Raw genomic sequence first — 136,061 nt, 5'->3', positions numbered from 1 at the left:
CCCTGGCTCTTTTCCAGCACTCCCCATTTTCAGGGATTCTCTGTGTGCTCTGTTCGACCAGCTCAGAGCTCTGCACCCCGCTCCCCTCCTTGATCGGTCCTGGTGCGACAAGTCGTACAGTTTAAAGCCCCCTAGCACCTACACACCCCAGCTGACATCAGGGACTCTGTGTGCCAGGTGCTGCACAGACACACGATGAGTGACAGGCCCTGTCCCAAAAAGCTCACCATCTGAATAAACAAAGGAAGGCCATTTCACAAGTGGGGAAACTGAGGCACAGCAGATGCAAGGAAGGGGTCAGGAGCCTCATAAAGACTTGTACAGCCCGCATTATCATCATCTTTGAGCACCTGCCAGTGTTTAATAGATTTATCCTCACTCACGCTCATGGGAGGCAAGGCCTGGCTGTCATCAGTATTGTATGGAGGGGAAACTGAGGCATGGCACAGCTGAATGACTTGGCCAACATGATAAGAACAAAACAACGGCCATACTGGATCAGACCAATGGTCCATCCAACCCAGTGTCCTGTTTGCCGGCAGTGGCCAATACCAGATGCCCCAGAGGGAGGGGACACAACAGGTAATCCTCACGTGATCCCTCCCCTGTCACCCACCTCCAGAGAAACAGAGGTTACTGATAGGGACACCATTCCTATCCATCCTGGCTAATCGCCATTGATGGACCTAACCGCCGTGAATCTATCTCGCTCTTTTTTGAACCCTGTTCAAGTCCTGGCCTTCACCACATCCTCTGGCGAGGAGTTCCACAGGTTGATGTCACACCCGGACGGGGCTGAGGAGAGACTTTCCGGACTCCTGGGCAAAGTGTGTGAGGGGGAGAGCTCCATGCCCTCAGAAAGGCTGAGGCCTTTGGCGGAAGCGGGGGATGGGGCTAGAGATTGACCTCCCGCAGCCAGCCCTTCTGTGCCTGGGAGCTGAAGCCAGGCCTTCCAAGTCCTAGGCTGGTGTCCTAACCACTAGGCCTTACTGCTTCTATGCCAAGCTGCGCCTCTCCCCACTCAATAAATAAATTCCGGTCTCCTGAGTCCCAACCTGGAGCTTTCCAACCCTCCTCCACCGCCCCCCCCCGCCCCGAGTTCATCCCTCACCTGCTTTGCCCAAGTCAAGCCCCCAGGCTGTAACCCAGAGCAAAAGAGTTTTTCAAAGTCTCTGCTGGGCTTGGTCAGTTTCCTTGGGCGGCTAACAAGGATCTCTGGCTGCAGCCGCCCAGTCAGCGCCCTGGGCTGTCTGTCGGGTAGAAGGCAGCAGAATATTCCCAAACAAGGGCACCACAAAGCCAGTTTCGGTCGGGGCAGAAACAATTGCAGCGGGTTAAGCCGCAAACTGGGTGGGGCTCCCGATCCCACCCCGTCTCTGGGATAAGATTAGCCCAGCCTGCTGCGATCCGGCCACCTGAACTCTGGAGCCATGTGGAGCCAGGCACTTAGCTGGGTATGCCCGCCCAGACGCAGGCACGGAGCTAGAGCATGGGCCAGATGCACCCGAACCCAGTTGTGTCCAGTTCTGGGCCCCCCACAATAGAAAGGATGGGGACGCATTGGAGAGGGTCCAGTGGAGGGTGACCACAATGATTAGGGGGCTGGAGCACATGACCTACGAGGAGAGGCTGAGGGATTTGGGCTTGATCTGAAGACAAAAAGGGTGAGGGGGGATTTGAGAGCAGCCTTCAATTTCCTGAAGGGGGGTTCAAAAGAGGCTAGCGAGGGGCTGTTCTCAGTGGGAGCAGGTGGCAGAACAAGGAGCAATGGGCTCAAGTTACAGTGGGGGAGGTCTAGGTTGGATATTAGGAAAAACAATTTCCCTAGGGGGGTGGGGAAGCACTGAGATGGGTTCCCTAGGGAGGGGGTGGAATCTCCATCCCTAGAGATGTTTAAGTCTCGGCTTGAACAAGCCCTGGCTGGGTTGATTTAGTTGGGATTGGTCCTGCCTCGGGCAGGGGGCTGGACTTGATGACTCCTGAGGTCTCTTCCAGCTCTGTGGTTCTATGATTCTGGGGACTCGCCCTCGCGCAGCACACACCAAAATGCGCGGGGGTGACGCCCTTCGCAAAAATCGTCCAGAGGATCACATCTGCTGCTCTCGGCCCCGTGTCCTTAGGGGAAGATTGTCGGTTGTTTCCACACACCAGCCGGGGAGGGCTGCTGGGCTCTTTTCCTGGTTCCGTGGAAAGTCGGTTCCTCACTCGCCGCGTGCCTCAGTTTCCCAAGCTGTGGAGGCCATTGTCTGCCTGGAGATTGCAAAGTGCACTGGGATCCCTTTGTTTCATTTTGGTGCTTAAGCAAGGCCCAGTCCCGAAACTGCACCATGCGTTGGAGGCTCGATTGTTTTGCAAAACGTTTCTGTTCAGAATAAGATAACAGCAAGAAGCTGCCTTTTCTTCTCTTCCTCCCCCTAGGTCCCAGGAAATGCCTCATCCATCTCTCCTCCTTGGTTGGACTTTTTTTGTTTGGCATAACAATTATTTGCCCTCTCATTTGATTTTTTGTTTTCATCCTTCCCCAGCTGTACTGGCAGGGGCTGTGTGTTTCATCTCCTTCGAGTGGCTAAACCACAAAGAGGACAACAACCTACTGCTGCTAGCAGCTAATGGAGTTCTTCCTTTAGCCTGAGTGGTAGAGGCCAGTGGTGGAGGGTGCCGGTTTGGATGGCATAAAGGTGATTTCCCTGGCTAGTGTGGGATTTTTTTCTCCTTCTTTTCTAGGCCATCGCCATCGTCTGTGGGTTCTTCATCGTTATTCTCCTCTGCGTCATTTGCTTCTTTGCTCACAAGACGCGCCACAAGATCTGGAAGTATGGGAAGCCCAATATCTACTGGGACAAGCCACCTGCCTACCAGGAAGGCCCCAACGTGGAGGAGTGGGTGAGTGTAGCATGGCACGGGGCTGCGGGTGGAACAGGTAAGCGGCAGGGCCTTTGAGGCTACCTAGGGGCAGTCCCCTGGGGTCTAGGGACTGAGGTACCATCAGAAGCCAGACTGGGAAACAAACAAGGGGAGGGGCTCTCCTAAGCCCCGCCCACTTTTGGCCCCTGTCATGGCTCCTTCCCCACTCTGGCATGATAAATGCAGAAGTGGGGGCCAGCAATTACCCCAAAACCTTATCTACCAGGCTTTGGTATAAACCTTCCCCCCAAAATCTTAAAACCCTAGATTTTGGGAATAAAACTTCTGCTGCCACCGTCCAAATTAATAAAGAAACCAGGGGAGAAACCATTTGGGGAAATCTCACCCCTAAAGTAAAAACCCCAGGACACAAGTACAGTATCAGGTTAATAAAAAGAAAAGAGAAAACTTTTATTATCACCACAATCTTCCTGTTGCAAGCATAATGGCTAGATGGAAAAGTAACCAATAATACACTCATGGAGAAACTCCATGGGCCTAGAACTTAGTTACAAAGAAAAGCCAAAACATCTTTTAAAAAGTGCACAGACAGCAGATCCCATACCCAAACCGTAAAACAATGAAGCCTGACGGATTTATCTAAACTTTACCCTACTTACAGAAAGTGAAGAAAGAGTCTTTTCTTGGAGGGAGAAAAAAGGTTGGGAACCCCTGGATCAGAGGATTGGGCCAAAAGAAATCTGATGAGGTTCAACAAGGACAAGTGTAGAGTCCTGCCCTTGGGACGGAAGAATCCCAAACATTGGTACAAGCTGGAGACCGACTAGCTATGTAACAGTTCTGCAGAAAAAGAGCTGGGGATTCCAGTGGATGAGAAACTGGATATGAGTCAACAGTGTGCGCTTGTAGCCAAGAAGGCTAATGGCATATTAGGGTGCATTAGGAGGAGCATTGCCAGCAGATCCAGAGAAGTGATTATTCCCTGTTATTCAGCTCTGGTGAAGCTACACCTGGGCTGTGTCTACATTGGCACTCTTTTCCGGAAAAGGGATGCTAATGAGACCAGTCGGAATTGCAAATGCCCCAGGGATTTAAATTTCCCCGCGGCATTTGCATGAACATGGCTGCTGCTTTTTTCCGGCTCGGGGCTTTGCCGGAAAAAAGCGCCAGTCTAGACAGGGATCTTGCAGAAAATAAACCCTTTTCCGGAAGATCCCTTATTCCTGATTTTAAGTAGGAATAAGGGATCTTCCGGAAAAGGGTTTATTTTCCGCACGATCCCTGTCTAGACTGGTGCTTTTTTCCAGCAAAGCCCCGAGCCGGAAAAAAGTAGCAGCCATGTTCATGCAAATGCCGCAGGGAAAATTTAAATCCCTGGGGCATTTGCAATTCCGAAGTGTCTCATTAGCATCCCTTTTCCGGAAAAGGGTGCCAATGTAGACACAGTCCTGGAGTACTGTGTCCAGTCCCGGGCCCCCACTATAGAAAGGATGTGGACACATTGGAGAGGGGCCAGTGGAGTGTGACCAAAATGATGAGGGGGCTGGAGCACATGACCTTTGAGGAGAGGCTGAGGGAGTTGGGTCTGTTTAGTCTGCAGAAGAGAAAAGTGAGGGGGGGGGGGGGTTGAGAGCAGCCTTCAACTTCTTGAAGGGAGATTCCAAAGAGGATGGAGAGAGGCTGTTCTCAGTGGTGATGAATGGTCGAACAAGGAGCAATGGTCTCAAGTTACAGTGGAGGAGGTCTAGGTTGGATATTAGGAAAAACGATTTCCCTAGGAGGGTGGTGAAGCACTGGAATGGGTTCCCTAGGGAAGTAGTGGAATCTCCATCCCTAGAGATGTTTAAGTCTTGGCTTGACAAAGCCCTGGCTGGGTTGATTTAGTTGGGATTGGTCCTGCCTCGGGCAGGGGGCTGGACTTGATGACTCCTGAGGTCTCTTCCAGCTCTGTGATTCTATGATTCTAATACAGCCTATAAAAATTGAACCGAGGAGCCAATCGTCAATAACAGGCTGTGCCGGCAGAGACTAGCCTGGTATGATCCATAATTAATGACATTGACATATTGGGTGCCATCTGTAGGCTTCAGAGTTAATACCTCATTGTGGTCAATGGCGGAAGCTCAGATATCTCTCAGCACTGCTCTTGCAGTTTGTGGACCAATGAGGCTGGATGTTTCTGCGTCGCACTTTCAGATGCACTAGCCAACCATAAAAGTCAGAGTCATTTAGTTTCTGGAGAAAAAGATGGACCAGAGTGAGTGGAGTTTCTGAGCAAAGTGACTGGGAGGGAGTATGGCGGAGTGGTGTGCGCTCTCTGCTGCATACGGTGTATTATTATTATCAGCACAATGGGATCCTGAGCTATGGCCGGGGCTGTCTAATTTAAATAAATAATATAACCAAGCAGCAATGAGTTCCACAGGTTAATTCTGTACATGAGTGGAGTGGGGAGGTATCACCTTGCCTCTGTTTCAGATGCCTTTGTTTTTTCCATTTGCGATTAAGCCCCCGGGTTGCTCAGATATGAGTAAGAGGGTGTTGGCAGGAGGGTTGGTCCGAGCTATCTCAAGTGTACCAAAAGATAAATAAAATGGGATTGGATCCGATAGGCCTGGAGCCAGCGCCACAACTGGTTTCTGTTCTCTTCCCCTTTGTCCGCTAAGTGCTCGAAAAATGTTTGCTCGTGATATGATTTAGTTTCAGCCTCGTCAATGATTAACAGGGTGAGCGCTTGCCCTGCAGGGCTTCGCCCGGCACAGCTCAGACGGATACCGGGGTCTGGTCCGTCATTCCATACCAGGTCACATGTGGTTGGGAGTAAAGGGGGGGGGCTTACAGGTGTGTGGGGATGGGGGGAGCAGGGCTGCTCGTTTGGCGAAATTTGGGTACCGCTGAGCCTGGGAAAATTCACCTCCGGCCCGGCAGCCTTGCCTCACTTTGTCCCACCTACACCTATGCCAAGGAAGCGAAGGATTCTGGGATGCTCAGCCATGGGCGGCATGGTTGCCATGGCGTTGGGCTAGGCCTCTGCCCTGGGAGAAATCACCCAAGGGCCCCAGAGCAGTGAAGCATCTTCCGTCCACCTCCCCAGGGTGCCCCTGCCTCAGGGAACTGCACAGTGCAACACCCCCCGTGGGGGGGGGGGTATTAATACAGCCAGGGGGTTAATAGCAGGTGCCCCCTTTGTTCTGCTTGGGTTCTTGCCCTCCCCTCGTGCCTGCAGAAACCGGGTGCCTTCCAGTCAGGTCCTAAGTGATGTGACTCACCCACGGCACAAGTGCTTCCTCCGCTGTCCCTTTTTCACGACGAGGGATTATGCCGGAGAAGGCAAAGCAGAGCTGGTTTGGGAGGAGCTCTCCGCCCTAGGGCAGACTGGGACTGGCCCCCGAGGAAGCTCTGTCTCCTGCCCAGGCAAGCTCAATGTTTGTGGCAGAGAGGTCCGCAGGCCATGAGGGGCAGAGACGTCAACCTTCATCCCCAGCCTAGAGCTTTTGGCGCTTACATTTCTTTGCACCTTGCACAGTTAACCTGCGGAACTCCTTGCCAGAGGACGTGGTGAAGGCCAGGACTTGAACAAGGCACTGAATTCCTTAGTATCCACATAGGGCTGGTGTCAGGCAATACAGGGCCCTGTGTGACCGGGCTGTAAATTCCTAACTGAGAAGACAGAGACACCCTGGCCGGTCTGTTCCGCGTGCAAAGCCTGCTGCTGAGGGTGCCGTGCCCTGGTGGGGGCATTCACCTCGCCCTGCCCAGGGACAAAGGCAGCTGGCAGGGAGGCGTGGTCCTGGCGTCCCTGCTGTGCCGTACGGGGCAGCCAGACTGGAAAATGCGGCCAGGACGCGGTGTGCCCTGCGTATGGGCTGGGGTGCGATAAACGGGCGACCTTCGAGAGCAGAGTTAACAGCCGAAGCCGCGCGACTTGCAGGAGCAAGGCGAGAACACCGTTCAAGGACGCGAGGGCGGGCGTCGTAGGCAGCGTGGCCTAGGGGTGATAGCTGGAGGGGGGTGGCATGCCAGGACGCCTGGGTTCTATTTCCTGACTCAGAAATGAGACCCCCCCCCCCCCCGCTAGGAGTCAGAGCTGGGGGGGTGGGATGAGGCACCCTGATGCCTAGGTTCTATTCACACAGCTCTAGCAGGGCATGGCTAACAGGGCCGGCAGTGTTAATGTGGCAGTCGTAGGCAGTGTTGCCTAGGGGTTATAGCTGAAGAGAGGTGGGGAGTCAGGACTCCCGGGTCTAACAGGGCCGGCAGAGTTAATGTGGCAGGCGTCAAAGGCGCAGTCAGGTCCGGGGGGGACAAGACAAGCGCTTCCCTGACTGGTCCTGCTAGTGGGAGTAGGGATCCCCCCCAGGACCAGCCGTAAGACCGTGTGCAGCTGTGTTGGTGCGGGAAGGGAGGTAGGAGAGGGCCTGACTAGCCAGGGAACGAAGCTCTTTCCTCCCAAGACCGCTCAGACAAGCAGCAGTTTCCCTCCCGGCAAGAGGCTCCACCAGAGAAGCCAGGAAGGAAAAAACCGCCGGCTTTGTAGGACTCAGTCTAAACAACCCACACTCCCCCACCACCCATCTCCTTCACCGCTGGGAGCAGACGGGGCAGCATCCCCCTCTGTGTCCGCACATCACAAACCCAGCACCTCTCGGCCCAGGGGCCCTGCCCCGCGATTGCTGGGTAAACTGAGGCAGGTCACCTCCCTGCTCTGTGCCTCAGTGTCACCCTCTGCAAAAGGGGGACAGTGGCCCTTGCCCTCCTCTGCAAAGCCCTCGGTGATCAGCCACTGAGCAGTAGGTGGTATCGGCGCAGCGGGCGTCTTTGCGTTCCCCTCGCTCCCAAAGGACGGGGGGGGGAGGGGAGGGTCCATTGATACGTTAGTGATTGGGAGGGTGCTGGGATCCTATGGCGCAGGGGGTCCGTAAGACAGAGGAGGAGAATCCGGCCCTGCTGCCTGCACAAGAGCAAAGCCTGAGAGCACCGACGTGACCCGTTTCCCAGCCGGGCCGCTCCGTTTATTTCACTGGGCGGGCCGCCCCTGGGAGGTTTCCTGAGTTCGGGGGGAAGCGTCTCCCGCAGGGATCCCGGGCCGGCACATCCTCCCTTTGTCGGTCCCAGGGACGTCCGGGGCAGGCGCAAGCACCGGGATTTCGTGCAGGCGAGAACGAGCAAGAGCCTCTGGGAATGCGAACTGGGGGGAGGGTCACCCATGTTAGCCTCTTTCCGCTCTGCCAGGGACTTAGCAGCCACCCCGGCATGTGCTGCTTGGGAGCGGGGGGATGCGGGGCCTGGTGGTGCCAGTCGCCTCCCCCGCCGCCGGGTCTATGGCAGGGGAGGGGTTTGCCAAGTGCTGATTTGGCTTATCCACCCGCACGAGGCGATAAGGGGCTCGGGGCGGCACCCGGGGCGGGAGAGAGCCCGGAGGCAGGCGGCGGTTCCGGGGGAGCCCCGAGGGGCCCTGCAGAGCACAGGCAGGGTGGGCTGGGCGAGCTGGGGGGTTGCTTTGTGGGAAAGTGACAAGCAACAAATAGAACTGGATGGAGTCGGCCTCTTGGCTCCTGCCCAGTGCAGCCCCCGGCCCCTGCTGGCCCAGCCCTGCGCTCGCCCCCCCAGCTCGGCCAGTGCCCCTGAACCCCGACCCCCAGCCCCTGCTGGCCCAGCCCTGTGCTCACCCCCCAGCTCGGCCAGTGCCCCTGAACCCCGACCCCCAGCCCCTGCTGGCCCAGCCCTGTGCTCACCCCCCAGCTCGGCCAGTGCCCCTGAACCCCGACCCCCAGCCCCTGCTGGCCCAGCCCTGTGCTCACCCCCCAGCTCGGCCAGTGCCCCAGAACCCCGACCCCCAGCCCCTGCTGGCCCAGCCCTGTGCTCGCCCCCCCAGCTCGGCCAGTGCCCCTGAACCCCGACCCCCAGCCCCTGCTGTCCCAGCCCTGCGCTCCCCCCCAGCTCGGCCAGTGCCCCTGAACCCCGACCCCCAGCCCCAGCCCTGGAGCCCTCACCCCCCCAGCTCGGCCAGTGCCCCTGAACCCCGACCCCCAGCCCTGCACTCACCCCCCAGCTCGGCCAGTGCCCCTGAACCCCGACCCCCAGCCCTGGACTCACCCCCCCCAGCTCGGCCAGTGCCCCTGAACCCCGACCCCCAGCCCCTGAACCCCCCCCCCAGCCCTCACTCCCCCCCAGCTCGGCCAGTGCCCCTGAACCCCGACCCCCAGCCCTGCACTCACCCCCCCCAGCTCGGCCAGTGCCCCTGAACCCCGACCCCCAGCCCCTGCTGGCCCAGCCCTGCGCTCACCCCCCCCCCCCCAAGCTCGGCCAGTGCACCCGTGGCCCTGTGGCGTGCCACCAGCCCGTCCCCTCCCTGCCTTTGCACCTGGCTCTCGCGAAAGGCAGCGCAGGTCCCCAGCCTCCCGCCCGGACCCCAGGCCCAGGGGCCCAGAGAGAGCCACCCGCCTCTGGCTGCTTTCCAGGTGCAGAACGTGGCGCAGGGCGGCAGCCTCCCGGAGGAGACGGCCACGCTGGCCTACTCGGAGAACCTGACCAGCCCCGTCCACGCCGCACCCAGCGCCTACGGCTCCCCGCGCAAGGAGAATGGCTACTCTGCTTACAACCCCGGCAGGTGGGTCTGTTCTGAGGGCTGGCTGGGGTCCCAGCATCTCCTGGCATCCAGAAATGCCAGCCAGGCCTCCAGCCGGCACCTCTCCCCGGATCAGCGGGGCCCCTGGCTTGGTGACGGAACAGGCCCGGTGGGATTGAGGGAGCTTCATTTAGGGCATCGCTCTGGGGCCCATATCCCAGACGTCCGCGGATCGGGAGGGAGAACAGTCCTTCCTGGCCTGCCTTGTGCTGTTGGCTGTCTCTCGCCGCTTGTCCGGGCAGCCGCTGGGGCGCCTCTCCACTGCTGCTGATAGAAAGGGGTGTCCTGACCCTCCGCCCCCTAATTAGGGCCCTACTAACTTCACAGTTCATGATGGTCAGTTTCACAGGGGCCGGATTTTTTAAATCATGTCACGGTGCCGGCTCTTTAAACGTGAAATGTCCCAGGCTGGTCACTGCAGGGCCCTGACCCGAAAAGGAAATGCAAAGCTGGTGGGGGGGTCACAAGCTTATGGGGGTGCGGTGGTGGGACTGCTACCCCTACATCTGCGCTGCTCTGCCGGGGTGCTGCCTTCCGAGCTAGACCCTCGGTCCGCAATTACCGCTCTTCACTGCCCCGAGAGGGTGGCAATGCCATGGTCCCCCCCAAAATAAGCGTAGCCCCCTCCTTGCAGCTCCCTCCCCCCCAGTGTGAGAAACCCTGTTCGCCCCCTGTGCAATCGGCGCCGTACAAAGCACACAAAAGACCAGATTTCTTGGGTCGGGAGGCATTTTTCATGTGAATTGGGCCGGGCCCGTGTGCCCTGTTTCACCCCGATCTTCCACTCTGCCAGGCTGCCAGCCCCCACGATGCCCGGCCTCTGCAGGAGCTGGGGTGTCTAGCCCAGGGGGTTGCTCACTAGGAGGCTGCGACCGCCTGGTGGCTGCGGGGCTGGGTGAGCAGTCTGGGCAGGTCTCCAGCTGAGCCCGGTGCCTGTTTCCCCCCTGCCCAGCTCGCCTGTCCGTGTGGCCAGCGATCTGCCCGCCCGGACCTTCAGCACCAGCACCCTGGAGGAGAGGGGGCGGGAGAGCGCCAGCAAGCCAGCTGCCCGGCGGGGCAGGCGGAGGAGGCGGCGGAACCCCGAGCTGGATGAGTCCCAGTACGAGACGGACTACACCACGGCCATGGAGTCCAGCGACGAGCGGGACAAGGACGAGTGGGGCCGGTGAGGGACTCGCTCTCCCCCGGGGCGTAGGCACAGGGGGGCCTCCGGCCCTGGCCCTGCTCCCTCTGGAGTATGGGGGCTTGCGCCTCACAGCCTGGTGCTCCAAGCGGGCCTCGGGAGCAGGGTCGGAGGCCTTGCAAGCCCCCTGCCCTGACCAACGTTCCCTCTCATCTTTCCCATCCATGGGCTGATTTTTTCCACCCCTGGGCGGAATCAATTTTCTTCTGTGCACTGAAGCATGCGCACCACCAGTAGACACACATGCTGCCGGCTGTGGGAGGCGGGGGGCGCTCTGCTAATCAGCTGGGCGGCACCTAAATCTCTCCGGGGTGGCCACCCACGCACCCAGCTTACAGGGACACCGATCCAGGCTACCTCGTTTGGCCTGGGCGGAGGGGCTACTCCGGGGGAGGGGAATCCGGCGACCCGGTTTTGCGGTGCCCCGTTGGTAGCTCGAAGTGACGTCGTTGTGGTGGTGATGATGTCACGCAGCGAGGTTACTGTGCCGGGGCTGCCGCATCGGACGGCCGCCCGCATTTTTCACCATGATTCTGGAAGCCACTTGGCAGGGACTGCACCAGCCTCCCCTGTCTGCGCAGAGGCTGCGCAGCCCGAAATTGCAATGATTATGGGGTGCCCCAGAGCTCCCCTTGTGGGGTGTCCCCCCCGTCTAACCTCTCCCCCCTCCGGCCGGGCAGCGTGTACCCCCCGATCACCTCGGACGGCGTGCGCCAGGAGTACAAGCAGGAGTTCGACACTGACCTCAAGCACTACAAGCAGCTGTGTGCCGAGATGGACGACATCAACGACCAGCTGAACCAGCTGAGCAAACAGCTGGACGGCTTGTCCGAGGACAGCCCGCAGTACCAGGTCAGAGCGGGGCCCGGCGCGGGGCTGCCGGCTACCTGCTAGCCGGTCCGGGGATTCTAGGACTCGTGTCCCGGTAGCACCGAGAGGGCCCGGCCAAGCTCAAGGCCCCATTGGGCCTGTCCCTGCTCAGACACCAAGACCAGCCTGGCTCCAAAGAGCTCCCGAGTGAAACGGACAAAGGGGGTGTCAGAACCCCCACTGGCAGCCAACGCACAGGGCTCCGGCTTCCCAGCCAATGTGCCATCTGCAGGGCTCCCCTTCCTGCTGGGTCACCCCACATTTTGTGCAGCCTGGCCCCACATGGAATTGTGCCTAATCAACGGGAGCTAGAAAACATCTTCCCTAGCTGCAGGCCCTGTCCCGTGCACCCCGATTCCACCAGCACGCAGGGACCGGCTGCCGTGGGGGGCGTTGCTTTCCACAGCCTGAAAGTTTCTTTATCAGTCCCCACCTGGCACCATCCCAGTTGCTCCCTCGTTAAGTCAGCTGTGGAGTGACGGCTCGGGGCAGTAACAGGGCCTCTCTGCCCGGTTTTTCTTTTCCAGGGAGTCGCCGAGGAATACAACAGGCTGAAAGATTTAAAACGGGTGAGTCTCCAAAACTCAGGGCGTGCCTAAACTACGTTCCTCTTTCGAAAGAGGAATGTACATGAACATTCAAATGCAGCGCGGATTTACAAATCTCGTGCTTCATTTGCATAACTGCGTGACAGCGCTTTTTTCGAAAAAGGGTTTTTCGAAAAAGAAACCGCCGTCTAGACGGGGGGTTTCCAAAAAAAAAACAACCCCACCCTTTTTCAAAAGAACCACAATGCCTGAAAAAATAAGGTGTGCGGGTTCTTTCAAAAAAGGGGGTTTTATTCGAAAGAACCCCGTCTAGACGTTTGCTTTTTCGAAAAACCGTTTTTCGAAAACGCTCTCACGTGATTATGCAAATGAAGCACGAGATTTGTAAATCTGCCCTTCATTTGACTTTTCAATCGACCTCATTTACATTCCTCTTTCGAAAGAGGAATGTAGTTTAGACATAGCCTCAGCCATTGGCCTCCTGTGTGTTTTATATCCGTCCAATCGCCCCTACGGACGGACGTCTCTCTGTCCGATTTCCCGTAGTGCTTCAAATCGCTGCTGATAGCCAGCGTCCTCCGAAAAGGGCCTAGCAATGCAGTATTTCCCACTTGCTCCCCCTTCAAACTTGTCCACGTCCACACACAAGCCGCCCCGACGTCTTTTAGATCCATTTCAAACCCAGGTGTGGTTCTGTGCAGGCACGGCTATCAGTTTGAATCCGGCTCGGTCAGTTTCGCTGGACACGTGTCCATTTTACCAAGGCGGGTGAAATCGGAAGAGTGAGGCTTAAACCGGTTTCAGGGTGGCCACACACAACGTTGCCCCAAACCGGTTTAAAATCTCACCTTAAAATCTCAGGCTACGTCTACACTGGCATGATTTTCCGGAAATGCTTTTAACGGAAAAGTTTTCCGTTAAAAGTATTTTCGGAAAAGCGCGTCTAGATTGGCAGGATGCTTTTCCGGAAAAGCACTTTTTGCGGAAAAGTGTCCGTGCCAATGTAGACGCGCTTTTCCGCAAAAAAGCCCCGATCATTCATTTTCGCAATCGGGGCTTTTTTGAGGAAGAGAAATCTCTGCTGTCTACACTGGTCCTTTTCTGGAACAGTTTTCCGGAAAAAGACTTTTGCCCGAATGGGCGCAGCATAGTTTTTCCGGAAAAGCACTGATGATTTTACATGAGATCGTCAGAGCTTTTCCGGAAATTCAAGCGGCCAGTGTAGACAGCTGGCAAGTTATTCCGGAAAAGCGGCTGATTTTCCAGAATAACTGGCCAGCGTAGACACAGCCTGTGTGTGTAGACCAGGCCTTGGGACAAATGTCAGGTGAATTGGTTGCTCCCATGAAGGGGTCTGGACTGAGAGCCCAGAGGGGAGACCCGTGTGTCTTCCCAGGGCGGGGCAGCTGGCTGCAGTGTGTGTGTAACCAGCAATATGGCCCATCCTGGAGCTGAACGGGCCCAGCTAGTGGTAGGACGTTAGAGGATCAGGCACCCAGGTGGAGCTAACTCGTGGCCTGAACTCAGATGTCCTGCCTCCCCTTGCGGTGCCCCTGCGCTGGCTGGGCTGGTGTTGGGTTACGCTCCAAAGTACAACATGCTTCAGTGAGCGGAGACGGAGGCAAAACACCTCCCGCGCTCAGCATGGTCTGGGCAGCACCGTCCGGCGCCGGCCCTGCCCTCCGACAGCCTGCGGCACGGGGCCTCCCTCCCTGGGCCAATCTGCTCCCTCCCCATGGGAGCGTCAGGCCTGCTGGGCCTTGGAGGGTCCTGGCAGAGTGAGGCCAGTGACCAGAAACTCTGGGTGGAAACTTCGTTCCCGCTGCAAAATCTTTATGATCCGGGAGCGTGGCCCGGGCCCCCCGCTCGGACCCCCGCACGCGCAGCCCAAATCGACCCGATCGCTTGCAAAGGGAGGGGCTGTGAGCCGGGCTCGCAATCAACATGCGGGGCTAGAACACCGACCCTGGAACATTATGTGCCAGCATTGCAAACGGCTTCAGCCCTTGTTAAGCATGGCAGGGAGGATAAGCCGGCCTCCATGGTGGGCAGGGAGCCCAGGAAAACCATGTCCAGAATTCTCACGTTTGCTCTCTAGAAGCACCAGCTACAGCAGGACCATTTAAAACCTACCAGTCCCGAGACCATACCTGGGTCTGATTCTGATGTGTGGCCTGGATTGGAAAGCCCTGCCTCCCCTTCAAATGGTTAACCGAGAAGCATGAGCTTCTTGGTTGCCATAACGGTTAAACACCAGCTCCTGGTGAGCCGGCTGCCACTCCCCGCTGCTGGTTTCGTACCAGAGCCCGCCATGTGGGGTGGCAGCCAGCTCCCTGGAAGTAGGGCCGGGAGCTGGGAGCCAGGAGCGGGGCCGGGAGGCGGGAGCGGAGCCGGGAGCTGGTGTGGACCAGGAGCTTGAAAGATGGCTCCCAGCCCGCACCGGCTCCCAGGGAGCTGGCTGCCACCCCGCAGTGCTACCTCTATATCAGATCCAGCAGAGCAGGGTGGCAGCCGGCTCCCTGGGAGTAGGGGTGGGGGCTGGGAACCAGGAGCAGTGCCAGGAGCCAGGATTTGCCAGGAGCTTGAAAGCTGGCTCCCAGCCCGCACCGGCTCCCGGGGAGCTGGCTGCCACCCTGCAGTGCTACCTCTATATCAGATCCAGCAGAGCAGGGTGGCAGCCGGCTCCCTGGGAGCAGGGCTTCCGGCAGAGCCAGCTGCTTCTGAGCTGTAGGCACTGCAGTATAAATCTTATACTGGAAAGCCTGCAGTGCAGCCAGCTCCCCGGGAGCAGGGCCAGCAGCTGGGAGCCAGCTCCCGGTGCACCCTGGCTGCCAGCTCGCAGGTAACCACTGAGCTTTCCAGCGGTTACAACACACTTACCGAATTAACTGCTTTTGAACATCCCTACTAAGAACACAACTCCATTGGCCGGCTGCAGTAGGAGGCTCTTACCCGCTTGCGAGAGCCAGCCACTAGGTGGCGACACAACCCATGCGGCACCAGCTCCCACAATGCTTTGTGCTTCCAGAGCACCGCCGCTGCTCTAAGGCCCCGGAGAGGGGGGGGGGTCCCTGTGTTCCCGGTCACGTTAACAACGTCTCCCTCTTTCTCGCGCGGCCTTCAGACTCCGGGCTACCAGACGAAGAAGCTGGAGAGCAAAGCGCTGCGGAACAAGCTCTTCCACATCAAGCGCATGGTGAGCGACTACGATAAGATGAGAGGGTAGCGCGGCAGGCGAAAGCAGACCCTTTTGGAGGGGGAAGACAGTCTGCCTGCGGCCAGCCGACTCCTCGCCGGGACACGCTGCACCGGATGCCAACGCCCTGGCCCGCCCGTGGCTGTCTTGTTTTGTACCTTCGTTTTCAAAGCCGAATCGCCCGCGCTTTGTGCCATTTCCAAACCCAAGAGCCAGCAGGACCCAGAGAGCAGGGCCAGAGGGCAGCTTTCAGAAAAGAAATGAAACTCCATGGAAGTTCGCGTCCTGGGTTGATTCCTGCGGGCTCCTATCCTGTAATGACCAAAACAAAAATCCTAGCCCCATTGAAATCAATGGCTTCCGTGGGGTTCATAGCTCACCCTTGGTGCTTAACTTTACGCAGGTGAGTCCTTCATTCAATAGAACTGAGCATTACGCATGGGCCTGCCATTGCTGCAGGATCGGACCCTCAACCGCTACACGTGTGCAGCTGTAAATGTGTATATAACTGGGCCTCAGTGTTCCCTGTAAGCTGCGCACTTGGATGGCCACCCAGGAGAGATTTAGATGCCACCCAGCTGTTTAGCAGAGTGCTCACAGCTGTCAGGAGTTTCTAGTAGTGGTGCACGTCTGTAGATGCCACAAAATTTATTCTGCACATTGAAGGAAAAAATTAGAGGGCATACTGGTGGGCATATAAATTAACCTCCTGTTAGCCCCTGTGATCTCAGTGTTGTTGAGGCCAAGTGCCTGGATTTCACGTGGTTCCAGGGATTTAGGGAGAAAACGCGATGCCAGATCCCAGGAAAAGTTGGCAAGGTTTGGCTCTGGAAAGGCAGTTAGCAAGGCCTCCTGCTCCCTCTTCGCTTTCTGTCCTTGTCCCCTTCCATCCTGCCCGTCTCAGTGGGGTTCAAAGCCAGGAGTGGGAGGCAGCCGTGCAGGTGCCGGCCTGTCACCCACGCCAGCGGCGGCGATGTGTGCAGCCACGTCTAAACCCAGACTCAAGTTTCAGCGGTTCCCCCCCACTTCCCCATCCGCTCCATGTTGCGGAAGTGTCTCTTGGAGCAGACAGCCTGAGTTCAGACACCGGCATGAGTAATGCATAAAGAGCGCCTGAGTCACCCAAAGCAGACGGCTCACATTCCGGAGAAGCCAGGAAAAGCCAGCAAGCGCCGTTGCTCGCTGCTAGGCCAGGAGCTTGTACTCCTGCGGGCGGTGAGTGATGCAGGCAAGGGAAGGCGTTTCCTTCCCAAAATTGCTCAGCCGCCCGGGAGGGGTTGAGGCTGCACCGCGTGGCAGGCTGGGGCCATGGCATGGCAGCCCCAGCCCTCCACTGGAGTTGGGCAGAGCTTGGCTGCCGAGGGGCGTGGTCTGGGGAAAGGGGTGTGGCTTTGGGCAGAAGGGGCGGGGCTTCCTCAGCACCCATGTGGACGAGCCACCCCTGCACCACGGTCTTATAGTGGGACGGCGTGGCGTGAACCTCCCCACCCAATTGCGTTTGAACACTGCCAGTCCCTATTTCCTGGGCTAGTGCGCAAGAACTGGGTTCTGACGGCTGGAGGGTTGTTTTTTTTTAAATAAACTACTGATTTTAAAGGTCAGCGTCTTACTGGAAAAGGAAACGCTGCTCCTTTTCCTCCCTGAACCCGGGGGGTTGTTTAAAACAGCAGCCACCATCCTTGGGATGCAGCCGGAGCCCTGGCCGGTTTCGCCACTGGCCGAAGCAACCTGCAGGGGTAGAAACGGGGGGAGGGTAGAGACCGTCGCCTCAGGCGCATTGGATGCCCCCGCTAGCCACTTACTGCCCGCGGCTGGGGTGTCAGACCTTCCGACTTGGAGCTCCCGCCAGCTCCCCATCAGCCGGCTTGCCAGGACGCCGCCGGAACAGGGACGAGGTCCCGCGCCGAGTCTGGGCCGGAGGCGTTAACCGCCAGGCGCGGGTTGGACAAGCTGCCTTTCCCCTCCTGCGCTCCACCGCCCCAGCCCAGGGCTGCGTTCGTATCGCGACCGCTTTTCCAGCATGGACAAGGGGGGACTTGTGACAATGGGAGGCCACAGCCAGCCCCAAAGGGCTCCTGCTGTCGGCCCACCCTGCTCCCCCTCCCTTGTAGACACCGCAAGAGCTACAAGGTACAGCAGAGCCTGCTAAGTTTTGCCCTAGGGGGCTTCCGTGCAGCACCAAAGATCCTGCTGGCCCCGCTCCTGTAACTGGGAATGGGAGGGGGGGCGGATGGGCCCACCACAGACAGGGGCTCCTGGGGTGGCCCTGCAGGGCTGACTCCGGCCGCTACCAATTTACTTTTTACATCCTGAGTTGGACCCAGTTTCCCCTGTAAGCCGTGCACTTGTGCGGCCACTCCAGAGAAATTCCAATGCCGCCCCGCTGGTTAGCAGAGTTTCTACTGGTGGTGCACATCCGCCCAGGTCCCGGTGCATGTAAAAAATTATTCCGCACAGGAATGCGCAAAAATCTGGAAAAGACTGGAGGGAACATTGGTTGGGACGAACAGCTGCGGTCTGGCCGAGAACGGCCACCTGGCCGGCCAGCGTCCCAGCTGAGCTCCTACGCCAGGCCGGCAGCTGTTCCCAGCAGGCTCCAACCTGGGACCAGGCCGCTTCAGGGGGCGCAGGGTCTCAGAGCTGCTACAGGACAATGCCATTCTGGGCAGCCGTAGCAGAGATCGTCTCTACCCAGCCTAACCCCTAGAGCAGGACAGCAAGTCACATGGCGCAAGTCCTGTAAAGTTGGTTCCAGACGAAGGCACCAAGCAGAGCATAAAACACACGTTTATTAGTACGTTATTCTTTGGCTAAGCCCCTTCCAGGCAGGCCTTGGCAGCCGTACTTGCCTGGCACTCAGGCCTGGAGACCGTCCGCCCGCAGCAGGAACAGGGTGGCATCGCAGCACTCTGTTCTGGCAAAAGCTTATTCCCCAGCCCGCGAGGGACCCAGAACGCCACGGGCCCCAGTGTCTTATTTCAGAACAGAAAACTCGCCGACGGGTACCCCACGTGACCGGAACGTTTCAAGCCTGGGAGCTGGTTTGTCCTGGCGAGAATCTCCCGCGGGAATCTCCCGCGTTGCCTGGGGTGACCAAAATGCGGCTGCTCTTGCGGATTAAGTGCAATCGGGTTTAGTGTTAAGGCTCTTTGCATAGAACAGCAGAATCCAGCGCCTCGGTTTCTCCAGAGCGACGAGAGAGGGTGCCCCTGCTTTCTGACTCTCCCTCCCACCCCCAGTTGCAGAGAGCTCAGTTTGGACACCCCAAAACCTCCAGTCATGCTTAGAAAAAGCAGGGTCAGGGCCCGATTTGCCTCCGTAGCAGGAGACAGCTTTGGAGCAGCAGCGTGAATGTGTACAATCGACACCCAGCGTTTCACAGCCCCCTGGCAACCAACACCCACCCAAGGGAATCTGCAAGGGGGCTGCAAAGCAGCCGTTTCAAACCAGCACGCGCTGGTGGGTTTAACATAGAGCCTTTGTCATGCCAGCAGAGCTGGAAATGAAAGGAGCTGGGAAGGGAGTTTGGAGCCAAGAGTCATGCAGTCGCGGTGCCGAAAAGTCTCCTGCACTATATAGCAAAGGGGGAGAGGTAGGTATTCAAACTCCAAACATCTCTTTCCTACCCTTAGCACACAGGGTCGAAGGCCGGTGCCTTCCTCACACCACACCCGCACTGACCCATAAGAACGAGGAGGTCACCAAATGAAAATAGGCTGAAGGTTTACAAATAAACAAAAGGAAGTTTTTCTTCACACCGTGTGTCGTCAACCTGTGGAACTCCTTGCCGGAGGATGTGAAGACCAGGACTTTGAACAGGGTTCAAAAAAAGAGCTAGATAAATTCACGGGGGTTAGGTCCATCAATGCTTATTAGCTAGTATGGATAGGAATGGTGTCCCTAGCCCCTGTCAGAGGCTGGGAATGGACAACAGAAGAGGGGTCACTGGATGTTCCCTGTTCTGTTCCCTCCCTCTGGGGCCTCTGGCACTGGCCACTGGGGGCTAGATGGGCCTTTGGTCTCACCCAGCCTGGTCATTCTGATGTGAATTGGTTTAGAATCAGAACTCCATCTACACCACAAGTCCTCCCTCCCCATCCAGCTCCCTCTTGTTTACATGGCAATCAGACAGCCGAGCGGCGCCTGTTTATAGCCAAGCCTGCATCACCGGGGAGCAGCTAAGCCAGGCTGGGGGGGACAGAGGACACAGTTCCAGGACTGAGGTTTGTCCCAGCCGGGCCCCGCACTGCACTCCCCCCGAATCAAATTCTTTTCCGCAAGAGCAACTCCCATGGGTACCAGAAATTGCAAGAATGGGATCTTTTCTTTAATAGGACAAATAAACCAGGCCCCACTCGCTGGGGTAGCGCACAGCCCTGCATCTAAGCCAGCCCTGTCTTTTCAAGGGTTGTTCTATCCACTGCCTACCCGGGATTTCAACACTGCAGCCGGCTTTAACCACTCACAGCCTTCAAACAGCTGATGAGGTTTTCTACCTCTCCTTGAAGGCTCGGCAGAACTGGGAGAGGGACCCAGCCGTGGCGGGGGGGGGGGGGGGGGGGGGGGGATGCTTCCTACATACAAGGGTCTGCCACGTAAACCGGCTGCTAACTCTCCCCGAGAAGATCCCAGGCATCGTGCGGGGGGAAGTAAAACACAGGCCGAGTGGTGAAATGAACGGGGGAGGCGGGAAGCCAGCTGCAAGTACAGAAACACACACACAGCCAGACACGCTGCCACCCACCGGGCCAGGGACAGTGCCCCTAACGCCCAGGTGAATTCCGGCTGAGCAGCAGGGAAGCATCACCACAGGAGGCGAGGGAAGCAGGCAGGTCAAAGCGCCCAAGTCTGGGAGCTCTGACTCCATGGACAGCCAGACCAGATCTGACCCGTGGCCTATTGAGCCCCGTGGCTTGGCTCAGACGTGGCCAGCAGCAAACTTCTACCTCATCCCCGCAGGTATGACAGCAGCTTAGATACAGCAGAGTGGTCCCCGGGGCCCCGAAAGCTGGAACGATGCAAGAACCCACGCGAAGGCCTAACGCAACCCCTTCCTTCCCTCCCCACCACAAATTGGCTCATCTCCGGAGCCTGCGGCTTCCTCCTCCTTCCAGAGCCATCGGACGGTGCACGGCTCCGCTATTCCCTACAGCTGTCTGCTAGCGGCTAGAGGACAGGGCCCCTCGCTCTCCCCGTCCTCATTCCTAGGGTTCAAATTATAGCCCAAGATGGCCGCCGGCTGCGTTGGCAGACACACCCGTCCGCTCACACACAGACTGCAGACGGAGCAGGCTTTGGTCCCCGCACATTAGCCCAGAGACAACGGCAGAGCCGCAGAATCACCTCCAGCCATTTCCCACGGCCGCTGTCCAGGGCGCCGGGGCAGGCCTCCGAGCCCGGCTTGCCCCCAGCGAGGGTTCGAAATGGGGGGGGGGGGAGTTCCAATCCCGCCCGCACGAACCGACTGCTTGGTTCCAGTCCTCGTCTGTCCAGAGCGCCGAGAGAAGGGGTTGGTGGCACGGACGGGCAACACCCGGGCGAGTCGCTAACTTTGCCGCGATTCCGGCCTGGAAATAACCGTGCGGGCCCGAGCCTGGCCGGAACCGCTCGGGGAAGGGCGCGAGGAGCAAGGCCCGGGCAAGTGGTTTCCAGGGAAACGGGCTGGCAGTCCCCAGCTGCGTCTGGACCCAGGAGGGGAGCGTTCCTGCCGTCTTACTGCCCCGAGCCGTACGGCCAGTTGAACGTGCTCCCCGACAGCAGCATGTCCCTGATTAGTGTTTCGATGGGCGTCTTCCCCACCAGTCTCATGAAGAAGAGCTGAGAGATGAGCGACGCCGGCACCGCCCGGAGGGCCGGGAGCCGCAGCAGGAGTCGGCCGAAGCGCTGGGGCTGGGACGGATACTGGGCGCGGACGTATTCCGTCAGGGCCACCTGCGCTTTCTCCTGCAGGCTCTCCACGTGCGCAGGGTCCGAGAGGCCGCAGGCGTCTGCAAAAGGCGGAAGGGGGGGAGAATCGTTAGCAGGGAAGAGAGATGACGGAGCCCTGTCAGGGCAAACGGCACCTCCTCCCACGCGTGATGTGGCGTGACCCCGAATCAAACCTAGAGCTCGGGGGGGGGAGGGATCAGCAGCGCACGGAGAGATAGGCAGCAGCGACAAGAGCAGCAGGGTGGCCACCGGCTCTCCCAGCTCCATGGCAAAGGACACCCGCGATAGCCAGTGCCTCAATCGCCCTGCACCTTCTGCAGCCGCTCACGCCAGAGCAAACCCCGCCTGCTTTGCCAGGTGCAGGGGGGATGAAGCAGGACTGTCTCTCACAGCAAGGTTAACTTGGGCTCTTGCACCCGTCCTGCCCCAATTCCCCCGGCTGCCCACACCAACATTTCCGGGAATGTGCGGAATACATTCTGTCGGTACACCCAGGCTTGTGCGGATGTGCACCACCGATACGCACACGTTGCCGGCTGCGGGCGCCCTGCTAGTGGCATTTGAATCTCTCCTGGGGGGCTGCCGAAGCGCCCAGCTTACCGGGAACACAGGGCCACACACACACACACAACGCTCTCACCCGAGTCTGGCGCCGCTTTCAACCCCAGGCTGCGTGGCCCCGCTGGAGGGCTGGGTGAGAGCCTGGGCACTGGTAACCCACCCGCTTGGCAGCAAGGACATGGGCTCACACCAGCTGAGCGATGATTCTCCTCCAATGCCGTCCCTCCGCTTCCCCACTGGGTCCGACAAGTTTTCCCACAATTCCTTCAGCTCAGTTTACTGCAACACAATGAGCCGGGCAACACCCCCCCAATGTTGTCACAACCCACGGGGTGGCACAACTTCCGTGAGGACACAGGAACTCGGGGAGGGCTTTGTAGCGAGAGTGGCTCCGGTGCCCAAGCTAACTCTGCGATGAAGACACACCCGCATGGGGGCCTGGTTTTAAGGTGGACAGGATCCATCGCAGCCCTAAGCCGCAGCAGGCCTGCATGAGTTGGGCATCTCTGGACACAAATCAGGCCTTTTTTCCGGAGAGCGAAGCGTGCATCTCCGTCGCATGCGACGTCAGGCTGACTAGCTCTGAGACGCCCAGCGGCGAGGGCTCTTTGTGCCTTGTGCAGCCGGGCAGGAGAGAGGAAATGGCCTTGTATTATATTTGTTTCTGACTGGTGCGAGTAGACAGTGTTCCCCGTGCACTTGGTGCAGCCGCTAAGAGGAGATTTCAGTGCGGATTCACAGAGCGCCCACCGCTAGGTTTGTGTTTCTCGGGTGGTGCACATCTGCGCATGCCTCGGTGCAACAAACAAAATTATTCCATACATGGACGGAAAATATTCGAGGCAACATTGGTCTTCAATCATTCCTTTCTCCCACCCCCTCTCCCGTCTTCCATCTCTGGCTACCGTGACTTTCCTAATTAAATCAAATCACTGGCCTTCTGCAGCTGCCTTTAGACTCGGGGGTCCTGCTTTTCAAGTCAAGTCCTTTGCTGTCCAGCCCTCAGGCAAATGGACTCTTACAAAAAGCCCGGCAGGTCCTTCATTCAACCACAAGGGGGCAGCACGAATGAGTTTTTCATATAAGTGCTATAACCCAGACTACCCCTCCTAAAATTCGATTTGGGAGAGGCCAGGAAGTCCCTTTAGCCGGCAGAGGGAGCTGATTGGCTGACGAGCCAGAATTGGTGATTAACTTATAATTCAAAGTTGTCAGGCTGCTCTGGCAAGCCGTCCTTTAAAGGGCCATCGTGTCTTTTTTTTCCCTTGAGGAAGGAGGAAGAGACGGCAGACCAGGCCGTGGTAAAAGCCCAATTTCTCCGCTAGCCTCCACCCCTGGGACCCAACCTTGGATGCACACGCCAACCGGATCGCGTGGCTGGCGGTCGGAATGGCTCTTAAAGGCACAGACCTTTTGTGCTGTGCTGCAGTAATAATTAATATGAGTCTTCCCATTCTTAGCACAAGGGCTCTTTAACTGAGCTTAAGTGAACCAGTTCCAATTGACAGTCTGCAGCTTTAACAGTCACCGAGCTCCCAGGATGTGCAAGGGGGGGCCCTCTGCTTTTAGGCAGGAGCCGCTGGGAACGAAGCGCCCCCCCCCCCCCCCTTGAAACAAGCGTAACTTTGGAACGTTTAACCCTAAATCCCATGGAAACATCACATGACTTGGGTTCCACAGTCACTGAGTAGCTTTTTGGTCCCAAGGGATCACATCAGCTGGAAAGGGGATCTCACACACACACACACACACACGCACCTAAATCCTTCTGAGCACTGGAGGAAATTGGACCCAAGATTACATCAGCTGGAAGCCCCTCGGCAGATCCCAGCTGTGCCTGTCACCGCAACATCCCCACGTTGCGCACAGCCAGGGAAATGGGCTGCGGATCATGTCCTGGAGGCGAGTCACTTGGCACCAAGCTGCTGGGAGAGCTGCAAAGCCCAGCAGAACCCGCCCACCCAGCACCTGCCCACCCAGCTGCCTCCCACACGTGCTAATCTGGCTACCTGGACAGTGTTTTTGTAACACACATGCCTCACCAGCTTTAATACCTGTATCCTCACAGCGCTGCTGGGTGCGAGGCGCTGCTGTTATCCCCGTGGTACAGGACTGAAGGACAAAACCCGGCTGGCAAAGTGACTTGCCCATGGTCATGCAGGGAAATCAGTGGCAGAGGAAGGAACTGAGCTCAGGTATCCGTTGCTGCTCCCGAAACATTGGATCAGCCTTGTTCTCTAGATCTACGCTTGGGGACTGACAGTCTCACTGGGCCCCTGGGCAAGGTGGGAGGAGGGGGGCTCTGCGCCCCAGGAAGGGGTGGGGCTTCTGGGCTTTGAGGACAGGAGCACTGGGCAGGGACACAGGTGTCTGCGTGCTGCTTTCCAGCAGGAAGCCCCGTTTCTCCCAAGCAGCAGAGTGTGCCCCTTGTTATGCGGCCGATCCCTGCGGCAGGGACAGGTGGGTTTCGTGTCCCAGTGGGCTAAGCCAGCATCGGATTCAGCGCAGAATTACAGCCTGATCTTGGACTTCAAGGGTGTCTCACGGTGGCCGTCTCCTTTCCGATCAGTAAAGGAAGCGTCTCTTAAACACATGGACAATTAAGGTGATTTGGTGACGATGGGAGAAGCTTCGATATGACTAGCACTATTCTTTTCTTGCAGCAAAAATGGGCCGCAAGAGACCAGGCTCCCTGGCCCGGCTCTGCCACTGGTTCTCCAAGGGGCCAGGGGCAAGTCACTTAAGTGTCAGAGTTTTAATAGGACTGAGGGAGTTAGGTGCCTCACGGCTGTTGGGAATCTCACGTGTTGATATGTGTTTTAGTATTGTACTGTTGTGAACTCAAAACAAGAAAGTAGTCACTAAAATGGTCTTCTGTTGAGATGCAGGTTAGTAGTTAAATTCCTGGACTGTCGTTGCTCGTTAAAAGTGCTGTCTTAGGGGGGTGGAAAGCAGATACTTTTTTGCATTTGATTAGTATCAGCAGAACGGACTTAAACGGGGCCTGCGTGTTGTGTCGTCTTGCCTTAATCTTTGTCTTCATGCCAGTCAGTGTGAAAGAAACTATTTGCATAGATTTGCATATATATTTGCATGGATCTGCAACCCTACTTAAGTTGCGGCCCTCGGCATGTTGGGGGCCTTGGTGGGGGCCGGGCCTGGCTTTCTCAGGCCCAGCGGGGGTCCCAAGCCGGCCGCTGCCACTCACCTGGCGTGAAGAGGGCGATGGCTTTCAGGCAGCTGTACTCCGCCGAATCCACCTGCAGCCGGTTCAGTTTCTCCACCTGATCCTGAAAGATCCGGATCTGGTCCATGAAGGAGACCACGCGGTCGGCGGACATGGGGGCGGCGTGGAAGCCGGCGGCGGCCAGCAGCGGGGCCATGTGCAGCGGCAGGGCCGACTGGGCGGCGTTGAGCACGAAGAGCTCGCTCCAGCTGAGCCGCAGCAAGGCCACCTGGTCGGAGACAGGCAGCTCGGGGAAGAAGGGGATGTTGCGGGCCCACTCCACCGTGCTGAAGAGCAGCCGGGCCGCCAGCTCGCAGATGTTGTCGATGCCCATCACGCTGCCCTGCTGGGCGTACTGCGAGCCGTAGCGGGCCGCCGGGTAGGGCTCGGCCCGCAGCAGCTGGGAGATGAGTTCCGAGACGGGTTGCCCGTTGAAATACTCCCCGCTGGGCATGGCCGTGGGGCTGGTGCTGGCGTGGCTGGGGGGGATCCTGCCTCTCTGGACAGCTTGGAAGAGAGCGAGAGGAGAGGTCAGCGCCCACCCGGCCAGGCCCCACCCCGGAGGCTGCTCGCACACGAGGCAGGGGAGGCTGTTGGCATTACGGCTGGGTCGAAAGATTCCAACAGGCTTGGAGTGGGACGTCAAAAGAGTTCGCAGGCCGAACAGGCAAACTGGGGAAACTGAGGCACGGGGCAGGGGCAGCCAGCAGTTCCCTGGCAGAGCCAAGCCCACCGATATCCAGAATCGGCTGGGGCAGGGCTAGGACACCTCGCACAAGGGTTGCCAGCAGGGTGCGCTTCGGCACCACAGCGCTCAAAGGGTCGCTCCCTCGGCTGGTATCAGTAGCGGGCTGTTATCCAGCCCTTGGAGCAGTACCCGACCTGCACCTGGCCAGTTACACACGCTATCGCCCCGCCCCAGTGCCTAATTACCTGCATGCTAATGCCTAACGCTGATAAGCCACGGCCCCAGGGCTTGGAGGGAAGGGCGTTGAAGGACCCTGGCGGAGATTTGCCGGCCCCCAGGGCCCTTCTGGAGCATTTAAAGCTTGGAGGATAGGTCTGGCGGTAGCACAAACGCTAGGCCAAAAATGTGAGGGACCAAGGGAAAGGAGCCCCCCTCCCTTCCCCCGAGACAAACAAAGAGACCAGCCCCATGGGGCTGCAGTGGGGTTAAGGAACCCAGCCTCAATGTATACATCAAATCTTGGCCCACGCCCGTCTCGGGGACAGCGGATTTCATCTCCCGTCGCAGGCGGGATTCCTAGCTGCACCGAGTCCCGGTGTCTAATCCCCAAGCAGCAACATGAAGCCTCGAACTCCCGCCCCCTTCCTCTTGGCTCTGTAGCCAAGGTCACTCTCTGGCAGCAATCACCTCTCTGCACTGGAAACATCCATCTTCCCTAACCGTGTGAGCCCTGGAGGCGCGGCACCGCCTCCTCCCGGCATGCTAAGCAAGCCATTTTCCAGCCCCCATTAGCCCCTGCTGTTTGCTCGGCCTGCCGGATATTCAGCAATGCACTGTACTCACAGCACTGACATTACAGCTCTAAGTCATAGCAAGTGACCAAACCACGGAATCCACTCCCCGGGGAGGAAAAAATTCGGCCCTGTTCCTCATCGCCCTTCCCTCTGCTCCTCACGTGGCTCCCACCGCCAGGCGAGACACAAATGCGCCACAGCGAGCCGAACCGCAGAGGGACTCCGCGCCCTCGCTCACTGCCCGGAACAGGCACGACTTTCGAGCGCAGGTATTTAAAGTTGGGTGCTTCAATCCATATGCAGGCAGCTGAAATTACCCTTCACTTCCCCCCGGGGCTTTCCATCAGCCGAGCTCAAATCGCGTTCAAATGGGGAAACTGAGGCATGGAGAAAAGGACCTGCCCAAGGTCACCCAATAGACCAGTGGCAGAGCCAGGAAGAGAAGCCCTAGATTTCCTGAATGCCGGAGCGTCTGACTTACACACCTCTGTGGGAAGCGCTGGCTCCTTTCTACCCACAGATTTAGTTGAACCCCCCTCTCCCCGAATTTCTAGCCTGGAGCAATCCAAGAGCTTGTAAGACAGATCCAGATGGACCCTTCACTCACCCGTCCAGCGGCTGGATCAGAACTCCCAAGGGGCCAGTCCTATTTACACAGGCAAATGATCTGTCCTCTCCCAGGACTCGAAAATCAGAAGCAAGGGGCTTCCTCGTCAGCCGGCAGAACCAGCACAGCTCCCTGGTTTTCCACAGAGCTACTCCCTCTGAAGCTGTGGCACCGAGTGCTACTGGAAACCTGCTTTGCGTGGCAAAGACCTTCAGAGCCCAGGGGAGAGGCACTACGAAATTCTCGGCCCTCTCTTTCTAGTCCCAGGTAGATCGTGGGGAAGTGCCTCAGTTTCCCCATTTCACAGAGCGAGAGAAAGATCCTGCCCTCCCACGGATGGCACCTGGAGATCGAGGGATGCAAAGTGCTGGAGGAGAGTCACTTACATGAACTCCGCCCGATGTCAAGCAAAACACAAGCGGTGAACTGAACACACCCATCCCCTTGGTCTGCTACACTCTATTCACGCCGTGACACGTCCTTCTCCGCCCCTCCTCCCACGCCTGCCTCTCATCACACCCTCTCTGACACCTTATGCCCCAGCTTTGCACCTTGTGGTTTGACAACACGGCAACGGAGTGTGAAACAGCCCTGAGGAACATCCACTGTGTTTTACTAGTGTTTCACCGTGCACGGGGGTTAACGTTGCACGAGGAGCGGGGTGGGGAACCTGGGACCGGGGCTGCGGTAGCTGTTGGTCTGCATAACACCTCCCGCCATCGAGTGTTATGAAGATTATAACTCTTGGTTCCTAGGAATGGCTAGACAGGATCCGTCTCCTGGTCCACGGAGTCCAGGAGTCTCAGACAGTGGCCAAAACAAGCTGTTTGAAAGGAAGGCACAAGAACCACAGCAGCGGATAATTATGGGGCAAGCTAGAATTCCTTCCTGACCACCACTGGTTTCTGCCCTGAAGCATGGTGATGTGTGGCCACGCCCAAGCTCCTAGGTACTTTTAGGCTACGTCTAGACTGGCATGATTTGCCGAAAATGCTTTTAACGGAAAAGTTTTCCCTTAAAAGCATTTTCGGAAAAGCACGTCTAGATTGGCAGGATGCTTTTCCGCAAAAGCACTTTTTACGGAAAAGCGTCCGTGGCCAATCTAGACGCGCTTTTCCGCAAAAAAGCCCCCATCGCCATTTTCACAATCGCGGCTTTTTTGCGGAAAACAGTCCTGTGCTGTCTACACTGGCCCTTTTGCGCAAAAGTCTTTCGGAAAAAGACTTTTGCCCAAACAGGAGCAGCATAGTATTTCCGGAAAAGCACTGATGATCTTACATGAGATCGTCAGTGCTTTTCCGGAAATTCAAGCGGCCAGTGTAGACAGCTGGCAAGTTTTTCCGCAAAAGCAGATGATTTTGCAGAAAAACTTGCCAGTCTAGACACAGCCATGATGTTGCCCAAACCCACGCTGGAGGTTCTCACTCTCCAGAGAAACGTTCCACCTCGCTTAAAAACAACTCGGCACCACGCTGGGCGTCAGTGCTGTCTTGTGGCAATCGGTGTCCCCAGCCAACTGTGCGCCACGGAAAAGGATCTGCCATCTCTCCACCCTGCTGCCTGCCTCTGGCACGCGGCACAGGGGAGTTCCTGATCCAAGCAGGACCCCTGCATTAAGAAGAGCCAGACGCCAAGTGACAAGACCTCCCCGCTGCTTTCCGCCTCTGAAAAGCGGGGAAACGGACTCCCGAGAAATGCTGCAAAACCTTCTGGGTTCTCCTGCCGGGGCAAACTGACGCCCAAGGGGAAGAGAACAGCCGCCGATGCCATCTGCTGCGTTGTACGCCCTCCCCCACCCCCCGCCATAGAAATGCGCCTGAGTCAATATTGGAACAGCAAAGGATCCCAAGTTTGTCTCCGTTTGCATCTGCGACCTTTTGAGCTGCTAGGTCAGGTGGTCTGGCACCAGGCTCCAGGTGAGTCACCAAATCTAGCCCAGGCTCCGGCTTTCCAAACAAACACCACCTGCCTGACTGGTACGCCAGCCGCCCCGGGCACTCAGCAAGGGCAGGGCTGGGTTTATATTCTGCCTTCAGCCTGGGATTTCACGGAGACGCTTCTGGCTGCTCCCAGACCCCACCCCTGCGCGGGTGGAAGGTGCAGTCCAGGAGGCCTGATGGGAAGGGCCAGAGGTGTCCTTGGCGCACAAAGGAGTCTGGCTGGCGTCGAAGCAGCAGAAAGGTTTTAGATCAGACTTTCCGCCTGCCCGTCAGCAATGCCCAAGCTACGCATGGGGCAAAACTCTGAGCTGGTATCAGCTGTAAGAGGAATGGGGGGGAGTGTAACTTACGAAGCGAAGCCCTGACTCTCCTAACCACCACCACTCCCCGTCCAGGGCTGGTTTTAACGCCGATTAAACATCTAAACCCACGTTTCTCAAACTGTGGGTCCCAATCCCCCGGGGGGTCGCTAACAACATGGGCGGGTCGCAGTATCACAAAGTTTGGGAACCCCTGATCCAAACCTATTTCCCAGCGCCCCAGTGCCAGGCAGGCACGAAAGAGATCAGGCCCGGAGTTTCTAACCCTCCCTAGAACGTGTCCGGGACGGGGAGAGGGGGCGGTTTCCAAGCATTAGGTGCCTGAATCCCATGGGCATCCATTGAGAGTTGGGCACGCCGCTGCCCTCTGCGCGTGGCAAACGACCCGCGCAGGAGGCTGTAGCTGACTACGGAGGGTGCCGCGCCACACGGACAAGAGCTGGCGTGAAGAGAGCAGCTCGGGGGTTGCTGTAAGTGACCCCCCTTTCTGGGAGCGAGCCAGGTAGACGGGCTTGCCAGACAAGCTCCGGCCCCGGATGGGTCAGGGAGGTTGTACGCCGGCGGCTAACCACGCTGTAACGTCCGCACTGGTTTTTAAGCAGGCGGGCATGCATCCGCCTGCCCCTACGCCAGCTGGGTATCGGCCAAGCGCCGTCTCAACCCCGGGACCCTGGTAATCAAAGCCACAGGCCAGCTTACCTTCTTTCCTCATGCCCACGCGGAAGCACTTCTTCAGGCGGCAGTACTGGCACTGGTTGCGGTGGTGCTGGTCAATCTGGCAGTCACGGTTAGACCTGTGTGCAAAGCAGACGACAACACACCATTGCAAGGGGGCCGGAAGGGACCGGCCCGGGGCCACGGACTAGGTCTTTGGGGACGAGAAGGTCGTAGGAGACGTGTATCATCTGTACAGCGCAGGAGGGAAAGGATCAGAGGGCACAAGGCTGGGGCCCGAGACACAGACACCTTTGTGGGACCTCAGCCGGGTCACGTTATTACTCTGTGCCTCGGTTTCCCCACCCTGTGGGATAACCGTGCCCTGCCACACAAGGGTTTGGGGAGGATAAATACAGCAGAGTGTCTGAAAAGCCCAAATATGCCATGAACGGGAGCCAGAGGAGCGTTTGAGGCTTTGCCTACACTTAAAAGCATAAAGCGCAGCTGTGGCTGTCAACCTGCGGAACTCCTTGCCAGAGGATGGTGTGAAGACTAGGACTTTAACAGGGTTAAAAGAAGAGCTAGATAAGTTCATGGAGGTTAGGTCCATCAGTGGCTAATGCCCAGGATGCGTAGGAATGGTGTCCCCAGCCTCTGTTTGTAAACGGGTGACAGGGGAGAGATCACGTGAGGATTCCCTGTTGTGATCCCTCTCTCTGGGGCATCTGCTGGCAGACAGGACACCGGGCTGGATGGATCTTTGGTCTGCCCCAGTCTGGCCGTTCCGATGTTCTCAAGCGGAAAGCGGGGGGTCGCGGCACGAACGCTGGGGGAGAGGTCTCCCAGCGCGCCACGTGAACCACCTCCACGAGCCTGGCACCTTTACAGCACTGTGAGCCGCTGCGCTTTCGGGAGGGTGGGTTTTTCACACCCCGCACCAGAAAGTGACAGGGCCGGACAGCGCCCGTGACAGACAGACAGAGGCCCGGCCGCTGTACTGTCCGCCCCAATATGTTCGGCTCCCGAAGCGTCCGTGCACCCTGGGGACGAGAGACAGAGCCACACGCCGCACGGGGTGGCAGGGAGCCCCGGTTTCTCCCAGCCCCTCTGCATCAGCCGCAGCTTCTCGGCGTGGACCGGGGTCGCTCTGAGCGATGCCCCCTTGCTGCGGCAGAAACCGGGGCCGCCCTGCACCAGATACGGCGCATACCGCAGAAAGCCGGCTTTGCCAAACCGCCCCGTGCCGGCAACGACTGCGACCCCTGGATGAAATTAACCCCCCACCCCAGAAGAGGCCCAGCCCCTGGCCAAGCTCTCCTCCCCCACCTCCCAAAAGCCAAGCTGTGCTGCCTTTCGGAAACACTCGAGGGCTTTGCCGGAATCAGGGGTCAACCCACAGGGTGAATTCGCCTGGCATGCCTCCGGATCCATGGCTCGGGAACGGGTTTGACCCCCCCCCCCCAAACCTCTCCTCCCACTGGGCCTTCCCAGCACGGAGGGGGCAGTGGAGTGAAACTGGAAACAGCTGAGCCAGCCATCCTTTTGTTCCCAGCCCCTTTTCACCAGACGCCTGAAGAATTCCAGCTATTTCCTAGCAGCGCATCAGCGCCCAGTTCCAGGCCGCGGAGGGGAAGGGGTCACGGCTCTTCCCAGCACACACGGATCGGTGAGCGGCCCTGCTACGTGAACCACAGAGCGAGAATCATCCCGGCCCATTGCACCTGGTGACTGCTTTCCCAGGACCCTGGGTCGCGTGCCCTCCGCTCCCTCTGACTCCGGACGTGGGGACAGGCGCAGGCAGGGGGTGGAAGGGGAGACAGCCCCTCCCAGCTGGTAGCCAGGGTGAAACCCCTCTCTGCACCCATGCAAGCGGGATTCCAGGCCGGGACAATGCCAGTTCACCACCTGTCCCCCAATTCTAAGCTGGGAGTCAGTATGTTGTCCGCCGACAGTAGTCAACAGAGGGAGTGAACAGAACAGGGAATCACCCAGAGATCCCCCCCCGTCACCCATTCCTAGCCTCTGACAAACAGAAGCTAGGGACACCATTCTGACCCATCCTGACTAACAGTCATTGATAGACCTATCCTCTGTGAACATATCTAGCTCTTTTTTGACCCCTGTTAAAATCTTGCCCTTCACCACATCCTCCAGCGAGGAGTTCCACAGGTTGACTGTGCGCTGCATGAAGAAATACTGCCTTTCGTTTTAAACCTGCCCCCTATTCGTTTCATTGGGTGACCCCTAGTTCTTGTGTGATGGGAACAAGTCAATAATGTTTCCTTATTCACTTTCAGTCACACCAGTCATGGTTTTATAGACCTCTATGGAATTCCCCCCTTAGCCGTCTCTTTTCCAAGCTGAAAAGTCCCAGTCTTATTAATCTCGCCTCACAGGGAGGCCGATTCCCCACCCCTAAATCATTTTTGTTGCCCTTTGCACAACTTTTTCCAATGCCGATATATCTTTTTTTGAGAGGAGGCGATCACTTCTGTATGCAGTATTCAAGATGTGAGAGCACCATGGATTTATACAGAGGCAAGAAGATAGAGGATATCCTCTATCTTATTCTCCATCCCTTTCTTAATGATTCCTAACATCCTGTTTCCTTTTTTGACTGCTGCCGCACACGGAATCCACAGTAACTCCAAGATCTGCACTAGTTAGGCCTCAGCTGGAGTACTGTGTCCAGTTCTGGGCGCCACATTTCAAGAAAGATGTGGAGAAATTGGAAAGGGTCCAGAGAAGAGCAACAAGAATGATTAAAGGTTTAGAGAACATGACCTATGAAGCCAGGCTTCATGAACTGGGCTTGTTTAGTTTGGAAAAAAGAAGATTAAGGGGGGACATGATAGCGGTTTTCAAATATCTAAAAGGGTGTCACAAGGAGGAAGGAGAAAATTTGTTCCTCTTGGTTTCTGAGGACAGGACAAGGAGTAATGGGCTTAAAGTGCAGCAGGGGAGGTTTAGATTGGACATTAGGAAAAAATTCCTAACTGTCAGGGTGGTCAAATACTGGAATAAATTGCCAAGGGAGGTGGTGGAATCTCCCTCTCTGGAGATATTTAAGAACAGGTTAGATAGACATCTGTCAGGGATGGTGTAGACGGAGCTTGGTCCTGCCTTGAGGGCGGGGGGGCTGGACTCGATGACCTCTCGAGGTCCCTTCCAGTCCTATTATTCTATGATTCTATGATCTCTCTCTGGAGTGGGAACAGCTCATTCAGAACGATACGTGCAGCTGGCATTGTGTTTTCCAACGTGCATTCGTTTACATTTATCAACACTCAAATCCATCTGTCATTTTGTGGCTGGTCCCCGAGTTTTGTGCGATCCTTTCGAAGCTCTCCACAGTCTGCTCTGGAGTTCACGATCCAAATCAACTACTCCCCCCAGCTGATCACAGGACAATCAGGGGGAGTTCCCGCCCATTGTCCTCAACTATTTTTGCACATTGCTACCTTGAGCTTTGTTCCTGCCTAAGTAGGACACGGCGGTCGCCCCTCTGGGGCTGGATTTCATAAGGGCTCTGCTCCATTTAGGCAGCAAAATAAGCCACTGTTGTTTCGAAGGAGCCGGGCACGCTGCATGCGGAGGTCTTTGGAACAGATCTGGAAAATCTGCCCCGGACTGTGAGCACTGAGTGTTTGAGATTTTGCCCGAGTTTCTCAAGGGGAACGAGAGGGAGCCATGATGAGGAGGGACGTTAAAAATCGTGTCATGGGGGAACCGTGTAATTGCTGGAAAAACTACAGGCGCTGCGGGCACTGAGGGAGGCAGCTTCCCAGAGTATAACTGACACCGTTGACTGATCAGCACCCGTTTATCGGTTAAACGGTTAGTTCAACATCCCTAACGAGGATGGGATAAAGCAGTGGTTCCCAACCACTGATTTACGGACCGGTGCCGGGCCACGAACCCCTGGCTGACGGGCTGCGGCACACGGACGGGCCACACCCATGGGGCTGGGGTATATGCTGGACGCATGGCGGGCGGCTGCTGAAACTGAAGCCAGCTGTTCATAGCGGCTCTGAGGGCCAGGTCTGGGATATGTATTTTGGCAGACCGGTAACATTTTATTTGCATGTTCATTATTTGCATAATGAATATGCAAATATGAAAATAAAACGATGCTGGTCTGCCAAAAGTTTCTGAATGGGTTTGCCGGTCCGCAGTACAAAAAAGGCTGGGAACCGCTGGTATAAAGGCACACGAACGAAGCACAGGATGGGTTCTGACTTTGTATTTTCAAAGGGATCGCTAGCCAAGTGGTAGCAGGTTTAAATGGGTAGCAGGTTTAAAACTAATACAAGAAAGTTCTTCTTCACACAGCGTGTGGTCAACCTGTGGAACTCCTTGCCAGAGGACTATAACAGAGTTTAAAGAGAAGCTAATTTCATGGAGGTTAGGTCCATAAAAGGCTATTAGCCAGGGGATAAAATGGTGTCCTTGGCCTCTGTTTGTCAGAGGCTGGAGAGGGATGGCAGGAGACAAATCGCTTGATCATTGTCTTCGGTCCACCCTCTCTGGGGCACCTGGTGCTGGCCACTGTCGGCAGACAGGACACTGGGCTAGATGGACCTTTGGTCTGACCCAGTACGGCCGTTCTTATGTAAAGTAATGCACAATCAAGTAAAAGGCGGGGGGAGGGAAATGTACACCAGGTACAGCGCCCAGCCAACCTGCAAAGAATTCCCCCCTGTTGCCAGCGTGAGTAAAAGCATCTGATTATACCTTGCAATCCTGACACAAACCGCCTAATTTTTACATGACTCCAGAGGAGAGCCACCGAGGGATTCAGCAGCCGCTCAAAACTGGAATTAATTTACCCCGAACCTCACCGCTGTGTTTCACACATTTCAAATGTGTTGCTGAGAAAGTTATTCTCGTGGAGCAGCGATAAATCCAACCAGCAGATCACAGCTTCATCCCAGGGCCCTGTCCCAACCCCGGGGGCTAGGGCTTAAGAAATCGTTTGTATCCCAAATCCTGCTGCAAAGTCCACTGCATCCCAACTGTGGCATGAGTAGGACTTTTGGTCCAATTCCATTCCGACCGTCCTGATGAAAACCGGAGTTTTGCGGCGCTACCCTGATCAATACCAGCTGAGAAGCCGGGCCCCCAGTGACAAACTCAGATGCATCTTTTTAAAAGAAAAGAGCTTGTTGTGTTGTTTTAAAACACACAGTTGTCTCGAAGGCCAAGCGTTCTTAGCAAGTTTCCCCAGAGAGCTATATAGGAAAACGTGCAAACACAGGAGGCGTGGATTGTGCTAATTATGCAATTAGGACGTGTCATTATTTAGTACAAGAACTAAACTGAATCCAGCTCCGTTTTTTAAATTCAAATTAGAGCAATTTTGCTGCGGCTGTCAATCCTTTAAGGGAACACAGGCTAGAATTAAATACTACATATGCCCTCACTTAGGACCTAGTTACTAAGAAACTCACATTTTTATTGCATCCTGCATTATTGGGAACAGGAAGGGAATACATTAACCGCTACATATGTGCTCTGACACCACTGTGACAAACACAGGATAAAATCCTAGATCCATTTAAAGCAGTGGTTCTCAACCAGGGGACGTGTCTCATCCAGAGATCTGCCTAGTTTTACAACAAGCTACATAAAAAGCACTAGCAAAGCCAGTCCAAGCTAAAATTTCATACAGACAATGACTTGTTTATATTGCACCATATATGCTCGACACTGAAATATAAGCGCAATATTTATATTCCACTCAGCATCTTGTATTATTATAGGGCAAAAAGGAGAAAGTCAGCCACTTTTCCTCACTTGTATTTTTATGTCTGATTTTGTAAGCACATCGTTTTTAAGTGAGTGAGACCTAGAAAGGAGGGGGGGCGTTGCAAGACAAATCAGACTCCGGAAAGGAGTAGTCTGGAAAGGTTCGAGAGCCACTGGTTTAAAGAATGCGGCATAGTTTGGGCAGCAAATTGGCAAGGCCAAAAGGCGGAAAGAATATGTTCCCAAACCTGAAGATCTAGCTGGAAAGCTGTGCTACTTTCCTCACTACATTTGTACCTAACTTCTGCGCAACACAATATGCTTGCTATCTTTGCAAAAAAAAAAAAAAAAAAAGTTCTTTGGGTTTGTGGTTTGTCCCCTTGATAGTTGAGAAGACTGGACAGTAGATCGAGTCTTCAAGCTAGAGCAATACCTAACTCTTATCTAGCACTTTTCATTGCAAAGTGCTTTGAGAGCTACCAAAGCAGGTAAGCATCCTTCTCCGGATTTAACAGAGATGAGGACACAGGACCAAATTTTCACAGAAAGTGTTGAGTCCACCTGCCCAGAATTCAGAGAGGTGCCAACATCTGGTAGGTTTTTAGGACACCGCAAACTTTCAAAACCCACAGTGCAGGGGGCAAAAAAAAGCACAAAGTTTAACAGCTGCAGGATTCATTTCAGGAACGCAAGATTTGGAACGACAGCTTCACAAGACAGTCTTAAGTACAGGCAATAAAGAGGAAATCAGACAGAGCTGATGAACGGGGATGTAGGGCAGTTTGAATTTGGGCCCTCCGCACAGAGAACACAGTGAGGTGGAAATTGCAAGATAAATACAGTGGCACAATGCACGCTTTGATCAGGGTCGAGTCTCATGACTTCCACCATGACCAGGCCGGGCAACGCCTATTTCTGGGACAGATCCAATACAGAGGAACCCCCTCGCATACCCGAACCGGGAGGCAGCCGTTCTTACGGAATCCACGGCTCAAGTCGGTTAGCACGTGTCATTAGGCAAAATGGGATTTACAAGCACGCCTGGCGCTCGTTATAAAGCCGGACCTGCGTGGGAGTCTACGTCTCCCTCCTGTGCACTTCTCCGCCTTGGAAGAGATTTTCCTGAATGGCCAAAGCCACCGACTGGTCACTGTCACCTCCCAATGTGAGAACTATTCCCGATTTGCACCAGCGTAAGGAGACCCAAGCTCCGTTCACAGGCCGGGATTTGTGCTCTGGGTTCAAATTCGCCGCCACATCAAGCGATGCTCTCGGCAGGGGAAGCCAGTGATTCATACTAAACACCCACTCCAGGCGGTACAGCCCGGAATCAATCTGCGGCCACACCGGCTGGAGATGGGAAATCTAACCCCAAGGAAGCAGCTGCCCCCACACACTGCGCCATGCAAGGGATCACCCGCCTGGCCAGGAACGGGGCCTGTTTTGCACGGGCGAAACGGCCGCTAAAGGAACAGGCCCAGGAGACTGTGGAATCTCCTTCCTCGGAAGGTTTTCAGGGCAGGTTAGACAGCCCCGTCAGGGATGATCCGGTCCTGGCAGGAGGGTGAGGGCTGGACTAGATGACCTCTAGAGGTCCTAAGATCTCCTAGCGGTGGCGCCCAAGCAGGCCCCAGGTGGAGAGCCAGACCAGGTGTGCCCCTACCTGCAGGTGTAACTCAGGTTCCTGCGGATGCTCCGCTTGAAGAAGCTCTTGCAGCCCTCGCAGGTGAAGACCCCGTAGTGCTTCCCGCTGGACTTGTCCCCGCACACCGTGCAGTCCACCTGGATGCCGGGTTTATCTTCGTCCCCTGGCTCCGGGTCGCTCGCCCCGCCTTGGGGCGACACCGAGTCCTCCTCCGAGGTCCTGGGGTAGCCCTTGTCCACCCCGTTGGTGTCTCCGTTCGGGTCTCCCCAGCCTCCAGCCACCATGGCCATATCTCCGGGGGGCGGCCGGAGGGAACAGCGGGGCCTTCCAGGGGGTGAGAGGATACAGGGGAGGGGGGGGCGCAGAGCGAGCCACAGCGAGTTAAGGGCGCTGGAGGGCAACTCCGGCCTGGGCTGGGTTTAAAAATGAGCTCCCCCGAGCTGCGCGCTCCCCGGGAGTCGGCGGGGCTGAAAATTCCAGCGGCGCAGCTGGGCCCCAGCCGCAGGCTTGGGGGGCCCAGGGGAAGTTCTGCCCCCCGGCCAAGCTCTTCCTGCCCCAGCCCAGCCGCCGGAAAAACAAGTCCAGCAAGTTTGCAGAGGCCAGGGCGGGTGCGCGGGCGCAGGGTCCGGCCGGAGCGCAGCGCAGCGCAAGGCGACGCGCGGCTAGGGGCGCATTTGCTGCGGCGGCCGGAGGCCGAGCGCCCCGCGGAGCCGGTCCCGGAGGGGGGCAGAGGGAGGGGGCGCGCCCGCCCCCCGCGATCAGCCCCGACGGGGCTCCGCCTCCGGCTGCACCCACATGGCGGGCGGCGCCCCCCGCTCCGCCTCCGGCTGCTGCGGGGACGGAGCCACCGGGCCCCTCCGCCGGCCTCCCAGAAGAGCAGCGCTCAGCGATGCTCCACCTCTCCGGCGGTCCTCCGCCCCTTCCGCTGCCGCCTCCGCCCGCCCCTGGCCGGTCCCCTCCCTCCGTCCCTCCCTCGGCCTCTTCCCCAGCGCCCACCCCGCTCCCCGGCGCGCTGCGGGAGCAGCCAAGGCGGCCGGCTGGGCATGGCATCAGCGCAGCCCCCCGGCAGGGGAAGGGGTCCTGGGGTGCCAGGCCCCGGGAGGGAGCAGTGGATCCCGCCGTGCCAAGCTCAGCGCAGAGCTAACAGGCTGTGGGGCTGACCCCCGCCCAGGGACCCAGGCGGGGGACTGCTCATCTTCGACAGCTGGGGGCAGGGGGTCACCCCCCCCACCCCGCCTGCCCCAGGAGTCCCGCCTGCTCCCCATTGTAGGGCCCCTGCTCCCCACGCTGGGCACCCTCCCTCGGGGCCTCTTGCCCTCCCAGCACTGCGCTCCCCGCTCCCGGTTCCCTTCCCCAGGAGTCCCGCCTGCTCCCCATTGTAGGGCCCCTGCTCCCCACGCTGGGCACCCTCCCTCGGGGCCTCTTGCCCTCCCAGCACTGCGCTCCCCACTCCCGGTTCCCTTCCCCACCACGCGTGGGAACCCGGCCCGTGGCCACACTCCGGAGCTCCCTTCCCGGGCAGAGCCGGGATACCAGCTTGGCCTGGTTCCCGTTGGGCCTTCCAGGGCATGAACCAAGCTGCCGATAAGGAGAGCGGCGAGGCCGGGGCAGGAAGGGGGAAGGTTCAGGGTGCAGCTCTGGCCCTTTGCCCCCCATTGCAAAACCGGCAGGGACTGCAGCATTCCCACTCCCCCGCGCACACCCGCCCCCCCCGATTGCCATGCTGGGGGCATAAGCGCTGGAAAAGCCTCCCCCGCCAGCCTGTGCCCCACTGCAGCAAAATAACTTCAGAAGAAGTAACCATGTAGCCCAAATCCAGAGGCCTGGCTTTCCAGTGACCTTTGTGCTTCACCGTGGGGCCTGCTGAATGTCACTGCCGGGTCTACCAACTCCAGCCCTCCTATTCCAAACACACAGGCCCCCTTCAGCTAAGGGAGAATCTCTGTTGGCTCAATGCAGTATAGGGTTCATGCCACATGGCACCCGTGGCGCCTGCAGCTGGGAGGAGGGATTGCAGCACATCGACCTGGGGGGGTCGAGGTTGTCTGCAATCGGGCCTCCCGTGGCTGGGTATTCGTACGCAAAGCGCACACTGGTTCCGGTTGCATCCAGTAGGGCAGCAGCTTCCAAACGACCCATGACTGGGGGGTGGAATATCAGGCCTGGCGGCTTGTGACTGCAGGGGATCAAGTGAGCAGTGAGGGGGCTAAGGCAACTCCCTGCCTGTCCTGGCACCACAGATTGTGCTGCGCCCCAGAAGCAGCTGCAGCAGGTCTAGCTCCTGCCTCTGCCCCGAGCACTAACCTCGCATTCCCATTGGCTGGGAACCTGCTGCCGGCTGCTTCTGGGGCGCAGCAGGGACTGCCCGGGTACCACTCAAAGTCAACCCCTCCTGTTCCTGCCCTGACCCCCCCCCAAAGCTGGAGCCCCCACCTCCACCCCAAGGCTCCCACCACAGAGCCTGCACTTCAGTCACATGATGTCAGGTCATGGCATCCACGATTTTTTCAAGTGGGTCACGAGAAAAAAAGTGTGAAAACTGCTGCAGTAGGGGCTAGTGGTTACACGCACACAATTACACTGGCGTGTAGAGACTGCAGCCAAGGGGCGGTCCTGTTGGGCAGCACCATCAGACCCCCGCCATCTGTGGGTAGAATCAAACCTGGGACCTGAATGCATGAGCTCCTATCATGTGCACTGGAAGCCAGCCGCTTGGTAGCTCAGGCTGCAGAGCAGACTCACCATTCTCCCTGTAAGCGGTGTCAGTGCCACTGGAGGGGACAGTGCCCCACCCCCCAGCAGGTGTGTGGGTTACACTAGAGGCTGTACCCGCACACCCACCAGTAAGAAATGCGCCTGGCTCCCATCAGCGTACGATACAGACACAGGCTTAGTCTTCCCCTTTTACAGATGGGGAAACTGAGGCCCGGAGCGAGACAGTGACGTGCACAGGGAGTCTGGCAGAGCCAGGATTGAACCTTAAATCTCCTGAGTCACCTCACTGTGCCCCGCTTACCTCTCAATTATTGTTTCCCTTTGCTGAATATAGCAGTTCTTTTGCCCCCGAGCAGTTTGCACGCTCGAAGGTTCACTCGCCTGGTGTCTCGGGCCGTGCAATGTGACCCTCGTGCATTCCGCCTGGGCGCCTGTTCACAGGGCGGGACAAGGCCCCCACATTGAAACGCGACAGTTTATATCCTAAGTCACTGGAAGGTGGGCAGCTCACACACAGGAAATTAGTGTCATCGGAGGGGTCGTCCCACGGACCAGATGTTTCCTCCCAGTTTGGAGGAATTCGTCCTGGGGGAATGGCCAAAGAGTGAGCTGTCTCAGGTGGCTTCTCAGAGTTGCTTCGGCCCCAGTGGCTGGCCTGGAGGACTCGGCTCGTTTCACCCAGTGCGGGAATGCAGCCACCTCTGGGGTGGAACAGGGTGGCCTATTAAACAGCACGCTCTGCCGTGGGGGAAGGGAATTGGTGCCATGTGTTTGCCACCTGGGTTTTCTCTGCCACTCTCGTGGAGGGGGGGAGACTGTGAGCTCTCCCGCAGAGCACAGCTAACGGGGGCACACGGAGACGCCGGGGAAGGTGTGTGCGGGTGCACTGCCTACTAATTAGCGCACCAGCTCCCGATTTATTTTGGTTAATGAAATCTCTTTAACGAAGCGGCGGCAGGGAGCGAGGCCCTGTGGGAACTGGGCCGCGTGCAGGGCCTTCTGCCGAGTCAGTGTAATGCTGGCCTATTAATAATTAACCAAGAAATAAACGACAGGCAAGGCAGGCGAATTGGGACCGGATCCCTCGCTCGCCTGCTGCCGTAGCCTTTCACCTTGGCGCCGAGCGCGGCCCCGCTGCAGGAGCCTGGTTCTGTTGCAGAATTTTCAGCCTGGCTTTGGTGAGCGAAGCCCGGAGCTAAAGGGCCAAGTCTGGGGCTCTGTGGAGCTGCGAGCTATTCCCCGACCTGTCGCGTGACCTTGGGCGAGTCACTGCCGCTCCCTGCCTGGTCCAGCTCCGTTCAGACTGCGCATTGGTGCAGGGAGTGTCTCGTACCGGGCACGTACAGCACCTGACACAGCGGCCCTGGCCTCTACTGGAGTAGACACAGGACTAGCCCGTGCTGGAAGGCCATGCGGAGAGCTGCAATGGGGCGGAGGGAGTTTCCAGCAATCTGCGTGTTTCTCCTTCGCCTTCCTGCCCCACGCCGCCGTCCCGCCAGTCCCACATTACATAACTGTGTCCCCCACGAAGCTGTGACCCACACGAACTTGGGGCTTGAATCAAGCCTGCGCCCAAGACAGAGCAGGGCTAAGGAGCATCTACTACTGCTCAGGGATGAGGAATAATTTTCGCAGGGGGGGCCACGTAATGAATTTTGCTACATGGTCACGGGCTGGCTCCACCCCCCTGAAGGGGCGGGGTCTGGAGCAGAAGGGGCGGGGCTAGGGACTAGTTTCCCCCCCAGAGTTGTCTGGGGCGGGAGGCTTTCAATTGAAAACACAGCTGCTGGTCCCCCCCGCTGCCGCCCCGTCTGGCAGCCGCCCGGGGTTGCTGCAGCTCTTTAAGGCCTCACGGCTCTGACCTAGCGCCGCGACCGGGAGCCATTTAAACAGGATCCTGCTTCCTGAGCCACCGCTTGGAAATTCAGTGACACGGGCAGCCGGATAGAACTGGGAAGCGGCCAGATGCAGCCGCGGGCCGGATCAAAGTGTTAGGTGGGCCGGATCCGGCCCCAGGGCCACATCCGGCCCCCGGGCTGCATCTTGCCCAGGCCTGGCTTAGGGCATAAACAAAGCCTTCATTTCCTCTCATCGGACGGCGGTGGGTCAGGAGAGATCCCCTAACTCACACGGAGGGCGGGGCAGCCGCTTGGCCGCCTGCACGCTCACGCAGGGCGGGAGAGAGGTGCCGTGCGCGAGGTCTGAAAACGACAGGGTTCCCCGTGCCCGAGGAATGGGGAAGTACGCCCAAACTGTCAGCTGCTGGTTTTGTCGTTTCACTCGGCCTCCAGGGTCTTTCTTGGAGGCAGGGGAGGGGAGGGGAGGTTAGGTTCTAGCCAGCAAAAAAACACTCCAAGGGTTTGACGGGGGAAGGATCCCCCCTCAACCTCCCCCCACTCGGCATCGGATGCTGCAGACGAGATAAGCTTCCTGCCAGTCCCGTTTTGCTTGGTGGAGCAGGCTGGCCAGCGGGTGGGCGAGGCGATTTCTGTAGCTGACGGGGGAGACTCAGCCAGCATGATCTGAGATGCACCAGCAACAAGGAGTGGGAGGCAGGCACAGCGTTTCAAAAATCCCCATGGCCCGGCGGGATCTGTGGTTCCCTTGTCCGAGGAAGTAGCCCCTTGTTTTCTCTGGCTTCTTCTCTCAGGAGTGGGGCAGAGAGAGGGAGCAGGCGTCAAACCTCTCCCAGGGGTAAATCCAAGGGCTCAAAGGCCATGGTGCACCCGGGATGAATTGGATGCTGGCTTTTCCCGCTGAGATGCATGACAGCAGTGGCTACAGAGCGGAGCATCTGGCTCGCTCTGCCTTTGCACCTCCGTCAGCCATCGATTTATGGCCTTTCCCCTGACTCCCACCCCCACCCCCCTGCAAAAATAATAATCCCGGCAGAAAGGAAGAAATCGGATCTTCTTCGCCCAAACGCCGGCCTCCCCCCGCGCCCGTTGTTTGTTTTGGTATCAGTGTCCGGTTGGCAAGGGCGTTCGATCGCCAAAGGAATTTCTCTCCGCCCCCCTCCCGTGCTGCTCTGCTGACTCAGCCACACAAAAGGGCCTCTCCGAATTTTCGGCAGCGAGGCGCTGGGGGGCGGGTTGGGTCATTGTTGTTTTGTTTGGGCCTTCAAAAGGGCAGCGCCTTGCTAACCCCCCCTCCCCAAGCACACACACACACGCACACCGAGGCTGCTGCGCACAGGACAGCAGCATGAAAGCCACGAGGCCCCCACGTTCTTAGCGCCGCCCTGCTAGAAAGTGGCCTGAAGATTTCGGCCACGCAAAACTCCCCGCCGGCGTCTCTCTGTCCTTTCCTCCGGGGCTCCCAGCTCCAGACGCAGAACTGTCATTCCCCCGATAATGGGCCATTGTCCTGTGAGAATTCAGAGCCGTCGATTTTTTAAAGTCGGTCTGATCATCCCAGGGCCGGTTTTACAAAGGTCTCTCCACAAACCGGTGCCTGAAAGGTTCTTCCAAAGCCCCTAAGTGAGTTAGGCACCGAACGTCCCTCGTCCAGCCGGCCCTAGGGTTCCTTCCACTGAATCTCCCCTCAGGAGCCCTGTCTTTTTTGCTCAGGTGGGGTTTTCTCTGCCAAGGGATTTTCATCAGCTCGCTGGGCGCAGTCCAGATCTTCTCGAGAGCGTTTCCTGTGGCCTTTCGGGCCTCTGCTCTCGCCCCCAAATGCCTCCTTACTCGCACCTCAAACCCAGCCTGGGTTTGGCTCTGCCTGGTGGCGCGGGGGGGGGGGTGGAACTGCCAAACTGCCTCCTGATATCTACCTGTGGCATAAGCGTGGGAAGGAGAGGTGTGGGGGGGCTGTAGCACCCCCGGTTTTGGGCCTGGTGAGGTGGTGGCTTGGGGGGGATAGCGGGTAGGTGGGAGGGGCAGTGGGGTGAGAAGAGGTGGTGGGGAAATTTGGGACCAGGACTGTGGCTGCCAAAGAAAGAGGTGACCCCCCCCTCCTTCCCTGCTTGGTGGTTGCTGTGACAGGGAGAGTCCCCCTTCCTTTCCAGCCCCAGCTCCCCAAACTACTGCTAAAACTTAGCAGGCAAGTACACACAAACACACACACACAGCTCCCCAAACTACTGCTAAAACTTAGCAGGCAAGTACACACAAACACACACACACAGCTCCCCAAACTACTGCTAAAACTTAGCAGACGAGTACACACGCACACACACACACAGAGCTCCCCAAACTACTGCTAAAACTTAGCAGACGACTACGCACGCACACACACACAGAGCTCCCCAAACTACTGCTAAAACTTAGCAGACGAGTACGCACGCACACACACACACAGAGGTCCCCAAACTACTGCTAAAACTTAGCAGACGAGTACGCACGCACACACACACACAGCTCCCCAAACTACTGCTAAAACTTAGCAGGCAAGTACACACGCACACACACACACAGCTCCCCAAACTACTGCTAAAACTTAGCAGGCAAGTACACACGCACACACACACACAGCTCCCCAAACTACTGCTAAAACTTAGCAGACGAGTACGCATGCACACACACACACAGCTCCCCAAACTACTGCTAAAACGTAGCAGGCAAGTACACACGCACACACACACACAGCTCCCCAAACTACTGCTAAAACTTAGCAGACGAGTACGCACGCACACACACACGCAGCTCCCCAAACTACTGCTAAAACTTAGCAGACAAGTACGCACAAACACACACACACAGCTCCCCAAACTACTGCTAAAACTTAGCAGGCAAGTACACACGCACACACACACACACAGCTCCCCAAACTACTGCTAAAACTTAGCAGACAAGTACGCGCGCACACACAGGTGCATCGTGTCCATGTGGCCCGTGGGGAAAAAAAACAAAAAAGTGTGAGAACCATGGTGCTAGATCCTTGTTTGCTGAAGGGGAGAGTTGTCAGGAGCTTGGGAAATGACAATCCAGAGGTGTCGGGCTGCATTTTCATTTGGCTCCTACGTGTGATCCTCCCGGCCTTTGGGCTGGGGGCAGGAGAGGTGCCCGCTGCTTTGTCTGGAATGGCACCACACGTACAGGGCTCAGTTTGTCCCTGTGCTGCCCCTTGGGCTGTCATTGAGCCCAGGGCAAAAGGATACGAGGAGTGAGGGACCAACTCCAGGCTGGACTTGAAGCGTGGTGTTTTGTAGCCCTTGGGCCCTGGTGTATAGAACTACCCTTCCCAAGTGGTCTTTCTGGGGGAAACTGAGGCAGCTCATAGCCTGTAAGCCACAAGGAACCGCTCTGATCTCCCCCTGACTCTCCCGCTCTGGTTTAGCACGGGAATGTCCCCAAAATAATTCCCAGAGCAGAACTTTTAGAAAAAAACCCATCCAAGCTTGATTTCAACATGGCCCGGGATGGGGAAAACGGGTACCAAGGGATATTTGTTTTGCTGAACTACAAAGGGAGGGGTGATGGAACGGCTTTTAGCCTGCTAAGTAATCGGCTGGGCAAGTCCAGATTTCGCTCCCGTCTGAAATGGTGTCCTGCCAAATAGTTTTAGCGGTCGTTTTCCTGGAAGTTTGGGAAGGGGGTGGATTTTGGACACTCCCTTGCGGCTCCACTCCGAATAAATCTTACCAGCGCTTCCTACCCTGGCTGCGCCTTCATTCACTGAAAGGGAACGTTTGGCTGGGTCATCGCGCTCTTCTTGGAATCCGTGTTCGTTCCCGTGCGGAGGGGACGAGGCTGGGGGCGGGGGACCTGTCACACTGAGATGGTTTATGGTGGCCCCGGGAGAATGCACAGCTGCTTCCCAACTCGCTCCAGTCTGGGGAGGGACCCGGCTCCTTGCAGAGGTGGGTCAGAGGGATGAAATTGCCCCTGTTAGCAGCACTGTGGGTCCATTCTTCTGCCGCCAGCCGGGTTTTTTTTTTTTTTTTGCCCATTCTCCACTGTTCTGTGTGTGTCTGCAGTCGCTTCCGAGGACAGAGGCACGTGGGAACCGCCGGCCGCTTTGCTTCCCAGGGGGTGATGGGGTAAAATATTGTCCCTGCTTTTCCAGGCCTGATCTAATCACCAAATCAGGCCTATGTTCACTGGGAGCCGGGCCCCAACTCCCCAGCTCAGTTCCTGTATCTTCCCCAACCCCAGAAGATCCCTGAAACCTCGCCAATATCTCCTGATCGCCAGTGAGTTAAACCACTTCCAGGCATCCGAGTTGAAACCCACGAAAGCAGGGAAATTAGGAGCAAGATCAGATCACATCTGTAGTTTTTAGACAAGTGTTTTCCCCTTCACGAATCCCCGAAAGCATCAGATCTCAGACACGCTGGGGTGTAGTGAATTCCCTAGCTCTTGGGGGATGGAGGGGCAGATTTTTCTACAAGTTAAGTACGCCATCGGGCATGTCATTTGCACGACTGTGCTTGTGCATGGTAATTGAGTAAAGCAAACGGGGCTTATTAGGCATTTCCGAGTGCAGGGACCTGATGTGTGCACGAAATTGAGCCTGTTGTATGTGCATTTGCACCTATTGCATGTGCATTTGTGCCTACTGCGTGTGCATTTGCATCCCTCTGCAGTTTGCAAAGCCAGAAGCATGTAGCAGCTGTGGCAGGCTGCGTATTTTTTCTTTATACATGCAGCAAAGGATCTGAAAAGCAATGGGAAGGCCTCCTTCCCCGTCCACAGACCGCTCCCCCGACATCGAAGGGTTACAGCTGTTGACCATCAATACTGGGGACGATCAACTCTTCTTTCTCCTTTTCCCTGTCATGGGAACTATTCTTGGCAGGGACCCTGTGCTCAGCTGGGTCTTGTAATACTAGTGCTGAAAGAGTCATTTCCACAAGAGCCAGTCGGAGTCTATTCCGCCTCGTGCATTGTCACCAGAATCAGCCGTGCTCGGACGGCAGGGTCTTCTCACCCATGCCACGAGACAACAGACCCAAGCTGAAGTTCCACCTCTGGATGAGGTTCGTGACTCCAAGAGGTAGATCTGACCGATGAATCCGCCCCCTCCGGAGGCTGCTGCTGTGGGTCCGCTGCAGCCTTTAGCCAGCCCCGAGTTTCGTCAGTGGCTCATTCGCCCCCGTTTCCCGCCCCCAGCAGCTTGGTCCCTTTCGCGGTAGCTTTTCAAGAGTTTATGTTTGAGAACAAGAGGAGCTTCTACCCGGAGCCGAATGGGCACGGCTCTGGTCACGTTTTGGGGGGCCCTTGGTAGGGGATCTGTGCTGTCCATTTCCACAATTGTATCCCCCGTGTCATGAACTGGGCACATTTCCTACAGCCTGGGCGCACGTCATTACAGACTTTCTCTTTTTCAATTTAATCCAGGCCTTGGGGATACGAGGGGGCAAGAAGTTGGGGTGGGGGTGGGGTGCTGCAGCACCCCCAGGTTTTGTGTGGCGCTCCAACCTATTGTGCCTATTGCATGTGCATTTGTCCCTATGGCCCCATGGTTCTCTGTGTGTGTGCGCGCATGTGTGCATGACTCTGTGTGTGCGTGTATGTGTGTGCATGCCTCTGTGTGTGTGCATGCATGGCTGTGTGCGTGCAAGTGTGCATGGCTGTGTGTGTGTGTGCATGGCTGTGTGTGTGTGTATGTGCATGCATAGCTGTGTGTGTGCATGTGTATGTGTGCATGTGTGTGTGTGTGCACGTGCATGGCTCTGGGTGTGTGTGTGTCCATGGCTGTGTGTGTGCATGTGTATGGCTGTGTGTGTGTGCGTGTGTGTGTGTGCGTGCGTGCATGGCTCTGTGTGTGAGTGTGTGTGTGCGTGTGTGTGCGTGCATGGCTCTGTGTGTGCGCGTGTGTGCGCGTGTGCGTGTGTGTGCGTGCGTGCATGGCTCTGTGTGTGTGTGTGTTTGTGTGCGTGTGTGTGCGTGTGCGTGCGTGCGTGGCTCTGTGTGTGTGTGTGTGTATGGCTCTGTGTGCGTCAGAGAAGAATTCAGCCTAGAAGGCCTGCTCCCCAGGGCGAGAGGGGGCGGGGGAGGGAATCCTCTTCCCGCCTTGGGACCGGCCCTCCCTGGCTAGGGCCTCCCAGCATAACCATTAACCCCACCGGGCCGGGCCCGCCCCTCCCCCCGCCAGCAATGACCTTTGCCCCCGCTCCTGCCAGGCGGGGCGAGGTTGACATTTGACCTTGTCGGGGCCGCCAGACGCGGGGTGGGGGGGGCGGCCCCAACAAAGGGAGCGTGGCCCCGTGGCCGGGAGACATCTGCCGGGGCAGCCGGGGTGAGCGGCAGGCGTGGCCGGGCCACCAGGCGCCAGAGCCAACAGGAAATGCCTTCCCGGGCAGCGGGCACGGCAGGGACCTCTCCTCCGCGCGGCACCACCCGGCCCTGCCTCCCGCGGCCTCCCTGCCCCGACCGCCAGCACGTGCACACACAGCGCACAGCATATACACACCCACCGTGCGTACACACACAGCGCACAGCATATACACACAAAGCACACAGCAAATACACAGGACACAGCATATACACACACAGCACGCATGCACACATAGCACACAGCAAATACACACACAGCACACAGCATATACACACACACCGTGTGTACACACACAGCACACAGCATATACACACAAAGCACACAGCAAATACACAGGACACAGCATATACACACACAGCACGCATGCACACATAGCACACAGCATATACACACACACCGTGCATGCACACATAGCACACAGCAAATACACACACAGCACACAGCATATACACATACACCGTGCGTGCACACATAGCACACAGCATATACACACACAGCACACAGCATATACACATACACCGTGCATGCACACATAGCAAACAGCAAATACACACATAGCATATACACACACACCGTGCATGCACACACAGCACACAGCAAATACACAGGACACAGCATATACACACACAGCATGCATGCGCACATAGCACACACATGTACACACACAGGGCGCGTGCACACACAGCACACAGAAAATACACACACAGCATATACACACACAGCACACAGTGCGCGTACACACACAGCACACAGCAAATACATACATAGCTCATGCACCCACACAGCACACAGTATATACACACACAGTGCACACACACAGCACACAGCATATATACTCACAGAGTACTTGCACACAAAGTGTACACACAGAGCATAGACACACAGAGCGCACACGCAGAGTGCATACACACGCAGAGCACGCGCTCACACAGCATACGCACACACACAGAGCATTTTCACACAGAGCGCGCACATGCAGAGTGCTTGCACACACACAGCGTATACACACACACAGTGCGCATGTGCGTACACAGTGTGCACACACAGCATACAGTGCATGTGCACACACAGAGAATGCACACATAGCATACACACACACAGCACGCACAGAGCGTGCACACGCAGCACACAGCACAGAGAGCGCACACAGCACTATAAACGCAGGGAGGGGGAGGCGTGTGGGTCAGGAGTGAGGCAGAGCGGCGCAGCTGAAGGGCCGCCCAGGACTTGCTCCAGCGACGAGCGCCCACAGAGACACCCTGGAAACCGAGGGCTGGCGTCCCAGCTCAGGGCGGGCCGCGGGGACGGGCGGGAGCAGCCTGTGGCCCGCTCACCGTGGCCCGCTGGGATGCAGAAAACCTGCAGAGCACAGCGCCCTGCCCTCCCCAGCCCCCAGCGTTGAGGGGACACCCCAGCTCCACACCCTGCGCAGCCCCCCCCCCTGCCACCGCCAGGGGCTGTTCCCACCCTTGTGTTCTGCCCGAGAGGCCTGAGCCCCCTTGTCCAGCTGGACAGACGGACCAGAGAGCTGTCCGGCTGGGGGTATCCATCCGGTTTCCAGACGGATGCCCCGAGGTGCCGTGGGGGGGGCTATAGACATCGAGTTCTCCTCGCTCGCTGCCCTCCCCCTCCAGTCACGCCCTCACCTGCCAGGTGCTGCTCACCTGCGGCTCCCGGCCAGGCTCCGGGGTTAATCTCGGAACAAAGGAACCTGCCCGGGCGACGCCAAGAGCCCAGAGGGGGACGAAAGCGGCTCAAATCCCTCCCATTGCTCGTCTTCAGGCAGCCCCCCCTCGTCTATCTCCCCCCCCCACCGCGTCCGCCGCGGGCTCCGGAGCGCCCCGATTTCCTCACTGCGGCCCCCACTGAGCCGCAGGGGCCGGGGCTGGATCCTGCAGGATGGGGAGGAGGGAGACGGGGGTAGAATTTGGGCGGAAGGTTGGGGGGGGATAAGAGATGCCCCCTGTGACTTCTCTCACGGGCACCTCAGTCCCAGGGCAGCCAGCAGGCTCCAAGGGCGCAGCCCTGCGCTCCCCAGCACCACAGGGCCCCATTCCCGGCCCCCCGTGACTTGCCTGCACCTGCCTCCCCCTGCCCACCAGGCTCAGCCGCGGGGGGAACGGGATCGCCACCCGGATGGGAGAACGCCTGGCCCAGGTGAGGCCAGCTATCTGGGTGCCCACCCCCCGGGACTCCCCCACACCAAAGGGCCAGGAGCCAGGGAGAAGGGGGCTGCAGAGGCAGCCAGCAAACTAGTCCGACCCCTGACCTGGGCCTGCCTGGCCCTCAGCCCCCCTCCCCAGGGTAGGTGTGTGTGGGGGGGGGGAGTCCAATGCATTGAGCTTCAGGGTCTACAGAAACCGGCTGCTGCTGGCGATTCACTAGCCGGCCCAGTGTCGTTCCATCCTGCGGGCCCCCGGATCATCTGCTGCATCCCCCCCCCAGAGGCGGCTGCATCGCAGTGACCGGGGAAGGGAGCCTCGCCCTCGGATCCCGCGCTGCCTGGAGGGGAGGCTGGCCGGGCTTGGAGTGGGAGGAGGCGCAGGGCGGGTGGAAGGGGGTTCTGCCTGAGCTCCCCCTGCCCCCGCGGAACACGGAGCCGCGCGGAGGGGAGGCTGGAGAGCGCGGCGGGCCGCCCGGCCCTCTCCTTTCGCTCTCGCTGGAGCCTGACCCCGGCTCACAAAGCTTCCAGGCCCCCATTTGAATGTGAAAAGGGGCCGGAGCAAAGAGCAGGGACCTTCAACCCCTAGGTCAGCCCAGCCAAAGGCCAGCCCCTGGGAACGCTCTGCAGAGAGGGGGGCAGATTCCAACCCAGGCCAATCGGGGGGGGGGGACAAGAAAGAGAAGAGGGGGCGGTTAACATCAGAGCCTCCTATGCATTGCCCACAGGAGAGCCCGGCAATCGGGCCCCACGCTGGGACCCACAGGCCTGCTCCATGTGTATACGGAGCTGGGCGTCACCCTCCAGCGTGCGGGGCGATTCCCTTCCGTGGGAGCAGGTCCAGATTGGATATTAGGAAAAACTATTTTACTAGGAGGGTGGGGAAGCGCTGGAATGGGTTACCTAGGGAAGTAGTGGAGTCTCCATCCCTAGAGGTGTTTAAGTCTCGGCTTGACAAAGCCCTGGCCGGGTTGATTTAGATGGGATTGGTCCTGCCTAGAGCGGAGGGCTGGACTTGACGACCTTCTGAGGTCTCTTCCAGTTCTGATTCTATGATAAGGGGATGGTTGGATGAAATAACATGATCTTGGTAACTAATTGACCATTCATTTCCAGTTGGAAATAGGTCAATGGAGGGATGATAGGAGTTGCTATAGGGAACTTTCTGGGTGTCTGGCTGGTGAGTCTTGCCCACATGCTCAGGGTTTAGCTGATCGCCATATTTGGGGTCAGGAAGGAATTTTCCTCCAGGGTAGATTGGCAGAGGCCCTGGAGGTTTTTCGCCTTCCTCTGTAGCATTGGGCACAGATCACAGCTGAAGGACTCTCTGCATGTTGGGGCCTTCAAAGTATTGGAAGGCTTCAATATCTGAGACATAGGTGAGAGGATTATTCTAAGAGGGGTGGGCGAGATTCTGTGGCCTGCACTGTGCAGGGGGTCAGACTAGATGATCATAATGGTCCCTTCTGACCTTAAAGTCTATGAGTCTATGAGTCTATGAGCATGGGCGATGGGCACCCGCTCGGCACAGACCAGACCTGCCCTGCGGCCGGTTTTAGTGCCGTTACACTATCCACGGGGCACCCCAATCCCTAAGGCCCCCACACCCCATTGTAAGCACCATGGAGCCAGGACAGTCGCTTTGTGCTGGGTTTGTACAGCGCCTAGCGCGGCGGGACCGGCTACCTAAGACCCCTCCTAAGGATGGTGTCACTCCCCTTTGACAAGGGAAACGGAGCTGGTAAGTGAGTCTCCCCAGGTGTCGATGGCAGGACAGGAAATCCGGCAGGGTGCCGGCTAGCATCCTACCGGCATGCACTAGCGTTTGCCCTCCTCTAGCTTCGGAGCCCGCCAGCCTTGGCTTGGCCCTGGGGGGGCTGGCTGCGCCCGGGCCGGGCCCACAGAGCAGCCGTTTGCAGTGAGTGGAGCTCCGGGCCCCTCGCCTGCCGGACAAGGCTGAGTCTCACGCCATGGGGCAGTTTGCTGGTTCCCCACAGCTCGGAACGCTGTCGACAGAGGCCAGGAAGTGGCGGGGTGGAGATTTCTACCAGGGCCGGTTTCCCTGGAGGGGGAGGGTATGTTCTAATCTGTCCCTTCAAGTAGCAGCCAGAGGATCCCATAGATATGGGGTGGGGGGATCTAAGGCCAGATGCGGCCCCGGGCTTGCCTGGATCCAGCCCCCGAGGCTCTGGGTTCCCCCCAGCGTTGGGGAACCTGGCCCCCTGCCATCTCCCCACGGGGCTGGAGTACACAAAACCTACCAGCCTGGGCCCCCCCCATCTCTGGTGTGGGAGGGGAATGTAGAGAGGGTCTTGCTGCTCCTCAGGCAGGCCCACGTCGGCGAGGGATATGTAGGTTTGGGGGGGTCGTGTGTCTCCTTTGTGGGTGGCCCCCGACTGATTTCCCTGAGGGTCAGCGGCCCCCAGCCCAGAAACGGTGCCCCGCCCTGGGGGGCTCTCAGGCAGAACCCTTGGCTGGACCGCACGACCCCATTTTCCACAGCGAGGTGCCCTGGCGGACCCCCCGCCGGGGTCCCGAGCGCGAGCTGGGCCTGGCGCCGAAAAGAGGCCTCCGACGAACACCCCCGCAGGGCGGGAACTCGCCGCCTTCCCCGTCCCACGTGGCATGGGACGCGCTTTCGAGGCCTCTGCCCGGCCGCCAGCCCGGCGCCGAGGCCGCGACGCCCAGCGACACCAGGCAACGGTTTGAAAACCTCACGCGTGTTGGCGCCCACCTCACGCCTTTTCCACTCGGCTCCTGCGGCAGGAGGTACCCCAAGTTTCTGCCCCTTAACCCCTTCTTTGCCGGCTGCCGCATTCGCCAGAGCTGTGCTTCGGCCTCCTTCTCCCGGCCCGGCGTTCCCTGTTGGCGCAGGCTCCTCGCGCCCCCCCCATTGCAGGCCAGGGACGTGCGAGTCGCCTCCAACCTATTTCTGTGCCGGTGGCACTGGTGTCACGTGGGCCGAGCAGGTGCCCAAGCGCGGGAGGGGGAGGTTGTTTTTTTTTTGCAGCAATTAGCTACACGCTGAATTTGTCCTTGAAATCCACGTGACGGGAGTGCTCCTGTTTTCACCGCAGCCTTTCCCTGCTGCGGCCACCCCCCTCAAGGCGTTTCTACAGACACCTTGCTTCGCGCCAGCTGTTCCCCTGCCCGCCCGGGGCAGAAACACGTGGGTGTCGCCCTGCTTTTCCGAGGGCAGCGGGCATCGCTGCTCAGAGGGCATCACGGTGGCATGGGGGTTTGCTGGGCAAGCAACAAGCAGGGGAGATGCAGCGTTACCAGCTGCCGTTGTATCTTACGTCCCCCCAGCTTCCGGAATCCCGTGATTACGTTGGCCTCCTGGCTCCCCGTTCGACCCTAAACCCCTCGCTGCTACCCCTTGAGGCTGCAGGGGGAAAGCTGAGACACCCGGCCGGGCGGAAGCTAAACCGGAACGCGGGCTGGAACATTTTCGATATTGACGTGGGCGACGGTTTCGGCAGGAAGGGGCCTGGATCCCACGGTCGACGCTTCTGGGGGGCTAGAGATGGGGCCTGGCCCGGAAGATGACACTGCTAGACAAATACAGGAAACCAGCGCCCCATTTTTACAACGGTGGGCATGACTCACTGGAATTAGAGGGGCCAAGCCATGGAGAACGCCCCTAGGGCCCAGGTGGATTCTCCAGGGCTTGTATCTTTCATTTAGGATGGGATGGTTCTTTTGAAGACCCTAAGAAAGATGGGGGCTACATTAGCTGTCTCCGCTCCAGGGAGAGATCAGGGAGTCCTCGTGGGGAGAGCTCCGAAAACCTGCGCTCCACGGGCAGCGGCTGATCTGGGAGCCGCTGCCCCGCCCTGAAGCAGGCGCCACGGGCAAAGCTACATCGTTGGCTCCGGTTTTGGGCGCGTGGCGGGGACGCCGGACCCCTCTCTGCCCAGAACAAAGGAGGTGGGAGCTGCCAGCCTGACCCTGTCTCAAGTGGCGTCAACCCCCCTCCCAGAGCCTGGCTGACCCCCGTCCCTGCGCCTCTGCCCAGCCTCGGGCGCCCACACGCTACGGCCGCTCATCCCCGTCGTCCCATCAAAGCCCCCCCCCCGCCTGCCTCTTGCCCTTTGACACTTGGCCTCCCTGGGGAAAGGCGGCAGTTGTTCGGCGAATCGATCGCGCCGAGACGGTCAATTACCCCGGACAGGCCTGTCCGACCTGGGCTTCCAGCCCCGCAGGGACCCGGCTGGCAAAGCAGGGACCCCTCGGGGGCCCATAGCCCATGCAAACGCCGGGGCCAGCCGCCGCTCTGCAGCCCGTGGTCTGGGACCCTGCAAGTGGGGGGCACGGGGGTGTCTGGAGAACAAGAGCCCCCCCCCCGCAGCCCAGGGAGCCCACAGACTGGGCCGATGAGTCGGGGGCAGATTTGGGCACGGCAGGGGCTTTCAGCCTGCCGCTGCGTCCTGTCCTGGGAGACCCTCCCTCCTCCGTCTGCTCGAGGCCCCCACCCCAAGTAGGGTCACGGCCTCCCTCCTCTCATGAATATGCATGGCCCCCCTCCCACCCCAGGACCACCCTCACCTCTGATCCCACAGTCAGGGTTAAAAAATGTCTTCATCTGTGCCCATGAAATGGGGGGGGGCTTTGTTCCCAGAGAGAGCCTCCCCCCCAGCCGTCCCTGACCCCGCCCTCACCCAAGAGCAGCTGGTGACCCCCAAGAGCCTGGTGCAGCTGGTGTCACCCTCTCCAGTTGGGGGGGGGTTGAGGCTGCTGCCAAAGGGCCTCTGCCCCATAACGTGGGGGCATAGTCCAATTTCTCATAGGGCCCCCCCAGCCCTACCTGCCCCCCAGCCAGGCAGAGAGGCCAGGGGGTGGGGAGGCCAGGCAGCTGAAGGAGTGGGGCAGCGGGGAGGGTGTCACGCCCTTGGAAGGGGCAGCGCCCCAGGGGCACGAGCCGCAGGAAGGACGCGGCGCAGCTCCCGGGCCAGCCCCAAGACCCGACTTCTGCTCCGGCGGCCGGCGCGGGGGAGGCGGGTTTCCTCGCTGCGTCGGGCCCATCTGTCGCGGGGGCAGGCGGGGCAGGGAGGGGCGGATCACCCCGGCGCTGGTGCCACGCAGGGGCGGACGCTCCAGGGGTCAGGTTCAACGCAGAGCTTGTTGCATGGAGGGGGAGGAGGCTGGGTATTAAACACGCCAGGCACCCACGAACCCCCAAACTTCAATAGCTACCCCTGCTGCTCCCAGCACGCCTGACGCCCCGCTAAATGGATCCACGGGACTCCCTGCTTCCTCCCTCCCCCCAAGCTAACGGGCGGGGAGGGAAGTTGGTTTTTCCTCCTCTGTTTTTGCAAGAGGCAGGCTCTTTCCCCACAGTCCCGCCCTTCCTACGGCCCTGCCCTGCCTGGGATCTCCTCGTGCAACGGGAAGGAGACGCCAGCAGTGACCGGGGTGAACCTCGTCGGAGCGCGCTAGGGCCTGCGGCAACTGCAGGGGTCCAAGCCGCTCCGGCCTGCAGAGTCCTGCTGGAACAGAGCCGAGCAGGAGTGGGGCTGGGCAAACCGGCCCTAGAGGCCTCCTCCGCACGTGGTCTTGACGGATCTGGTGGCGGGGAGTTCCGCAGGATAATTCTGCGTGGGGCAAAGCAGCTAGACCCCGTCTCCTGAGGGTCTCCTCTCTCCGCCGCTCTGGCTGAGGCTACAAGACGGGGCCCACCCTGCAGGGACGTTCGGGCCCTTTGCTCAGGCTACAATTGCTCGGCTGCCCTAGGGCGGAGAAGTTTCATGTTGGGGTGCTGCCCTCGGCTGGCTCTTCGCTGGCACTGCAGGTCTGTGCGGGATCTGGAAAGGAAACCCCCAGCAGGAAGGAAAGGCAGCCGCTTTCCTGTTCCCAGGCCTACCCCTGGCACCCAGGTCGGGGGAGCCCAGGGCGGGCACCGGGGCAAGGAGCGGCGTCTTTTCGTACAGAAGGGGCCAGAGTCCCGCAAGCCCTTGTCTCAGGCCCTGCCCAGAAAGGAAGCTGGCGGAGGAGAAAGCCGGAGGCGGCCCCGCCAGGCGGCCCTGGGGCAGCTGGAGGAACAGAGAGGGAAGATTTATGGGGCTGTGCCCCACGGAGGCCAGCCAAGCGCCGCCCAGGCCAGACACGAGCCACGCAGCTTCAGCTGTGCCCTCCTGGACGTGTGGGGCTGGGTCCCACTCCGAGCGGAGAGCTCTTTATTGAGGGATTTCCTCTCCCCGCCCCCCAACACTGCACAAGGAGCAGCAGCCGCAGCCCCCCGCTGTTAACCCTTTCCCACCCGGCACCCAGCCGGAGCTCTCCCCGGGGAACAGCCCAAAGGCTCTGTCCTGTGGAGGCCGCCAGACCCCAGCCGAGCCCACGTAGGGAACGCGCAGGCCGCAGCCCCACGGGGCAGCCACGGAGAGCCGCCGGGGCGGCAGGACGATCGCGGGGCGGCTCTCGCTCACAGCCCGGCACTGGCTTGCTCTCTCAAACCCCGCGGGAACAAGGGCTCCGTGGCGCCAGGGTCTGTCACAGCCGGAGGGGCAAGCGCAGGATGGGGGGGGGTCAGAAGAGGGGTTTGGAGCATCCCACGTGGTCCCTCCTCTGCCCCAGAGCAACACAGGGTCTGACAGGACTGGGACTGAGGGGATCCGCAGGTCGGGGCTGGCAGAAGGCTGGGGGTCGAGAGTGAGGGGCACCGGCAGACCTGGGTGTGGGGGAGCCCAGGGCTAGCAGGGGCTGTGTGTTGGGGTTGGGGGGCACTGGCAGAGCTGGGGGGAGGGGAGCCCAGTGCTGGGCTAGCGGGGGGCTGTGGGTCGGGGCTGTGGGAGGGGGGCTGGCACTGGCAGAGCTGGGGGGAGCGCAGGGCTGGGCTAGTGGGGGGCTGTGGGTCGGGGCTGGGGGGCACTGGCAGAGCTGGGGGGAGGGGAGCGCAGGGCTGGGCTAGTGGGGGGCTGTGGGTTGGGGCTGGGGGGCACTGGCAGAGCTGGGGGAGGAGCGCAGGGCCTGGCTAGCGGGGGGCTGTGGGTCGGGGCTGTGGGAGAGTGCAGGGCTGGGCTAGCGGGGGGCTGTGGGTCAGGCTTGATGAACCATACTCTCTAGGAGCACAAACCCCTCTGCTCCCCATGGGCTGGCGCGGTGCCCCTGGGCCGTGCCGGCTGGTCTGCCCGCTCCCCAAGGGGAGGGGATCGGCCCTAGATGCGGGTCTCGCCGCCGGCCGCACGCTGCTCTTCCAGCCTCTGCAGGGCCTGGGCCAGGGTGCGCAGCTGCCCCGCCTGCCGCTCGCCCATCGCGCCCATCTGGGCCTCCAGCCTCCGCACCTGCTCCTCCTGCTTCCTGCGGGCGTTCCTGTAGGCCAGCACCAGGGCGCTGCGGGGAGAGCAGGGACGTGGCTGGGACCGGCAGGGCAGGGCAGCGGCTCCCGGATCAGCTGGGGGCCGGGGGCGGAGCACGGGCATGTGCCGGCCACGTCGCTGCACCCCTCGGCTGGGCGCCCAAGCTCCCCAAACTGCCTGCTGCAGAGAGCAGCCGAGGGCAGCGGGGGGGGGGGGGGGGCACCTGTGGCCCACGGATCCCCTGGCTGCCCCCTCCTCCGCCTGCCTCTTGCGCCCCCGGGCACCAGCCCCCCCCACTGCCTGCTCCTTCCCCTCCCCCCCCAGAGCTGCAATGCCCCGAATCAGCTGTTCCCAGCGTTCTAGCTCTGGAAGCAGCGGGAGGTGCATTGGGCAGGGGAGGAGATGTGGGGGGGGGATATGGGGGGCCCACGGGCTGCTGCAGCCCACTGTTCGTGGCTGCCCATCCCCGGGCTAGGGACTCGCGAGGGGCTGGAGCCAGACTGTCCGTCGCCCTCGGCGTCTGGGGGGTTAGAACAGGGGGCTGGGAGCCAGGACTCCTGGGTTTGCCCTAGGAAGGGCTCTGGGGGTCCGACCAGAGGGGCTGGGGGGCAGGACTCCAGGGGTCTCTCTCCACTCCCTAGCAGGTGCCCCACGCGCCCCCGGCTCTAGTCTGCTGCCCTCGCTCCTTCCCCCCGGGCGCTAGGCCAAGCGCTCCCAGGCAGCCGCAGGAGACGCGTGGAGGGAGCCAAGGGCGGGCCTGGGCTGCAGGAGCCTGGGGGGGGGGCTGGGATCGTCCACCCACCTGTGCGCCTGGAGGAAGTCTCTGGTGATCCCGCGGCACTGGGCCTGCTGGGCCCGGCTGGCCGCGCTGCACAGCTCCAGGGAGGCCGCCAGGCCCCGGGCTTGGCCCCGCAGCTCCCTGCTCCTGCCACGGAAACAGAGGCTTGTCGGAGGCCACCCCGGAGCCCCCACCCCCAACTGAGACTGGATCTGCCCCTCCCCCGAGAGGGGATCCTTCGCCCCAACGCCCGGCCCCGGCCCCTCTCCCCCACCCGGAAGGCTCCCCCGGTGGGCTGCTTCGCTGCAAAAATTCCTCTGCTCCGGATCCCGATTCCTCCAGCCAGCCTGTGGCCCTGGGGCAGTCGCAGCTGGGGAGGAGCGAGGCCATGGGGCGCCAGAGGGGTGGGGAGGGAGGGGGCTGCTCACCGGGCCAGCGCCCCGACCAGCTCCAGCATCATCGTCTCCCGATCCTGGGCAGCCTGAGGTTTGGCTGCTCCTGCCTCCCGTCGCCCCGCGTCCTGGAGAAACCCACGAACAGCCCTGAGCGCCCCTGTCCCTGCCCAGTGGCTGCTGGGGTCTGCCCCCCCCCCGGGGGCCATGTACCCCAGCGCCCAGGGGGTGTGGCTTGCCCAAGGGGTCAGGGAACCAGCCAGCGTCCCCTTTGGGGCTGCGTTTCCCGGACCCCAGCCGCAGATCCCAGCCCCAGCCCGGACGTACCTCGAGGCAGCTGCTGCAGCTGGTGCTGTCATCACTGCTGCTGCTCCCGGAGCTGGGACGCCGTCCCCGCAGCTCATCCAGCTCCCCCTGCAGCTGCTCGACCAGCAGCCGCTGGGCGGCCTCCTGCGCCCGGTGCGTGTAGGTGCAGAGCTCCAGGCTGCGCGTCTCCCTCTCCACCAGGTGCAGCCGGGTCTTCAGATCTGCCATGGACTCCTGGGGCCGGGGCGGGGGCATCACGGAGGCTGCAGCGAGGGGCCGGCGCTGGTTCCCAGCCGGCTCCGGCTCCCCAGGCCTGGCCCCTCCAGCCAGAGCTAAACACAGCGTTCCCAGGAGCCAATCTCCTGGCTCGAGAGAGCGCCACGCGCTTGGCAATCCCGTCACGTCTTGCGTGCTCTGTTCCCTCCCAGCCCCTCATCCCCCCCCAGGGTGCCCGTTATGGCCTGCTCAGCAGTTACCCCATGAGAAATACTGCATGAATGCTAACTGAGTCTTGCGGCCATCTGGGTCCCTGATTGACAGCAAGGGAAACTGAGGCACGGCGGGGCAGCTGTGACATGCCCAAGGCCACTGACGGAGTCTGAGACAGAGAAGTAGAACCCAGGGGTCCTGACACCTGGCCACCCACAGCTCTAACCACTAGACCCCACTCCGCTCCCAGAGCCAGAAATAGAACCCAGGAGTTCTGACACCTGGCCACCCGCCGCTGTAACCACTAGACCCCACTCCGCTCCCAGAGCCAGAAATAGAACCCAGGAGTTCTGACACCTGGCCACCCACAGCTCTAACCACTAGACTCCACTCCGCTCCCAGAGCCAGAAATAGAACCCAGGGGTCCTGACACCTGGCCACCCACAGCTCTAACCACTAGACTCCACTCCGCTCCCAGAGCCACAAACACATCCTAACACTGCTGTCTACACCTGGCTCTAACCACTAGACCCCACTCCCCACCCAGAGCCAGGAATCCTGGCCCCCTGCCCTGCGCTCTGGCCGCTCGCCCTGCCGCCTTGCCCCGTGCCTACCCTGATGGCCACTAAGTCGTGCAGCAGCTGCGGCTTCTCCACCATCGGCCTGGGCGTCTCCCTGGGCAGGACCCGGCCGGCGACCGTGAGGGCCTCGTCCACCTTGGCCTGGGTGGCGGTGTTACTGCAGAGCACGGCGCTGGCAGAACCGGGTGCCGCCGGGCAGCCGGGCTCCAGCAGAGAGACCTCCACGGAGGCCTGCGCTGCCCGCAGGCGCCGGATGTACTCCCGCAGGATCCCCGCCTCCGCCCGGCTGGGCCCCGGGGCGCTGCTGGGACAGAGAGGTGGGGAGAGCAGGCCGGGAGAAGGGGTGGAAGGACCCAGTAGCTCTTGGGCCTGAGTTAGGGGCCCAGGGTCCATCTCCTGGGACTGGGGTTCAGGGCTCCGGGCCCATCCCCAAGAAGGGGGGTGGCTCTGGGGCTCACAGTCCCCTCCCTTGGGTCTAGGGGTCCCATCCCCAGGAGCTGGGGTTCAGGGCTCAGGGCCCGTTTCTGGGATGTGGGGGGATCTGGGATGTAAAGCTTGGGGACTGAGGGTCCCACCCCCGGGCTTGAGGGGGCTCAGGGTCCCATTCCCCCGGCTCAGGTCAGAGGCTCGGGGCCAATGCTCCCGCTACGTTTTTCTACCCACGTGCAGAATAAATGTTGTTCTGTGCACCGAGGCAGGGGCGGAGGTGCACCATCCGCCGGCAGTGGGCGCTCTAATCAGCTGGGTGGCACCTGACTCTGTCCCGGGCGGCCTCCCAAGCGCTCCACTTCCAGGGAAGGCTGCTTTGGGCCCGCAGCCCTGCTCCCTTGACACCGCTCCCGTAGGAGCTCTGCTACCTTGGCCATCTGTGGGTCCCGGCGGCCCCGGCCTGCCCCGGCCTGGCCTCCTGGCCCTCCGGCTCCGCTCTCCCCAGGAACCTCCTGGCCTCGTCCAGCACAGCCCCTGTCCTGCCGTCGGGGCTCTGGGGGGCGCGGGCCCCGGGCTCTCCTAGGGCGGGGACCAGACTCACATGACGTGTCCGTGGGCAGAGCCACGTGGCAGCTGGCTCCCCCGTTACCCTCAGGGGCACCGTGGAGCGAAGAGCTCCCCCCCCAAGCTGCTGCCCCACAGCAAGGGGGCACGTGTGGGGCTGTGGGATCAGAGGGGCCATTCGCCAGGGCTCACCTTTGTCCACAGCATCTCCCTCCTCCGCCGCCTGCAGCCTGGGTCCCAGCTTCACCCCGGCCAGAGGCAGCAGCACCTCGTAGGCCTCCATGCAGCGCTCGCTGCCAGGCCAAGCAGAGAGAGCAGCCGGTGAGCCCGGCCCTGGGAACCTGCCTCGAGCCCCCCGGGAACCCGCCCTGAGCCCCCCGGGAACCCGCCTCGAGCCCCCTGGGAACCCGCCTCAAGCCCCCCGGCCTCAAGGAACCCGCCCTGAGCCCCCCGGGAACCCGCCTCGAGCCCCCCGGCCCCCGGGAATCCACCCTGAGCCCCCTGGGAACCTGCCCCGAGCCCCCTGGGAACCCGCCCTGAGCCCCCCGGGAACCCGCCCTGAGCCCCCTGGGAACCCGCCCCGAGCCCCCCGGCCTCCAGGAACCCGCCCTGAGCCCCCCGGGAACCCGCCTCGAGCCCCCCGGCCCCCGGGAACCCGCCCTGAGCCCCCCGGGAACCCGCCCCGAGCCCCCCGGCCCCCGGGAATCCACCCTGAGCCCCCTGGGAACCTGCCCCGAGCCCCCTGGGAACCTGCCCCGAGCCCCCTGGGAACTCGCCCTGAGCCCCCCGGCCTCCGGGAACCCGCCCTGAGCCCCCCGGGAACTCGCCCCGAGCCCCCCAGTCCCCGGGAACCCGCCCCGAGCCTCCCCGGCCCCCGGGAACCCTCCCTGAGGCCCCGGGAACCCACCATGAGCCCCCCAGGAACCCGCCCTGAGGCCCTGGGAACCCGCCCTGAGGCCCCCGGCCCCTGGGAACCCGCCCTGAGGCCCCCGGCTCCCGGGAACCCGCCCTGAGCTCCCCGGGAACCCGCCCTGAGCTCCCCGGGAAGCCACCCTGAGCCCCCAGCCCTTCATGCTCCTGCCCCTCCCACATAGCCCATCCCCCTCCCAGCCCAGCTCCGCCCAGTGGGGTGCGCCCCGGAGCAGGCGGCAGAGCTGGGCCCTCACCTGTACTGCGCGGCCAGGTGCAGGGCGGTGCTGTTGGACTCGTACTGGCCCAGCCACATGCTGAGCCGCTCCGAGTGGCCCTTACAGTCCCGCAGCGTCCCCGCCAGCAGCTGGTTCAGGCCTTTGAGCCTCTCGATGCCCCTGGGGGGAGGGGCCGCGCTGTGAGCAGCGTCGGAGGGGGGGGCTGGTCCCAGGGAAGAGCTGGTTTATACCCCGCCAGGCTCTTCTGCACCCCCGAGGGATGCCCAGGCACCCTGCTCCCCAGGGGACCATGCTCCTAGTGCCACTGCAGCTCTGGGCCCTGCCACAGGGGGCGCCACTGGACATGCTGCTCCCTGGCCTCCCCCCTCCCCAGCCCAGGACTCCAGTCCCAGGCTCCCCCTTCCCCCCAAGAGGAGGATGTGCCTGCATCTGGGGCCACGGTGGCACTTCATTGCTGCCATCCTGGGGGGCTGCCCATTCCAGCTTTGGCCGGGAGAGTGAGGCAGTGTTGCCTAGTGCATAGTGCAGGACGCCTGGGATACAGGAGGAGAAGGGGGTCTGGCGTGTAGTGCACGGGGGAGGGGAGGCAGGACTCCTGGGTCCTATTCCGTTTCCTGGGTGACTTTGGGTGAGTCACTGCCCCTTGCTGTGCCTCAGTTTCCCCTGACTGTGCCCGGGGCAGGATCACATTTGGAGGCCGGGGGCAGAGAGCTGCCCTGGCCAGTGTGTAAAGCCCTTCTCGCCCCTTGGGCGAAGGCCCTCAGCCCTCACCCGCGCAGCTGCTCCGTCCGGGCTTCCCATTCCTGGACGGGGCTCTCCGATGCCCCGGGGCGATGCTGGGGGAAGAGGCGGCAGAGGTGGCGGGTGCCGGAGCAGCTCTGGAAGCACCGGATGAAGCTCTCGGCCGCGGCAACTGCGTCCTGCAAAGGGCCCCGGCAGGGGAGACAAACACTGGAACGAGGCCGACAGGCGCGGCTCCCAAGCTGGCCGGGGGTCAGGGTGCATGGGTGGTAGCACACCCAGGGTAGAGCATTAATGCTGTTAAACAGCACAGCAGAGACGAGCCGCCCTGCTAGAAGCTGCTATCACAATCCACGGCCACAGGGGACCAGCGGAGAACAAACCAGGCAGAAGGAGAAAATCCCTTAGCTGTGAGCAGCAGGGTGCTGCAGTTGCTCTGGCCAGCCACTAGAGGGAGACACAGTCACACCCCTGCAGCCCGTGTATTACGCCCCCTGAGTGGGCGCATCCTCCGCTCCTGGCCTGATCCAAATTCCCTGCAGTCAGTGGGCTTTGAAGCAGGCCCACCACTAGCTGCCAGCTGCCCGGCCCTGTCTATGGCTCGTTCCTGGCTCGGCAGCCACAGCATCCAGCGGTCCAGGGAGCTGCGGCCCAGCTGGCGTCCTCGCCTCCCCAGCAAGCAGGATCCAGCCGGACGCAATGGAGAAGCAGCACAGACCCGGGTCAGCCCCTGGCGCTGCACTCACCTGGAATGGCCAGGGCTCTCCTTCCCCGCCAGGGCTGATGGACCCCCTGGGGCTCACAGGGCCACTGGCAGACGCGGGGGAGCTGCCAGGCTGGGATGGCGTCTCAATCCTGAGCAGAGAGTCCTGCAGCTCCTTGACCTGAGGAGAGAGCAGCATCCGTCATGAACCTGCCGGCTGCCTGGGCTCAGACAGCCAGAGCTAGGGCTGATCCTGACAGCAGCAAATCCAGAGTGGCTCCATGGAGGGGGAGTCTGGATTGCACCAGCAGCACAGGAAGCAGACTGTTTCTGATGGCACCCTCCCTGCAGGGGAAGTGTGATCCCCCGGGAAATGAACAAGCCGAGTCCACACAGTGCTCGTTTGTTGAATAAAATGGCCACAAACACACAAACTCCCATGCTGCTTGAGTTCTGGCTTTGTCTCCTTTGTTTACCAGGGAGCAGCCCACGTAGCATGCTACACAGTGACATCTAGTGGCTGAATAAAATACTGCAGGTAAAAGGCTCACCCATATGGGTTGAGACCTTCCCAAATGAGGTCCTGGCCGGGGCTTTTCGGCATTGCCACTGCCCCAGGTACCTTTCTCTGGAGCTTATCCCGTTCCTCGTGGAATGCTTGCAGGGTGACTTGGGACCTGCTTAGCTCCTCCTCCTTGCTCCCCAGTGCCTCCTGGAGAGCCGTGTTCCTCTCTTTGTACATGGCTATTTCCTTCTGGATCCAGCTCGTGTCCTCTGCTGGGAGCCCCGGGCTGGCCTCGCTCGTCTCCCCCGGCGCCCTGGGGGCTGCTTCCCAGGGCCAGTCCCCGTCGTCCTCCGGGAGTCCGGCAAAAATCCCCAGGCCTCGTTCGAACTCTTCCAGGTTCTGGAAATGCACCCCCCCCCCCATCCCAGTCACGTCACTGTGTCATGCCAGGAATCCAGAGCTCTCCTTAGGCCTGGGTGAGGCACCTGTCACCTGGGTATCCAGGCTTCATCGCGTCCCCACCCCCTCGGGCTCCAGACAAGTTAAACCCGGCCCTCCCAGACCAGGGGACCCGTGGGGAATGGGGCAAAAGGGCCTTTCTCCTCCAGGGGGCGCCTGCTCCAATCTGTCTGCGGGGCTGGGGGACTGGCAGGCTCGCAGGAGTGGGGAATGGGGCACCTGGGCTTTCCCCTCTAGGGGGCGCTGCCTGACATGCAGCCTCAAAGGGGGGCAGGCTTGTTGGGGAGGGGGGCGAGGAATGGGGCACCTGGCCTGTCACCTCTAGGGGGCGCTGCCACAAGGGGGAACAGGCTGGTTTGGGGGGGTGGGGAATGGGGCTTCTGGGCTTTCCCCACTAGGGGGTGCTGCCTGCCATGCAGCCACAAAGGGGGACAGGCTTGTTGGGAAGTGGGGGGGGAATGGGGCGTCTGGTCTTTCCCCTCCAGGGGGCACTGGCTACCCTCAGCTGGCTCTGGCTGCCCCCCTCATGGGCAGCCCCTGCAGAAAGGACTGACCGGCCCCTGAGAACTGGGGGGGTCCATGCAGGTCAGAGCTGGGGCCAAGGGCTGGGGTAAGTGGGGGGCTGCTCACCTTGGCTATCTGGGCCCACTCCTCCCCCACCGCACTGGGGCCTCCCGTCTCCCCCCCGGCCGCGCCAAGCAGCCGGGCGCAGCTCCGGTGGGAGAACACGGCCTTCTCCAGGGAGGCCACCGCCTGCTGCAGGTCCAGGAACACGTCCGAGCCGCCTCCTAGCGGGGGAGAGGTAGGGACAGGTCAGGGGAAGTCCCGTTGTGTGTGGGGGGGTTCGTGCCCCTTCCACGCTCGGGGGTCTGGGCTCTCCCTGCTGTAAGGAGGGACGGAGCAGCAAGAGCCGTGGCTCCTCTCGATGCAAAGGGAGTGAGCAGCAGGCCCATGACGAGGGCGCGGGGCCGGAAGAGAGGGGCCCATGGATCCGTACCACCAGGGAGCAGAAGGCTGGCTTTGCCATGAGGCATACCTGGGGTCTTCCCCATTCGACCGTGGCAGAGAACGGGGCGCTGGCAAGGGGAAACCCTTTCAGTGGTAATAAACCTGGTCTAAAGCTTGTTCCCCATGGAGCTCAAAGGGCTGGACATAGCCGGGGCCGCACCATTATCCTCAAGTCCCAGCTGGGGAAACTGAGGCACGGAGGGGGGCTGGGACTTGCCTGGGTCACCCAGCAGGGGACTGGCATTGGCAGGCATAGAATCCAGAGGACCTGGGTCTACCCATTTAGCCTCACTGCCTCCGAAAGGTACAGGAGAGTGTGGGGCAGAACCCTTCTCTACCTTCCATGGGGCAGCCCATAGGGAAGGGGCGGATGGCCAAGCTCCGAGGCCTTGGCATGCAGCGGGGAAGGCTGGCGGTGTACTCGGAGCACTGGTCTGAATACGCGTCTTCTTCTCTGCAAGAAACCAAAGCCAAGGGAAGCCCGGGGAAGAGCGGGTGAGTCCACGCCCCCCGGAGACAGGGCAGCGGGGCAGCCACAGAATTGAATTCCGGGTTTGAGTGTAACGCCCTGAAACCAGCCCTTTCGGACGCCCGGGGTGCATCTCCCCTGCCCCCGTGGCTCGAAACAAGCGACACGATTCGAGCAATGCAAGTTGCGGGGCTTATTTCGAGTCAATTTCCAAAGAGCGTCTTTCGCCCTGGCTGCTCAGCGCCCCCGTTCGAAATAACCCGCTGCTCCGAAACGTCCCTTATTCCTCGCAACGTCGGAACAGCGCGCCCGTGAGTTCGGGCTGTCGAGACATGGAACCGTGATTTTGGGAGAAGGGAAGTAGCCCGAGAGAGCCCCGCAGTGTCCACGCGCCCCCCGCGTCTGTGGCCCAATGGAGGTTATGCCCCGGAGAAGCAGTGACGCCTAGTGGGTATGCGGATTAATAGCAAGGGTCTGTCTCCGGAGCTCCTTTAGCGTGCCCTGGCAAAGTCAGAATCGTGCGTTTGGTTTTGATGGATGTGACATAGTGGGGGGTACCTTGCTGGTTGCTACGCTGGGCAGTGGGTTGTGAGTGACCTCCACTGGCTGTAGCACGGCCCAGCAGGGCAGGGGATGAGTCATTATGCAAGGGGGCTTCGAAACTCGTCAGACAGGTAACTCCCAGGGAGCGGGACAATGGGAAGAAGGGGAGTGGAGCCCTGGCTGGGGGCAGGGCTGGAAGTGAGGGAGTTAGTTTCTGTCAGGGAGCATGGAGGAGACAGCCTAGGGAAAGGGGCTGGGATTTAGGGGCCCAGGCTCCCCCATCCCAAGGGGGGCTGAGGCATCCTAGGCCTGCCCTGGAACCAGATTCCATCTGTGCTGTGCTGTACCCTGGAGAAGCAATAAACCCCCTCTATTCTACTGGCTGGTGGAGTCTGTCTGTGTCATTACGGGGGTGCAGGAGACGGGAAAACCCCAACGCGCCGTCACAATGGGCAAGTGAAATCTCGTGGGTTGTCCTCCCCATGGGGTAGGAGGACAAGAAAACTGTGGATCTCAGCCCATACAGGTTTGTGACTATCGGACAGGCCTGCACAAGAGCATCAGAACGGCCAGACGGGGTCAGACCAAAGGTCCATCCGGCCCAGTGTCCTGTCTGCCGACAGCGGCCAGCGCCAGGTGCCCTGGAGGGAGTGGACAGAACAGGGAACCATCAAGGGATCCCTCCTCTGTCACCCATTCCCAGCGTCTGGCAGAGGCTAGGGACATCCTCCCTGCCCAGCCTGGCTAACAGCCATTGATAGACCCAACGTCCATGAATTCACCTAGTTCTTTTTTGAACCTGTTAAAGACCTGGCCTTCACCACAGCCTCTGGCCTGATTGTAAGAAGGTGGAGCGGTACGAAGTTCCCGGCTTTATTCCCCAGGGCAGCAAGAAAAGACCACAAAGGCTACGTCTGCGCGGCCGCGCGGTATCCCAAAATGGCTAGGTCTTCTGAGCGCGCCCGCCGTTTCAAAATAGAGCCGGCTTGCTACTCCGCCGTCCCCGTAAGCCTCCCTGCACGAGGAGGGCGGGACGTTTTGGAGCAGCGCGTTGTCTCGAAATAAGCGACACCGTTTGCATCACGCAAATGGCGTCGCTTATTTCGACCGGCGGCGCAGTGGCGACGCATCCAAAGTCACAGCTAGATAAAGCTAAGCAGATCAAGCCAGACCGGCTAGTCCACAGCCTAAAGACGGCCAGGGCTTCAGTTAAAGAATCGGGTGCACAGATACCATGGTGATGGGCATGGACAACTGTAAAACCAAGGTTGTCACCTATTCTATTCTATTCTATTCTATTCTATTCTATTCTGTCAGAGAAGAGAAGAGAAGAGAAGAGAAGAGAAGAGAAGAGAAGAGAAGAGAAGAGAAGAGAAGAGAAGAGAAGAGAAGAGAAGAGAAGAGAAGAGAAGAGAAGAGAAGAGAAGAGAAGAGAAGAGAAGAGAGAAAACTTCTTTTTAAGAGCATCTTTGCTACAAGCAGTACCCCAAACTGTGGCTGCTTCATAGGATTAGCAGACCCAGAGTAGCAAAGGGAGAGAGAAACTGCAAGGAAGGGGACAGAGGGTTTCTAGCTGAGAATGGGGGTCAATGGAGAGGCTGTTTCCAGTGGCCGAGGAGAAAGCTCTTGCGCCCAGCTAGGGCGGACATATAGGAAGGGGGCTATTGCTGTGAGGGAACCACCCGCAATGCAGCAAAGACCAGACAGGCTCCATTAGCCGTCAGCAGTAGTGGGTTGTTATCCCCCAGGGGGCACAGCCGCTCATGGACAGACTAGTGCCCCGATCTGCAAAGGGCTGGGGCGGAGGTGCCCCACCTTTCCTGGCACAGCAGTTTCATGCCGCAGCGAGAGCTACGGGCCAGTCAATGCCCGGAGCTGTTGGAAGGGCCTTCTGGGGAGTGGGACAGGCAGGGCGGGTACCTGGCTCTCCTCTGCTGCAGCCGCTCGGCCTTGCTGTGCAGCTGGGCGACGGTGAGCAGCAGCGTGGTGATGTGCTCCTCGTAGCGCAGGATCGCCCGCTCGTCTGCCTCCTCCAGCCCCTCGGCGGCCGAGCCCCACTCGCCCTGCAGTCGGTCCCCGGAAAACCCCCTGCATCTCAGGCCCCGTCTGTGCCAAAGGATCCGAGAGCCCGGGATAGCCCCGGGCCCTGATTCCTGGCGTGCAGTCGCTGACTCCAGGGCAAAGCGCACCTGCTCAGAATCAGCTGCATTTCCCAGCAGCACTGTAAATGACAACACCCGGGGCACCCGGAATCGGGCCCCAAGCCCCCCTCCCCGCCCACCGCCAGTGACTCGCCAAAATCACGGGGGACTCGTGATCGCACCTGGGAGCTGCACCGCCCACCGCTGCCCTCCCCCCATCATGCCCACCTGCAGCCCCCTGCTTGTGCCCCCTATAGGCTGTGAGGGGCAGTGCAGCGTCCCTGGGTCACTAGCCGGCGCGTTTGTTAGCATCTCAGCCAGCCCCGGAGCCAGGAAAGGCTGGAACGGCTTCCTGTTTTCCGCAGCACAACGTCCTGCCTGCTCGGCAGCCGGGTCGGCGCAGCGGTGCCCAGCGAGCCCTCCCCCGTCCAGCCTGGACCAGAGCCCCCGCTGCACCCCCTGGCCATGCTGGGTACCCCAGTGTGGATACACTGCTCCCGCCAGGGCCCGGCTGCATGAGGACATGCAATGTGGTGCTTTTCCTGCAACCCCCAGTCTGGGAAGAGCAGGGGATAGTGGCGGGGCTAAGGCAGCTACTGGTCTGTCTTGGCCCCACAGACTGCGCTGCACCCCAGAAGTGGCCGCAACTGACCCAGGTCTTGGCGGGGGGGGGGGGGGGGTCGCACAGGGCTCCGCGCACTGCCCCTGCCCCGAGCACTCGCCCCATCCTCCCATTGGCTGTGACCCTGCGGAGGGACAAGGGCCCACAGGGTCATAGCAGAGGGAGACAAGATGCACCGGATTCTCCAATCCATCCCCAGGACAGGGTGGAGCCCAAGCAGGTGCAATGGGATTGAGAACTCTGTCTGCCACTAAATGTGGATGCTACCACAGGGGCCTGGCTGCATCACCATCAGGGACTGGTCTGTACCCAGAGGCTCTTGGAGCAGGGAGACAGGTTTGGGGGAGGTGCCCCGGCCTTCCCCACTGCAGAGTGAACCACAGCCGGTCTAAACCCGGCCCCCACCAGGTAGCTCATGGCGGGAGGCTGAAGTGCACCATGTGACAGCAGTTGCAAAGCCAAGCCAGACTCACAACCAGTGTTCTCTCTAATTTTTTCCACCCATGTGCAGAATAAATTTTGTTCTGTGCACCGAGGCATGGTGGGGAGGTGCACCACCAGCAGAAACACAAACCTGGCTGTGGGCACTCTGCTAATCAGCTGACCGGCACCTGACTCTCCTGGGTGGTCGCCCAAGCACTCAGCTTACAGGGAACGCTGCTTATAACCCCGCCACTAACCCATGGCTCCCTCGTCCTGGCACCCTAGGGGGAAACCACTTGCCTTCTCCATCCCTGTTCCTTCCGCACGAGAGGAGCCACGTGTGAGGATCGGATCCCTGGGGCGGGCGGTTACAGCCACGGGAAGCCGCAGGATCCTATCTCTGGGCTGGGAAAAGCCACGGGAGAAAAATCAAGCGGCCCCATTGCGTGTAGAAGCCCCTTCTCAGCTGATTCTCAGCCGGGATCTCCCAGCCCCCAGCCTCGCAGCCCAGCCACCTACCAGACGATCCTAGGGCGAGGAGCGTCTGGCCATCTGCGCTGCTTCCGGGCAACCGGCCGACCCAGCCCTTTCCCGTTTCCCGATCCTGTGCACGTTTCCTCTCCCTTGTGAAATGTGGCTCCGTTTTAACTCTCGAGTGCCTCGTAGACACAGAAGGAAGGGCTAATGCCCTCCCGCCCTTTGCCCTAGCCACGGCTGAATGAAAGGGGAGCCGCTCCGTGGACTCGGGGGAAGGTGATCGCAAGAGCCTGCGGGTTGGAAGGCAGCTGCCAGCTGGGGATAGATAAAAAGTGCCCTGAATTGCTTGTGGCCATAGCCCTGCGTGGCCTCCCAGGGGGTGGCAGGGGCTCTGATACTGCAGCCATGGGGCCATGGGGCCAGAAAAGTGTCTCGGCCCCCGTTCTGGGCCGTGGAATGTCAGGCCTTGGGTCTCGTTGCTGCAAGGGGATCAGGAGAGCAGTGGAGGGGCTAAGGCAGCTTCCTGCCTGTACTAGTACCGCAGACTGTGCTGCGCCCCAGAAGTGGCTGCAGCAGGCCCGGCTCCTAGGTGTGTGGGGCAGGGGCCCTAGCCCTGCCCCGATCACTAGCCCCACACACCCATCGGCTGGGAACCTGCTGCCGGCTGCTTCTGGGGCGCAGCCTGATCTGCGGGGCCAGGAGAGGCAGGACACTGCCTTAGCCCTCCGCCCCCCGCTGCACACCACTGCCTGGGATCCGCTTGAGGTCAGCTGCTCTTGCCCCAGCCCTGCCCCCCCAAAGCCGGAGCTCCCTCCTACACCCCGCAGCCCATCCTCAGCCACACCCCGCAGCCCACGCTAGTCACAGTATGTCGGGTCGCGGCCTCAACGGTTTTCTTCAGCTGGGTGATGAGAAACAAAAGTTTGCAAACCGCTGCTCTAGCTCTAGGGCAGGGTCGGCCACATCCGAGCCTCTGCCAAGGGTTTGTCGGCACCACGGAGCCGACGCCGGCAGAGCCGGAGGGGTGCAGGCGTTTTTGCAGGCGTCGGACGCCCGTCTCCCCGCGCCACGTTAGCGACACAGACGGAAGCCCTGTTCCATCGGCGCGGCCGCGTCTACACTGGGGTTTGCCCCCACTCGGACCGACATGGCCACGCCAACAGACTTCCAGTCCGGTGCCGACGGCCCGGTCAGTTCCGTCGACCCGGGGGGGGGGAGGGGTGAAAAATCCAGCCGCCCCCGCAGCCGGAGCGAAGCCGACCTCACGCCCTCCTTTCCTGCCGCCGTGTTTCCAAGGGCCCGGCTCCGAGACGGGGCGGTCAGTGCCCAGGGTGGCCGGGTTTGCTTGGGGCTGGCAGAGGGACCAGCTAGTGGCCTCACCCCATAGCTCCCGTGTGGGCACCTTTGGCCGAATGGGCAGGTCTGCAAAGGGGCATGCAAACCCAGGCGGGGGCATGGAGGGCGGGGCCTGGCCAGCCCGAGGTGGATGGGGGCGGGGCAGAGAGGGGCGCCCAGGGAACTACAACTCCCAGCAGTCCGCGCGCTGGCGGCGCCCGGGCCGCTTCCGGGTTGCGGATCGACAGGGACTGTCCGGCCGGGGTGAGCGGTGACGGGCGGCCTGGGGGGGCCAGCGGCGATGGGGGGAGGAGTCTGGGGGGAGCAATGGGGGAGGGACCTGGGGGGGGCAGCAGTGATGGGGGGAGGGGCTGGGGGGAGCAATGGGGGAGGAGCCTGGGGGGCCAGCAGCGATGGGGGGAGGGACCTGGGGGGAGCAATGGGGGAGGGGTCTGGGGGGCCAGCAGCGATGGGGGGAGGGGCCTGGAGGGAGCAATGGGGGAGGGGTCTGGGGGGGCCAACAGCGATGGGGGGAGGGACCTGGGGGCCAGCAGCGATGGGGGAGGGGCCTGGAGGGAGCAATGGGGGAGGGGTGGGGGGCCAGCAGCGATGGGGGGGGGGCCAGCAATGGGGGAGGGGTCTGGGGGGGCCAACAGCGATGGGGGGAGGGAGGGGGGCCAGCAGCGATGGGGGGAGGAGCCTGGAGGGAGCAATGGGGGAGGGAGCAATGGGGGAGGGGCCTGGGGGGAGCAATGGGGGAGGGGGGGGGGCCAGCAGTGATGGGGGGAGGGGCCTGGGGGGGAGGGGGGAGGGGTCTGGGGGGGCCAACAGCGATGGGGGGAGGAGCCTGGGGGGCCAGCAGCGACGGGGGAGGTAATGGGGGGAGTAGTTGGAGGGCAGTGATGGGCTAGGGGGCAGCAGGGTGGGAGGGTGGAGTTGAGGGAGTCGATGGAGGGCACCAGGTGGGGCAGCAGTGATGGGGGGCTGGGGGGGGCCAGGCTGGCTGACGGGTGGCCGGGACCCCTGGCCAGAAGCCAGCTCCCAATCCCCCCCAGCGCAGAGCCAGAGGGAGGGGTGGGAAAGGTGGCCGGCCCCCGGAGGGCTTTGCCAGGCGGCGTTGTCCGTGCAGCGCCCTGCACCCAGCCCCATGTCTCCCTCTGCCTGACCCAGGGAGCCCGTCGCTGCAGCCAAGCTGGAGTCGCCCGTGGAGCGCAGCTCCTTGATGGACACCTCGGAGCCCGGCAGCGCCGCCGAGGAGGAGGAGGAGAAGGCCGCGGAGCAGCGGCCCAGAACCCGCTCCAACCCGGAGGGGGCCGAGGACCGAGCCCTGAGCGTGCAGGCCAGCGTGGGGAACCGCAGCGAGGGGGAGGGGGAGGCGGCCAGCGCCGATGACAGCCCCCAGAGCACGGCCGCGCCCAACGGCAAAGACTGGCCCGGCCCGGCGCAGCCCACCGAGTTCCAGGTCAAGACGCCCCGGGTGAACTGTCCTGAGAAAGTGGTGAGTGCCGGCCTCCCGCCCCAGCCCACCGGCCCTAGGGTGGGTCTCCTGCCTTCTCCGCCAAAGCCCTGCTAGCTGGGGGGAGGTCCAACCCTGCAGCCCTCTTTGGCCGTGTGTGTGCGTACGTGGCCGCTCAGGGCAGCGAGGGCTAGTGGTCAGTGGGTTCGGGGACGATCTGAGATGCTAACGCTGCCCTTTGCTTTCATGCAGATCATCTGCTTGGACCTGTCTGAGGAAATGTCTCTGCCCAAACTAGAGTCCTTTAACGGGTGAGCGGCGTCCGTCTGTCCGTCAGCCCGTTGCGATTGCCATCCGTACAGCCTCGCTCGGCGGGAGGGGGATAATTTTGGATGGTGCGGCCACTCCAAGAATTTGGGATGTAGTCAGGGGCCGCACGTTTCTGCGGCCAGGCCTACACTAAAGGGAAAGGTCGAATTAAGATACGCCGCTCTAGCTACCTTAATTTCTAGCTGGAGTCGATGTAATTTGAATTTCCCCACCGTTCCCACAGCGGGAGGTCGACAGGAGCAAACACTCCCATTGGCGTCCCTTGCTCCTCGCAGGAGCAGGCGTACCAGCTGCCGGCGGGGGCATCCTTTGAATTTGATTTAGCGGGTCTTTACTAGACCTGCTAAATCAAACTCCAAAAGATCAATCGTGACCCCAAGTGAAGACACGGCCTAGGATATTAACGGAGGAGGTCAGCGCTCCCTCTAAGCTGAGCGCTTGGGTGGCCACCCAGGAGAAATTCAGATGCTGCTCAGCTGGTTGGAAGAGCACCCACCGCTGCCCACAGCCGGCAGCGTGTGTTTCTATTGGTGGTGCACATCCGCACATGCTTTGGTGCACAGAACACAATTTGTTCCACACATAAATGGAACTCGTAGAGGGAACATTGGAAGAGGTGCGGGCTCTGGGGTGGAAGTTGAGTACAGGAGGCAGCTCTGGGTATGGGACCAGGCTGCAGGAGAGGATTCTGACCAGGAGCAGGGCTGTAGGAATGGGTACAGGATCTGGAAGGGAATAGTGACCAGGGGCAGGTGCAGAGGGTCTGGCCTGGGGCAGAGAGTTGAGGTCCAAACAGGGATGCCAGGTGTAGGCTCTGTCTGGGAGGCGCTTATTGGAGGTGGGCAGGCTCTCTGTCTGCTGTGCCCACACATGCCTTTCAAAGCAGCTGGCCTTGGAGAGAGGATGGTCCTCTACGTGACCCAGACAGCTCACATTGCCCAGTTTTCGGCCAATGGGAGCTGCAAGGATTGTGTTGGGGGAGGGGGCCAGCACACAGGGACACCCCTCTAAGGGGCGTGCGCTGCGCAGAGATGCACACGTTTGCCCCAGCAGCTGTCTGCTTTAAGCGGCGCTTGGGGGCGCCGTAGCTAAGGGGTCTGCCCGAGGGTCCATAGAACATAGGTGGCCCAGAATACCATGGTGGGTTGGATTTGAATGTTTTGTGGGCTGGATCTGGCCCGGGGGCCGTATTTTCCCATCCCAGTCTAGCAGATAGGCCACCGGCCTGTGAGCCGGGAGACCTGGGTTCTGTTCCCACCTTTTCTACTCGGGAAATCGTTTCCCTTCGTGGATCCTCAGTTTCCCCATTTGTGAAGTGGGGCTAATGAGACCGACCTGCTTCTTTTCAAGTACTTGGAGTTCTCTAGATGACAAGGCCCCCGGGGTGGGAGGGGTGATGGAGGGTTCCAGGCCCCCGGGGTGGGAGGGGTGATGGAGGGTTCCAGGCCCCCGGGGCGGGAGGGGTGATGGAGGGTTCCAGGAGTCAGGTCAGTGTTCAAAGGAGACGGATGCTGGGGGAGGAGAGAGATGGGAAGGCCTCAGCTAGCACCTGCTCCCTCGCTTGCGCCATAGATCCAAAACCAACGCCCTGAACATCTCCCAGAAGATGATCGAGATGTTCGTGAGGACGAAGCACAAGATCGACAAATGCCACGAGTTCGCGCTGCTGGTGGTGAACAACGATGCCACCTGGGTGAGTACTGCTCCCCCCCCCACACCTCCCGGCCTTTGCGTCGGGTTTTCTGCTTCTGCGGTCAGCGCTTGCGAGACCCCAGTCCCACCAGTGAGGGCTTCCAGGAGAAACAGGAGACGAGCCCCGAATTCCTAACTTGCAGAGAGAATTGAAAACAGGGATTTCAACTTCCCCCCATTGCCCCTGAAAGGCCTTCTTTATTCGTCATCGAAAATCCACGGGAACAACCCAAGGCAATCCTTTGGGACAGCGGGGATCCTGTTGTGCTAGGCCCTGCACGCTAATATTTCTCCCTCCTGGTGTGATTCCAGAGAGAAACTGTTGCTTTCCATTAACGTCCTTTGTCTTGTCTCTTAGCTCTCCGGTTTCACCTCTGACCCCCGAGAACTCTGCAGCTGCCTGTATGACCTGGAAACCGTGGTGTGCAAGTCTTTCAGTATCCTTCCGTGGCGGTGGGGAGGAGGCCCTTTACATGCCTGTCAGTTTTGCAGTAGGGATGTAATAGTGCAGTCGATGAACCGAGAGGCAAAAGCTTATTGGTTAATGCTTTAGCCTACACGCATACCCCACCCCCTTGCAAGTACATCTTTTAGCAGGCTGGCCAGCAGCCCGGCTCAGCAATAGGGCTGGGATCTAACCCCGCTGCGGCTCTGCCTTTAAAGTGTATTAGGAGCCAGGTGGGCAGGCAGCCCAGCTCAGTTCTGGCTCGTGCCGTGTCCAGGAGCTCTGATCTCCCCGCTCCGCCCCCCGGACAGGGGCTGCTGCCACTCTGCACTGCTGCCTCTATATAAGAGGCAGCAGCACGGGGTGATAGCCAGCCAGTCTGCAAGGGGAGCTTGTTTTCAAACTGGCTCCCCTCCTGGACCAGCTCCTGCCTGGCACCTCACGCTGCTGCCTCTGATAAAGAGGCAGCAGCACGGAGTGGCAGGGGCTTCTCGGGGGCGGGGCCGGAACGCACTGCTTGCCCCGCCCCCGGGGCCAATCGGAGAATCAAGTAACCGATAAGAATTCCTGAGGTTAATCGACTATTCAGTTAACCGACATTTAACATCCCGATTTTGCAACATCAGTAGGAAAAAACTGACACTGATAAAAACCAGCGGAATCTGGCAACTCTGTGTGTGGGAACAGTAAGTAAAATGTCCCATGGGCCACACAAAACCCCGATGGGCCGCAGTGACCCACTGCTAATCTGGGGGATCCTTTGATAGCTCTGTTACCTGCTGTCTCGCCAGATGATGGCAGCAGAGCTCCACGTCCACGAGTGCTGCCTGGACTGAACGAGTCTCACGGGGGAGGCGGGTTAGTCTGTAACTTTACACACAACGGGGGGTGCTGTGGCAGCTTAGGGATGAGCCCGTTGGGGGCATGGGGACTCTGCTGAGTTTGGCGGGGGTCTGCCTTGAGCTGGGACTGCCACGGCGGGCCCTGATGCACCAGTGAGGAAGGACGGTGCTGGGTGCTCTGTCGTGTGACCCTGAAAATCGGGGCTCTGTTCTCCACTCTGCCGTAGCTGCGTGGGCAGGTCTCTCCCTCGCTTTGTGCCTCAGTTCCCCACCTGTACCATGGAGCGAGGAGGAGGTCTTGCCCAGCTCGGGCTCCGTGATGCTAGGTGCTGTACAAACGAAGTGCCAGGCCAAGGGACCCCCGCCCCCCCGAGCTCACCAGCTGAAAACCCCAAATAGCATCTAGAAGGGCCGCGTATGTGTAACGACCAGTCCTTATCTCTCGGAACCTAGACCTCGAAGGCCTCTTCAGTCTCATGTAAGTTTGCTGCTCTGTGGAAGGAGCAGATGTTGCTTTTATGCTTCCATGGCCCCTTTCTGGGGGGGTTAGCTGGGGCCAGCGAGGGTTGCTTCCATGGGGATGAGAAATCAGTTCTACAAAGCGGGTCTCGTTCTTGGCACAACGCTGCTTATTTAAACCAAACTCCAGCGTCCCGTTTCCCAGAATCCAATGGAAACCAACAGCAGCAGGCGGCTTCCTTGTGGAGAGATTCCCCAGGTCTGCCTCTCCAGCGAGCTATGTGCCCAAGAAACGATCTCTGCTTTTTCTCCAGGTCGTGCTCAGAATTCCTCTTGCTGGAATCCAAAACACACAGGCTGCAACCAATATCCTAGCCCCTTATCTGCCACGTGGGGGACCGCTCAGACCACGCAGCTTTAGCTCTGATCTGCCAGCTGGCCCCGTTGCCTGCAGCTGTTTTTATTGCATGTTGCGCGTTCTTTCTGTAGAACCTGAAAGCAGGGGATTGGCGCCCTGTGGTTTTCATGGGATCTGCTATTGCCTTTGGAGCCAAAATTCAGCAGCCATTTGCCCCCCCCAACATGCTCCCAGCTGCGTACGTGCTTATAGAACCGCCCAGCCCCACGACGTCATGAGTGACGTTGCTGGCGTGTCTGACCTTTCGTTCTCTTCAACGGCCCAGACAGCAGAAGATCGAGCTGCCCGTGACGGAAAACGTCCAGACGATCCCGCCTCCCTATGTGATCAGGACCATCCTGGTGTATAGCCGGCCGGCCTGCCAGCCTCAGTTCTCCATGACCGAGCAGATGAAGGTGGGTGCTTCCAGGTTTGCCGACTTGTCGGGCTGTCTGTGGTGCCCCGGGCAGAAAGCAGCCTTCCCGGTTACTGCTCAGTGGTGGTCCGTTGGCTGTGCCCCCTCGCTGGCATCAAGAACCTTTGTGAATCAGGCCACACACTCCTGCAGGTGTCAAGATCCTGCCTGTCAAAAGCCACTCCTGCGGCTAGCAGCAGTCGGGCACGAAACCAAAGATTCACGTGGGCCAAGGACACCAACCTCCTCCCGAGTGGGCAACGGTCCCATCTCCAGAGGGGGGTGAGAACAGGGTGGGTCCATGCCTGAGGGTCTCATCCTCCAGTTTGGGCACCTTTCCCCTGCCGCCGTTTACCCCGGGACTCTGCTTTGCCGTGGCGTCTGCTCACTGGACTCTGCCATGAGAAGGAACCTTCTTTTTTTCCCCCCTTCTCTACAGAAAATGCTGCAGTGTCCTTATTTCTTCTTCGACGTGGTTTATATCCACAACGGCGCCGAGGACAAAGAGGAGGAGACGAGCTGGAAGGTGAGAGCCCGGCGGGATCCGTAGCTGATCCGCCTTCTTTTAGCCGAAACCTCCCTGCTCTGTCAGACGTTGCTCTGGGCCCGAACAAGGCTCTGCCATCCCTGCCTGTTCTGGGCCATTCCTTGCATGTCACCTCAGCTGTTAAGAACCGTCGATTTCTCTCTCCCAGAATGAGTGGAGATATTCTTTCAGTCGGCCCATTAGCATGTTCCTCCGGCTGCCCGATGGCGGGTGTGACGTAGTGGGGGGGCCTTGCTAGGGCTGTGGCCACCTCTGCTGTCTGGTCATTATGCAAAGGGGGCTCCAAACCTGTCTGACCAGCTACCCCCCATGGAGAGAAACAAAGGAAGGTGGAATACCGCCCCTGGCTGGGGGGGCAGAGCTGGAGGAGAGTTAGTTTAGTTTCTGTCTGGGAGCATGGAGGAGGCAGCCTCAGCAACAGGCTGGGGGGTTTAGAAGCCGAGACCCCCTTCCCCATCTCAAGGGGGGCTGAGGCATCCTAGGCCTGCCCTGTAACCTGATGACATCTGTGCTGTGCTGTGTCCTGGAGAAGCAATAAACCCCCTCTATTCTACTGGCTGGTGGAGTCTGTTCATGCCATTCCGGGGGTGCAGGAGGCGGGGACCCCAATGCGCCGTCACAGCGGGCACCCTGGCTTTGTTCTTAATGCATGGCCCAGAGATGGCTATCTTCTTTTTCTGGGGAGTGGTTGAGCTTAGGACATCAACAGAGGACAGAGAGGTATTTGGGTGTCTCTCTAGAAGATGGGGTGGGCACTAAGCCGGGGCAGTTCACCAGGATTAACCCCCGGTGAGTCACCGGCACTTTATTTACCTGCGCGTCTGCGGCTACATCATCTTGCAGCTCCCATTGGCCGCGGCTCACCAGTTCTGACCAATGAGAACTGCGGGAAACGCTTCCCGGTCCATGCCGCTTCTCGCAACTCCCATTGGCCAGGAACGGAAATCCGCAGCCAATGAGAGCTGCAAGGAGCTGTACCTGCGGATGTGCAGGTAAATAAAAGTACCAGTGGCCTTCAGGGGCAAACCCCAGGGAACTGCCTCCGGGCCATTTATTATCCAGCTCTCATCTAGACCCACTCTGCTTTAGAACATCAGAACGGCCAGACGGGGTCAGACCAAAGGCCCATCTAGCCCAGTGTCCTGTCTGCCCACAGTAGCCAATGCCAGATACCCCAGAGAAAGGGAACAGAACATGATCCCTCTCCTGTCGTCCATTTCCAGCCTATGACAAACAGGCCAGGGACACCGTTCCTACCCATCCTGGCTAAGAGCCATTGATTGGACCTAACCTCCATGAATCTATCTAGCTCTTTTTTTGAATAATCCCCAGGATTTTAATAATCCCCCAGAACAGGACTGCAGTAGCTGAACCATATTATCAAGTCCAATGCTTTATTAGGGCCCTACCAAATGCATGGTCCATTTCTGTGAATGTTATGACTGTAGGCATTTAAAAATAATAAATGTCACGATTTCAGCCATTTAAATCTGCAGTGTCACGGTGGTGTAATTGTAGGGTCCTGACCCAAAGAGGCGTTGTGGGGGGAGGGGTGGTGTGTTTGTTATGAGGGGGTGGAGGGTTGTGGTCTGCACTGCTACCTTTCTGTGCTGCTACTGGTGGCACAACGTTCAGAGCTGGGCAGCAGCGGCTGCTGGCTGGGATACCAGCTCTGAAGGCAGCTGTGAGCTGCCACCAGCAGAGGTAAGGATGCGTGGTATGGCAACACCACCCTCACTTCTGCACTGCTGCCTGCCGAGCAGGGTCCTCGGTCAGTAGATGCCGCTCTCCAGCCCCCCAGCTCCGAAGGCAGCCGTGCACAAATCGGGGTGGCAGGGTGTGGTATTGCTACCCTTCAGAGCTGGGCACTCTGCCAGTCACCACCGCTCTCCAGCTGCCCAGTTCTCAAAGCAGCACAGAAGTAAAGGGGGTGATACCACGACCCCCCCCGCCCAATAACCTTGCGACCCTTCTGCAAATTCCCTTTGGGTTTGGGCCCCCACTTTAAGAAATGGTGAAATTGGTATAGTCTAGGGTAAAAGCACACAAGGCAATATTTCACTAGGGGTACGTCTAAACTACATGGCTCCGTCGACGGAGCCATGTAGATTTGTTTGTTCTGCAAAGGGAAATGAAGCTGCGATTTAAATAATCGCGGCTTCATTTAAATTTAAATGGCTGCCGCGCTGAGCCGACACACAGCTGATCAGCTGTGTGTCGGCTCAGCGCGCTAGTCTGGACGCTCCCCTGCCAACATGAAAGCCCTTTATCGACCTCCCCAGTAAACCTCATCCTATGAGGCATAACGGGGAGGTCGATAAAGGACTTTCAGGTCGGCGCGGGAGCGTCCAGACTAGCGCCCTGAGCCGACAAACAGCTGATCAGCTGTTTGTCGGCTCAGCGGGGCAGCCATTTAAATTTAAATGAAGCCGCGATTATTTAAATCGCGGCTTCATTTCCCTCTGCCGATCAGCCTCATCTACATGGCTCCATCGACGGAGCCATGTAGTTTAGACACACCCCAAGGGAAGAGGGGGCAGGTTTCACGGCACGTGACAAGTTTTTCACGGCTGTGAATTTGGCCAGGCCCTTCTTATTAACATCTCAATTCCTGTTGTGGCCCTGGGCATTACAATGCTCTGTGCACTATTGTGCATAATATCTAGGCCCAACAGGATTACGTGTCAGTTCCTATCAGCCTTGATGAGCACCATTCTTACTGATCTAGTGTTGGCATCGGCTCGTGATCGGTTTGTACATTTCTCGTGCTGCCTGCCTGCGGATCACATCCCAGGTGCTAATGAGTTCAGGATGCCATGCGATGGAATTCATTAGCATGGAGGTCAGACAACATTACTGCCTGTTTCACCAATAAGGCAACCGAGGCCTGGAATGGAGTGACTAGTTCAGCGTCCCACAGCGAGCCAGTGTCAGCACTAGGAATAAAATCCAGGTCTCCCAACCCCCCGGGTGTGCTGTAGCCAGCCCTTGTTTTGTACACAATGCCTGATTGTAACAGAGCTGCTCTGTCCCGTTCCAGGAGATGTACACGTTTTTCAGCAACCTGGACACCAAAGGCACCAACTACAAATATGAAGTGTCTGTGACAGGCCCTGCCGTAGAGCTGCACAACTGCATGGCTAAGCTCCTGGCCCATCCCCTGCAGAGGCCCTTCCAGACCCATGCCTCCTACAGCCTGCTGGAGGAAGAAGAGCCAGCAGAAATTGAAGCGACGGTGTAATAAATGAGCCTTCCCCTGTCCAGTTCTGTCGACCCATGTCGCACAATTCAGGGGGCCTTGTGCACTGGGTTAGGTGGATGTAAAAATCTGGAAACAGTTTTTTAGTTTAACTGCCCCTAGAACTGCTGTCTCCAGAAGTCAGAGCTCTACGGAAACTGTTTAGTAAATGAACTTTCTTCATAAAGCTGCCTGTACGAATTGCCTTTACTATTTTGTTGCCGTTAAAAGGTCAGACCGGTGCAGTATAAGATAAAGCTCACTAAGGTGGCTTTAACTGGCTGGGTTACTTTCTGCCCCTGTGCGGGGCCCAGGGTTCCACTGGGCAGGTGTGTTTTATCATAAATAAGTTGCAAAGAACACACATGGGATTTTCTTTATTCCAGGGTTGTGTTTGCTGGCTTGGTGCTCCTCCGGGTGCAGGCCTGGGCTTCTGATTTGCCTCCTCCCACCAGAACCAAGGGTCCTCCCGGTGGTTTGAGGGGGCATCCTAAGGGATGAAAGGCCGGTTTAAAGCAAACCTCCATTGGGTTGGCAGAAAGCGGACTGGGCAGCCCAAAGGGCTGGGAGGAGCCTGGTGGTTACATGGGGCATGGCCTGTGGGCCTGCGCTGCTGGGACCCCGGGCCTGTAAAAGCTCGCCGCTTCCTCAGCCGGCTGCTCCGCCCCAGAGCCAGCGCTGGGTACCAGCTGGCCGCTGCGAACGCGGCGCCTCCGCCCATTGGCCGCCTCCGCTTCCTTCGCCCAGCCAATGAGGAGCCGGCGCCTGGAAGGCCGCGCAGGCGCAGTCGCGGTGGAGGGCGATTCGAAGCGGCGATGGCGCTGCAGTGAGCGGGACTCCCCCCGGCAGCGGCTCCGCGCGCATGCGCCCAGGGGAGCGGGTTCCCCCGGCGCGGAGCCGGCATGAGCCGCGCGGGGCCCGCGAGCCTGGCGGCCCGGCTGTGCGAGGCGCTGCACGGCGAGGAGGCCCCGTAAGCGCGTGGGGGAGGGGCACGTGGCTGCAATGGGGAGGGGGGGGCTCCCTGCGCGGGTTGCGGGGGGGTGTCGCTGCATTCACTGCACTGGGGGCTAAGCCATAGGTAGCAATGGGGGTCGCTGCACTGGGGGCTAAGCCGTAGGTAGCAATGGGGGTCGCTGCACTGGGGGCTAAGCCGTAGGTAGCAATGGGGGTCACTGCACTGGGGGCTAAGCCGTAGGTAGCAATGGGGGTCGCTGCACTGGGGGCTAAGCCGTAGGTAGCAATGGGGGTCGCTGCACTGGGGACTAAGCCGTAGGTAGCAATGGGGGTCGCTGAACTGGGGGCTAAGCCGTAGGTAGCAATGGGGGTCGCTGCACTGGGGGCTAAGCCGTAGGTAGCAATGGGGGTCGCTGAACTGGGGGCTAAGCCGTAGGTAGCAATGGGGGTCGCTGCACTGGGGGCTAAGCCGTAGGTGGCAATGGGGGTCCCTGCAATGGGGGTCCCTGCATTGGGGGCTAAGCCGTAGGTGGCAATGGGGGTCGCTGCATTGGGGGCTAAGCCATAGGTAGCAATGGGGGTCCCTGCATTGGGGGCTAAGCCGTAGGTGGCAATGGGGGTCGCTGCACTGGGGGCTAAGCCGTAGGTGGCAATGGGGGTCGCTGCATTGGGGGCTAAGCCATAGGTAGCAATGGGGGTCGCTGCATTGGGGGCTAAGCCGTAGGTAGCAATGGGGGTCGCTGCATTGGGGGCTAAGCCGTAGGTAGCAATGGGGGTCGCTGCACTGGGGGCTAAGCCGTAGGTAGCAATGGGGGTCGCTGCACTGGGGGCTAAGCCATAGGTAGCAATGGGGGTCGCTGCACTGGGGGCTAAGCCATAGGTAGCAATGGGGGTCCCTGCATTGGGGGCTAAGCCGTAGGTGGCAATGGGGGTCACTGCACTGGGGGCTAAGCCGTAGGTGGCAATGGGGGTCACTGCACTGGGGGCTAAGCCGTAGGTAGCAATGGGGGTCGCTGCATTGGGGGCTAAGCCGTAGGTAGCAATGGGGGTCGCTGCACTGGGGGCTAAGCCGTAGGTAGCAATGGGGGTCGCTGCACTGGGGGCTAAGCCGTAGGTAGCAATGGGGGTCGCTGCACTGGGGGCTAAGCCGTAGGTAGCAATGGGGGTCGCTGCACTGGGGGCTAAGCCGTAGGTAGCAATGGGGGTCGCTGCATTGGGGGCTAAGCCGTAGGTGGCAATGGGGGTCACTGCACTGGGGGCTAAGCCGTAGGTGGCAATGGGGGTCACTGCACTGGGGGCTAAGCCGTAGGTAGCAATGGGGGTCGCTGCACTGGGGGCTAAGCCGTAGGTAGCAATGGGGGTCGCTGCACTGGGGGCTAAGCCGTAGGTGGCAATGGGGGTCCCTGCACTGGGGGCTAAGCCGTAGGTGGCAATGGGGGTCACTGCACTGGGGGCTAAGCCGTAGGTAGCAATGGGGGTCACTGCACTGGGGGCTAAGCCGTAGGTGGCAATGGGGGTCGCTGCATTGGGGGCTAAGCCGTAGGTAGCAATGGGGGTCGCTGCACTGGGGGCTAAGCCGTAGGTGGCAATGGGGGTCGCTGTACTGGGGGCTAAGCCGTAGGTAGCAATGGGGGTCACTGCACTGGGGGCTAAGCCGTAGGTAGCAATGGGGGTCACTGCACTGGGGGCTAAGCCGTAGGTGGCAATGGGGGTCCCTGCACTGGGGGCTAAGCCGTAGGTAGCAATGGGGGTCGCTGCACTGGGGGGCTAAGCCGTAGGTAGCAATGGGGGTCGCTGCACTGGGGGCTAAGCCGTAGGTAGCAATGGGGGTCGCTGCACTGGGGGCTAAGCCGTAGGTGGCAATGGGGGTCACTGTACTGGGGGCTAAGCCGTAGGTAGCAATGGGGGTCACTGCACTGGGGGCTAAGCCGTAGGTAGCAATGGGGGTCGCTGCACTGGGGCTAAGCCGTAGGTAGCAATGGGGGTCACTGCACTGGGGGCTAAGCCGTAGGTAGCAATGGGGGTCGCTGCACTGGGGGCTAAGCCGTAGATAGCAATGGGGGTCATTGCATTCCTTGCACTAGGGGGTTAAACCACAGGGTTTCACTGCGTTTATTTCACGGGGGGGGGGTCTAAGCAGGTGGTTTCACTGCATGCACTGCTCTAGGGGAGCTAAGCCATAGGTAGCAGTGGGGTGGGGTGGGGGGGGCCACTGCTTGCACAGCACGGGGAGGAGGGCTTAGCCATAGGTGGCAGTAGGGTGGGTGTGACTGCATTCCGCATTGACAAGGGGTCAGCAGGCCGGCTCAGTGTGCAGTGGGGGGTTGCTGCCCTGAGGGGAAGGGCTCCTTGCTGGTATGGGGGTGCCCTGGGACACCCTGTCGGGACAAGAAGGGGCTCCCTGCACTGGTGACAGGAGGTAGCTCGTCGCCTATAAAGGGAAGGCAGTTCGCGGCATACTGAGGGGCTCCCTGCGCAGGAGGAAGGGAAGGTCGCCGGGCACGCTGCAGTGCGGGGAGGCTACCTCCACTGGGGTGAGTGGAAAGGGACGGGACGTGCCGCTCAGGGGAGGGGCAGACTCCCCGTATTCCCTCGCTAGCAGCTTTCTCCCCTGGCGCCGACTGCGGGGCCGTTATGCCATCGAGCCCCATGGAGAGGGTGACCCAGGCTGACAGGCCTGTGGGGCTTGTGTGGGTGAGAGGCTGCTGGGTTAACCGTGTAACCATCGCGCTGCCAGAAGCAGCGTTCATAAAACCTGGTGGAGAAATAGCCAGGCTTGGCGGCTCGCTGCTTGTCAGGTTGCCTGAGCTTGGGGTGTCTGGAGAACCCAGTTGTGTCCACGTCCGCGGAGACCCGCAGGCATCCGCAATTGTGCCGGGTTCTAGATACGACATTTGTATCCACATTGGTAAAAATGAGCTGCAGGTATCCGCCTCCATCTCGGCGGAAGCAGGGACCCGTGGATATAGAACGGGTATCTGGATTTGCAGGGCTCTAGTTATCTGAGGAGACTGTGTCTTCGTATATCTCTGAGTACCTAAGAGTCACATGAGAGCGTATCTAAAAGGGTGTTACAAGGAGGAGGGAGAAAAATTGTTCCCCTTGGTCTCTGAGGCAGGCCAAGAAGCAAGGGGCTTAAACTGCAGCAAGGGAGGTTTAAGTTGGACATTGGGAAAAACTTCCCAACTGTCAGGGGTGGTGAAACCTGGAATAAATTGCCCAGGGAGGTTGTGGAATCTCCATCCCTGGAGAGATTTAAGAGCAGGTTGGACAAACACCTGTCAGGGATGATCTAGACAGCGCTTGGTCCTGCCCTGAGGGCAGGGGATGGACTCGATGACCCCTCGAGGTCCCTTCCAGCTCTAGTGTTGTGTGATTTTAAGATGCTTCTGAGCATATCTAAATAAGAAATAGTAGCCTCGTGGTTAGGGATGTTAGGGTATAACTGTTTAAACGGTTAACCGATAAGCCTGGGCTCATTGGTTACTATTAACGGTTACATGCTGGCTCCCACCCCGCTTTTGGGGAGCCGGCTGCCACCCTGCCTTGCTGGCACTGCTGTATCAGAGCCAGCAGCATGGGGGTGTCAGGGAGTCGGTGTGCACTGGGAGCCAGCTTAAAAGCCAGCCCCCAGAGTGCACCGGCTGTTGGGATCTGGCTGCCGCTCCACGCTGCTGCCTCTGTATTGGAGGCAGCAGCATGGGACAGCAGCCGGCTTCAAAGGAGTGGGGCCAGCAGGGGCTGCCCTAGACTAGCTGCCAGCAACTGGAGCCCTAGGCGAACCATGCCATCGGCACCCCCACCTCCAAACCCCTCAATGATATTGTGCCACCATTTGGTGCCCTAGGTGACTGCCTAGTTTTCCTATATGGACGGGCTGCCCCTGGGGGCCAGCGCCCCTGCCCTCTTGCTCCCAGGGAGCTGGCTGCTGCCCTGTGCTGAGTGCATGTAACGGTGTAACCCCATTTTCAGCAGATCCACAGGTACCCAATTTTAACACCCCTACTTGCGGGCCTTGCAGCTCTGGGCCTGCATTATGCCGTCGTGTGGATTCCTGTGCCACGCAGGCCATGCTTCACTTGAACACGGACAATAACATTTAAGGCCTCTTTGCAAACTGGACTTCATAGTCCTTGCAATTCCAGGGTCCAGCCGTGAATTCTGCTTGCATGCTGCTTCCCCAGAAAGTAACTGGGTTAGTCCGGCTGGTGGTAGAACGCTCCTTTGTGGTTATTTCGCCCCTTCGTGTGTTTACGAGGCGGTGATGAGTTTCATCAGCAGCTCGCAAAGCAGCTCGGGATTGACGTACGGAGAAACTGAGGCATGGAGGGGCCCGTTGTTCCTGCCTAAGGAGGTTAGGTCCCTCGCGTGTGGGGAGTCAGCGGGTGCGCTGCTGGTTGAAACGAGGATGTCAATACAATACCCCATATCTTGCCAGGCAACCAGCTAACTGATCCCAGAGACGTAAGGAGAGATGTCTGGACTTGTTAGAAGCTGGGAGGTTTTCCTACAACAGTAAGAAGGGGCGGAGCCTTTGCCTTCTCGCTGAAAATAGCCCCCTCCCCCCGTCCCCGCTCTCGGGTTGAATCAGGAAGCACACATCTGGCGTGCATGGGAAAGCGGTCGGAAGTGTGGAGCGCTGCACCAGATGTTGCCTCCGCAGCAGCAAGAAGTTTGTGACAGGCGGCTGCTGGCGAGCGCCTGTCGTGTGCGTTGTTTGGAGGAACAGGAGTTTGTTACGATTGTTGGGACATCCGAGTGTCTTTGTCCCCGCTCTGTGAAAGGCACAGAGGTGACACGTGGGTGCACTTGGAATGTGCCCCTCCCATGGGTCCCCCGCCCGCATTTTAATTGCCCCCACCTGCCTCTCTGGAGGGGGGGTTCCCTGCACTCCCTCCCCCCACGGGCGCCAGTCTCCCCTGGAAAGGAATGAGAAGAGAGAGTGTGCTGTTGCAGGCAGCTGAGTGGCCAGTTTGCCAAATCCTTCCTCTTCAGGAAGTGCTTTCTACAGGCAGGATCACAGCCCTGTCTGCCCCTCCCGCCATGACACGCCAGACCCGAATCAATACAGCCAAACAGACGAGTCGATTTTAATGAAATGCACAACGTAGCCCCGTGCACACGGCATCCCGGAACGGGAGACGTGCAAGAGATTCAAAGAGGGCAGGAGGGACTTGGCTGTACGTTTTAGGTGGCGGATGCTAAGCGCAGCAACACCAGACCCTCACATAGATTTTAACTGGGGTTGTCAGTGGAATCCATCTTCAGGGGTGCACCAGGCCCCCACCAGCCCGCCTGGAGATTTCCAGGGGGCAGAGAGAAATGAAGCTCGTGCCAGCAGCGTCCCCTCAACTGATAGATGCATCTTGAGATGTTGCAGTTGTATATCTTCCAGCTAGGGATGTGACTGACTAGTCGCTTCTCTCCTCCCCCTTGCTTGCTGCCTCTGTCAGAACGGCAGCAAACAGGGGGCAGCCCCGGTGGTCCCCAGCTGGCCCTGGGCAGCACACTGCATTTCAAAACGGCAGCACTGCATGGAGCCCAGGGTCAGCTGGGGACACCCCCCCCCCCACTGATCCTGAGCTCCATGTGGCACTGCCGCTTTGAAACGCCACGGGGAGCACGGAGCCAGCGGGGACTGCTTGAGTTCCCCGCTGGTCCCGTGCTCCCCGCAGCGCTTTCGCCTTTGAAGTGTAGCAACGGCCCTGGGAGGAGGCGCCCTTATCGACGAATCGAACTAGTCAATTAGCTCTTTAATCGAAATTTAACATCCCTGACACCCGCCCGCGTGAGATGCTAGACTTCTCCAAAATGGCAGGACGACAGTATTGCTGTCTCCTTCTCACGGAGTGGGATGGCTATTATCGAAACTTTAAGCGTGTTGCCGCTGCCCCAAAGAGCTTCGATCTCCTGGGGAACGGTGTAGTCCCGCCGTGTGACTGTCCCACGTGGGTTGTGTGTCACTCGATGTCCTGTTGTACACCTCCAGGCTCGTGGAAGCGCTGCTGAAGCAGGGCGCGGATCCTAACCTCGTTCTGCCGGAGGGAATTGCAGCAATCCATCTGGCCGCAGGCAAAGAAAGGGAAAGCGGGGTTCGCTGTCTGAAGCTGATTCTCCAGTACGGTGGAAACCCAAATGCCAGGTCATTCTTTTTTATTTGGGGAGGAGGGGGGATTTTTTTTTTATTAGCTGATGAAGTTCATTTTGTACAGGTTGAACTCCTCCGGTCCAGCACTCTCTGGTCCGGCAACCTCCGTAGTCCGGCATGATTTTAAATTAGCCAGGTGTCCGTTATCTGGGGCGTGGCCTTGTTTCCTGTGGTCCCGTAAAGTTTGGTTACAGACGCCAGTCCTGGTTCTCCGTGTTTATTGGCGGGGGCGGAGAGAATGCATGTAGTCTGTAGCATTAACGGATAAGCTTTTGCTTATCCGTTATAATCGACTACACTATTACATCCCTAGTTTATATCACGCCAGGTTGTCCAAGGAGTTTATGTAATCCTTCTGCAAGATCAACTCAGTCGCAACTAGCGGGTCCCTCCTAATAATATAACGCAGAAGCGGCTTGAGTGCCAGTCTAGTAATCTGTGATGTGTAACCCAACGCAGCCAAAACAGATCGCTCCGCTCTGTCTGCTGGATAGCCCGGCAGAGTAGGTGCATTCGTGCAACTACAGTCTGGTCCCGAGACCTTCCCTCCCTCGTTCACCCCTCTCTGTCATTCAGACCGTGTGCACGTTTAAAAAAAAAATGCCGGGACGTCTCACCATGTTACGATGCCGCTTTTCAGAGGGGCTGCAATTCGTTCCGCCCCGAAAACCAAGTGCGGCTTTGGCAAAGCAACGTTCACGGATCTGTGCCAAATAAGATTGGGAGGCGATGCAAAAAGGCATGTCCCACGCTAGACCCCAATCAAGGGGGCCTTCCTCATCATGCTACGTCCTTTGCCGTGTTTTCATACCCATCGTGGCATTTACAGATCTCTTTTCCCTTAAGACCCATGCCAGCCAAAGGTACCGGAGTAGAAACCAGGGGTCTGTGTATTTCAGGTCAGTAGAGGGACTCACGCCACTGCACGTAGCAGCTTCCTGGGGGTGTTACAAATGCTTGAAGCTGCTGCTGAGGAATGGAGGGGACCCGCATCTGGAAGACCAGGTTCGTGTCGTTGTGGTTTCGGTGAGCCAGGCTCTTCCCACACGGAGGGACAGGCGTGTCGGAGGCCTGGGGCGGATTCTCCGACATTGTATCCAGCCTTCTAGGCGGCATCTTTCTACTTGGTGCCTTGTCACGCCGTCTCAGCTGGTGGGCTTGAGGCGAGATTTCCGGGGGGAGGTTCTCGGGCCGAGGTTGTGCTAGACGCAGAGCTAAAAGTAAGCTGGTGCGGCGTTCCGGCAGGAAGTGAGCTGGCTGCAGCACTCGGCATAGGTGGGAAGCAGGCAGCCAGGCAGGTCAGAAGGGCTGGCTGGGGGCGTCCCACCCGACCTGGGACTGTCCCAGCCCTGAGCTGGATTCCCGCTAAGATTTTGCAACCAGTTTTGGCTTGTGCAGCAATATTGAGGTCATGGGCGCTGGTCTGGAGGGGGCCACCGTGGCGCCCAGTTTATTAACACACGCACGTTCCCGGCTGCTGGAGCTGAAACTCCCTCTTCCCCCCCCCCCCTCCATGTCCCGTTCCTGGCTGCCGGAGCAGACCCCGCCCCAGCAGCCCCCTCACCCTGCCCACCGGAGCAGCTGCTGTCTGCCCGGCTCTCCAGAGGAGGTGGGTGGGGGAAGAATTTTTTCTGTGCAGGCATGCAGCTTAGCGGGAACTATGGCCCTGAGCACCCCCTCCCTCCCAACAGCTCCTAGGTGTGGGGGGAGCGCACAGGGCTCCATGCACTGCCCCTGCCCTGAGCATGGGCTGGGAACCTGCTGCTGGCTGCTTCTGGGCTTAGCCGGGTGTGCGGGTTGAGGAGAGGCAGGATGCTGCCTTACTGCCCCTGCTATCCGGGATCCGCTCAAGATCAGCCCCTCCTGCCCCACCCAAAGCTGGAGCCCCCTCCTGCCCCCCAATGCTCAGCCCCACCCCGCAGCCCACACTCCTGTCACATGCTGTCAGGTCGCGGCATCAACGATTTTCTTCAACTGGGGCACGAGACAACCGTTTTTGCAACCTCCTGATTTAAAAACGGCTGCTCCCTTAGGCCTGCACACCCCTGCCCGCAGCACGCTGCCAGGCCACGCCCCCAGATGCTAATAAGCCCCGCCCCCCGGGGTTCCCCACGCAGCAGCAGGGTGAGTGGCCCAGCAGATGGCTGGCGCCGGCCCGCAGTGACGCCGTCCTACTGGGGCATCCTCACCGCAGCCCTGGTTCCAGCTCCGGCAGCCGCTACGCGGTCCGGCTGGCGGGGCCACGCGATGGGCGGCTGCAGCGCTCAGGAGGGGCCCCGCATGCAGCCGGCTCCGCGCAGGCCTCCTGTGCAGGGAAGTGCTCTGCGCTCAGCTGGCGGCGGGGGGGCAGTGGCAGGGCTAGGTGAAGGGGGCGGGGCAGACACAGATGGGGGCGGGGCTAGTGCTGGGGGTTTTGCAGGATGGGGGGTTCTAAGAGGGGAGCTGACACTGGGGGCCTCTGGGGGCGGAGCTTGTAGTGAGGGGATAGGGGGGCAGGGCTAATATTGGGGACTGGGAAGTGGCATGGGGGGATGGGGTGCAGTGGGGCTCTGGAAACCAGAGGTTGCAACTGAGGTGTTTGGGGGAGGGGGGCTGGCACTAGGGGGCTCTGAGGGCAAGAGGCTGGCTTTGGAGGGTTGGGTGCCGGGGACTCATGAATATGCAAATATGCAAATAAAATGTTGCTGGTCCGCCATTAGTTTGTGACTGGGTTGGCCGGTCCCCGGGATTAAAAAGGTCGGGAACCGCTGCCTTAGAGACGCTTTTCCTGTGTCGCTGGGAACCCCTCCTGCATCAAGACCTGCTTTCGTCCAGCCTGAGGCTCGGCGAGTCTCCAGGGCTACGCCCAGACCACATCCCTTTTTCGGAAAAGGGATGTAAATTAGACGTATCGAAATCGCTAATGAAGCGGGGATTTAAATATCCCCCGCTTCATTAGCATAAAGATGGCTGCCGCTTTTTTTCGGCACGGCGCTTTGTCGGAGAAAAGCGGGAGTCTAGGCACTGATCTTTCGAAAAATAAAGCCTTTTCCAAAAGGTCCTGTAAACCTCATTTCATGAAGGATAAGGGATCTTTCGAAAAAGGCTTTATTGTTCGAAATTTCGAAAGAGGCTTTATTTTCTGCAAGATCAGCGTCTAGACTCCCGCTTTTCTCCAACAAAGCTCCGTGCCGAAAAAAAGCGGCAGCCATTTTTATGCTAATGAAGCGCAGGATATTTAAATCCCCGCTTCATTAGCGATTTCGATACGTCTAATTTACATCCCTTTTCCGAAAAAAGGGATGTGGTCTAGACATAGCCCAGGCGTGGTGTCCCAGCCGAGTAGCGCAGCCTGCTCCCCCTTTGCACGTGGGGGGTTTCCAGCAGGGTCTCTCCCCGTGAGTCGGGGGGGGGAGGGGTGCGTGTTTACCGCTGATTTTGGTGCCTTTGCCCTTCAGGATGGCAACCGAGCGATCGACCTGGCGCTGGAGCAGGGCAACAAGATGTGTGTGCAAACCCTGCAAGGCTTCCGGCACGTCTGCGTCCCCGAGGAGGCCGACGGAGCAAGCGAGCAGGCGTGTGAGTGCCGTCCGGGCTGCTGGAGGAGGGGTCGGGTCCGTGCTTCCCAACGGCGAATGCCCTTGTGTGTAGCCCCTAGAAAATCACCTGCCGCAAGCTCAGTCTGGCTGTGGCGTGAGCAGCAATTGACGCATTTTAAAAAAAAGAAACCCAGCGCGTAGCACGTTCCCTGCAGTAAGCGCTGGTGAGAAGCTCTGGATTGTGGGCCACGCTCTCTCTGCAAACTTCCTCCTGCATCCCACGCTCCAGGTAGCTCAGCCCTGAGCTGGAGAGACACCACGAGGGAACCGGAGTCTGCGGCCCTTTGTTTTTTGGTCCCTCTGCTGACTAGCAAGGCGCTGAACCGCTCACGGAGGTGCAGCGCCTGATGTGATCGAGAAGCGAAAGGCTCTGGATCCCCCTCTTCCTGCCCTGACCCAGCTCCGTGGATGCTCGCAAGCATTTGCACGTATACCAGGGGATAGAAATGGTGTCCCTGGCCTCTGTTTGTCAGAGGCTGGAGAGAGATGGCAGGAGCCAAATCGCTTGATCATTGTCTTGGGTCCACCCTCTCTGGGGCACCTGGTGCTGGCCACTGTCGGCAGACAGGATACTGGGCTAGATGGACCTTTGGTCTGACCCAGTACGGCCGTTCTTATGTTCTTATCTGCTGTCTAGGAAAAGCCAGGCAAAGGGGATCACTGCTCTGTGTTGCTTTGACAATGATACTCTGCTCACATGCACGTTTCAAAGTGCTGCACAAAGGAGAGCAGCAGTATTATCCCCATCTTACAGGCAGGGAAACTGAGGCACTGGGAGACTTGATCCCGGTCACCCAGCAGGCTAGGGGCTGGGAGTAGAACCCAGGTGTCCAAAATCCTTGCCCTGTGCGCTGTTCCCTCGGCCACGCTGCCTCCTTTGGATTTGGACCGTGCTTGGATATGATCTCCAAGGACGTTACAAAGGAAGCCGGCCGGCACGCTGCGAGGTGCTCCCCGTTTAACGCAAAGTCACCCCCTCCCGAGTCGGGAATAGTTTCTAGGCGCGCTGTTTGCTTTGCCGGCCAGGCGGTACCGCAGGTGAACCGCGGGGGCGTTGCGTTGCGTTGCGTGGCTTGGCTGGCACAGACGTGCCTTGAGGTTTTCCGTTTTACTGCAATGCACGCTGAGTCCCTCTGTCCCTTTCTTGTGCAGGCCTGGGAACCGTTGAGAGCTTCTTTTCCACGCTGACGGACGACTGCACGGAAACCAGCATCCGCTCTGGACTTTCTGAAGCAGAGCGTGAGGCCGGCCCGCTCAGCAGCACCCAGAAGTGCCGGCCGGCCAGAAGTCCCAAGAACGCTTGTGACTACACAGCAGCTGCCAATGCAAGTGGCCGGCTGAGTTGGATTCCAGGGAAAGTCGACAACACGTTGACCCTTTGTGCCTATTCCTGCTCCGGGCATCCCCGGGTGTCTGGCCTACCTCAGCCGCTGCTGTCCAGCACTTGGCTGTTAGCCAGGCATGAGCCTCAAGAACTCGCTTCAGGCTTGTCTCCAACACAGGGTCTCCTGGAGGATGAGGTGTCTGCGTGTCTTTCCTCTGAGACCGACGATGGCTTGACACCACCCGGCTCTGAAGACCCAACTGAGAGCAGCCACGGACTGTCTTCCCAGCCAGCGCCGTGCCAGGATGAATCCGTTTCAAACAAGCCCCCGATCTCTTCTCCCTCGCAACATTGCCCCACGAGTCTTGCAGCGCCGGCGCGGAGAAGGGTCAGTTTCTGTGAGTCCCCTAAAATGTCCCCGAAAAACCCTTCCAGGCCACGCGGCAACCCCAGAGTTAGCGACACCCACGGGACTCTGCACCTGTCCCGGCTCAGTGACTCCCTTGATCTCGAAACATTAGTGAACGGCCAGGAAGGCTTGGACGTCACGTCCCCCGACCACGTGTTCCTCTTCTGTCGGGCCAACTCCACCGCCATCTCCGACTTGGAAAAGACAGTGATGCAGCCGGCGCGCCCGGGCAGGACCCAGGACGGTTCCGACTTTCTTGCCGCCGCCGGGCAGGTGCTGAGCGGAAGCTCGGAGAGCAGCGGCAGCCAGTACGGCAGCTGTGCCAGCGAATGTTACGTGAGCGCGGCAGACGCGTCCGACCGCCCTGAGCCGGCAGGGAAAGGCGGCTGTTCTAGCCGAGAGGGGCGATGTTGCAGCTTTTCTCTCTGTGCCGGCGATGAACGTGCTGGTTCCAGCTGTGTTGGCAGTGGAGAGGGGAGTTCACCGGAGCACTCGGGCAAACAGCTGCTGCCCAGCGCCGTAGGGCACAGCCGCGAGGAGCTGGTGGACCCGCCCTCTGCCATGGACGGGGTTATGCGGCACCTGTCGCAGAAGGCACAGATCACGGGAGAGAGGCACGTCTGGACTAGTTTTGAAGCATCCCAAATTGTCGGGGGTGGCTCTGGTTTGACCCCCACTGCGAAGCCGCCTTCCGAAGGCACCTCCGACGCTGTACGCGAGTCGCTACCGAGCCCTCCCCGCGAGTTACCGGCGGAACGTGCCGCTCGCAGAGGCTCCAATGTCTTGTCGACGTGGGCGCCGTCTGATCTCGCAGTAGAGACCGGCCCTCGGGCAGCTGCCTCCTCTGTGAGCGGCAGGCAGGGTTTGGCAGACGGGGGTCCGAGGGGTGAATTGAAGGGGACGCTGCTTTGCACCCCCGGCGGTCTCTCCGCAAGGCCAGGACTGCCCGGTAGCCAGTGGGGAGCAAGAAAAGCCGAGACTCCGGAATGGGATCCCTCTGCAAATCCATCCGATGTGGAGACGCCGGACGCTGGGCCGCCAGGCGGGGCTGCGGAAGGCGATCCGAGAGAGGAAGAAAGGAGCAGCAGCCCCTTCGGGGGGGCGTCGCTGACCCTTCCCAGTCTGAGCAGTGAAGCCGACACCTTGGTGATCCAGCGCCCGGCCAGTCCCGCCGAGGGGCCTGGAGAAGACGCGGCCTCTCCGTCGAGCGAGACGCAGGAGACGTTCCCCACCACGCCCTCCCTGCCTCCGATGCGCCCCCGGCCCTGCCACGTCACCCCCAGAACAAAGAGCCGCTTGACCTCCGCGGCGCGGGACGGCAGCTCCTCTTCGTCACTCTTTGACGAGACCCTGGAGATGCCGCGGCGGCCCAGGAGAGTTAGGAGCCCCCCGGGGACGCCTCGGACGCCAGTTGGCCCGGGTGGCGCTCTAATGGGGAACTGGGTTGCTCCGGGGGGTGAAAACGCGTCTTGTCGGGGAGCAGAAGACACGAAGGACCTGGATGCTACTGAAGTCCTCACAAAAGCCACCGGGCGCTTGGGGTCCTCCCCTGCACCGAGTGGTTCCCCAGAGGCCAGCCCCACGGTGCTGCTGGACGCAGAGGGGGGCACCGATGACCAGTCCTTGCCCTGTCACAACGGGGAGGCCGGGCCAGGTGCTGCCGGCTGCCGTGACCTCCCTCCCTGTCCCTCCGCCTCCAGTCCGGACCGGCCGCCGCCGCTGAGCGAGGACGGGGAGGACGACTGTCCGCACCAGGCCGCTCTCGCCCAGCCGCTCGCCGTCGCCCAGGCTGAGCCGGAGGCCGCGAGAGATGAGCGCAGCCCGCAGAGGGAGTGTCCTTGGCCGCAGCGGGAGGCCAAGAGGCAGCCTGGCCCCTCCAGGGTGAGTTTCAGCCGGCTGTCCTGCGGCAGGCCTTCGGGGGCAACGGTAGCAGCTGCCCACTTCTCGGGGCGGCTGAGCCCTGTGCCGGACTCCTGCGGCCAGGACGTCCCCCTCTCGCCCGGCGGCCGGCCCGCCAACCTCAGCGCCCGGGAGCCGGTGGAGTATCTCTACCTGGATGAGGAGGAGGGCTACGCGCTGATCGAGCGGCACGTCCCGTGCGCAGACGCCGCCTCCGTCCCCGCCGACACGACGAGCTCCGAGGACACGATCATCTACGACTGGAGAGCCTACCGGAGCAAGCTGGCGGGGCAGGAGAACCAACCCCCGCCCTGCGAGTCCCCGAAGGCGGCCGCCCGGCTGCATTGCCTCTCCGACGAAGCCCTCCTGAGGAAGCTGAGGAAGCTGGGTGCGGACCCCGGGCCCGTTAACAGCCTAACGAGGCAGCTCTACGTGCAGCTGCTCGACAGACTGATGAAAGACCCGACGGCGCAGGCCAGGAAGCGGGCTGCAGGTAAGCAGGGGGCGGAGCTCCTAGTGGAATGGGTCTGTCAGAGACGCCGGATTTAGGCCCCGTCGACATGGGAAAGCCACCCCTGTGTAAACGGATTTCGATAAACCCTGCGGAGTCCTTCTCCCACGTAAGCCGGGGGCCTTTGGGGCTCGCCCAAGTGGATTGGGACCCTGGCTAATTGAACTCCGTGTCGAAGCAGGTTTCGCTAAATCGGTGTAAAGAAGTGCAGCTTTCCCATGTAGACAAGATCTGCCGCGTACCCATAGAACCGTTTTTTCTGTTGCTTCTTTTCCAGGCCCCAGGCCTGGTCTCGTCTACACTAGCCCCGTCTTCACGGGGGGGATAGGTCTGCCTCACTACGTCACTCAGGGGTGTGGATTTTTCACACCCTTGAGCAACATAGTAGGGATGTAAGCAGATAGTCGCTCCCTGATAGAGGTGGCAAAAGAGGGGAGCAGGAGCCGGTGCTGGCTTAAAAGCTGGTTCCCCCCAGCACCGTCTCCGCGGGGGGCAGGGAAGGTGGAGCCTGGTCCCACATGCGGCACTTCTGCTTTTTAAATGTATTAAGAGCCCGATGGCTCTTAATACATTGAAAAGGCAGAGCCGCAGTGGGGTTGGCTCCTGGGGTCGGGCGCTAACCCCGCTGCGGTTCCGCGGTGCCCCCCGCTTATCGACTAGACGCCGTTTAACATCCCTACAGCACGGCTGGGTCGGCCACGCGGACCAGGCCTCCGTCTGCTGTAACCCGAGATAAGGGCCCACCCGGCCTTTGGCACCCGTGGAACTGCATCCGGGTCAGCTCTCGCCCCAAGTCCAAACCATGCGGAGGTTTGGAAGGCGCGGTGGAGTCCGTGTGGCTGCGGCGACCTCCACCCGGAGCGCCTAGTCGGATGTGCCGGGCCGGTGATTAAGTGGCGGGACACCCCGTTGGGTCTGTGAGCGGTGGGTGATCCCTTGGCTTGGGGAGGCAAGCCCCTCCCCTAGCCCCGCCCACTAGAGCCCATGCTCCCCCCCCTCCCCCCACTGGCCTGCCTGCCCAGCCTCCTTACCCCCCTCCCGATGTGGTTACTGGCTCTTGCTCCCTCCTTGCCCTCCTAGCACCCCCGGCTCCAGAGAGCCAGTGGGTGGCACGGCCCCAGCCTGCCCCGGCCCTGCCTCTCCGGAGAGCTGTCCAGCAGGCGTGGCACAGGGCTGGGCATGGGTGGGACCAGGCAAGGCCGTTTGGGAAGTGCCTTCCCCTGCCTAGCCACCCCGGTTGGGTCCCGGAGCCGCTGGGGCAGTTTGGGGTGGCGGGATTCCAGGCTTTTGCTGATCCGGCTGTCCATTCCCCCCCTCCCCCCCCCCCCTCTGCGCCCGAGCCAGGACACAGCCCGGAGCTGGCCGCGGTGCTAGAGACCTTTCAGATCCCCGACTGCCAGGCCGACGAGATGGCCCTGTCCCAGCAGTTCGACCAGCCCGACAAGAGCCGAAAGTGGAGGGAAGGCGTGCTCAAGTCTAGCTTTAACTACCTGCTGCTGGACCCCAGGTATGGCTCCTCCGCCAGAGGCTTTTGCCCCCTGCCTCGCCGAGGATCGCCCCGACCCGGCCCTTCGAAGGGGCAAGGCCGCGGTGTGCAAGCCCCGCCTCCGACCTGCGTTACAAGGGGGCCGCCCTGCTAGGAGAACTGTCCCTTCGGCCCCACGCTGGGTGGGCAAGCCTGGGCCCCCGTATCCCCGGGGGGGGCGGTTCTGCCGGGTTCGTAGCAGCAGGGAACCGCCGGCCTGAGATTTCCAGAAGCGACTGGCAGGGGTGACGCATGGGGGGGGGGGGCAAGAGGCCATAGTCTCTGGATGGCCCAGGGAACTATGGGGGGTGTGTCTGGCGCCCACAGCGGGGGTGGGGCCCTCCCCTGGCAGTCGAGGGGGGGAGCAGAGCAACCCGGCTTCCCTCCCCCTGGAAGGAGGGGTGGTCGTGTTCGCTGGCGGGAGTTGGAGCTCAGACGGGGGCCACGTTGCTCCGCTGGAAGCGGGGAGGGGCGGGGGGGGCGACCGCTGCTGCCCCGGCCAGGCCCCCAAGCCAGGTCCTTCAGGGGAGAGGGTTGGGGGAAGAGGCAGGGTGGGGTGGAACGGGGGGGGGCGGAGGGGGGTTACCCCAGCTAGGGGTGACTCATGGAGGAGTCACAAGAGGGGGGCTGGTCCCGTGGCCCCCTCACCCCAGTGACTGGCGAGGGGGGGCTGCCGTTGTGATGCTGTAAAAAAGCCGGAGCCAAGAACGACATCGGGACGGGGGCGGGGGCAGCCGCCTGCCAAGAAGCAGCTCAGCTGGGGGGGCCGGTGAACGGAGCATCAGCTGAGAGCAGACCCTTCCCCGGCAGGGTGACTCAGAACTTACCCCTCCGCTGCCACCACCTGAGCCGGGCCGACTGCTTCAGGACCTTCGTCCAGGCCATCTTCTACGTGGGCAAGGGGAAGCGCTCCCGCCCCTACAGCCACCTCTACCAGGCCTTGACTCACCACCGGGGCGGGAAGAAGCAGGTAACGGGGTGGGGATTCCTGAACCTGGCTGCCACCAGGGGGCGCTAGGCCCTAGCCCAGGCCGGTGACTCTTGCCAGCCCCCTGGCTCATCTTAGGGATGGAAAATCCCGTTTATCGATGAACCGATGAAACGTGGTTAGAGCGGGGCCCGCCGTGGACAAGGGCTACTCCGGCCGGGCTGGAGCAGCCCCTCCCGGCGTGCTCTTGCCCCATGCCTCCCACCCTGACTCCCCCTCCCCCCGCACCTGAAGCCTTCGTTTGGGCCCCACCCCCAAGTCTAGGCAGCCCCCCAAAACTTACTAGTCCCCAGGCTCCCAGAAGAGTTCATCTGGGCCCGGGGATAAGCCCTGAGAGATCCCCTCCCCCCCGATGGGGCTGGAGCTTGGGGAGGCGTGTTTCTGGGGGCGGGATATGGGGGGGGGAGCCTGGGGGCTAGTAGATTTTGGGGGGTTGCCTAGACTTGGGGTGGGGCCCAAATGAGGGGTGTCACTTGGAGCCAGCTCAGCGAGGGGGGGGGGAGGTTTGGTCCGACCTAAAACCGGTTTCCCTGCCCGGCGATAGAGGGTGACCGAGAAGCTACCAGGGGGCGACAGACCGGCCCCTCCTGTCCTGTCTGAGAGATGGGCAGCTCCTTGGGGTCCGAGGTCTCTGGGATGGGCCCTAAGGGGATCACTCGGGGCCGCAGAGGCCTGGCAGACTGGGGCCCGAGACCTCCAAAGGGCTCCCGTGCTGCAAGGCCGGGAGTCCCCATGGCCTGTGTCCTCTGCAGGCAGGCCCCAAAGTGCAGCACATCCTGGCGATCTGGGCGGGCGGCCAGGGCGTGATCTCCGTGCACTGTTTCCAGAACGTCATCCCGGTGGAAGCCTACACGCGGGAGGCCTGCTTGGTGGATGCCATTGGTAAGCTTCCCTCGAGACCCCTAAAAGATGCCCCACGTCGGCTGCTCCCCTGGGGCCTCGGGGCGCTGTGCTTTAGAAGGGGAGAGGCTGGGCTCTGAGCCCCTAGCCTGGAAGCTGCCACCTTTGAAACAGGACCTTGAGGAAGTGGCCGCCATGCTCTGTGCCTCGGTTTCCCCATCTGTGACGACTTGCCTCCTGCTGGGTTGGAATGGGGGGGGGGGCGGAGGCGGCTTGTTTCTATTTGTTCTTGATCGCATGAGAACTTTGATCTCTTCGCCCTCCTGAGCTTCTAACCCTCCCGTTCCCTGAGGTCCGGGGATTGGAACCTGGGACAGAGGGGTTACACTGTTGGGCGAGGGGGGAGTGATTGCTTCTACTGCAAAGCAGGTTTAACAGCGTCCCTCTCAAAGCCCGGCTGGCGCGCTCTGCTTCCTGGTTTCCGTGTCTCTGGCTTCGACGGCAGCGGGGAGCTCTGGGAGGGGACACGTTTCGCGGGGTCCTGCCCTAATCGTGGTGGGACTGGGCTGAACTCAGCAGGGTGACCCATGCTCCTCCAGCACCCTCCCCCCAAGAGGCCGCCGTTTTGGCTGGAACGGGAAGCGATGATGCTGACGGATGGAGGTGGAGGGAGGATCAAAGCTACATGCTCCGTAGCTAATGGAACCCTCCGTCCCCTGCCTGCTGCAGACGACTCTTCTGATCCACCTGCCCCTTCCCCTCCCAGGCTTACAGATGCTCACCAACCAGAAGAAGGGGGATTACTACGGCGTGGCGGCCAGCTGGCCCATGCGGCGCCGCCGGCGCCTGGGGATTCACATGCTGCACAGAGCCATGCAGATCTTCCTGGCGGAAGGGGAGCGGCAGCTGCGCCCTGCGGACCTCCAGGTGGGGCAGTGAGGGCGTTCCTGAGCTCTGGTCGGACGGCTCGCGGGGGGCACCGGGAGAGCGGCGCGCTTACCCAGCCGGGGTCTTGGAGTTCTTCGCCACCGGAGGCTGAGCTGAAATTTGCTGCTGTGGAATTGAAACCTCCCTAGAGAGGGAGGGAGGGGGGGAGACACTAAACTGCACTTCGCCGCCTGCCGGGGGGGATTTCTAATCATTTGAACTGTGAATTAAATTTGTCTTTTATCTCTGCCGCCCTGCAACTTGGCAGGAGCCCTAGTGGACCACAAGCTAAATAGGAGTCAACAGCGGGACGCTGTTGCAAAGAAATCGAATGTGATTCTGGGCAGCATTCACAGGAGTGTGGTGAGCAAGACACGAGGAGTCCTCCTGCTCTGCTCTGTGCTGATTGGACCTCAGTTGGAGTCTTGTGTCCAGTTCTGGGCCCCACATGTCAAGAAAGAGGTGGAGAAATTGGAGAGGGGCCAGAAAAGAGCAACAAGAATGATGAAAAGTCTAGAGAAGATGATCTGTGAAGGAAGGCTGAAAGAACTGGGCTTGTTTAGCTTAGAAAAGAGAAGGCTGAGAGGGGACAGGAGAGCAGTTTTCAAGTATCTAAAAGTGTGTTACAAGGAGGAGGGAGGAAAATTGTTCTCTGTGGCCTCTGAGCATAGGACAAGCAGCAATGGGCTTAAACTGCAGCAAGGGAGTTTTAGGTTGGACATTAGGAAGAACGTAACTGTCAGGGTGGTGAAACACTGGAATAAATTGCCTAGAGGTGTGTGGAATCTCCGTCACTGGAGAGATTGAAGAGCCGGTTGGACAGACATCCATCAGGGATGATCTAGACGGTGCTGGGTCCTGCCATGAGGGCAGGGGACTGGACTCAATGCCCTCTCAGGGTCCCTTCCAGTTCTAGTGTTCTATGCTGGGGAGCACATGGGGGTTTTACAGGGCAGCGAGTGGACTTGCTAGACCATCAGCGGAGGGGGGAGTTTTAAATGTGCCTGTTCATGCCACCAACTGTTCTTGATTTGGCCTGTGGCGTCGCGCATGGCGAGGGACGTGCTGGAAGTGAGGATCCTGGGACACTGAACTCACTCCGGCTGCCCTCGGCCTGCGGTGGCTGCCGCTAGGGTGGTACCTTTCACACCCTGCCCGAGTTTATGCTGCTTTATGGGGGGTTTTTAACTTTTTTATTTTTCCCCAAATTGTGTGTTTTTAAAAAATAAATCACTGTGGCTCCTAGCACACAAGTAGAAACTCCCACACCTGCCTGCCTGCCTGCCGGGATCTGATCGGGGTCTTGGCTTGGCCCTGGCGGTTCTGCTTTGTGAAGCAAACCATGCAGGACCGTTCCTCCGCCCCGAAGTGAGGGGAGGTGTTGGGTGTCCCTGTTCCTTCCCTCCTGTAGCTTGATCCCTCTGTGCAGCAGCAATCTTCAGACGAAGCAGAGCTGGTTTTCTCACACCCCTTTGAACCGATCCGGGCCGCTCTCGGCGCTAGGGCGAATAGATTCCTTTGAGACTGGGAAGCTTCCTGCCCTGCATGTAAGATGCTACTTACTTCACTCATGCTTTAAAACACGGTGGGACGTCAGGCTGGCTCGGACCAAAGGCCCATCTAGCCCAATGTCCTGTCTTCCCACAGTGGCCGGTGTAGGGTGCCCCCAAGGCAATGGACAGAACCGGGAACTATCAAATGATCCCTCCCCTATTGCCCATTCCCCAGCTTCTTACTGAGTCTAGGGGCACCTCTCCTACCCATCCTGGCTAACAGCCAGTGCCAAACCTGTCCTCCATGAATTCATCTAGCTCTTTTTTGGAACCCTGTTTAAAGTCATTCAAAACATCATCTGGCGAGGAGTTCCACAGGTTAACTGCCTGCTGCATGGAGGAAAACTTCCTTTGGTTTGTTTTAAACCTGCGACCTGTTAATTTCATTTGGTGGCAAACACACACACCCTCGTTCTTATGGGAACACATCAATAACTTTTTCTTATTCACTTTTCCCACACCAGTTGTGAATTTGTAGACCTCTGTTGTACCCGAGTCTCCTCTTTCCTAAGCTGAAAAGCCGTTCCTAACCCTCTGAGAGACGAGACGAGGCCTGAAGAAAGGCTGAGGTTTGCCACCTCCCTCGCCTGTCACTGTATTAATGAAGTCCCACATGATGAGAATATAATAGGTATTTACTGTATGAAATGGCACTCGCACAGGTCGCCGTTAACGGGTGGATTACAGTGCACAACTTCCCTTCGCTTCGCCACACGGCGAGCAGCGCGGAGGCCAGACTCCATAGCAACGCACACTTCACAGAACCTGTGCCACCGGGGGACACCGAACAGTCACCTCGGCCCAGCAGTGCGGCTTCCCCGCCCTGGGCTTCCCAGTACGAGTCGGGAGGCGGGGGAAACAGCTCTTAGGACTCAGCTCCAGGGAGAGGCTGTCAGGGGTCAGGCAGCCTAGTGAGCGCAGCTGGGGTCTGTCGGCCGGGGACTGGGGGTTACAGACAGGTCTCTGCGAACCTCTTAGTGGGAGAGACCCTGAACCAAAGCGCACGCCTCTCTGCAGAATAGCTCCTGCCCTCCACCCATCTGTGGGGCTAGCTGAACCCACCTTGCACTAGGCATGTGGGGCAGGGCTGCACCCTGGTGACCCATCCTCTCTTTGCCCCACACCTTAGGCAGCCATTATCCCTCAGTGCCAAGATGGTGCTGTTTGGAGCTGGGAACACATTCCACCCACTGGTGTAAGTGAAAGCATAGACAATAGAGAGGGGGGATCGGCCCCCATGTGCCTCCTTTGCTGGGGGCAGTTGCTCCCCACAGGTGCCGTGGTTAGAGGAGGGATAGTCTACTGCAGAAAGCAGAGATTTTGTGCTTCTGTGCCGGCGTGCTCTTCTCCAGCTGGCTCCATGGCTGTGCCCTGATCACACGCTCCAGTGCAAATCCACTCTGTCCGTACAACTGTTGCTCCACGTTCCTCGTATCATGGTGCGACTGCCCCGTCCGCTGGCTCTGCCCAGCTTCAGAACCACAAACGGGAGGCAGGCGCCTGTCTGCGGCGTCGCCCCTAACCCGTAACCCCTTCCCCCTTGCCAGCTGCCGGCTCCTTTTCCTGCTGCTCCTGGGTTGAGCTGGCTGAGTTGCGGATCCTCCCCAAGATGCCCACGCAAAACCTCTGCAGAGAAGCCACTGTCACATGGCCAGGGCTTCCCCGACCGCCAGGAGATCGTTTTCCCACCCAGCAAAACACGGCAGATGTTTAGTAGCGCGCAGCAAGAGGCTGCGCCAGGTTCCATTCGACAGGGCCGGGTTACTTTGAAGCAGGCACAATGTAATTCGCAGCAGGCGACTGGGCCGGAGCAATGAGGTTACGTCTCCCCCCTGTGCTTTCCCGACTGGCCAGATCTTGCCTGACCCGTTCTACGTCTCATTCAGAAGTGCCTCTGAGCCCCCCCCACCAAAGACTCAGTTTGCAAAGGGAGAAGTCCCTGTGATTGCTGCTTGGCTGGTCCCTACCGAATGGAAGGTGGAGGTGGAGTATGCTGGCCTGAAATAAACCAGAAGGCTGAAGGGTCAGGTGGCTGCCCCGAAGCATGAAGGACCCCAAGGATAATAGAGCCGCGGTAACGGGGGTCGTCCAGCCATGTGAATGACAGTGGAGGTGTCTAGATGCATTAGGCTAGAGCAGTGGTTCCCAGCCTTTCTGAGCTTACGGACCCCTTTTCAATGTATTAAAATTTCACGGGACAGTTCCCACACCCCGTGGGAGAAAACAAAAGGGAGGACGTGCCCGATCCAACCATTTAAAACTTCCCACGCACCCCCTGCACTATCGTTGTGGACCACCAGGGGTCCACGGCCCACAGGTTGGGAACCCCTGCTCTAGGGGTTCCTGCCTGCACCCCACTGGGTCACCCACTTCCCTGGAGGCAAAGTCACCTGGAACCGTCGTTAAAATTCTCATTATGAGACACACGGGGCCAGAGAGCAGAGCGCTGGGCAGGGGCCGGGAGCCCGCTCTATCCTAGCCGTATGGGTCAGGAGCAGCCAGCGATCAACACCTGCCGATTCCTGGGGGCGGGTGGGTTGTGGGGGGTGGGCCACGCTCAGCCTGGCTTCCTCCTGGCTGGGACCTGCAGGCTCAGGAGACGGGTCCCGTGCCGGGAGGGCTGGGGCGAGGCTCCTGGGACGATTGTGCTCTATGTTAGAGACTCTGTGGCCACCATCCTCTGCTGTCCGTGCCAGGGATGCGTGTGGCTGGAGCCGGCGTGGCCGTGGCATAGGGCGGGCACAGAACCCCCTCCCACGGCTGGCACTTAGGGAGCGCCGCAGCCCTGGCTGCGCACGAGAGCCGGGAGCCAGCTTCGCTGAGGAGGCCCCCAAACGTCCTTCAAGCCACGTGGCTCGGCTCAGCTTGGCCCCCTTTGCTTCCTCTGCGCTGCGGAAGCCTTCACAGGACAAAGCGGCTGGTCTGGATTTCTTTGGCTTGGAGGACAGCCCAGGGAAGGGAGAGCTGCCTGAGCCCGGCCTGGGTGGTGCCGCGTGCAGGGCTGGGTGCGCAACCGTTCGCCCGCAACGTGCTGCTCCTTTGTGGGCTCTCAGCCGGCGGAAGGAGGAAGCAGACCGGAGGCCTGGCTGCGTGGGGCAGAACGGCCCAGCTCTCCTGGGCAGGCCTCCAGCACAGAGCAGCCCCCCCCTCCCAGCCAGTCGTCCCCCCCGCTCCACCAGCAGCTCCAAAGGAGAGGTGGAAACGTTTCCTTCTGGGTCTGCCGGTGCTGCAGCTGGCCCCTGTCCAGCCGGCCCCTGGGGGACGCGTCGGAGGCTTGCTGCTGTCCCGGTGGAGGGGGAGCCCCCAGAGCCCATGGCTCAGCTCTTGGGACCCCTTCTCTGGCGCCGACTCGGCCCCCTGGCTGCTTCTGATACAGAGGAAGACCCGCTGGGCCGCCGCAGAGGGTCCTTCTTCCACGTCGCTCACGTCTGTCGGTAACGGGACTGTCTTCGGTAATTACCCCTTCGTTACCCACAGCGCTCCACACGCCCCTGGCCGGGTGACTCGCCCCCCGGTGGGTCGGGGTCCAAACGGTGCGGCTAGTGGGGGCCGGACGTGCGCCTGGCTACAAGACGGCATGTCTCTGCCTCGCAGGTGGGCGCACCCCGCTCCGCTCAGGGCCGCCCCACAGACACCAGGGCGGCTCCCACGGGAGGGACAAGAGGCCGGGCCCGGCCCCAGCCAAGGGAGTCTTGTCGCAAAGCCGGCTGGGGTGTCCTTGAACTAGTCTGATTGACGGGGGGGGGGCTTCCAAGTCTGACCCTAGGCCCACCCCCCGCCCAAGGGGCTCGCTGAAGGTTGGGGGGGAGATTGATGGTCGATGGCTGAAGCCAGGAAAACGAGACGTGCAATTGTGGGGCGCCGGGGTGCTGAGAACTAACAGGAGAGCTGGCTGCTGGAGAGCTTGTCCTTTGCTGGACTGCTCCCTCCCCGGTGCCGGAGCCGGAGCCGGCCTCGAGGGCTGCTCTCGGGTCTGGCCCCACCCTGTTCCAGCCGTCCACCACCGCCTCCCAGGACAAAGCTCGTCTCGGGCATCGCTGCGGGTCTCCCTTCAGAGCCGCAGCCGGAAATATCGGCATGGGCCCTCGCCGGCAGCCGGAGGCCACGGCCGAGACCAGCCACCCCCCCCCTCGGCTTGTGAGCTCAGAGCCGGGCCGGTCCTCCTGTGCGGTGTTTCAGCTGCACGTGGCAGTGGGCAGAGGCTGCCCCGTCAGTGTTGTCCGTGGGGCCGTCCGTGTCTAGGGGCTTCCCCCTTCAAGCAGTTTCCCGGTGGCTCCTCCGGCCTGTTGGTGAATGGGTGGCGGGTTGCTAGGGGGAGCAGCGGGTTGCTAGCGGTGCAGCTGTACCTAGAGGAACCGGTTTGGGGTCCCCCCCCTCGCTGTGCTGTACCGAGAGGACCCACGGAGCCTCCCCCCGCCGGCTCCCTTCTCTCCAAGTTACGCGGCCGTCCAAGGAAACAGGAAGAAGATGCTCCAGTTGTAGCCAGGCTCCTCAGCCTGTTTGCCCCCATGCCAGGCCCTGCCAAGAGGCTCCGTCGTTGTGCGCAGCCGCCCGCCGGCCCAGCCTCCGATCCGGCCACATCCAGCGAAGGATCCATTTCCGCGGGCGGGGGCCTTTCCACCCCACCCCCCTCGGCTCTGGCGCTCGGCCCCCTCTCTTTCCACGTTGCCCAGTGGCAGCAGCACCGCGGCCAGGTCGCCGCTCGCCGGCTGGCTTATTTCTTGGCCGCGTCCTGCCCGGGCCCGGCGGGCGTCTCGGGCTCCCATAGCAGGAATTCATGGAGCAGGGTGTTCACCGTCTCCGGGCACTCCATCATCACCATGTGGCTGCCCTCGTCAATCACCTTCAGGAAGGCGATCAGCAGGATCTGGGGATGGAGCACACCGCGACCGACCGTCAGGGAGACGCCCAGCCAGCAGCTCCTGCCCCGGGAGCTGTCAGATTCCAGGGCATGGGCTAGCTCCTCCCGCCCTCCCCCCACTCTAGTCTTGGCCCCCAGCTCTGGGCTTATCTCCCTGGGGCTCAAGCAGCTGCAAGAGCCGCCCCCCTCCACCCGTGCATGTTCCATGCTGCTTGTCCCCGGAGACAGGCGATAGCGCCGGGCAAGGGCAGCTGAAGGGCTCTGCCTGTCTGTTCGCGGTGCTGGCAGGCGTCAGCTCATGCTCCAGCTGCCCAGGGGGAGGAGATGCAGGAAGGCGGGGCCCTGCGGGCCTTGGTAGCGCAGGCACCAGGCCGGAGAGGTGCCCTGAGCCCACCATGCCAATGGCCAGGACTCTGTGCCCAAGATGACCAGCAGGCATTGCAGGCAGCTGTCCACACCGGCTGGCCCTGCTCTGGCTGGACCCCCTGCTTGGCTGGACCCCTGCTCTGGCTGGACCCCCTGCTTGGCTGGACCCCCTGCTTGGCTGGATCCCTGCTCTATCCCCTCCACCAGGGCAGCCGCAGTTCAGGGGAGACAAAAAGCCTTTAATAATCAGGGCTGCATGAAGCATAAGGCCACGCCAGGAGGCTGGATTTGCATATGCAAATCAGAACGTTTCCTCCACTGGCTGCAACTACCCTGGTCTGTCCAGGCCCGTGCTGGGGGTCAAGGCAGGTCCCTGCAGGTGGAATCGGGAGATAGGCTCCTTCCAGCTGGGTGATGTGCTCTAAGGAGCCTCGGCTGGAGCGAGGGCAGCAGACAGGCAGATGCCCGGTAGCGGGGCAGCAGGGGAGAGGCAAACCCAGGGGAGACGACCCCTCCGGTCTGGCCAAGAAGGGCTGCAGAGACCCACGACCGGCCCCCATCCCGCTGCTCCTAACACAGACTGTGTCTGGCTGCCGGTACCGTACCTCGGCCATCCGCTGGTCCTCCTCCACCGGCACAAACTTGTCGTGCATGCCGTGCACCAGCAGCACCGGCACGGTGAGCTCGGCGTGGTACACCTCGTCGCCCTCCGGCCAGTACTGCCCGCTCATCATGGCCCGCAGGACGAAGGAGGAGACGTTGAAGGCGTTGCCTTGCTTCAGCAGCTGCTTCTCTTTGGCACCCTGGCGCGCGAAGCCGGCCCTGCCGGGCACCAAACAGGGGGTGAGGGGGAGAGTTCCCAGCATGGCCTAGGCCAGGGGACACAGAGCTGGCACCGGGAGGGAGCTCGGGCGCCGGGCTGGGGAGGGAGAGCTGCCCTTTGCCAGATGGATGGATGGACTCTGGTAGTGGCCAAGCCCGCTGCCTGTTTCTCAGCTGGAGCCGGGCCGCCCAGGGTCAGTCAGGACCTGCTATGGGTGCCCACTAGCCACTTCGGGCAACAACAGGGGAAGCTGGGCATGGGGGTGAGAAGCGGCTGTCGGATGTGGCAACTCCCCGTCCCGGCACATCCCCAGGGCAGCCTCTGCCCTCGCTGGTCTGGCACCGTCAGGCCTGTCATCTGGAGTAGGGGCGGCGCAGCTTTTCACAGCTCTCTGCAAACCTCCCCCGGCCTGAGGGAAGGTTATCCGGGTACCCGGTCAGCACCGTCCCGAATGGGCAATGCTTCCTGCTCCTGGGGAACCGGGAACCAGAGGGGGCCGGGAACCGGGGAAGCTCCAAGCCAGGCCGGTGGGCAGGTTCTGCTCTCATCCGGAGCAGCCTCTATCCGGGGGGAGCCCGGATCCTGCTTGAGTCGGTAACTGGCTCAACGTGAGGCCGGGCGACCGGTCGATGGATTCGCCGCCATTTCCCCTCCCAGCCCTGCCCGGTCGGCGACTCACTTGAGGAAGCTCCAGGCCAGGCAGGGGGACAGGCAGCGAAGGACGCAGGTGGGCATGTTGAAGATGGAGCACAGGCTGGGCTCCAGCGCCGTGGGGCCGCCCCCGTTGATCATGATCACCTTGTGCACCAGCTCCGGGTACTCGTGGGCCAGGAAGGTGCAGAAGGAAACCCTGCGAGGAGCAGACGGGACGTTGGCCTGAGTGGGGGGAGGGGAGCACCGGCAGTGACATCAGCTGGCGGGGAAAGGACAAGGACGGTGGATACTCGTACAAGAGGGTGAGCGGGGGAGGGAATTCCCACCCCCAGTACAGGATAGGAGTGGCCTCCACTGTGCGCCTAGCACGAGGGGCCCCGATCCTCCCTGCACTGCAAATCAAGCATTTGCACGGCTTAGTGCACCCGTCGCACGAGGACCTTAGGGGCTGGGGGAGTCTCCGGCTGCTTTTCAAACCTAATCCCCGCTCACTCACCGGCTCCGAGCCTGGATCTGTCCTCTCTCCTCCTGCCCACTCCGCCAAAGACCTCGGGCGGCTGCGCCTTTCCCAACTCCCCTTCCTCGCCTCTGCTCTTTGCGCTGCTTAACGGCTGCCTAATTGACTTTCTCGGACTTAGGGCTATTTATAGGGCCCTCTGCCCCGGCAGGACAGGTCACCAGCCCGGCCAGCGAGCAATCGCTCCCCCTTCCTCGGCCGTCTGCCTGGCGGTCACGGCTGGGGTCTGAGCCGCCTGGCTGGCGGAGTTAGGCTTTCTCTACGCTTCTAAGATGCAAGCCCGGCTACGGCAGCGCTTTGGGGCTGCAGGGTGGTCACGGCAGCAGGGCTGGGAGAAAGCTCTCCCAGCGCTCTCGGGAAACCATCTTCCTGCGGGGAGTAGCTAACGGCACCGGCGTTTGGCAGCGCTGTCCCTTGTTGCACTCAGAGCTGGCCCAAGCTATGGCCATTGTAGGGGGCACCGGGCGGGGCTGCCAGGCTGGGCGGGGGAGGCACCCCGCATGTGCCGCGCCTGGGGTGGGGCCACGCATGCTCCACACGTGACCACACATGTGCTGGGTGCCCGGGGACAGGGGGCACCGTGCGCCCAGGGGCAGGGCCATGCATGTGCCACGCACCCAGGGTCAGTCAGGGCCATGCATGTGCTGTGTGCCTGGGGGTGGGGCCACGCATGTGTCACACTCCCAGGGGCGGCGCCGTGCTCCCGGGACCCGGGGCGCACGAATGTCTCGGGCCAGCCCTGGTTGCACTCAGAAGTGTTCCTTGGGGGTGGCTTAGAGTGGAGGACCCCCAGTCTTGGGCTGTCAGTAGCCCCTGTCGCTAAACAATTTGCTCTGATTTGACCCACTCGGCAGTGTCCTATATCACAGAAGCCCCTCCGGTGTGGGGGTGCAGTAGCTGTTCCCAGACTTCCCCAGTGTTGCTTGCGGGGGAGGACCTGGGATCTGGGGGTGAAAACTGAATCCGCCCGGGGGGAGGGATCCCGCACCACTTGCCAAGAGGCAGCCGGAGACGCCCTGGGCTGGGCATCAGCTGGATTTGCCGAGTTTCCTCCCAGACTGAAGAACCGAATAAAAATACGAATAATCCAGGGGGCACGGAAGAGGTTGACGGCTCCCAGCCACCCCAGCAAGGAGCCTGCTTGGGGTAAGTTATCATTAAAGGGACAGTGTCGTGGCTCCTGGGCCAGGCAGCTCCCCTACCCATCAGAGCCACCCTACCCATCGGAGCCCATGTGAGAAAGGGCCATTAGATTCCTGGACAGGACCACGCGCCAGCTCCATGGAGGGCTCCCCCCGCCTTCTAATGGACTAGTCCACGCCAACAACGGCCCAATGGTGTGATGCAACGGGGTGAGTGGGCGGGACGTGATGGACCGATTTGGGATCGAAAGGCCTCTCGTCCTATCATCTTTGGAGAGACCCACTCACCACCATGCGGGGGCGGGGCGTTAGCCACCCCCGTTCCTCCCCGGGCAGGATCCCGGATCCCGCCGGTGCCTTACCCGTACGAGTGGCCTATCAGGATGTTCCGCTTCTTGGCGTAGCGCTTGAAGACGGCCCGCATGTCCTCGGCCAGGGCGTAGAAGGTGTAGGCGGCCGCGATCTGCGGGGCGGAGCTGGAGCCGTGTCCGGCCAGGTCCGGGGCCACCACCTCGTAGCCCAGCTTGGCGAAGAAGTCCAGCTGTTCCTTCCAGATGTCCAGGGAGCCGCCCACGCCGTGGATGAAGAAGAGCACCACGTCACGCTGCGTCCCCTTGCAGCTGGTGATCTGCTTCTGGCAGTCGATGTGGATGATCTTCTTGGGCTTCCGCTTCCGGCACCTGCCGGCCGCCGCCGGCCGGGCCCCTGGGTGGGTGGCGCCGCCCTGGCCGGCCGGGTCCGGGAGCTCCCTGGCGGTGGTGCCGAGGGGCTCCACGGGGCCGTTTTGGCAGTGCAGGAGCTCGGCACGCATGGCGGCGCCCAGGTTCTCGATCACCAGCTGCCCGTTGCGGTAGACGGTGATCTTGCGCTTACAGTGCACTCCGTCCCGCTCGGGCTGGGGCTCCTCGGGCCCTTCCTCGGGCGGGCGAGCGGGGCGGGCGTGTTTCACCCGCAGGACCCTGCCGGGCTTTACCTCCACGAAGCTGTAGCCGTCGCTGGACTCGACGCTGTCCACGGGCCCCACCGCATTGGTGGCCTTGCCCAGCAGGCAGCAGAGGATCCCATCGGCAAGGCTGGTCAGCATGCTGCTCCCTGGGAAGGCGAAAGGCAAAGGTAGGGGGAGAGGTGTCAGCGAGGCAACCCACGGCTGCTCGCCCTGCCCGCGCCCCCCCAGGCTCCCGTCCCAGGCCAGAGCTGCAGCTGGGTGTGAATCTGGCCTGTCTCGGCACCATGTGCAAGACTCGCCTAGAATCCCAGGGCCAGCAGAGACCTCAGGAGGCATCGAGCCAGGGCTTGGTGCAGCTGGGACTTAAGCACCTCATGGCGACGTGAAAGCCGTTTTCAGGTATCTAAAGGGGTGTCACGAGGAGGAGGGAGAAAACTTGTTCATCTTGGCCTCTGGGGATAGAACAAGAAGCAATGGGCTTAAACTGCAGCAAGGGAGGTTTAGGTTGGATGTTAGGAAAAAGTTCCTACCTGTCAGGGTGGTGAAACACTGGAATAAATTGCCCAGGGAGGTTGTGGAATCCCCATCTCTGGAGAGATGTAAGAGCAGGTTAGATAAATGTCTATCAGGATGGTCTAGACCAGTGGTCCCCAACCATTTGGAGCTGCCAGGCGCTAGGGGGCGGGGCTGTTTGCCCGCTGGGCGCCAGAAGGCGGGGAAACTCGCGTGCCCGGGGGCGGAGCTGTGCATATGCCACACCCCCATGAGCCACGTGGCCATGGGCGGGGCCGTCACCCCCCCATAGCCGCGCGCCCAGAGCCGGTACCCCCCATAGCTGCACGCCTGGGAAGACCAATTAGCCGCGCGCCTGGGTCCAGCACCCCCCATAGCCGTGCGCCTGGGGGCGGGGCGGCCAATTTGCCACGTGCCCGGGCCAGCACCCCCCATGCGCCATGCTCCCACGGTTGTGACTCAGCCAATGGCATCGCCCCGTGGTACATGGGATCTGAAGGGACCTCCTGGCACTGGGCAACGTGTGTTTCTCCTGGTTGGGGGAGGTTAAGTGCAGGGTTTTGGGGTAGGGCGCCCCCAGCAGGGACACTGCGATGGCCCAGCTGGGAACCGGAGACAGTCACCGCCCGAGTCACTGCCCCTGCTCCCGGGGCACCAGCAACTAAGCTTGCCAGATACCTTCACAAAGAATCCCGAACACGGCGGGGGGAAAAATGGGTTGAGCAAAAAAAAAAACCAGGAGACCAACCAAACTTGTTGAGCAAGAAAAAAAAAGACGCTGCGCCTTTAAATTCTCACGTGCTCCCTGCTCCTCCTACCCTCCACTCCCACCCCCACCCCGCTAGCCTTCCACCCAAGAAAACGGAAAATATTTTACAAATCCGGTGTTTTCTGTTCTTTTTTACCGGACAGAAGACGCGATTTCTGGACCGGACGGGTGAAAACCGGACGCCTACCAGCAAAGTCACCTCCGGGAACGCGAGAAGAGGTTCAAGTCCTGTATCAAACCCAGATCCTGGGTGTCTTGACTCAGGCAGTAACTCCCCCTCCTTCGCTGCGGCCGAGGTCACCGGACCCATGCGTGGCCGGCACGGAAGGACCATCGAGTCCCTTTGGGTCAGACCTCCTGGGTTCCAGGCCTGGCTTGCTGAGTGGCCAGGGAGAAGCGGTGGATAAGTGTGATGAAGCAAGCAGGGTGACATCCGCGCCCTGACTGGAGGGGCCGTAACCCCTGGCATCTCGCAGGCAGCCAGAGACAGGCCCCAGCGGAGCTAAAACGTGAGGGTCTATATCTAGGTCACCCCACAGACGCTAACGCCCCCCCTCGGCCCTTGCCGAGTGCCCGCCCCCTGCCCCGCCCTCTCCTCGTGAATCAGAACTCCCAGCGAACGCGGGGGGAGGGGAGCCCTAGTTCCGTCACTGGGGGAGGCTTACCCACAATGCTCTGCTCTGTGTGTCCCCAGGGGCGCGCGCCGCGTGGCCGTGAAATGTCGCCAAACCGGCTGTGACCGGCTTTCACAGGTGACGACCCTTGCACGGCGCCAGCACTTTGGTCACCAAACCATCCCCGTGTAGATGGCGCCCGGCCCTGGCTGAAGAGGAACAGAGGCCTTGTGTGGGGGGAGCGTTAAGGGACGCCTGGCCCCTCTGCACAGCAGTGAATGTCGCCTCCTATGCTCTGAGCTCAGGCTCCCAAGCGCTGGAACCTGCCACCCTAGCAGGGGGCTCAGGAGCATTACTCCTGTTACTGAGGGGGAAACTGAGGCACGGCCAGGCGGTAGCCACTTGCCGAAGGGGCAAAGCAGGGAGCAGACGCTGTCGTGCGTAGCTCTCCAGATAAAACAGCGCAACGGTTGGAAGGAGCCCCTGCGGGGGCATGGCACTGGGTCTGGGACCCGACCCCCACTGTGGCTCTGCATTTAAAGTGTATTAGGAGCTGGGTGGGCAGGCAGCCCGGCTCGGTTCTGGCTCAGCTGGGTCCGGGATCTGAGACACGCCCCCCAGACAGGGGCTGCTGCCACCTCGTGCTGCTGCCTCAGATACAGAGGCAACCGAGCGGCGTGGCCGGGGGCTCCTGGGGCGTGAGGCCGGACTGCACTGGCTGCCGGACCCACCCCGGGGGGCTATCGAATAGTCGAGGAACGATAACGATTCGTGAGGTTAATCGACTATTCCGCGAACCGATATTTAACATCCCTAGCACGGAGATCCCCCCCACCCTCGCAGAGAGAGGCAGATGCTGCCCAAGGATCCACACCCAGATAGGGGTGTCAGGTCCCAGCCTCCTCCCTGCAGCAGCCACTCGTCCGGGGTCCGGCCGCCCAGAGGCCACAGTCCCTGCTGGCAGGCTGGGGCGATTCCCCTCCCGCTGGCCAGGCTGCAGTGCATGTTTTATTTACCAAGCCCAGGCTGGTGCATTATTGATGCTGATGGGCTTTTAAAGCAGGCGACCGCAGCTAGATCCATTGCTGTGGAGGGGGGAGGCTTGGCAGGAGAGCTCTCCCCCCTCCCCTCCAGCCCTTGCCAGGAGCTAATGCCTGCGCTTACAGCCAGCCAGCCAATCCCTGCAGAATGGAGAGGGGAGAGCAGGCTTCCAGCTGGGAATGAAGCCTACAGATGCTGCAAGCGTGGGCTGTTTTGCTCCCCCATCGAGCCCTCCCGACCCCCCGCCGGCAGCCGAAGGAATTGGTGCAGTCCCAGTAAATCCTGGGGGGGCGGGTGGTCTCACGGTTGCAGCCAGGAGTTGAAGTCAGGACAACCTGACCTGTGCTCAGCTCTGGGTGGGGAACGGGTACCCGAGGGCCAAGCAGGGGGCCCTGCCTCTGGGCTGCAGTGCCCCCCAGCAGGGTGAAAATAACAACCCACACTAGGGATGTAAAGTCCTGGTTAATCAGTTCACTGGTTAACCGTTATGGTTAACCAGGGACGGGCAGAGGCTGTTAACCCACCAGTTAACCATTGATGCTTACCGATTAACCCGTTAGCCATTCCCATCCCTAACCCAGACTTGCCTCCCAGCCCAGACTGGTACAGGCTCATCTTTGGAAAGCACAGGGAGGCCTTTGCATGGAAGGGGTGAGAGGAGCGGGAAGGAGGGATGGTTGTAAGGTGGGGAGGAAGGATCCAAAACCTTTTCACAGGTTGGCTCCTGTGTTCTGCTGACCGTAGAGGCCTTCGCACGGCATCACCGACCCTCCCGGCACCCCACAAAATCCATCCAAGACTGCATCAGCAATCAGTGCACCCGATGGAGAATATAACGTCTGTCCGTCAGACTCACCTTCCCTCGGGGTGCAGCTACGCAGCAGCGCCCGCTCGAAAGAAGCGACGCAGTTTGAGCGACGCAAAGCACGGCCCTTCTTTCGAGCTCCTTTCGAGAGTGTCTCTTTCAGTGCCGAATTTCAAAACAGACCACTCTTCTGACAAGGCCCTTTACCCTCATGGAACGAGGTTTACCGGGACATTGGAACAGCAAGCCCCTTATTTCGATTGCATTTTGAAATAACGGGCGTGCTGTTAAGACGCAGAAAATGCTATTTCGGGACACCGGACATATCCCAAAATAGCGCCACTGTCTAGACACCCCCTCACGGTGCCAGCCAGAGTCCTGAGATCTCCTTGACCGGCGCGGCACAAGACTGTGAGCCGAACAGACCAGATGGGCCAGATGCTCGTCGAAAGCTCAAGGTCGCCAGCGAGCCGACGTGATTTTGCCCAATCGATCGCCTGCTCAAATGGCAGCGGCTCTGGATTTCTCACCCCAAGGGCAGCCTGGTTGCTCCTGTTGCTTCTCTGAGCACCAGCCCCGGTAGGGAAGCCGGAGAGTTTAGGGGAGTTTTCTGTCCATTCCCGTGTTCCCGTGGAGAAGCAGCTCGAATTCAATGCTCTCCTAGCTCTGCAGAAAAGGCTCAGAACCTAGCTCACATGCTGGATAACAGTCTGGACAGTGAAATGTACCAACAGGACTTTAAATTCCACCTCCCACAACTGCACCTGAATTCCTGACATCAGTCTGAGCTGTGAACTCCCCAGAGGGCAGGGACTGACTGGCCCAACACAACGGGGCCCAGATGCTGGCTCAACCCCCCACCCCTCCCGGCATCCCCACCATCCCCATCCAAAAAGGATGGGGCTGTGGGTGTCGTTTCCCCCTATTTTCGCTTGGGCCTGCTGCGTGCCCAGCAAACGACCTCTGTCCATAAGACCTAGCCCGGGGTTGGGCTTGTGACTTCACGCCGGAATTGCTCCTGCAGCGTGCAAGGAGTGATTCACGGATGCGTCGGACAGTCGTGCAAAGCGGCCGCGGGGGGCTGCCCGCCTGGCCCGCAGGCCCTGGGCCTGGGGAGAACGGACGTTGCAGCTTGTGTCAGGGCCTGGTAAGTTCCCATGTCTGCCCCGGCGAGGAGGAAGACACCAGCGGACTCACCCTGAAAGCCGCCAGCCTGCAAGGTCCCTCTTCCCATCCTATGGCGGAGCGGCAGGTCCCTGGGCGATCAGCCTTCTTACAGGGTGGGCAATATCAAGCCCTTGGGCTGCGAGTGCAGCATACGGCCCAGTTCATGGCCGGCATCCTCTTCTCCCCAGCGCGGGCATGGCCGCCTGGGCCTCAGCAGGGCACAGCGCAAGCCCGAGAACACCAAGATCTTTCTGGCAGCTTCCTAATCCTCCCAACTGTTAATAGCTGCCTTAAACCAGCGAATGTCCTCTTAAAGGGGCAGGCCCGTCCCCTGCTCACGCAGCAACGGGGAGCCAAGGCAGGGGGCACCGTGGTATAGGAGAAGAGGCGCCGTAGGCTTGCTCTACTGACCCCCCATTTTCAGATCTGGGGTGGATGTGGCACCGGCAAGGCAGGCAGGAGGACCGCTGTTCCCTCTAAGCTGAGCGCTTGGGCCTGGGTTTCTCCTGGTGGTGCACATCTGCCCATGCGTGGGTGCCCGGAACAAAACGGATCCCGCCTACGGATGGAAAAAAGTAGCGGGACCGTTGGCCGGGGCTGGTGGGTTCTGCTCTCAGGGCTGCCGCTGAGTGTGAGCTTGGGGGCGGGTCACTCCTGCCTCCCCTGCCTCAGTTTCCCGATTTCACTGCCTTGCGAAGGGTGAAAAAATCCAGGCCAGTGCTAAGCTGTATTCGTGAGGATCCATTTCAAGGGACCCGCCCCCCTCCCCGCTGCCCCACCACCACCACAGCCCGCGTCTTGTGACCAGCAGGGGGGCGATTCGATCCTTCCCCTTGGGCGGGAGTTGGGGAAAAGTCTCTTTGGATTCAATGCGAGTCAGGATCCCTACAAACGGGGGAACGGTGACCACAGAACAGGGCAGGAAAACCTCCTTTAACTGACTCAAGGGAGCTGGGGGGGGGGGGGGGCTGCTTCAGCCCAGCTATTCCTGGCCCCATTTGGGGGCTGCCACCACTGCTCCCCACAGAGCCTGTTGCTGCTGCCGCGGCTCCCAGCCCTCGTGTGGGGGCTGCCGGCTCCCAGTCCATGCAGGCTGGGAGCTGACAGCCTCGCGCATGGGGCTTGGCAGAGCTGGAGCAGCTGGGCTCCGGGCGGGGGGCTGCTCCTGGGGGACTGGTTAACCGTTCCCCGGTAAGCATCGCCCATGAAGGGTTTACCGGTTAACGTCCCTCCCCCAAAATGACCAAGCGCGCGCTGAGGCACCACCCCCCATCTCGTGTCCTGCTGAAATCCATGAACCGGCATGAAGGAACGTCTGTGACTCTCTCGCGAGGCCCGTGCTACCCCACAGGGCAGCTGGGGAAACTGAGGCCCAGGATGAGGGATGGAATTGACACTGGGAGGGGAAGAGAGAACAGATCGCACCAAGCCTCTGCCTGAATCACTAGACAACGTTCCCTTCCCCAGCCAGGAACAGAACCCGGGAATCCTGCCTGCCAGCCGGCGGCTCTCCCCGCTGGATGACACATGCCGAACGAACGTGGCTACTCCAGCAGCTGCAGAGAAGAACTAAATACGGGGAAGGGGGTAAAAATTCAGGGGCTGGGCACTCATCCTGCCCCCCTTCTTCCAGCATTACCACTGAGGTTCTAAGCAGGATTGAGATGGACCCCCTACTGAAAACCCCATGAAGCAAATCTTCCAAAGGCTTCCCAGTCCCTCCCCACACACCGCGGAGCCGAGAGGATGACAGAAACCAAGGCAGCGCAGGCCTCTTTCACAACCTGCTGCGACAGCCCTTGGAAGATTTCCCCTGAAGTCTTCCAATCATGCAGGAGGCCTGATTCGCACCTGGAACTGCTCCGTGTGGGCCGGCACGCCGCCATCCGCCTGACAAGCGGCAAATTAACAGCGCTGCAAAGGCAAGAGTCAGCTAAATTCAGGGCCTAATGAGGCCGGCCGTAGGTAGGATGGAAGGAAGCCAGGGGCAGTGCGGAAGCAGCGCGGGGAATTGTGGTCTGGAGGGAGACTCCTCGGCCTTTTCTGCGCTAGCATCTTTCTTAGAGTCTCTGCCTCTTGCGCTGCTCCGGCGGCCGCGTCCACGCTACCGAAACGGCAGGAGGTCGTCGGAGTCGGGGTGCATCTAAACCACCTGCTTAGACGTAGGCAGCAGCAGGAGCGTCCCCAAAGTTGCTGGTGCCCGTGGGGCTGAAGCAGTGTCAGCCATGGGGTGCAATCTTTGCATAATGTAGGTCGAACCTCTCTGGTCCGGCAACCTCCATGGTCCGGCAACCTCCATGGTCCGGCATGAGTTTAGTTAGTCACTTGGCATGGGGGTGGCCAAGTTTCCTGCAGTCTTATAAAGTTTGTTTACAGCCCCCAGGCCTGACTCGCCGGGCTCTGGGCTGTGTTTTAGCTTTAACTGACTCCTTAATGTCTTCTCCGAGCCAGGAAGCAGGGGCAGTGCTGGCCATGCTGCTGGACAACATTGACCTGCCCTGATTTGGCAAATTCTCTGGTTTAGCACCGGTCGGGTCCCGAGGGTGCTGGACTAGAGAGGTTCAAGCTGTACTCCATTAGCCAAGGAATCAAGTCTCACGCATCTCCGGTGAAGATGCCCCCAGTTTTCCTTCTCCTTTGCAGACTCCCTTTGAGAATCTCCGAGCCTCTTGCAAACTTTAAGGGGTACGTCACGTTCATAAGCAAAAACTCATCACCCTCCCCACTTTACAAGTGGGGAAACTGAGGCTCGGGGCGATGTGACTTGTCAAAGGTCACACAGACAGTAAGGGGCAGAGCCAGGAATAAAATCCGGGAGTCCCGACAGCCGGTCCTTGAACTCCTAGGCTACTAGGAGGCGAAATTCACCTCCTACCTCGCCAGAAAGGGCATTTGCCTGGGATTGCCAATAAGGGCTTGGATTTAAGCTATGCCCTCAATAATACAAGGTATTAATGATCTCCGTGTGGGTAATAGGCTAGGGGACATAATAGGATTTCTGGCTGATCTGCTAGAATTTGATTCATTTACCAGGATAAACTCAATTAGCCCCTCTCGCTCCTTTCCAGGCCTAATTTCTTGGGACTTGTCCTTTCCCCTTTCGCTGCTAGATGCAGAGCGATTCTCCCAGAGAAGCCAATTCTCCTGCTCGGGGCAAAGCTTCTTCTCGCCTCCCGATTACAGCCCCGCGGGGCAGCTCACCAGCCTTCTCCCTCTTGCTCCCCGTCCCCAGGGGCTCACGGGCCTACTTCCCGGTGCCAACCCAAACCCCCCTGCAGGAAGGCCATGTGCTCTGCTGATTAGAAGTCCGAGGTCACCACCAGCAGGCATAAGGCAGAGGACGGGCCTGAGGCCAGAAGAGGTAGAGTCCACCGACGTTAGTGGGAATCTTGCCACTGACACCAGTGAGCATTGGGGAAACTGAGGCTCAGAGCGATGTGACTTGACACGGGTCACACAGACAGTCAGTGGCAGAGCCAGGGTTCTAAGGGTCCCATTCTGAACCTCCTGCCATCTGTTCACTGCTCTCCCCCCACACCCTCCCTCGGCACAGATCAGAGGGGGCGTGTTGACCGGGCAGGAAAAGGCTGGAGGAGGAAAAGAGAGGTCAGGCAAGCACAGATGTAAAGAACGATGAAGCAGCTCCCAGGAACGGAGCCCAGGCTAGCCCGGGTGGATCCTGGGAAGCTCTTTCCGCTCCATGAACTTTGAATTCTGCTTCCGCATAGACAGCGCCCTCCCCTCTCCCCAGCCTGCTGCTCCCCGGCACCCTCACCTGCCCTCCAGGACCGGGCGGGGGGCTGACTTGCGGTGCCCATTCCTGGTGCGGCACAAGGAATTCAGGAAAGCAGAGGAAAAGCCGATCAATCCAGCTTTTATATAAGAGCCGGCTGGCCGCGGGCCTTGGAGCCACGCCACTGGGGTTGAGGAAAACCCACCCCACGAGGCAGTGAAAGAGCTGGCTTCTGTCCCCGAGTCTCCCCCTCCCCGGCTCACACCAGCTCGGCCTCCCTCAAGGGCAGCCCAAAATCCCAGAGGCTGGGAAGACGGCGCGTGAAACCGTACGGACGGTGGGGACCTTTGTAAAGATGCTGGTAACCATGGCGACAGGCCCCGGGTACATTCCTCTGCTGTGCCCAGCACAAAGAAGTGAGCGCCGGTTACATAACGCCAGGCACAACAGCGCGTCGGGCGCAAAAGGCATTATATAAACCCCCTTCTCCCTGCGCCTCTGCCCCCCGCAGAACCCGCCTGGGATAGGCTCGGGTGAAACATGTAGAGAGGGGTTGGAGCCGAGTTAGAAGTCACAGCAAGGGCCTCTCGCTGCCTCCCACGGAAACCCACTTCGTTACGAATCTAGACAGAAATGTGACTGCATGACCTCCAGATGTCAAGACGGTATCGGCTCAGCGCTCGCACTTTACGAAGGGCTCATCTTGGGGGCAGGCGTCCTGCCTGGCAGCCCCCCGATGGCGTTACTACAGCATCTGATCCCCCTAAACGCATTCCCTGCTGGTACCATGGGGGCCCCAGGATTTCTGATTCTGCAGGAATCCTGGATCATCACAATGCTGATCACAGAAGATTAGGGTGGGGGGAGACCTCAGAAGGTCATGTAGACCAACCCCCCTGCCCAAAACAGGACTGACCCCCAAATTAATCTAACTAACGATTACTCAGTCTGGTCCAGCTTTTCCTCTAGTTTCTCCCCCATCCATGTGTGGGATAAATTTTATTCTGTGCACCAAAGGATGTGCACCACCTGTAGAAACAGGCTTTCTGGGTGCTCTGCCACCCAAGCACACAGCTTACCAGGAACACTGGCCCTGTGTGTTCTCCAAGCCCAGGACTTAGTCTCCAAGCTCAGCTTTTGGGCCTGCCACTTTTCAATCCCAAAGCTACTGCGGCGCCCCTGACTTCTCTCCCTCTCTTCCTCCTGCTCTGCCCGGCTGCCTGTGGCTGGCAGAAGAGGCCGGCCGAGGGAACACAACTTCCTGACCTACTTTGAGCTGGAACACCGTGGATTTTACATAACGGGGTGGCAAAACATCACAGGCAGAGAAACAGAGGGACAAGGTACAAGTGGCCCGGGGGGTAAGAACAATGGATCCAGGAACAGTAAGGCCACGCAGGCAAGGCGCAGAGGACGTGGGGGGGGGCGTGTCCCACCCCAGAGAGGCGCTGGGCTAACGGCCACCATCACCAACTTCCTCATACACAGGCTATAAAAACCAACTGAAGATCCAGGGCAAAATCATCCCCTTTGGGGGCTGCTCCAGGGCGGGATTTGCAAAGTGCTGACTGATCGTCCCATCCGGAGCTTGGCCACAGCAGGAGGGGGGGGGGTCCCCAGAACGGCCTCCTGGCTTCGCTGGGCTCCCACCGCAGCACTGCCCCCCACCCAACTGCCCCTCCTGCCTCTCCGGAAGGCTTGCTCCTAGTGGGAAGGGGGGAGCGAGTATAAATGGGAATGCCAGCAGGTCAGCTTTCATACCCAGCTGGCATCCCTAGTGGGACCGAGTTGGAAAAGCATCACTTCCCCTGTCCTGGCCACAATGCAGAACCCATGCACCAAGGCAGGGGTGGGAGGAGGGAAAGTCCTTTCATGGCCCCTCTTCATCCTTGGCTTCTGGCTCATCTTTGCTCCCAGAAGTCAAGAGGAATATTTGATCCCAATCAAGAGTAATATTGATCAGGGAGCATAATCTAATGGTTAGCGTGGGAACCTGGAAGCTGGATCTTGGTTCTTCTCCAGGCTTTGCCACTGACCAGTGTTGCCTGTGAGCTAAATGCTCGAGTGGCCACGCAGGAGAGAGTTGGGATTGGTCCTGCCTTGAGCAGGGGCCTGACTTGATGACCTCCTGAGGTCTCTTCCAGCTCTAGGATTCTATGATTCAAATGCAGCCCAGCTGATTTCGCAGAGCACCCACGGCTAGGGTTTTTGTGTCTATGGGTGGTGCACATTCACACGCACCTTGGTGCACATAAAAATTATTCCGCACACGGATGAGCAAGATTAGCGGGAACGTTGCCACTGACCTGCCGTGTGACCTTGGGGGAACTCATCTCTCTCTTTGATGCCTTACCACATTCACAGCCTCGCAGGGGAGTTGGGGGGCTTAATGTGTGCCACGTGCCCTGAAAACGGAGCTGCGCCAAAGCTGGGATTCTAATTGCACTAATTTGCTCAACGCTCATCCCTTCGCTTCCATCCAAGAATGGCCCCTGTGGATGGAGATAAACCTCCTCCCCAAGGAGCAAGCGAGTGTTATTCTCCCCTCCCTGCCCCCCACCAGGTGGCAAAATCTGAGATCCAGAGAAAACATTCAATTGGAACGACAGTTAAGCAGGGATCTCTACGCCGCACGCAGGAGCTAAACGGTTGCGCCACTCGTATTTAGTGAGCCATCTCGGGGCCGTTTAAGCAACGTTCTCCCCAGGGAGAGAGCAAATATTTTCTATTGGGGGGCCTGTCATTGTGCCTGGCTTCTTGTGTGCCGATTCTGTTTATTCGGCTCCTGGGAAGCATTTTGACAGCCTCAGAAATGGGATCCCAAGAGATTCAGATCAACAAGCCCCAAAAGGTGAAATTCTCAGCATCCCCTGGGATGCAGGCTCTGGATTTAGGGTCGGTACCACACCCCCCTGGCTGAAAGTAGAGTCCATTATATCCAGGGTTTACAGTTTGGTTCAATGGCTCGCAAACTCTCCCCCCTCCCACCACCACTCCCCTATCAAAATGGTTCCAGCTGTACAGGGGTGCAATTAAAATATGCGGCATCCTTGCGGGAGAGGGGTGCAGAGGGGTCAGAGACAGGCCTGTACTTTAGGCCCACATGATGACAGAGCAGACAAATTAGGTTCAAAATGGAAACGGCATTGGGCACAAATCAACACCTCGGTAACATACCAGCCGCTTAGGAGCCATGGCTCAGCTGGCTGCCACACAAGTCCCTCTCCTTAGGAAATCAGACCTTGAAAACCGCAAAAGAGCATGCCATGCACAACGAAGCAACCTGTATCTGACCCTTCCTGGATGTAGCGGTCAGCTCATTCCCCCCGTCTCCCCAATCTTCCCTTTCAGAGATATTCTGATGGTTCACCCGTCGCTCCCCCCTAAAAAAAATGCATAGCTGCAAATAATCCAACAGCAGTTCCTGAAGCAGAAATGTCACAGCAGAAAAGAGCAAACCAGTTGGGAAAAAACCCAAACCCAAGCCCAAATCAATACATTCCAACGTCCTCTCCGCCTCTTTCCCAAACCCCAGATCCAAGCCGATGGGGAACGCACAGCAACAGCGGTGCCTTGCTCCCAGCCAACAATAATTTACTGCAATTGCATCACATCGAGAGATGCATGCCCCCAAGTTTTGCTTCTGGCTAGCGATTTTCCCTAAGCATGCATCAATAAGACGGCTACTCAGGTGCATGCAACCTTGGCGAGCGACTGCCTTGGAGCCCATTGAATGCTTCTCAAATCCCTTTTGATCTTAAGCTTCCAGGAGAGTCTTTTGGCCATTTTGTCTCCCCATGCAGACTACCTCCCTCCTTTTCCCCCCCCTGTGCAGGACCCAAATAACAGCTGTCCACCCAGGCCCCTGTACAAAGAGACAGAACATCTGGCTCACCTCATTTATTGACAAGAATTGTCAGCTCTTGCGATGGCAAAGAAAGAGATTAATCTTGAAGAAAAGCAAAAGAGGGGGAGGAAGGAAAGCCCAAGTCAGCAGCAGCTGTCAGTGTAGTGAGCAAGGCTGGCAGGATGCTCAGATTTTGAGCTGGTCTGATAACATTTTTTTTTGCGTGTGCATGAAGACGGATGCAGCTTCCCCTTCAGCTAAAATCGCCAGCTTCCCAATGGAATCTCTCCTCCCATCTTCTCTCCATGAGCCGTAGTGGAGGGGAAAACACCGTAGCCTGGCTCTGGGGGATTTTGGGGGGCTCTTTGCCCTTGTATTCTGTAGCCATAGAGAAGCCTCTTAAATCCCGCCCCCAGAGGAGGAGTTTCAGGATGACAGACAGGGAATCTTACCAATGGAAGCAAAAAAGTCACCCAACTTACAGCCTATGGAGAGGCCAGGCCAGAAAAAGTGGCAAGAGGCCATTCCTTCCTCTCTGGTCCTTGGCATGAGTTGGGAAGTGCCCTAGTTCTGTTGCCAGTGCTCAGGCTGGCAACCAGGGCTGTTCTCCAAGTGCATGAAGGTTTCCCTCATCTCTGGACACATCTGTAAGGAACGGGGCTGGGGTTTGCCACAATGGGGCCATGCATCTGCTAAAAGCACAGGACCGCCAAGTTTGCTCCAATTCATTCATGTCTTATTGGGGTTGCCAACCCTCCCGATTTCGTTGCAGATCTCTGGTGCTTTTGATAAAGCCGTAACTCTTGGATTCACTTGATTATGTGAGGCTCTCAGCTTTCATATAAATACAAAAGGAAGTCTCTAGCCATTATTATTATTATTTATTATTATTATTATTATGACGCAGAAAAGTTTGAAAACTTGGCCCCTGATGAATGTGGCACTGAAGATGCCTCGACACAGCACCCTGAACTCAAAACAAGAGACGCAATTGGCGCTATGCAAATGGCGTATCTTATTGCAAATCTGTTTTGAAAGAATGCGCTATTTGAAGACATCCCTTAACCCTCGTGGAAGGAGGATTACCAGGATGCCGAAATAGCACGCCCATCAGGCTATGTCTAGACTATGTAAAATTTTCAAAAGAGGACATGCAAGTTCGGCAGAAATTTGCACACCTTCTTCCGATGTCGCTTTTGAAAGAGGCGCTTTCGAAAGTGAAAGTAGTCTGGATGCGTTTTTTTCCGAAAAAAAAACCCCTTTTTTGAAAAAAAAAACGGCTCTTCCTTAAAAAAGAAGGTTTATACGGTTTTTTCGAAAAAGGGCTTTTTCCCAAAAAAAACTGGCATCCAGATTAGTTTCACTTTCGAAAGATCCTCTTTTGAAAGTGAGATCGGAAGAAAATATGCAAATACTGAATATCCTCTTTTGAAAAAAACCCATAGTTTAGACATACCCTCATTTTGAAAAGTATTTCAAAATAACGAGAGGCTTGTGTAGACGCATGGGTAGCTATTTCGGGATATCCCGAAATACCTGTGCAGTGTAGATGTACCCGAACAGACAAACAGAAAGACCCTACGGTTATTTTATTTAAATCTTATGAGTTTCAGGGATGGAGGGAGGGGACTGACTCTTGTTTTGAAAGCGTGAGCGTGGCAATATACAAAATTCAAATTCCTGTTACTGCCCTTGACAAGCCAGCTACGTTTGCCTTCCCCAATGGCAACGAAAACACAGCCTTTTTTTTCATGGAATCCAGGATTCCGGGTTCTACTCCTGACTGCTGCTGATGCAGTCTGTGACCTTGGGTGAGTCATTCTGCCTTTCTGTGCCTCAGTTTCCCTGCTCTGTAAAATTAGGATAATGATAGTCTCCTTTAGAAGAACGGCGGGAGAATTAATTCTGTTTAGAAACAATATCCTCCAGGCACTTTATGAAGTATTATTTTTAAGGCAGCATCCGGATTAGATTTGAGAAGGAGAAGCGGTGGACCCTTTTATATCTGCTAGTTAGTCCCAAGACCAGTTTGTGCATTTATCAGATTATCATGGTGCCCACTGCAGCTATAGAAAAGTTCATTACATCAGGCATGACATTTAAGCACCCAGAATCAAAGAGGAACAATGAATAATCAATTTCTTGTGATAGAAAGTAACTGACAATGCGGAACTTGTTGTTTTTCCATCGAGTAATCAGTAGCCTGGGAACAATTCCTGCTCCATCTACAGAGCAACGGCGAGCCGCCAATTACATTTTCCAAGTCGTGGTAACGATTTATTGTATCTCAAGGATGCCAGCTCGCCTCTGCTCAGTTTGCAAGTTAAACAAGGCTTTTGGTAATGCATGAGCAAAAAAGAATGCAGCTCTCTCCAGTTGGCCACTGCGTTGGCTGCAAAGGGTGAACGTCCCCAGCTATGACTGATACACACCAGGGATGTTAAAAACAGTGTCATGGGGTGACTGTGGAACCGCTGAAAATCACAGTGAAGCCTCCCCAGGGCAGGCCACTAGCTTTTGCTCGCCGGGCTCTGGGAAGGAGGCTTCGCTGTGTGAAACTGACACAGTTAACCAATAAGCACCCGCTTGAACCTTTTCCCATTGACCTGAATAGTGCAGGATCAGCTCCAGAGAGAATCAGAGGGGTAGCCATGTTAGTCTGAATTTGCAAAAGCCATGAGGAGTCCTGTGGCACCTTATAGACTAACAGATTTATTGAAACATAAGCTTTCGTGGGCAAAGATGAAGTGGGTCTATAAGGTGCCACAGGACTCCTCGTTGCTTTTCTTGAGAGAGAGTGGCCTTTTTTCGAAAAAACGTCCCCTGCATCTAACTGCGGCCATGTTCTTTCGAAATTACATCGAAAGAACGCGGCAGTTTTTTCGACCGCGGAAAACCTCGTTTTACGAGGAAGAACGCCTTTTTTCGAAAGTGCCCTTTCGAAAAAAGGTGCAACGTGATGCAAACTGTGCTTTTTCGAAAGAGAGCATCCAGACTGCCTGGGTGCTCTCTTTCGAAATAGCGGCTTGCTTTTCCAAAAGTACGGGTTGTCGTCTCGGCGCTCTTTTTCAAAAGAGGCTTGCAGTCTAAACGAGAGACAGAGAGCGTGCAAGAGTTGATGCTCGTTTCAACTAACTTGAAGGAAGGGCCATGAAAACAGGGAGCCTTTCAAATAATCCCCTTTTTGTTACCAAAAGTTTGACCTACGAAGTGAAAGTAACAAACAGTGCGTACTACCTACTCCAAATAGCATGTGGTGTACCAACATGGACACCCGATGTTTTAATTCCTGCAATACAATTCACCAAACCAGTTTAATACGGGGAAAGCACAAGTCACAAAACCTGCTGCGTAGAGTAACTAATCCAAGAACAGCTGCTCTCTCCCTCCCTAGAGGCGGCTCCGTTCCAAAGGGAAGGGGAAGCTATCCCCGTGGCAAATGCCCAGAAGCTTAATGCTTGTGAAGGGAGCACCAAAACGGATAATAACCAATAGTCTCTCCTGCTAAATATCACAACGATGTTTTCATGGAGGACTCAGAATATCTCGTCCATAGAACGTTTCATCTAACACCTCAAAACGGCATTACAAACATCCAACCTCACCACTCCCCTGGGGAAAGAAGAGTATCATTCTGGTTTTACAGATGGGGAAACCGAGTCACGTGGCTAACATAATAGAGCAGCTCTGTGACGGAGGCAGGAATAGAATCCAGGAGTTGGTGGGGGGGGGGGGTAAGTGTGGCTGGGAGGAAGGGGAGCGGGGGGGGGGGGTAAGTACAAGACAATATTCATCTCCAGATCTCTTTGGGGTCCCAATAATTCCAAAAACAGGATCAGAGAATGAAAAGCCCTGAGACACAGGGCCTGGCAAGGAGAAAAGGGGGAAGGCCTCTCCTACAGCCCTAATGGGCCCCCAAAGCTTTACACTTTTATGCCTTGCACGGCACAGCCCAGTGCCTCTCAAATCAACCCTTAGAGCTCGCAGCAGCAAAGAAACAGCCCGGAACTGTTGCCAGCAAAATCATTTTGACAGAAAATGCATTAAGAGGTTTTTTTTTAATAATCCGTCCCGGCATAGAGCCTGCAGCCCTGTGTGTTGCGCTGACGCCAGACCTACTGGGGTGGCCAGACATCCTGGGAACAGCAGGACAGGAACATCAGCCCTGCGCGTCCCTTTCTCTTCCTGAGGCCAGGGGTTAAAGCTGGGGATATAAAATCCCGTTTAATGGGTTCAGTGGTTATGTTTATATTTAACTGATTAAGGGGGGGGGGGGTTGGCAGCTCCTGCCCACTGGGGGCAGGCTACAGCAGCCCCCGCCACAGATAGGGGCTGCTGCCATGGCTCCCCTTCCCTCCCCCCCCGAGACTGTTGCTATGGCATGTGCAGGCTCATGAGGGACCCAGTGGGGCTAGAGTTGAGCAAGGGGGAAAACTCAGGAGTCCAAGCCCTGCCCTAACACTGCCCCCAGAGCTGGGACAGAACCTAGGAGTCTTAACCCCCACACTCTAACCACAAGACCCCCACCCCCAGTCAGGATATAGCTCAGGGGTCCTGGCTCCCAGCTCCTCCAATCTAACCTCTAGACCCCACTCTCCCCACAAGTCCTGATTCCCAGCTCCCCTGATCCGACCACTAGGCCCCACAGCCAAGGAGAGAACCCAGGAGTCCTGGCTGCCAGCCTCTGCACTGTACCCACTAGACCCCACAGCCAGGGGGAGAACCCAGCAGCGTTTCCTGTAAGCCAAGCGCTTGCGCGGCCGCCCAGGAGAGATTCATAGAATCATAGAACTGGAAGAGACCTCAGGAGTCATCAAGTCCAGCCCCCTGCTCTAGGCAGGACCAATCCCAACTAGATCAACCCGGCCAGGGCTTTGTCAAGCCGAGACTTAAACACCTCTAGGGATGGAGACTCCACTACTTCCCTAGGTAACCCATTCCACTGCTTCACCACCCTCCTAGTGAGATAGTTTTTCCTAATATCCAACCCTGGACCTCTCCCACCACAACTTGAGACCATTGCTCCTTGTTCTGTCATCTGTCACTACTGAGAACAGCCTCTCTCCATCCTCTTTGGAACCTCCCTTCAGGAAGTTGAAGGCTGCTAACAAATCCCCCCTCAGTCTTCGCTTCTGAAGACTAAACAGACCCAAGTCCCTCAGCCTCTCCTCATAAGTCATGCGCTCCAGCCCCCTAATCATTTTGGTTGCCCTCCGCTGGACCCTCTCCAATGCGTCCGCATCCTTTTTGTAGTGTGGGGCCCAGAACTGGACACAATACTCCAGATGTGGCCTCACCAAAGCCGAATAAAGGGGAATAATGACATCTCTGGATCTGCTGGCAGTGCTCCTCTTAATGCAACCTAATATGCCAATAGTCTTCTTGGCTACAGGACACACTGTTCACTCATATCCAGCTTCTCATCCACTGTAACCCCCAGGTCCTTTTCTGCAGAACTACTACTTAACTGGTTGGTCCCCAGCCTGTACCAATGTTTGGGATTCTTCCGTCCCAAGTGCAGGACTCTGCACTTGTCCTTGTTAAACCTCATCAGATTTCTAGTGGCCCAATCCTCCAATTTGTCTAAGTCACTCTGGACCCTATCTCTCCCCCCCAGCTTAGTGTCATCTGCAAACTTGCTGAGGGTGCAATCCATCCCCTCAGCCAGGTCATATTGAACAAAACCGGCCCTAGAACCGAACTGTGCCGCCCAGCTAGTTAGCAGAGCACCCCCTGCCAAGTTTTGGTTTCTCCTGGTGGTGCACATCCGCACCTTGCCCGGTGCACGGAATAAAATTTATTCCGCACAGGATGGAAGCTTAGTGCCTCCCAGCCCCGCCCCTACGCCCTACAGCCAGGGGGAAGCCAGGCGTCCCGGCTCTGACCTCAGGGCAGGGGGCGTGGCCCGTTTCCATGGCGACCCCGGCCCTAGCGATGGGCGGGCCCTGGGCCCGTACGGGGCAGCCGCCGCCCGGGCCACGCCGGGAGAGAACTACAAGCCCCAGGAGCCCTTGCGGCGCCCCGCGCGGGGTGTGAGGATAGGCCCAGCTGCGGGAGCCAATAGGCGAGCGTGTTGTTGGAGGGTGCCGGCATGGCGCTGCTCGCGGGCCGCCTGGGGCCTCTGCTGCCCGGCGGCAGGTAACGCGGGGCGGGGGAGAGGAACTGGGGGGGGGGCAGAATAAGGGGGAGGGGCATGAGGGGGGAGGCGGAAGAAGAGGGGGGGAGCAGGAGAGGGGGGGCTGGAAATTGGGGGGTAAGTGGGGCTGGGAAGAGGAGAGAGGGGGGAAGGGGAATTGGGAGGGGGGCTGGGAGGAGGAGGAGGAAGGACGGGAGGGGCGCTGGGAGGGACGGAGGAAGGGGGCTAGAAGGGGGCTGGGAGGAGGAGGAGGAAGGACGGGAGGGGGGGCTAGAAGGGGGCTGGGAGGAGGAGGGGGAAGGACGGGAGGGGGGCTGAGAGGAGGAGGAGGAAGGACGGGAGGGGGCTGGAGGGAGGCGGGAGGGGGTAATTGGGGCTGGGAGGAAGGGGGGCGGGGATGTGGGTGTAGATGGGGAGGATGGGAAGTCGAAAGCTGTGCTGATTGGCTGACTGGAGGGGGGCTGCATGTCACTGTCTGGGCAGAGCAGAAGGAGTTTTATGACCACGGCATGGGGAGGGGAGGGAGTAAGCTGGCAGAGCTGTATCAAGTGCCTGCATCGCCTGGTGCACTGTCTGGTGCGAACGGATTGGCAGAGTCCCAGTTGTGCCTACAAAATTGCATTATTGGAATGAAAGTCCTAACCTCTCCCTAGCTGTGGGTTGGACACCTTGTGCTTAGATGCCAAACTTTGGGTCATTGTCTTACTTCCTGTTCACCTCCTAGATTGTTTCTACTGCTGCGCGGTGCAGCCTCCCCCTTGCAGCCGAGGACAATTTCCATCCTCTCAGATGCTTTGGGGCGGTCTCCAAGCACCAGCTTGTCCTTCAGACCTGCAGGTATCTTCCAAAGCAGTCCTGCACCACTGTCACCATGGAGCCACCAGCAAATACGTACCAAGGCACGTGGGAATGAATATCAGCCAAAGAACCTGAAGCGTAAACGGACCCATGGCTGGTGCAAGCGTATTAGTACTCGCAGTGGGATCGAGGTGATCCTCCGACGCATGCTGAAAGGCAGGAAATCCCTGAGCCATTGAGTGTTGAGCGTGAAATGTTTCACTCAAGCCTGAACCACCCTCCGCAGCTCATCCCTTTAAAGTGAACCAATCTGAGTCTTTGCAATAACATCAGCTTCTCTGTGTAACACCCTCAAGTCCTAAAATATGGTGAAGAATTATTGAGTGGTACTTTGACAAATGTGGGGTACTGGCTTCACTTGATGGCTAATTATCTTGAAAGGCAATGATTTCAAGTGGTGAAAGTAGTTCTAAAGTAAAAATTGTGCAACTAGAAGGCATAATTACAAAATAATAAAAGAATCCTATCAAGCTTTTACATTGGTTTTGTTAATGCAAAGCTATAGGGGAAGAAAACTGATTTCTTTTTCTTGTGGAAGTAGCATGCACACTTTCTTCTTTCTCTGAAAAGCCTTAAGGGGATGAGTTTTTAATCTGTGAATGTGCCATTAGCATTAGCCACAAGTCAGGGTCTGTGACTTCTCTCCAAAGTGCCCAGAAAACAGTGTGCTTTTGATTCCACTACCCTTTCCCTTATGTGCTGAGTGCACTCAGAAATGTTTGAAGAAAATGAGCATCTTGTTTGTTTGGAATCTAAAGCTGGTGTGGTGTAGGGTTCTGTTTTCTGTCAGTTTAGGGTCTTGCAAATATGTGTCCATTAGGGATGTAAAGGGGTAACTGGTTACCTGGTAAGCGTTAACCAGTGGCTCAGTCGGAGCAGCCCTCTCCGCCTGCAGTGCTGTGGTCCGGCCAGGCTCACCATGTCAAAAGGAGACCAGTTAAACTGGTTAACTTTCTAAACGACAGTTTACATCCCTAATATCCATGAAGAGTCCTGTTGCAGAAAGTGGGGCTCCAGGCAGCCATAGAGTTGTCTTGCATAGATTTAATTGCAAGATCTCAACCTATTGGTGGAGCTTCTGGTAAGCTACAGCAGTAGCAGATGTTGGTTTCTTTTCCTTTTTCTCTGTTAGCAAGAATTCCTTTTGTCATTGGGTAAAGAGTCCAACGCCCAACTTCTTAATGGCACCTGAAGACTTCCCCGAAATTAACACCTGTGCCCAGGAGCCCATAGGCTCCTCTGCATTGCTTACGTTTTCCACTTAGTCCCCCAAATTAACACACATTGGAGATTAAGCTTTGAAAAGACCTTCTCTATTGGGGTGAATTTCACACTAAGTGTGAAGCTATGAGAGCTTTTAAGAATAGAATTTACAGTCTATTTTCAGAAGCAGCGAGGAGTCCTGTGGCACCTTATAGACTAACCGAAGTGTTGGAGGGCAAAGAGCCACTTCGACAGATGCATGTAGTGGAAATTTCCAGAGGCAGGTATAAATATGTAGTCTGTTTTCAGGATTCTCTAAAATACATGGATCAAAATGCCCGTTTTGTTCAACTTTAAACAAATTGACATTGAATAGAAATGTCCCCACTGCATCTATTAATTAAAAGAGTTTTTGATATCAAAAGCTTTGAAAACTTTCCTCTAGTATATTGCGAGCGCCTTGTGCTAAGGTGTAAAACAGACTGTGAAGCTGTCATGTTTTATTCTCTGGCCAAGTTTAGTGCAGTGTGACAAGTATATGAGGCTATCTTGAGGGGAAATTAGCTGCAAAAGCTACCACTGATGGAGTAGTAAAGGTGAGATTCAGGTTTGTGATATTAAGGAGATCCCAAAAGTTGAGATTTCTACCACAAAGTGACTGTATCCAAATGAACAATTGCAGGCAGGCTGGGAGCCACAAAGTGCCCGTTATAAGTGCCTCACTGTTTAGGGACCTAGCTTGAGACCTCTTGGCTACGTCTACACTGGCCCCTTTTCCGGAAGGGGCATGTAAATTTCACGAGTCGTCGTAGGGAAATCCGCGGGGGATTTAAATATCCCCCGCGGCATTTAAATAAAAATGTCCGCCGCTTTTTTCCGGCTTTTAAAAAAGCCGGAAAAGAGCGTCTAGACTGGCCCCGATCCTCCGGAAAAAGTGCCCTTTTCCGGAGACTCTTATTCTTACTTTGAAGTAAGAATAAGAGCCTCCGGAAAAGGGCACTTTTTCCGGAGGATCGGGGCCAGTCTAGACGCTCTTTTCCGGCTTTTTTAAAAGCCGGAAAAAAGCGGCGGACATTTTTATTTAAATGCCGCGGGGGATATTTAAATCCCCCGCGGATTTCCCTACGACGACTCGTGAAATTTACATGCCCCTTCCGGAAAAGGGGCCAGTGTAGACGTAGCCCTTGAGCTCATTTTACAAACCTTTCAAAATGACAGTTAAAATGTTGCCTTGTGACTTTAAAGTGGGAAGGAGTTTGGACCTCTTTGGGACAGTGTATGGGCCGTGAAGTTAGGCCTATCTGACACATTTCTTACCCTAAGTCTGTAGCAGCTGGGGGACACTAATCATGTGCAGAAGGCTGAAAACACCTTTCCTTCCACCTTGGTATTGGCTGCAGAAGGTAGCTGGGAGCAAGAAAGTCCCCATGAGTACCAGTCAAGGTTATTTCCAGAGCCCTCAATTTGAAAAATGGGATTCAGTAGGAGTTTGTGCTCTAGAGGCAGCTGTGGGGAAACATCAGAGCAGCGCTAATAATTCAACACCCCCAAACATCTAACGGCCCCTCTGCTTACAATAAACACAGTCAAGTCTGGCATGATCTCCAAGAAGATCACTAGCTGATACAATGGTGGGTCCTGTATAACTTCTGCAGATACTGAGATGGCTGGCTGTGGGGAGCAAGTTAGTTTATGAGGAGGGACTTTGCTCTTTTGGTACCTGGCAAATGATCACACTTCAAGGTTTAGTATTAAGGGTTGTGTACCTCTCCAGAGGCATGTAGGCAGGGTGGGTGTAGCTTAATGTTGCTGTCTAGAATCATAGAATTCTAGACCTGGAAGGGACCTTGAGAGGTCATCATGTCCAGTTCCTTGCCCTCACGGCAGAACCAACAACCGTCTAGACCATCCCTGATAGTGGTCTATCCCACTGGCTCTTAAATATCTCCAGTGATGGAGATTCCACAACCTCCCTAGGCAATTTATTGCAGTGTTGAACCACCCTGACTGGAAGTTTTTCCTAATGTCCAACCTAAACCTCCCTTGCTGCAGTTTAAGCCCATTGCTTCTTGTCCTATCCTCAGAGGCCAAGGAGAACAATTTTTCTCCCTTCTCCTTGTAACAACCTTTTAGATACTTGAAAACCGCTAACATGTCCCCTCCCAATCTTCTTTTCCAAACTAAACAAGCCCAATTCCTTCAGCCTTCACTCATAACTCATGTTGTCTAGACCTTTCATCATTCTTGTTGCTCTTCTCTGGGCCTTCTCTGTTGCGTTTCAAGCATATTTTAATAATAAAAGACACACTGAGGATGAAATGTGTGGTATGAATTGGATGATTGGACATGGGTTACGGTACTTCTCATATTTCAGGCTTGAGACTCTTAAGCAAAGACTGCCAACCGTTCATGAATTTTCAGTGTCTGTGATGTGCAAAAATCCCTGCTAGGGCCCAGTAGGGCTGCGTGTGTGTGTGTGTGCCAGGATCTCGAAGTACTGTGCTAGTTATCTGAGGCTCACAACCCCCACCAGCCGAGAGCAATCATTCTTATTTGTCAGATAAGGAAACACAGGCTGAATTTAAGACGGGGCTGAGCAACCATAACTTCCTTTTTAATGGGAGATCCAGGTCTGTGGCACTGCAGAAAAAAATCACTTGTCAAAGGCCCCAGCTGGGATCAGAATTGGAGCTCACCAGCTCCTTGATCTCAGGACATTGTGCACACACGATATGTCTATTTTAAGGGGTCCCAGTGTACTTCCTTGAAAAGAAGCCATGACGGGCAATCTAGGCTAGTGAGTGAGCCACATGAGTGGCCCTCCTTCCTCTCAGTGGGCTTGCAAGATTGTCTGCAGGTTGCCCACCACTAAATGGCAGGGACTCCTATGTAATATATGCAGAAAGCAAAGTCCATATGAAAGAACCTCAGCAAAACACTTGCCAGCTCAGCCAGAGAAAGGATGAAAAAAGGCATTAATAAGGGGCATCTCTGTTTTAATAACATATCTTCGGTCCTTATTTTCAATTGATCTTTTACAAGGAATGTGAAAAAAAATAGAGGTGGAAGAGACTAGCACTGATCAGTGGTCAATGCAGGATTGTTTCCCACAGTTTGTTTGGCAAATCCTATTTGTAAATGTCTCAGGGAGTTTCCACCCTTTGAAGACTCTTCTCGCAGCCTAATAGAATACTCATCCCAAGGAACTGTCCTTAGTATTCAACCTCATGTCCCATTTAGCCCTAATCCAACTTTTTGTATGAGTGGGGAAATAGCATTTGTTCTTCATATATTGGGGTTTTTTTTGTGTCAGCTTCTTTGTAGGAGTTCAGATATCACATTTTAAATTGATCTTTGCTATGGCAACTCCTTGGGTAGGGGACAGGTTCTCAAGAGATCATTGTCTCAGTTTATTGCTCCTCGTTTTCAAAATTAACCTGAAAATGCTGTTTGCGTGTGTGTGTGTGTTTTAATATTAGCCCCTTTGCAAGAATGCTTCCTCATTTGTAAAATGTGGGGTCATTCCCCTAGCTAAGGGCACCAGTCCCTGTGGACTGTATATGAAGATGTCCTTTTGTCCCACAGGGAAGGTAGTGATGGTGTATCACTCTTCTAAATCTACACCAGGCCACCAGGAATTTAGCACTAGAGACTGTCCATCCTATCATATCTGCTGTAAATCTGCAGTGGATGGAGAACACCCACGAAATACCTTATTTTATATGATTTATTGGTTAT

General features: G+C 58.9%; 7 protein-coding genes across 10 annotated transcripts in view; 4 read left to right on the top strand and 3 right to left on the bottom strand.

Annotated features, from left to right (window-relative positions):
- Window positions 1-15,569, top strand: part of LOC142819002 (occludin-like) — a 23,576-nt gene extending 8,007 nt beyond the window's left edge. For all 3 annotated transcript variants that reach the window (XM_075902771.2, XM_075902772.2, XM_075902769.2), the window contains 6 exons: window positions 2,725-2,883; window positions 9,327-9,475; window positions 10,446-10,658; window positions 11,357-11,528; window positions 12,074-12,115; window positions 15,219-15,569. In XM_075902771.2, coding sequence (XP_075758886.2) covers window positions 2,725-2,883; window positions 9,327-9,475; window positions 10,446-10,658; window positions 11,357-11,528; window positions 12,074-12,115; window positions 15,219-15,320 — 837 coding nt within the window. In that variant the 3' untranslated portion in view covers window positions 15,321-15,569. The remainder of the gene's footprint in view (window positions 1-2,724; window positions 2,884-9,326; window positions 9,476-10,445; window positions 10,659-11,356; window positions 11,529-12,073; window positions 12,116-15,218) is intronic.
- Window positions 15,570-18,059: 2,490 nt separating this feature from the next.
- On the bottom strand, window positions 18,060-38,307 carry NR2F6 (nuclear receptor subfamily 2 group F member 6). The gene is made up of 4 exons (XM_006132268.4): window positions 37,423-38,307; window positions 30,054-30,148; window positions 24,988-25,512; window positions 18,060-21,277 (listed from the first exon to the last, which is right to left on the bottom strand). The coding sequence occupies exons 1-4, from the start codon at window positions 37,692-37,694 to the stop codon at window positions 21,003-21,005; spliced, it is 1,167 nt and encodes a 388-aa protein (XP_006132330.1). The 5' UTR covers window positions 37,695-38,307; the 3' UTR covers window positions 18,060-21,002.
- Window positions 38,308-57,307: 19,000 nt separating this feature from the next.
- Window positions 57,308-70,780, bottom strand: USHBP1 (USH1 protein network component harmonin binding protein 1). 2 transcript variants are annotated; one of them, XM_075902773.2, is made up of 16 exons: window positions 70,559-70,780; window positions 70,340-70,444; window positions 68,774-68,916; window positions 66,180-66,295; window positions 65,464-65,621; window positions 64,492-64,773; window positions 63,913-64,050; window positions 63,197-63,345; window positions 62,444-62,584; window positions 61,470-61,570; window positions 61,142-61,292; window positions 60,318-60,588; window positions 59,296-59,508; window positions 59,005-59,096; window positions 58,601-58,723; window positions 57,308-57,832 (listed from the first exon to the last, which is right to left on the bottom strand). In XM_075902773.2, the coding sequence occupies exons 2-16, from the start codon at window positions 70,346-70,348 to the stop codon at window positions 57,658-57,660; spliced, it is 2,262 nt and encodes a 753-aa protein (XP_075758888.2). In that variant the 5' UTR covers window positions 70,349-70,444; window positions 70,559-70,780; the 3' UTR covers window positions 57,308-57,657. The 2 variants fall into 2 exon arrangements, with proteins under 2 accessions (XP_075758888.2, XP_075758889.2); XM_075902774.2 differs by lacking the exon at window positions 70,559-70,780 and having other exon boundaries at window positions 57,309-57,832; window positions 60,318-60,585; window positions 70,340-70,549.
- Window positions 70,781-72,026: 1,246 nt separating this feature from the next.
- On the top strand, window positions 72,027-81,874 carry BABAM1 (BRISC and BRCA1 A complex member 1). Its single transcript, XM_075902778.2, has 9 exons — window positions 72,027-72,115; window positions 73,022-73,349; window positions 73,560-73,618; window positions 75,210-75,330; window positions 75,688-75,766; window positions 77,070-77,094; window positions 77,759-77,888; window positions 78,327-78,413; window positions 81,475-81,874. The coding sequence occupies exons 2-9, from the start codon at window positions 73,074-73,076 to the stop codon at window positions 81,673-81,675; spliced, it is 978 nt and encodes a 325-aa protein (XP_075758893.1). The 5' UTR covers window positions 72,027-72,115; window positions 73,022-73,073; the 3' UTR covers window positions 81,676-81,874.
- A 152-nt stretch (window positions 81,875-82,026) lies between these two features.
- On the top strand, window positions 82,027-102,041 carry ANKLE1 (ankyrin repeat and LEM domain containing 1). The gene is made up of 9 exons (XM_075902775.2): window positions 82,027-82,642; window positions 88,616-88,768; window positions 89,674-89,779; window positions 92,212-92,332; window positions 93,505-96,477; window positions 97,840-98,002; window positions 98,831-98,990; window positions 99,761-99,890; window positions 100,615-102,041. The coding sequence occupies exons 1-9, from the start codon at window positions 82,575-82,577 to the stop codon at window positions 100,785-100,787; spliced, it is 4,047 nt and encodes a 1,348-aa protein (XP_075758890.2). The 5' UTR covers window positions 82,027-82,574; the 3' UTR covers window positions 100,788-102,041.
- A 3,504-nt stretch (window positions 102,042-105,545) lies between these two features.
- ABHD8 (abhydrolase domain containing 8) lies at window positions 105,546-124,530 on the bottom strand. The gene is made up of 5 exons (XM_075902777.2): window positions 124,175-124,530; window positions 111,054-111,783; window positions 109,058-109,228; window positions 108,161-108,377; window positions 105,546-107,195 (listed from the first exon to the last, which is right to left on the bottom strand). Exons 2-5 carry the CDS (start codon window positions 111,773-111,775, stop codon window positions 107,043-107,045), a joined length of 1,263 nt encoding a protein of 420 aa, XP_075758892.2. The 5' UTR covers window positions 111,776-111,783; window positions 124,175-124,530; the 3' UTR covers window positions 105,546-107,042.
- Window positions 124,531-130,105: 5,575 nt separating this feature from the next.
- Window positions 130,106-131,595, top strand: MRPL34 (mitochondrial ribosomal protein L34). Its single transcript, XM_075902779.2, has 2 exons — window positions 130,106-130,264; window positions 130,987-131,595. Exons 1-2 carry the CDS (start codon window positions 130,218-130,220, stop codon window positions 131,297-131,299), a joined length of 360 nt encoding a protein of 119 aa, XP_075758894.1. The 5' UTR covers window positions 130,106-130,217; the 3' UTR covers window positions 131,300-131,595.
- The last annotated feature ends 4,466 nt before the right edge of the window (window positions 131,596-136,061 follow it).

Source organism: Pelodiscus sinensis, chromosome 32 (assembly GCF_052426305.1).
Source record: "Pelodiscus sinensis isolate ZL-2025 chromosome 32, ASM5242630v1, whole genome shotgun sequence".
Lineage (NCBI taxonomy): Eukaryota > Metazoa > Chordata > Testudines > Trionychidae > Pelodiscus > Pelodiscus sinensis.
The sequence above is the reverse complement of the archived record's forward strand: the minus strand, read 5'-3'. Positions and strand labels throughout refer to the sequence as shown.

Coding starts and splice junctions, on each gene's coding strand:
- NR2F6 (XM_006132268.4), bottom strand. CDS start 37,694: ATGGCCATGGTGGCTGGAGGCTGGGGAGACCCGAACGGAGACACCAAC. Junction 30,149..37,422: donor AACCTGAGTTACACCTGCAG/GTAGGGGCACAC, acceptor CTTTGCACACAG/GTCTAACCGTGACTGCCAGA. Junction 25,513..30,053: donor CGTGGGCATGAGGAAAGAAG/GTAAGCTGGCCT, acceptor CTCTCTTCCAAG/CTGTCCAGAGAGGCAGGATC.
- USHBP1 (XM_075902773.2), bottom strand. Junction 66,296..68,773: donor CTGCAGCAGAGGAGAGCCAG/GTACCCGCCCTG, acceptor GGTTTCTTGCAG/AGAAGAAGACGCGTATTCAG. Junction 63,346..63,912: donor GAGAGCCCTGGCCATTCCAG/GTGAGTGCAGCG, acceptor GGCCCTTTGCAG/GACGCAGTTGCCGCGGCCGA.
- BABAM1 (XM_075902778.2), top strand. CDS start 73,074: ATGGACACCTCGGAGCCCGGCAGCGCCGCCGAGGAGGAGGAGGAGAAG. Junction 73,619..75,209: donor AAACTAGAGTCCTTTAACGG/GTGAGCGGCGTC, acceptor CTTGCGCCATAG/ATCCAAAACCAACGCCCTGA. Junction 78,414..81,474: donor AGGAGGAGACGAGCTGGAAG/GTGAGAGCCCGG, acceptor GTCCCGTTCCAG/GAGATGTACACGTTTTTCAG.
- ANKLE1 (XM_075902775.2), top strand. CDS start 82,575: ATGAGCCGCGCGGGGCCCGCGAGCCTGGCGGCCCGGCTGTGCGAGGCG. Junction 89,780..92,211: donor ACCCGCATCTGGAAGACCAG/GTTCGTGTCGTT, acceptor TTTGCCCTTCAG/GATGGCAACCGAGCGATCGA. Junction 98,991..99,760: donor ACCGGGGCGGGAAGAAGCAG/GTAACGGGGTGG, acceptor TGTCCTCTGCAG/GCAGGCCCCAAAGTGCAGCA.
- ABHD8 (XM_075902777.2), bottom strand. CDS start 111,775: ATGCTGACCAGCCTTGCCGATGGGATCCTCTGCTGCCTGCTGGGCAAG. Junction 108,378..109,057: donor CTGGCCTGGAGCTTCCTCAA/GTGAGTCGCCGA, acceptor GGTGCCCGGCAG/GGCCGGCTTCGCGCGCCAGG. Junction 107,196..108,160: donor AGGACCAGCGGATGGCCGAG/GTACGGTACCGG, acceptor CTCCATCCCCAG/ATCCTGCTGATCGCCTTCCT.
- MRPL34 (XM_075902779.2), top strand. CDS start 130,218: ATGGCGCTGCTCGCGGGCCGCCTGGGGCCTCTGCTGCCCGGCGGCAG. Junction 130,265..130,986: donor CCTCTGCTGCCCGGCGGCAG/GTAACGCGGGGC, acceptor TTCACCTCCTAG/ATTGTTTCTACTGCTGCGCG.